Source organism: Eubalaena glacialis, chromosome 6 (assembly GCF_028564815.1).
Source record: "Eubalaena glacialis isolate mEubGla1 chromosome 6, mEubGla1.1.hap2.+ XY, whole genome shotgun sequence".
In the NCBI taxonomy this organism is placed as follows: domain Eukaryota; kingdom Metazoa; phylum Chordata; class Mammalia; order Artiodactyla; family Balaenidae; genus Eubalaena; species Eubalaena glacialis.
Window position 1 is genome coordinate 13,188,760 of NC_083721.1, and position 144,179 is coordinate 13,332,938.

A 144,179-nucleotide genomic window follows, 5' to 3' on the forward strand; every position below is an offset into this window, starting at 1 on the left:
ATCTGGATTTATTTCCCCAGATTATAAATTCTGGTGGAAAGCAAACTCTAATTACCTATGATTGAAACTGAAAAACAGATTTGTCAGTCCCCAGGAGCTTTTGTAGCTAGGGTGTGAGCAAATGACCTAGACTTGGTCAACTGGACACCTCTCCTTCCCTCAGCCATCCCCAGAGATGAATCAGTAGCAAGTGATCCAAGGAAGCAGGGTCAGAATAGAATCTGAATGGTCTGCCTGGAAGGGATCTTTCACCATGGTTAATTGACCATGGAATTTCTAGGACCAAAATCATAAGGAGCCCATAAACAGAGGCATGGTCTGAGACACTTCAGTAGAGATTCTCAAATGCTAGACCTGAATTAGTTTACTGACCCAGAGCCTCTTGAATGAAGGAAAGGTCAGGAGCTCTTGATGAAGAACGCTATAATATGATCACAAATATGTATTGAAAATCCTCATTCTGATCTTCCTCCAAAACAGTTACCATCATTAATCAGAATAAATATGTACTAGAGAAGGGAAAATACCTAGATCTTCAGAGCATTGTTAGAAACTGGGTCCGTTACTAATGCTAATTCCTATGGAAGCAGAATACCACTGTTGTCTACCAGTCAGAGAGAAGATTTATGGGGAGTAAGGTAATAAATTGAGTTTTGACTTAAGTTTGTCTTCATTCGGCTCAAAGAGCCCCCAAATCTGTATTTATTTCCTCAGCTTACAAAGGTATAACGGGAACCGATACATACAACAGAGTAATTCTCCACTTTGGCTCTCTAGTCCATGAAATAAGGGTCATTATGATAGGAATGGCCAAGTGCAAAGTGATGGAGCTCTCCCTACATAAAATAGCACATCATAAGTAATATCACATGGCTAGGAGAATTTCAGAGATTAAAAGTCCTGGAAGATCCAGAGGTGATGATTGCTACCACATTCCCATTTAACTTTCTAGTTTGGCCAGTGAAGAAAACCAGATTGGTCTTGGAGAGTAACAATAGATTATTATAATCTTAATCAGTTACATCTGCTGTTCCAGCAGGCTTCATTTGACAAAAGCAAAAATACAGAGACCCTGGCACTTGGTATGCATCTATGAATTTGCCAGAAGCGTGTTTTCTCTATCCCAACACACAAAGAACACCAGAAGCAGGTGTTTGTTTGTTTGTTTTACCTGGCAAGGATGATAGTACACCTTTACTATCTTACTTCAGTACTATGTTACTTCTCTGGTACTGTGCCACAGTTTGGTCTGCAGGAACCTCAATTGTTCAAAGGACATCAAGTTGACAGAATCCAGGGAGCTGAAGTAGCAGACACCCAGGATGACTGGGTTAGACAATTCACATCAAAGCGTGGAAGCTAAGTCTCATAAACTACACCAGATTTGGGGTAGTGGATTTGAGGAAGAGGTGGGGGAAGGGGTCCAATAATGGAGGACATGTAGGGCTCTCTCCCCAAGAGTACGCTGTTGTACCTTGCAAGCCCTATCACTGGGAATCGGGTGCCATATTTGTGGACTTTAGATTGTATAATACATTGGGTGTGCCATCTGACTCCATGGGTGACTCAACCCTCAGTTTGGAGAAGAAGAAGGTCCAGAGCTGGTCCAGGCTGTAGTATCAGCAACTCTGCCATTTAGCACTTGTGATCCAGCTAAACCAATGAGGCCTGACATGTCTCTGGCCATTTGGGATACAATAGAGTCTGTGGCAGGCTCTGATAGGAGAATCAAACAGATGACCCTATGGTTCTAGCAAATAGCAAACAAACCTCTCAGCAAATAACAAACCTTTAGAGAACCAGCTCTTGGGTTGCTATGCTACCAGGCAGCATGACATAGTGATTGGGAGCTCAGGCTGGCTTTAGGCTGCCTGAGGTTGAATCTCATCTCTACCACTTACTAATTGTGAGACTGTGGACCACGGCTTATCTTTCCTTTGTCTTGGTTCCCTACCCATAAAGCTGGCTTAACAGTAGAGACTTGATGGGAGGATTAAATGTGCTCACGCATGAGAAGTGCCTGGCATGGCGTCTGGCACATGTGAGTGCTCCATAAATATTAGTTATTATATCCCATATGTTGAACAAGCATGAATCGTGCCACAAACAAAACCTTAGTTCTGTGTTTCCCCTCACCCCTTCAACCTCTCCTCAGTGAAATTAGTCTTCTCATGAGCCTAGATGAAACTCTAGGAGGTCCTAGAGCTTTTCAACTCATTTCTAGGTAATAAATGAGTCACAGTAAGTCACAGTTTCAATTTACTAGTTAGAAGGTCAGAAAGCTCAACTTGACAGGGTTAAATCCTCACCCTTCCTTGACTTCTTGGCTGGAAGCTTCTGCTCATCCTCTCCCCCTGCTCATGTCCTCCCCAACTTGCCAGTTGTTAGTGTGGTGCCACCAGGGTGAAGCAGGAGTGAGGAAGGAGGAGAGAAGGGGTCTAGACCATCTCTCGTTTGGCTGGTGGCTTCACGCTGAGTCTCAGGGCTGACAGATGGTTAGTGCCGGATCTCTCTCACGGGTGTTTTGGTGGGTTCTTTAGAGGGTTTTTCTGGATCCTTTTCTTCCCCTTTTCCTTTGACCACGAAAGATGTACCTATTCTGTGTGGTCTCTTGCAATTCCTTCTTTAATCTCTGGGCATGCAATACCTGGTCAACTCTAGCCTCTTTCTGTCAAGGTCTCCAGGTAGCCTATCCAATAAGACCCAAAATGAACCACGTCACTGCTTTCCATCTCCCACTCAATCCTGAGTGGTCCTCAGGAAACACTCAGAGTCACTTCCCCTACCCACCTTGGATCCAGGCGTCACAACCCTGGTTCTTCCACCAGGAAAGATCTTACCCTCTAGATTCCTTAGGAGTCAGACCCCCAGCCCATGGGCTATGTTAGTTGCCTTAGACGTGGTTTATACCTGTCTCCCACCCTCCACAGAACACATTTCAAAACTCTCCCAGTGACCCCTGAAGTCTTCCTCATGAAGCATGAGATTAGAAGTCAGCAAACTTTGCTTGAAGAGAGCTGGGTAGTATATTTTAGGCTTTGTGGGCTCCAGGTCTGTGTCATAACTACTCAGTTCTGTGTTGTAGCTTGAAACACAATATATGGACAATATAGGCAATACATAACCCAATCGGCATGGTTGTGTCTCAGTAAAACTTTTATTTATTTATTTATTTATTTATTTATTTATTTATTTATTTATTTATTTATTGTAACATATTCTTGTTTAAAAAAACTCCAAGTGTTTTTATTTTTTAAATTATTTATCTATTTATTGGCTGCGTTGGGTCTTCATTGCTGCACGCAGGCTTTCCCTAGTTGTGGAGAACGGGGGCTACTCTTCGTTGCCGTGCACGGGCTTCTCAGAGCTCACGGCGCAGGTTCAGTAGTTGTGGCGAACGGGCTTATTTGCTCCTCAGCATGTAGGATCTTCCCGGACCAGGACTCGAACCCGTGTCCCCTGCATTGGCAGGTGGATTCTTAACCACTGCGCCACCAGGGAAGTCCCAAAACTTCATTTATGAAAAGGTGATGACCAAACCAAAAGTTTGCCAAATGGGAGTGTCGTATTCCTCCACCCCTCATCTCACTTCCCAGTTATGTGGGTTGGAAGCTGGAGAAAGACAGCCACTTTCTCATTACCAATCTCCTTACACCAATTCCTCTCTCTTTGTAACCTGACCACTTTTATCATCTCAAAGTGGGGAAGGATGTTTAAGAGTTTAAGAAACACTTTCTCAGACATTTCCCTTGAAAATGTTCACACATGGACTTGCCTCACCATCACTTTTGTAACTGATAACAAATTGTCCACTTATGTGGCACCTTAATTGAAAATGAGGCAGGAAATGTTTTAAATGTGTTAGCCTGGAGATGGCTGCAGACTCCAGCTGGTGCATCCAGTAGAGAACTGAAGGCTGTGCCTTGAAAGTCACAGAGTGAACTGAGTTCCTTTCTCAAAAAAGGCATAGCTGTCGTCCTCCATTCTATCATATGCTGTCTTGCTTTCTTAAAGAATGTGGCACACACCCTCAGTTTCCTTGTTAACTGGGGTGTGACATTACAGCAGCCTTGTTGTGACTTGCTGTAAAACGGATGTCACTGGGGGTTATGGAGGTGACTAGAACTAGTTTCCTTTAAAAAGAATGACCCTGACAGCCTTGATGAGTTCTTGTGTCTGCTTTCTACAGATTTTTCTGTCTCCTTCCTCACTGTCAGCCTGTCAGCAGCCACTTCACATTGCTGTCAGTTTGCCTATCCCTAGCAGCCTCCTTCCCTATTTTGCTACCTTTAATGTGCTTGGACTTAAAAATCAAAGACTCAAGGTGTTAGAATTGTTGGGTAATTGTAGTAGGAGTGAGGGCTGAGTGATTGTCCAGTTGGTGGCATATATGATCTTAATATGTGGACAATAAGACATCTATTTTGGCTGCTTACAGACTTGTTTTTATTTGTCTGTTTAGATGGAACATTTATTGTGGCTGCTTACAGATATTATTCATTCACTCATCCTTCATTTATTTATCTTTTGCCTGAATGCAAGTGCTCAGCCATGCTGCTAATGTTTTGCCCCCAGAAATGACCTTTGTTTTGGATGCGGTTAGAATCGCTTTTTTAATCTTCTGATTGATTGATGTACTCACAAATGTACAGAATTTTATATAAATGCATACATGTGATCTATGTATTTTTCGGACACTTTTTTATTTTTTGCTTTCATCCTCTCCTGCCTTCATCCACATATCCACATTAGGGCTCCTTTCCCAACTGTGAGGTAGCATGTGCCAACAACTGGGTTTATATCCTTCCATATGTTCTGCATGCGTATACAGTCACACAACACACACTCACACATAGAGCGTCTTTTGTTTAGATGGCAGTCAATCTTTGCTGTCCACTCAACAGCCATACCTCAGGGCCCTTCCTCCCACTTGTTCTTTGTTAACAGAATTTATTTGTTCGGATAGTAAGCAAAGATCTCTTGGTATGAAGAAAGTCACCCATATTCTAGCTCTAAAAAATGAATCTGGATTGGTTTTAAATAAGGAATCTCATTCTTCTTTTCATTTGTTTAGGGATGAGCATACAGCTCAGTTCTGGTAAATAAGAGGTAAGGAGAACTGTGTAAAAAAGTTCCTTTTTTTAATATAAGGAAATGTACTATGCCTGCTGGATTTCACAATGGGGCCACTTGAGATTCACGGCCATCAGTATTACCTGAGAATCAGATATCTCAATCAAAATATCAATAGAATTTGTTTTTTTCTCCAAAATTGACAAGCTTTAGCTAAAATATATAAGGAAATGCAAAGGAACTAGCATATCCAGGATAATCTTGAAGAACAACAAAATTGGAGGACTTACTGATTTGAAAACTTTAACCATAGGGGCTTCCCTGGTGACGCAGTGGTTGAGAATCTGCCTGCTAATGCAGGGGACACGGGTTCGAGCCCTGGTCTGGGAAGATCCCACATGCCGCGGAGCAACTAGGCCCGTGAGCCAACTGAGCCTGCGTGTCTGGAGCCTGTGCTGTGCAACAAGAGAGGCCGCGATAGTGAGAGGCCTGCGCACCGCGATGAAGAGTGGCCCCCGCTTGCCCCAACTAGAGAAAGCCCTCGCACAGAAACAAAGACCCAACACAGCCAAAAATTAATTAATTAATTAATTAATTTAAAAAAAAATTTTTTTTTAAATCTTTAACCATAAACTATAGTAATCAATACAGTGTGTTATTAGTGACCGAAGGAATAGAATAATAAGTTAGTTCATAAATACACCCACACATATGCAGCCATTTTTTCACAAAAATGCCAATGCAATTCATTGGGGGGCGGGGGAGAAGGCTTTTCAATAAATGGGGATGGAACAACTTCCTAAAAAATGAAACTTGAATCCTATCTCACACATACACAAAAATTAATTTGAGGTGAACCATAGACCTAATACGAGCTTTAAAACTATAAAGCTTCTAGAAGAAAACAAGGCAGATATCTTCATGACCTCGGGACAGGCAAAGATTTCTTAGCCAGAATACAAAAAGGATTTAAATATAAAAGAAAAAATTAATACATTTTACTACGTAATAATCAAAAGCTTCTGGAGACTTCAGCTTCTAGTGATGAGGTAGTAACAAGGTTCAGATTTACCCTTCTGCTGTAAAAAGATATTTGAAAACTGGAAAATTTATAGGAAACAACAATTTTCATAAAATGGACAAAAGGCAAATTACTGACAGGGGAACAAATATAAGAATTATCAAAGACTTCTCATGAGAAACTATGCAAAGAAGAAAACAATGAGATAACACACATACAATGCTGGGGGGAAAATCCTGTAAATGTAGTATTCTATACCCACTGAAAATATCAAAAATAAAAATGAAATATAGGCTTTTTCAGGTAAACAAAAGCAGAGAGATTTTCAGTGACAGTAGACATGCACTAAAAGAAATATTAAAGGAACTTTTTCAGGAAGAAAGAAATCAATACCAGATGGAAACTTGAATCTATATAAATGAATGAAGAGCACTGGAAATGTTAAATATGTGGGAAAATATAAAAAGGATTACCTTGTTTTTTAAATGTCTTTAAAAGAAAAAAGACTGGGAATTCCCTTGTGGTCCAGTGGTTAGGACTCAGCACTTTCACAGCCGTGGCCCATGTTTGATCCCTGGTCAGGGAACTAAGATCCCGCAGACCACACAGCATGCCCAGAAAAAAAAAGAAAAAAAAGGAAAAGAAAAGAAAAGAAAAATGACTGTCTAAAGCAAAAACAATACTAATGTGTTGTGGACATATGTAGGAGTAAAATATAGGACAACTGAGCACAAGGGTTGGAGAGAACACAGATAGGTTAAAAGTAAAAGCGTGAAAAATATATATCATGAAAATACTGATCATAAGAAAGCTAGGGATTCCCTGGTGGCGCAGTGGTTAAGAAGCTGCCTGCCAATGCAGGGGACACGGGTTAGAGCCCTGGTCTGGGAAGATCCCACATGCCGCGGAGCAACTAAGCCTGTGCACCACAACTACTGAGCCTGCGCTCTAGAGCCCGCGCACCACAACTACTGAGCCCGCGCGCCACAACTACTGAGCCCACGTGCCACAACTACTGAAGCCCGCACACCTAGAGCCCATGCTCTGTAACAAGAGAAGTCACTGCAATGAGAAGCCCGCGCACTGCAATGAAGAGCAGCCCCCACTCGCCACAACTAGAGAAAGCCCGCGCACAGCAATGAAGACCCAACACAGCCAAAAATAAATAAAATAAAATAAATTAATTAAAAAAAAAAGAAATTGCATGGTATTAAAAAAAATTTTTTTAAAAGAAAGCTAGAGTGGCTATATCAATATCAGACAAAATAGATTTCAGTCTCAATAAATTTAAAAGGACTGAAATTACACAAAGTATGACCTCTGACCACAATGAAATTAAATTATAAACCAATACCAGAAAGATATTTGAAAAATTCCCAAATATTTTGTATTGTATTCCCAAATGTATTATATGTAAATAATACATTTCTAAATAACTCATGGATAAAAGAAGAAACCACAAGGGAAATTACAAATACTTTAAACTAAACAGAAATGGAAACACAACACATCAAAAAAATTTTTTTTCAACACATCAAAATTTTGAGAGGGAAATTTCCTTTTTTTTTTCCGGCCATGCTGTGCAGCATGGAGGATCTTAGTTCCGGGACCAGGGATCAAACCCATGCCCCCTTCAGTGGAAGCACAGAGTCTTAACCACTGGACCACCAGGGAATTCCCTAGAGGGAAACTGAAAGTTTTAAATGCTTATACTACAAAAATAAATGTCTCAAATCAGTGATCTAAGCTCCCACTTTAAGAAGCTAGAAGAGCAAATTAAATACAAAGCTAGCAGAATAAAGAAAATAATAAAGATAAGAGTGAAAATCAATGAACCAGAAAATACACAAACAATAGAGCTAATCAGTAAAACCAAAGAAGCTCTTTCTTCAAAAAGATCAAGATAAGTAAACCTCTAACTACACTGAACAAGAAAATTCCAAAAAGAACATTCAAATGACCAACATCAGGATTGAAAGAGGCAATATCACCACAGACATAAAAAGGATAATAAGAGAATATTATGAAAAACTTTATGCCAATAGATCATCAACCTTTAAATAGACAAATTTCTCAAAAAATACAAATTATCAAAACGGGCTCAAAAAAATAGAGCACCCAAAGAGCCCTATATCAATTTTTAAAATTGAATCATTAATATAAAACCTTCCCATAAAGAAGACTTTAGGCCCAGATGGTTTCACTGGTGAATTCTAACAAAATCTTAAGGAAGAAATAATAGCAATTCTATACAAACTCTTTCAGAAAATAGAGAAGGAAGGAACTACTTCTCAACGCATTTGATGAGGACAGACTATTCAGACACCAAAACCATTACAAGAAAAAGAAACTACAAACCAATATCACTCATAAACATAGAAGTTAATATTCTTGACAGAATATTTGCAGACTGAATCCAGCAATGTGTAAAAAAGGGTAATACCCCGTGACCAGTGGTATGTGTTCAGGAATGCCAGGTTGGTTTAACATTCAAAAACCAATCAATGTAATTCACCATTAAAACAGAATAAAATAGAAAAACCATACGAGCCTCTCAATAGACATGGAAACAGCATCTGACAAAATATAACACCCATTCATGATTTAAAAGATTTTTTTAAAAACTCTCAAGAAACTAATAGAAAGGAACTTCCTCAACCTGTTATAGGGCATCTGTGAAAAACCTACAGCTAACAATGTAATGGTGAAGGAATGTTTACCCCTGAGATAAGACACAGGATAAAGATGTCCACCTTTCCCTTCTTTCATTTAAAATTGCCTGGAGGGGTGGGATAGGGAGGGTGGGAGGAAGGTTCAAGAGGGAGGGGATATGGGGATATATGTATACATACAGCTGTTTCACTTTTTTGTACAGCAGAAACTAACACAACATTGTAAAGCAATTATACTCCAATAAAGATGAAAAATAAAATAAAATAAAATTGTACTGGAGGACTAAGTGCAAACAAGAAAAATAAATAAAAGACATACAGAGTGGCTAGAAAAACATAAAACTATCTTCCTGCAAGACATGATCATGTATAAATGGCCAATATGCATATGAAAAAATGCTCAACATCAGGGCCAGGTATTAGACTCTGGGGAAGTAGTCCATGAGAAAGGAATCTATCTGTTTGTGCACAGGCTTTCTCTAGTTACGGCAAGCGGGGGCTACGCTTCGTTGCGGTGCGCAGGCTTCTCATTGTGGTGGCTTCTCTTGTTGCAGAACATGGGCTCTAGGCGCACAGGCTTCAGTAGTTGTGGCACACGGGCTCAGTAGTTGTAGCTTGTGGGCTCAGTAGTTGTGGCACGCAGGCTCTACAGAGCAGGCTCAGTAGTTGCGGTGCACAGGCTTAGTTGCTCCGCGGCACGTGGGATCCTCCCAGACCGGGGATTGAACCCGTGTCCCCTGCATTGGCAGGCAGATTCTTAACCACTGCGCCACCAGAGTAGTCCTGGAATGTATCTGTTTTTGCCTACTGCAATATCCTAAATACCCAGTGCAGTGTCCATAGTAGGTGTTTGCCTTTATTTTGTGAATGAATGAATAAAAGGGCAAATGTTAGATTCGGGTAGTTCAGTCCTGAGAGGTGACATTTCACTTCACTCAAGACAATTTTAATATTTCAGTTTTGGAAAAAGAATCTTAGATCCCTATCCTTAAGTAAGACAGAATGTGGCTAAGAGAAACTGTTTTCCTTTAGCAGTTACTTTTGATGGTTAATTTTCTGTGTCATCTGGCCTGGGCCACCAAATACCGAGATAAGTTATTTCTGGGTGTGTCTGTGAGGGTGTTTTGGATGAGATTAGCGTCTGAACTGATGGAACCACAAAAATAGAATGCCCTCTCCAATGCAGGTGGGCATCAGCCAATCCACTGAGGGTCTGAATAGAAGAGGTGGAAAATGGAGGCATTAGCTCTTTTTTTTCCAGCCTCACTGCAAGAGCTGGGACATCGCATCTTCTGCCCTTGCACTGGTTTTCAGGCCGTGGCCTAGGACTGCCCACCAGTTTTCTTTCCTTTTTTTAAAAAAAATAGTATTTTGTGTTTTTAAGGGCCTTAAGTTTTGTGTTTTTTTTTTTTTTACAAATTTATTTATTTTTGGCTGTGTTGGGCCTTCGTTGTTGCACGCGGGCTTTCTCTAGTTGCGGCGAGCAGGGGCTACTCTTCATTGCGGTGCACGGGCTTCTCATTGTGGTGGCTTCTCTTGTTGCGGAGCACGGGCTCTAGGCACGCGGGCTTCAGAAGTTGTGGCACGCAGGCTCAGTAGTTGTGGCACATGGGCTTAGTTGCTCCACGGCATGGGGGATCTTCCCGGACCAGGGTTCGAACCCGTGTCCCCTGCATTGGCAGGCGGATTCTTAACCACTGCGCCACCAGGGAAGTTCCCCACCAGCTTTCTTGATACTCTAGCTTGCAGATGGCAGATTTTATGTATATATGTATCGCCATATACAGTCATCCCTTGGTGTCTGTGGGGGATTAGTTCCAGGACCTGCTGTGGATACCAATACCCAGGGATGCTCAAGTCCCATAGTCTGCCCTCTGTATTCACCGGGTCTACATCCACGGATTCTACCAACTGTGGATCATGTATTAAGTTTGCTATCCACATTTCGTTGAATTTGTGGATGCAGAACCTGAGGATATGTAGGGCTAACTATATATTTACTGAAAAAAATCTGCATATAAGGGGACCCACATAGTTCAAACCTGTATTTTTCAAGGATCGACTCTATATAAAATATATATGGAGAAAAATATACATATTAATGGTATATATATGAGAATATATAGAGAGAATATATATTTTAATATATACATATATATATTTATTCTAATGATCTGTTTCTCTGGAGAACCCTAACTAATACATTACTCATATGCTCATATGTTTACTATCATAACTAAGATTGTCTATCCAAAACACTTTAGGGTTGCTACACACTTATCTGTATGATTTCTTTTTGTAAGGAGCTTACTCTTTATGATTACAAAGGTAATACATGCCTTCTGTACGGAGTCTAGAAAGTGCTGAAAAATTAAGAAGAAAGTGAAAATTCCCTAAAATCCCATCACCCGAACTGACATTGAGCTCTTCCTTCTTCCACTTCCTGTTTTCCTCATAGTTTGTTCCACTATTTTGGCACTAACAACATAAAGGGCATGGAGATAGAGATTGACACAAAAAGGAATCAGGTGGGTCCCTTGGGGACAGAGGGGGATGGACGTCCATGTGGAATTTTCTAGTGGGTAGTTGGAAATGCGGTTGTAAACCAGGAGAGATTTCAGATCTCTAAGTGGGGAGGGAGAGGGGTCACAGAGGTGTCAGGTGAAATCTCAGGAAGGGGAGGAAGCTGGCCAGAGAAGGAAAGCAGACCAAGAAGAAAGGAAGAATCTTGTACAGTATCATTAGTTTATACTTGCTCCAGAAAGTATATGGGGTAACGCATTAGAAAGAATCTGTTTTCTCTTGAATTCTTATCTATGAATGTTCTTCTGGGCTCTTCAGGAGTGAGATGCTTTCTTTCTGTATTCTCCACACCTGCAGACTGTAGCCAGCATTCCTTTCAAGAGAATGAGTTGACATGTGAAGGGCACAGAATTAACCAGAATACTACTTTCTGAATGCCATCTTTTCTTTCCTCTGAATATTGATTTCATCTACTCTTTTTGAAAACAAGTTTGTTTGGAATGGCTTTTCAGAACTATTTCCACACCCACATTATGAATACAAGAATCTGTTTAAATCTATGTTCTTTGAGAGAAGGCAAGTTTGCAAGTGGATAAAATGTCTTGCTGATTCTTGTCACATGCATTTATGATCCTCCAGCCATCTTTTTAATAGGCTGCATTCCTACCGCTTCAAGGTGTGCTCACAAAGGACAGATCTCATGAGTTTTTGTTATTAGCCCCTAATTTCCTATTGTACGATTTGACTTGTGTGCCTGGAGAGACAGAGATGGAAGCCCAGCAGTAGTTCTGCAAGTGGTTGCCAGACGTCCCAAAGCAGATAGAGGTGCTGCCTCTATCTTCTGAAAAGAAAACTGGTAGAAAATGCTGCCAAGGCACCCAAAGCCTAGTCGATAACACATATTCCCCAAACAACTTGTTTAAAAGACCTCCCAAACACTATAACATATAAACCAAACAACTCTAAATAGAAAAGAACCCCCTAAATCTAAATTATCTACCTCAAACACAACATCTAAAATAGTAGATGTCAAATCTTGTTCCTTGTACGTTCAAATCTCAGTAGAATGGTGCACAGGAAATGTTCTCCTCCTGGCCATCATTCCCTCAGTTCAGCAGCCATTACAGAGCTCAGTAGCTATCATGCATTGAGTCCCAAATGCAAAATGTCTGAAGCTGAACTCACCACCTTCCCCCCAGCTCAAGACTTCAAACTTCCTTAGGCAAATCCATTTCCCTGACTCACAGGAGGAAACAAGATTGCAGATATGAGCTGGGGGAGAAGGAATTCCATTAGGCTTTGTGGGCCCATTTTTAAGATCTGCCACTGTTCACAGAAAGAGGGAGCGGAAGGGCAAGGGCACAGCAGACTTTTTCGGATAATAACAAGACAAGGTAAGATGTGCTATAGCCGGAACATGGAAGCATATGGTGGGAGACGTTGAGTCTCACTAGGAGGAGAGTGGGGAAGCTTTTCAGCACAGTGCCTGACACAAAGTAGGTGCCTGAAAAGTGATTAATGATTGAAAGGAGGTAATGTCTGAATATCAACCTGATGCTAAATGGGCCTGCCTACATGGAGGAGCGGGGAGAGATTTTACATGAGAGCAAAAAGGCAAGCTGTGTCAATTCCCAGACGTGTCCAGGAAATGACAAAACTTGGGTTGTGCCCTGGCAGTAGGCTGGCAACATGGTATGGGGGTCTTGGACAGGATTTGGTAGACAATGGAGATCCAGAAAAGCCAAGGGGTAGATCTACTAAGAACTATATTTTCTTTTTTATTGGCCACACCGCATAGCACTCGGGATCAAACCCGTGCCCCCTACAGTGGAAGCGCGGAGTCTTAACCACTGGACGGCCAGGGAAGTCCCCAAGAACTATATTTTCTAATGCGATGTTGGTGGTCCTATGTATGACTACTCCGAGAGAAGCAAAATGGGCTTAAAAAAATATAATCGCAGTTCAGCTGAGAGATAAAAAGGGAGTGAAATGAAGTAGATGATAGATGGGCCCTCAAAGAATACTTTTTGTTCCTTCAACAAATAATTAAGAGTACACATCTCACATCCTAAAAGAAACAAGTACACTCTTCCTTCATCCTGCAGCTTTTCCCTGGGGCCCTCACAAACTTGCCTTCACAGTCAAGGCTGTAAAGTATCTCCTGCTGCCTTCCTTTCTTCTTTTTTTTTTTTTTAATATTTATTTACTTATTTGGTTGCACCGGGTCTTTTTTTTTTTTAATTAATTTATTTTTGGCTGCGTTGGTTCTTTGTTGCCACATGCGGGCTTTCTCTAGTTGCAGAGAGCGGGGGCTACTCTTTGTTGCGGTGGGTGTGCTTCTCATTGCGGTGGCTTCTCTTGTTGCAGAGCACAGGCTCTAGGCATGCAGACTTCAGTAGTTGTGGCACGAGGGCTCAGTTGTTGTGGCTCGCAGGCTCAGTAGTTGTGGCGCACGGGCTTAGTTGCTCCGTGGCATGTGGGATCTTCCCAGACTAGGGATCAAACCCGTGTCCCCTGCATTGGCAGGCGGGTTCTTAACCATTGCACCACCAGGGAAGTCCCTGCACCGCGTCTTAATTGTGGCAAGGGGGCTCCTCAGTTGCGGCTCCAGGGCTCCTTAGTTGTGGCATGAGAACTCTTAGTTGTGGCATGCATGTGGGATCTAGTTCCCGGACCAGGGAGCGAATCTAGGCTCCCTGCATTGGGAGTGCGGAGTCTTATCCACTGTGCCACCAAGGAAGTCCCTGCATTCCCTTCTTGAGGGCACATCAGTTTGGCTTCGGCCCTCTCCACTCCTGCCAACGTTCCTCCTGAGGTCCCAGTTGCTAGCAGGTACTTTCTAACCTTTACCTTGCTGACTTCTACCTTCAGCACCGGACCAGGCTGACCGATTCTCCCTTGTTCTTTCTCCGCCTCTTCTCACTCTAGCTTCTTACCCCTCACATAGCTGAGTTTCCAGTCTCGTGTCCCTTGTCAGTTTCAGCTCCTCCCAGCATGCTTTGCACTACTGACTCCCAGATCTCCACCTCCTCTCAGCCATCTCTCCTGACTCCACATGTTTACCCAACTGCCTCTTAGACACCTTCACTTATTTGCGCCAGGGGCAGCTCAAACTCCACAGGCCCCAGAAGGAGATCATCTGGCCTTGGGCATGTTAGTTAACTGAATTGGGTCTCACTTCCTCAACTATAAAACAGGGGCATTACCAATAGCCACGTCATACAGAAGCCCGTTAAGATTAAACGAAATAACACAGAATAGCATGTCAGAAAGACCCTGGCACATGGTAAACGATCTACAAGTGTTAACCCATTACTGTGCCTTCACTCAAACCCATACCTTCCTACCCATATATTCCCTAACTTATAAACCCACCACCCATGTCCTTCATCAAGCCAATACCTAGAGCATCCTCCTTGATACCTCCCTCTTCCTTAACCTCATAGTTGTTCTGTCCCAACCCATCCATTCCCCTTCTTAAGTTTCTGACCTTGTCTCTCCTCTACTCCATTGCCTTAAGCTCTCAGCATCTCCTGGGCTGAGGGCTAGGGCTATTCTTTCCCTGACCCCACTCTTGCTACTCTACACACGAGTCGTGAAAGAGCATATTGCATGACACCACTCTCCTCTTAAAAGCTTTCAATGGCTTGCCACTGCCTTGGGGACAAAATCCAAACTCCTTGGAAGGACACAGAGGCTCTTCAGGACCTGGTCTCAGTCCTCCTCCTTACTCCCTGAGCTCCAGCTAGGCCTCCCTGGGTAATGCCACAGTACTCGTCAAGCTCAGTCAGGCCACAGTGCCTTCTCCAACCACCCTTGCTGCTTCTTCCAGATGTAGCTCGGGTGCCACTTCCTCTAAAAAGCTTTCCTGGACTTCCAGTCAGATGAATGTCTTTGTCCTTTGTTCCACAGTCTCTGCCCTAACACTTACCATGCTTTAGTTATTACCCGCTCATTTGCCTGTCCTCTCCCACTAAATCGAGCTGCCTGCGGGAAAGAAAATTATCTTTTAATTTCCATATTCCCAGAACCCAGCACAGTGCCCGGCAGGCAGTAGGTTGCAAGGGAAGTTAATCAGAACAGGCTTTCCACCTAAAAGGAAACAACGTGGTTTGGCGAATCGATATTAGTGTTTAGCGAATCCACTCCTCTCCCGGCACAAGGCTGCACAGGGGTTCCTTTAGGCCTGCGTGGATATCCAGTGCCTGCATGTCCTTCTCGGGGCTTCAGCTCAGGCAGATTTAACCCTCACGATTAGGGCAGACACAGGACTGCATCGGCAGAGCCTGCACGGGAGCCTGCAAATACACGCCCAGGGGGCTGAGGTCAAATCCTGAGCCCTTTGTTCCAGGCAGCGGAGGGCAAGTGGCTCCGAGCCCGCCAGCCCTGACGGGTGCAGGGCCTGCCTGGGCAGAATGGCACACAAAAACGCACCGGGGAGCGCCGTGTCGGGCAGGAGCGCGCGTGTGCACTGGCCCTCTCCGTGCCAGACTCCTCGCCCTGGGATCCCGCGCTCTCCGGCGCCCCTCTCAGGGTCCCAATCTCTGGGCTAGGCAGACTTCTCGGCCCGCGGCCGCAGCGGGCGGGAAAACGCTCAGTGGCCCAGCGTCACGCGCTAGCGGCTGGGCGGGCGGCGCGCGCGCACGCGCGGGGCGGGGCGGGGCCAGCGTGGGCGGGGCGGGGCGGGGCGGGGCTGGGCTGGAGCCGGGCACAGGAAGAGCTGGGAGGCCTGAGCCGTCCCAGGGTGCCCTGCGCGGCGTGGACTCGGGCAGCTGCCGCCATCCCGCTGGCGAGGGGGAGAGAGAGGCCCGCCCGCTTGCCGGTCGGGCCAGTGTGGGCCAGTGCGTGAGGGCGCGGGGAGCCGTGTCAGCGAGACGCAGAGCGCAGCCGCCAGCACCAAACGGACATGTTGGAGCCCAGGGCCGCCGCCGCCTCTTCTTCCTCATCCTCCGAACGGGACTGAGACGGGGCCCGCCACCCCGCCGCCTCTGCCTCTGCCTCGGCCGCCCGCCCCGCCGCCTCGGCCGCAGCCTCTTCCTGCCCGGCCTGCAGCTCCGCAGCTCATCGCCTCCTCCGGCCGCTCAGGCCCGGCCGGTTCCCCGGCCCCGCTCCGCCGCGGCGCGAGGTCTATGTGACCGGCGGCCCGGAGCAGCCGCCGCCGCAGCGCGAACATGGACGCCGTCAACGCCTTCAACCAAGAGGTGAGGGGTGCTTGGAACAGGAGGGTGCCGGGCCTGCCGGGGAGTCGGGGCGTCGTTTCTCCTGCCGCCGGAGGTTTAAAGCTTAGGTCGGGGTGGGGACTCTTCCTGCCCCGGTTCCGGGGCGGCGGGGCCTGCGCGGAGCGGCCTGTGGCCCGGGGAGGTCGCGGCGGCCGCGGGAGCCGACCCCACACCCCTCCCCCACCTCCCACTCCCGGGCGGCGACCTCGGGCTGCCCCTCTCGCCCCCTTCCGGCCTCCTCCAGCCCGCGTCGGCGCCGGTGCCTCTAACTTCGCTCCCTTTCAGGTCCGGGCGCTCTTGCTCTCTGCTCCCAGCCTCGTTATTGGCTTCGCGGTACCGGGAGCCCGCAAGGGGCTAAGAAAGAAGCGCGGGCGGGCGTAGGGGGCGGGGGGAGCCGGAGCATCTGCTGGTCGCAGGGCTGACGGAGCGGCGGCCTCGGCTCTCCTGTTGCTTGGGCCGCGGCGCGACAGCGGCTGGACTCTGATCCCGGGTCGGGGAGGAGTTGGAGAGGGTGTTCATCCCCCTCCCCCGGGATTCCTACACTTGGGAAATGGGCTTAATAAACGGGGCTCCTTATCCTACCGAGTCGTGAACCCAACCCTCTTATGGGCTCTGTGGCCCCAACGTGACACCTAAAAAGTTGAATGGGCGAGAAGAGTATTCGCTCCGCCTTAGACCGCTAGAATGCCGGCTTTGGCCTCCAGTCCCCCACCCTCGCACCCTTCTCGCGGTAGTTAATCCTCAGCTCCCTTCTTTGGGAACATTTACATGTGAAAACCTCCCAAAACCGGGAACAAAGCTGCCTGCCGCCCTAAAGCTCTCTGGTTGTATCTCCAAACATTCCAGGTGCTGTTTTTGAAGCGTAGAGCCCACACATTTCTATTTTTCAGAATCGATTTGAGGGGAGAGGTCTTGACCATTGATGATTTAAAATGTAGTTACAGAATGGAAGCAATTGTCATGTGTTGAGTTGGATTATCTTCCTTTTCCAAATACTAAAGATAAACCCAGCACTGAAGAAGTCAGATGTAGTAGTGTAGTGCTAGATGTCTTGGGACAGCGTTAAAAACTTGCTGCATCTCACAGTGAGATTTTTGTAGTTTCACTTGTGACAGAATTAGGGTGCAGTAACTTTCACTTTGCAGTGCTATAATATCGTACCCTCCACTAACACTGCAGTTAGCACCGTTTATTGCTTTATCAATTATCCTAGAAATGATTTGTCTTCAACTGATGGATACATAACATGTCTTAACTGCAGAAGTTGGGCAGTGTCTTGTAAAGTTCAGTATTGATTATTTTCAAAATGACGAAATAGTATTTTCTGATTTTTGATGGCTAGAGAATTTGTGATAGTGCCCCAAAGATTTCAGGGTTGGAAGTTGACTTTGTTTCCTTAAGGCAAAATGCACTGGAATGTTGGCTTCATGAGGGCAGGGAGTTTCTGTTCTTTGCTTCCTCCCCCCCAGCATAGCACATGGTTGGCAAATACTTGTTGAATGAATGAGAATTTATTTTTTAGACGATAAGTACATTTCTTTCTCAAGATAAAAACTTTCTGAATGGTTTTAACGAACAAAGAGGAGGGTTTTTAGTGTATTCTTAAGATCAGAAGAATTTAATTCTGATTGAGACATTACGGAAGTTCACATTAAGCACATTATTCAGCAGTGTCTTATGTTAATTTTGGAAAAATGTCATCAGTAGTTTTTACTTTGAAAACCAAAATTAGGAATGATACTGACTCCTTGAAAAAGGAAAATGGTATTTTAACCTTTTAAAATGTACAAAGTGAGAATTTTCTTATCATTGATCATTTTCCTCTTTAAATAATTTCTATTTCCATTCCTAGTTTTTATCACTGCAAATTGCATTATGTTAGGTGTATGTTACCAATTCCAACTCTCTTCTGCCAGACTTTCTTCCCAAAACACTTTTTTCTGGAGAAAATAGTCTGACTTTAAAATCCGTCTCCTTGTGCCTGCCTGATTGTAGTGCTTCTCAGTTAATTCCCCCCATTCATAAAATGTTACTGATTCGTTCAAATCTGTAACTTCAAATCCCCCAAATCTTCATTTTACAAACTTTTGAGAACCTGCTTAGCTGTAAAGCTGTGTCCTTAATACGATGGCACTACTACTGAGGATCTCTGTCCCATAGGAGCCTAAACTAATAGAGGACACAAAACTTAGGCAAGTAGCTTTAATATGGGATAGAATGGCTTCCTTTGGGGCCCTTGTAGAGTACTGTGGGATGGCCGTGGGGGATTAGACTTGGGTGGAGAAGAAAGTGTCAGTCTCAGGATTTCCGAAGGTGTAGGAAAAGTAATTCAGAGGCTACAGTGGTGAGAAATAAGGAACAGTAGTTTGACTCCTGAGACTACTGGAAAGTAAGAATTATTAAGGTATCAATAATTTTGGGTCTGACAAGTTTCACATCTCTAATGTGTTTGAATTCCATTTTTTTTTTCCAGGCCGTGGATAAATTGAAGGTTTTAAGTAGTGGAGTGATAATCAAAATACTGCTTGATTTGTAGTATATATTGTAGAAGGCAGAGCTTTGGAGAAATTTGGTGGGTTGGGGACTGAGGTAGGAGAAGCAAGTAGAATCTGAACTTGGCATGTCTGTAGAGGGAGTAGAGAGGAGGGGAAGGATGTGGACCAGAAGAATCCATGGACTTGACATCTGATAGGTTTAGAAGCACCTTTTGCCCACACATTCTGAGTGCTGGGAGAGGGGGGATGCTGTTAACACTACAGGCAGTCATCAAAAGTATATTTAGTGGAGGGGAAAATATGCTCGATTTTGAACAGTTTGAGTTTGAGTGGAACAGTCATGTAGAAATTTTTGGCAGGCAGTTGCTCATGTAAGACTCAAACTTGGAAGCAAGAGTTAGAAGGAGACATCAGGGAGTCACTCTCAGATGTGCCCTAGAGAAAATTGAGAGGGGAGACAAAGGAATTAATACTTAATAAGGATCTATATAGCATGTCAGTCACTTTATATATACATATCTAAGTTAATAATCCTACAACCTTGCGTAGACATCCATTTATAGGTGAGGAAACTGATTTTCAAAGAAGTTGAATAATTCTCAAGGGCATACTACTAGTTAATGGCAGAGCTGAGGTTTGAATACAGATGGTCCCCTCTTAATTGCTGCCTGAAGATAATATTTTATATAATACCAGGGGAGTGGTCACAGGTTAAGACTTAAGTAAGAAAAAGGCCACAAAATTTTTTGAAGGTAACGGAATCTGTAGTTTAAAGTTGAATGGTGATGGGAGAGAGAAGGAAATAAGAGGTGGCAAATGTAAAGTAGTTGGGGTTTTTTGTTTGTTTTTGTTGTTGTTGTTTTAGAATTTTGGTTGTGAGGTATTCCCAGGGAAAAGTTGCTTCAAGGATGAAGGGAAGGAAGAATAATTAACAGTGTAGTAGGCACTGGTGCTAGCCCTTTGGTGTGTTTATATAGTGTATATATAAAGTCTTAACCTAAGTAAGTGGTGTTCAAGCCCTGGTCTCTATTAGATGGGCATAGAAGTTAAAGCATGTTGAGGGAGGGGATGTGCAAAAAAAAAAGCATAGTTTAAAGCAGCTAGACGGATTGGTTAACTTAGAGCAAAATTGTGGATGAGAGGAAGGGGACAGATCTGAGGCACAGGTAAAAGAGGTCAGTATATCTGTGATAAGAGAGGAAGGAAGATAAAAAAGACAAGGTTATTAAAGACATTTTGACAGGACTTTTATGGCAATACACCGTGTAAAGTGTTGTAAAAGATGGAAAGATGAGTAAAAAAATCAGTGATACTTAATTGTGTTCTACTATGTTTATATACACTCCTTAATACGAAGGGTTTGGTAGTTCATAAGTTTGTTGAATGGATAAAGGTTATAGATAGGATTTTTTAAATCCGTAGATTGCATTTTTAGCCTTTAATCAGTCTTCTCTAAATCCAAAAGAATAGCTCTTCCCTCTCCCTCACTTTTTTTCTTTTTTGGCAGCATCTGTGATTTTAAGATGTTTAAAGTACAAAAAAAGTGCAGAGAATATAACAAGCATCGAGAGTTGTTATTATTTTATGTGTTTTTAATTTTAAAATAAAGTATTATAAAGTCCTTCTTTCCTCCCATCCCCTCTATCCCCCCCCAGTCAGAAGCAATCAATAAATGAATTTAGTATAATATCAATCTCTGTGGTCCTTAAACAATATAATATTCTGTATTTTGATATACATGAGTAGTATATTGAACATATTCTGCAGTGTTTTTTTGCTTAAACATTATTAATACTGTATATTAAGATTTAGTTCTTTCTAACTGCTGTGTAGTATGCTGTTATTTGAGTAGACCGTATTTTATTTGTCTGGTTCCCCAGTTGATGAACATTTGTTTCTCATTTGTTACTGACAAACACTGCAATGAACTTTCTCAAACATGTCTCTTTGTGGAAGAGTTTCTCTAGGACAGCTGTTCTCAAACTTTGGAGTTTGGCTCCTTTAAACTCTTAAAAGTTGAGGACCACAGAGAGCTTTTGTATCTGTGGGTTATATCTTGATATTTACCATATCAGAAATTTAAGCCAAGAAACACATTTATTAAAAATAATGTACCTATTACATGTTAACATAAATAACATTTCTAATGAAAAATAACATTTCCAAAGCAAAAAAAATTAGTGAGAAGAGTGACATGGTTTTATATTTTTGCAAATCTCATTTAAACTTACATTTAATAAAACTTGAATTCTTGTATCTACTTTTTCATTCAGTCTCTTCCATCAGGTAGCCTCTGGAAAACTGCTGTATACTTGTGAGAAAATTAATGAAAAGGGCAAGAAATGTCTTAGTATTGATATGAAAACAGTTTTTACCTCACAGACCACTGAAAGGAACTCAGACACCCTCTTCCCCACACCGCCGCCCCCAACCCCCAGGATCCTGGAATTACTTTGTGAGAACTACTGTATCGAGGTGGTATGCATATAATGCTACTTTGAAGTGCAGGAAGAAAATATGAGTGTTTTTATATTTGTGTTTATCTTTAAAATCAGACAAATTAAACTTTATGAGTAATTTTAATACATGAATTGACATTGCTGCCCTTATTCACTTGGGCTGTCAGTCTTGAATCATGTTACTCTGAAGGAAGAATTGAGTTCCACATCTCATTGGGGAGCTTGCCACTCTTCCTATTCCCACTGGAAATTGTTCTGTATGAACTATTGTATATTTTACCTATTGATTACTAGGCATGATTGTCTTCTAGAATTTAGGTCATATGATGAGTATTGCATGTTAAGCATTTTTTTTTAACTTGTAATGTCAGTCTGGTTGCTATTCGATCATTCCTTTCTTCTTTGAGAGGTCTATCTAAAGAAGTGGACAAAGATTTGAAACACGGTTCTTACTGTGTGGAAGAGATGTAGAGGACCAGGGCAACAGAAATAAAATTGGAGGTTTCTCTTGATTCATTTGACAATGTCATGCTGTTAATCACAGGAGTTGGGATATTAAAAGTTATAGTTTTGTTCCTCTGCTCTTTCTTGACTCAGAGAATTGCTTATCTCTGACAACAGTAGAGGTCTGGCTTTATGGTGAGTGGAATAAAGCTGGCTCTTTAGAGCTTTCTGTAGCAGGATTTATCACTGATGTTCTTGTTGAAAATATTCCTCTCCCTAGTCTCTCATTTTGTTTAGTATTTTGTTTCAGAAAAATGTGTGGACATACGATAAGGAACTGATTCAGAGAAAAATTGGAGTAATGGAAAAGTTGGCTTGTAAATCTTGTGAAACAGAATTCAGGAGATAAAAGTACCTAATAAAAAGTTGACAAAATGGTAGTTGGTTTTTGTATGTGTATGTTTTGTTTGTTTTGTGTTTTTTTGTTTTGTTTTGTTTTTGGCTGCGTTGGGTGTTTGTTGCTGTGCACGGGCTTCTCTTGTTGTGGAACACGGGCTCTAGGCGCGCGGGCTTCAGTAGTTGTGGCGCACGGGCTTAGGTGCTCTGTGGCATGTGGGATCTTCCTGCACCAGGGCTCGAACCCGTGTCCCCTGCATTAGCAGGCGGAATCTTAACCACGGTGCCACCAGGGAAGTCCCCGTTTGTGTATGTTTTTGTGGGAGTGTTTTTTTGTTTCCCAGGTACAAATTGTAGGTTGCTCTCCTCTGACATGGAGCCCAAGTGAATATAATTCACTTAATCATTACAGGAAACTTTTTTTTTGAGGCATAGTCGATTAACAATATTGTGTTAGTTTCAGGTGTGCAGCATAATTCCGGTTTTTTTGCAGATTATATTCCATTATATGTTATTATATTATTACAAGATATTGGGTATCTCTGCTATACAGTAAATCCTTGTTGCTTATCTATTTTATATATAGTAATTTGTATCTGTTAATCCCAGACGCCCCCCCCCCCCTTTTGGTAACCATAAGCTTGTTTTCTGTGTCTGGGAGTCTGTTTCTGTTTTGTACATAGATTCATTGTATTATTTTTTTAATATATATATTTTTTAATTAATTTATTTATTTTTGGCTGTGATGGGTCTTCGTTTCTGTGCGAGGGCTTTCTCTAGTTGTGGCAAGCGGGGGCCACTCTTCATCGCGGTGCGCGGGCCTCTCACTGTCGCGGCCTCTCTTGTTGCGGAGCACAGGCTCCAGACGCGCAGGCTCAGTAGTTGTGGCTCACAGGCCTAGTTGCTCCGCGGCATGTGGGATCTTCCCAGACCAGGGCTCGAACCCGTGTCCCCTGCATTAGCAGGCAGATTCTCAACCACTGCGCCACCAGGGAAGCCCCCCATTGTATTATTTTTTAGATTCCATATATAAGTGATATCATATAGTACTTGTCTTTCTCTGACTTATTTCACTAAACATTCTCTAGGTTCATCCACGTTGCTGCAAATGGTAATATGTCAATTTTTATGGCTGAGTAATATTCAGTTGTGTATATATACCACATTTTCTTTATCCATGCACCTGTTGATGGGCACTTAAGTTGCTTCCGCGTCTTGGCTGTTGTAGATAGTGCTGGTGTCGAACGCTGGGGTGCATGTATCTTTTCGAATTAGAATTTTTGTTTTTTCTGGATATATACCCAGGAATAGAATTGCTGAATCATGTGGTAGTTCTAATTTAGTTTTTTAGGGAACTTCCGTACTGTTTTCCATAGTGGCTGCACCAATTTACATTCCCACCAACAGTGTAGGAGGGTTCCCTTTTCCCCATACCCTCTCCAGCATTTATTATTTGTAGACTTTGATGATGGCCATTCCGACCCATGTGAGGTGATACCTCATTGTCATTTTGATTTGCATTTCTCTAGTAATTAGCGATGTTGAGCATCTTTTCATGTGCCTGTTAGCCATCTGTGTGTCTTTGGAAAAATGTCTATTTAAGTCTTCTGCCCATTTTTGGTTTGGGTTTGGTTTTTTTGATATTGAGTTGTATGACAGGTAACTTTTCTATAGCTGTCTGTCTGCATTTAAAACTCATTTCAGATACACCTTGATAACATGATAGGAAAAAAGTTGTTACATAAATGATGAACTTTTAGTGTTATTGATAACATTTGTTGAGATAATATGCGGAATCTTTTTTTTTTTTTTAGCATACTTCAGAGCAACAGCATGCAAATTTAATAATAAGCCTAAAACAAGCTACGCTATGTTATCAGGTAGTATATAGGATAAGCAGCTTAGCTATTAACAGTTGAAGTTTTGGTAGAGTTGGTAATAGTTAAATTTGTATTAGGCCTTACCAAGATCTGTTGAGAGCTTAATCTTGAAGAGGCATGTCTACATTTCTGTGTTAATAGTAAGTGTAATTAAAATGTACTGTCATGATTTTTTTTTGAGAACTAGAAGATTGCTCAAACAGTATTATAATTTATTATGCTGCAATCACGTTGATCCTTTTCAATATTTGCATGGTTTGTCGATTACTTTTTATTGTGTTATAGTTAGAGCTCTTTATTGGTGCTTGTGAATTCATGGATAAATACATAGAAACTTTGATAATACTGACGAAGCATTGTACAGGTTAGTAGTGAATTCAACAAGAAATCCAGTGAAACTCTGGAGTTAAGAATTAGAAGCCAAGCCACTATGGAGAACAGTATGGAGGTTCCTTAAAAAACTAAAAATAGAACTATACGAACCAGCAATCCCACTACTGGGTATATACCCTGAGAAAACCATAATTCAAAAAGAGTCATGCGCCACAATGTTCATTGCAGCTCTATTTACAATAGCCAGGACATGGAAGCAACCTAAGTGTCCATCGACAGATGAATGGATAAAGAAGATGTGGCACATATATACAATGGAATATTACTCAGCCATAAAAAGAAATGAAACTGAGTTATTTGTAGTGAGGTGGATGGACCTAGAGTCTGTCATATAGAGTGAAGTAAGTCAGAAAGAGAAAAATAAATACCGTATGCTAACACATATATATATGGAGTCTAAAAAAAAAAAAGGTTATGAAGAACCTAGGGGCAGGACAGGAATAAAGATACAGACGTAGAGAATGGGCTTGAGGACACGGGGAGGGGGAAGGGTAAGCTGGGACGAAGTGAGAGAGTGGCAAGGACGTATACACACTACCAGTGTAAAATAGATAGCTAGTGGGAAGCAGCCGCATAGCACAGGAAGATCAGCTCAGTGCTTTGTGACCACCTAGAGGGGTGGGATAGGGAGGGTGGGAGGGAGACGCAAGAAGGTGGAGATATGGGGATATATGTATATGTATAGCTGATTCACTTTGTTATAAAGCAGAAACTAACACACCATTGTAAAGCAATTATACTCCAATAAAGATGTTTAAAAAAAAAAAAGAATTAGAAGCCAAGTTTTGGATTGGGGGGCGGTTGGGAGATAGCAGGGCTCAGTGAAAAGTGGAGGGCCATCCAAGTACCCCTTGAAAGTTATAATTGGTGTTTGGATAATTTGTGATTTTTGGTGTAAATCCATGTGGGTCACTTGGAAGAGATCGTAGAGCAATAGTGTACCTAGCATATTTGACATCCAGAGCAGAACTTTCTTTTTCTTTCTTCTTTTTTTTTTCTTTTAACACATTCCTCTTCTACAACAAAACTATTCTCAGAAATAATCATGAAATTGGCCAGGAAAGAAATTTGAACTTCATGCCGGTTACAAATAAATATTACAACAGAGAGAAGTAATTGATTAATATTTTTAAATTTCATTAATACTTTTTTGATAAAAGTAGAAAATTTTATCTACATCCTGCTCTGTCACAGTAATGAATAATAATATTCCAGTTTCTTTTTAAGCCTTAACTTCTGCATATTTGTCAATGATTGTCAGTTGATTTTCACAATATTTGAGTTCAGTAGACAGTTATAGTCAGATTTAGCAATTTTATCTTCACCTGTAAGTGACTGAAAAAACACTTCTCATTAATTCTAATTACTAAAGGTTGTATGTGAAGCAGCACATATACAGTAGTTGGGACGTCTTAAACATAAGGTTTCCTTTAGCAGAAATTTAGAAAAAGCTCACTTCACAGTAAATTCTAGAAATCACAATACTGTCCATGTCTTTTTTTGGCATCGATTCTAGTGACTTCCAAATGTCCTCTCAGTCAAAAAAATTTCACTAAAATATTTTCACCCAGAGTTTCAATGTAAGTCTCTATTAAGATTGGTGAACATCTTTGAAATTATGTGTAATGGCATTCTCCGTAATTTTTGTTCATGGATCATCAAGCTTTGTGTTTCTTTGTTCAAGACTAATTCTGGCTGTTTTTAAGTATTTACACCAGAAAAAAAGATATATCAGGAAAGAAGAATTGCAAACAGCTATCATACTTTTAACGTACCATTTAAACATAACGAATACATATACATAGGAACTACAGAATTGGAGATGTAAACTGACCCTGAGGAGAGTGCAGGCTGTCCTGAACCTCTTTGTAGTCATTCTCCAAATGAACAGGTGTAGCGAATCTGCATGTTCTATGCACTGATCATATAACCGGAAGGTTTCCTAATGAAATTCCACGTAGAATAGATTGCTTATTAAAGGATACATAATAAAAATGTACAGATTTGATGCTTATGTATTAAAAACTTATCAGTTACCACAGCAATAGTTTAAAACAAGAATCTCAGTCAACAAAATGTTTTAGGGGAAGGAATATTTTATCCCTGATGTTATTTAGAATTGCTAGTATTTGGTGATAAATAAAACAATTCTCAGAGTTTTATTATTTTATTTAGAGTCTTTATAGACAGTTCACCCACTTTTTGCCTTCCCCTGGGTGGACTTTTCCCACTGCCCCTCTCTAGGTGTGTTATTACTCTGGAGAGCAATAGTTGACTAACCATATAGTCTGTAAATCTTTTTCTGCAATATCCCCTAACTATCTTTATGCACTTTACCATGAGTATGCCACTTTATTCCTCCTTTTGTCAGAGCTTAGTTTTAGCTGATGTAGAATTATAATACCCTGCTTAAAGGAAACCTATAATAAGGAAATTTATGGTAATATTGCTTTTAAGCTTTTAGGAAACAAAATACTCTTTTAAACTTTAATGGTCATATATTATCTAGTTTACTGTAATTAAGAGTTGCTGGATGATAAATCACTTTAGAAAGGACAGCCACATTTGGGATTCAGAGATACGTTCAAATCTTTATAAAGGCCTTAACCATTTCTGAGTAAATATAAGAGCATATTTTATAAAGTTTGGGGTTTTTTAAATATATGAAATAATCCAAAATGGGCAAATCCATAGAGATAGAAAGTAGATTATTGGTGTTGGTATGGGGGAGGAATGGGGAGTGACTGCTAATGGGTATGGAATTTCTTTGGGGTGTAATGAAATATTCTGAAATTAAATAGCGTTGATGGTTGTATAACTCTGAATATAGCAAAAACTACTGAACTGTACACTTCAAAGGGGTAAGTTTTATGGTATATTAATTATATCTCAAAGCTGTTTAAAGAAAAACACCAAAAAGTCAGGTTTTAACACCATTTTCATTGTTTTGTTGCTTGATCTGATTTTCTATCAGGTTGAAAACAATATCTCTTAGCTACTGAGTGGCTCTGGAAGTTATTTTGTTGATCCTGAATCCTAAGTTTGTTCAAAGGATATCTTTAGTTTTTACATGCTATTTTAAGAAGTAATCCAGTGGAGCCAGTTCAAGGGAAGGACAGGAAATGAATCCTGCATTTGCTCATTAAATACCAACCAGATGCCAGCATACCGGTTAGGTGTTTTATATATGCCTTTACTTTCCTTCCATTTTAGAGGTAAGGAAACTGGAGGGGTGGTGTGATTTGACAGAGTACTGTAAGAGGCTGCCTGAGCCCAGTCCACAGCCCCACATGGCTACTCTGAAGTTTTTTGAGCAGCTGATCTTTGTCTACTGTATTGTTTATGAAGGGAGAGGGCTCCCTAAACAACTTTTGTATATTTGAAGCAAGGTAGCAAGGCACTGTAATGTATATTTGTGGAAGAATTCGCCAAAGTTTAAGAATGATGAAGTTTGGGAGTTTTTAAGTCATCCACAGTAATGCAATAGATGCAATCATTGTTTAAAACTTAAGATATGCTTTTAGGTGTTTATGTTTCATTTACTAATTTATACTCACAATTAAAATTTTAAATTAGGGATTTTATAAATGTTAACAGTTTTAATCCCATGCTTTTGTATAGATCTAGTCATTACAACTTTGTGGGGAGAAAAATAGGTATAGATAAAATATATAATATATGAGATAATTTTTTTTCTTCTAATCAGATGATTTTACATCCTGGAACAAATTTTTATTTCTTTGATTGAAGTCTGGAAGGAACTATTTAATTCATAAAAATGTTTTATGGGGGCTTCCCTGGTGGCGCAGTGGTTGAGAATCTGCCTGCTAATGCAGGGGACACGGGTTCGAACCCTGGTCTGGGAAGATCCCACATGCCGCGGAGCAACTAGGCCCGTGAGCCACAACTACTGAGCCTGCACGTCTGGAGCCTGTGCTCCGCAACAAGAGAGGCCGCGATAGTGAAGAGGCCCGCGCATCGCGATGAAGCGTGGCCCCCGCTTGCCGCAACTAGAGAAAGCCCTCGCACAGAAACGAAGACCCAACACAGCCAAAAATAAAAATATAAATAAAAATAAATAAATAAAAGATTACTATTAAAAAAAAATGTTTTATGGCCAACTTTGGTTGGACACAAAGTTTAGTGAGGCATAGTAAAAGTGATTTTGAAACCTGGCATCTGTGCTAGTAAAGTAGAGTAATGGCATGGATAAAATATTTGGCATTTCCTAAAATCACATCCTGACCTATTTCTCGAACCAGTGAAAAGGAAGGAGTTGAGGATTGATTGCAGTTCAGTGAATCAAAATGGAGGTAAGGAATAAAAAAATGACGTGTTGTAGTAAGTGGAGCTGAAGGAGTTAAAAGCCCTGATTTGGGGGAGGCAGCCTTGGTTCTAAAGTAAAAAGTTTGAGTGAAGGGTAGACCCTTGGAAATTGTAAGGGAGTTAGTCTTAGATGAAGAATAAATTAGGGCATACTTTGAAGCAAGGTAGCAAGTGAGTTTTCAGAAATTAACTACTTAGAAAATTAGTCCTGCCAGCAGCAAATGGTAACAGAATTAGGGGCTGGTGATATAATTAAAAAGTGATGAAGTTTAAACTCCTGTTTGCTATATTACTATATTCTATTTTTGTAAAGCACGTAGAAACGTAAGTAGTTAACTTGAAAGTGGTTTCATATTTAATATTAACAGTATATATTTGAACTTATATGTGTGTATTTTGTAAAGCATTTCTCTAAATTCTGGAACCAGGAGAAAAGTTTATGTTTGTGGGAAAGTGTAGTAAGGTAAAGAAATGTAGACCTAAGTATGAAAAATTTTTTAAACTCTTTAAACTTGAGAATATTATTTGCAGCTTTGTTGTTTGTGAAAATATCTGGTTTGGAAGCTTTAGAAGTCTGAAAAGTGAATTTTATGGAGAAATAAATAGAACTATTTTGTAGTGTTTAAGTCTAAAGACCCCGCTCTGTAGGAGCAGGAGAACAGTACAGTTTCTTTTTCTCATCTCTGTTTTAAAGAGCCATGTAAATTTGCTCTGTTGTTAGGTATATTTTGTATTAATGCCAGACCTGTCTTGTCTCCAGACATTTCTCTAAGCAAGTGGAAAATTGGTTAATTATTTGCGTTTCAAAGAATTTGACTCTCTGGAAAGTAAATACAGTTTACATGGGAGTAAATCATATATCAGTAATTTAAAGGGATGCTTTCTTTAATGCACAGATGTCAAAAATATATTTAAGAAATTTTTCAGATTTGGGTTTTATATGCACAAAGGCTTCAGTTATAAAGATTTAAAATGGCAAATTTTATTTTTATTTTTAAAATTTTGTTTTAGCAATTTTGAAAAGTTGTATTAAAGGTTTACGAGGCATTGATTTAAACATAACTGTTAACTTCAAAGACACGATTTACTCCACGGACAAGTTGTACCTGATAATGATGATTCTGTATATTTATTTACAGTCAAGTTGGAGAAATGCATTTTTGGGTCTCAGACACAAAGTTTTTCATTGTTAATCCATGAATTTTAATTTTTTCATTTTAAAATTAATGCAAATTATGGGACTTCCCTGGTGGTCCAGTGGTAAAGAATCCGCCTTCCAATGCAGGGGACGCGGGTTCGACCCCCGGTCGGGGAACTAGTATCCCACATGCTGTGGGGCAACTCAGCCTGCGCACCACAACGAAGATCCCGAGTGCTGCAACTAAGACCCGAAGCAGCCAAAAAAAATAAAGAAAATAAATAAATTAAATAAATATTTTTTTAAAAAGAATGAGAAATCACAACAAAATAAAAAAAACTTTAAAAATAAAGTTTATAAAAACAAAAAAATAAAATTAATGCAAATTAGGTAAATTTAAGCTAGAAAATAAGAAAGTATTCTACCAAATACCATTAACATTATAGAGTATTTCAGTATTTTTTTCCCTTCCACTTGTGTTTGGAAACTTTATATATGGTTACCAGATCTTCTTAATAACATGAATTATTTTCTAATTTTAAAAGTCATCTTGGGAAATTTGGGAACATCTGATTATTTTAGATTTCTAAAAGTGGAATGGTTGATTTAAAAGATATGGACTTTTTTAGTTCTTTGCTTCATGCTAATCTACACTCATGCCAGTTAGATAATTGAAGAACTGTATCTCATTGTCTTAATTTATACCTTTTTAACTATTGATAAGACTGAACATTTTTTTTCTATATTTATTAATTAGTTTGGGGTTCTCTTTGTTAATTGAGTTACTCTCCTCTGTGCAGTTTTCAGGTTTATTTTATCTCTTACTGTTTGTATGTGCTATTGATTAACTCATATGCAATATTCTGCTTTCAGGTAGAGTGGCATAATGATACTTGTCTAGCATGTGCTTGGCTTGCAGCTCCCCTTTCCCTGCGTGCCCCATCTCCCTCTCCCTCTCCCTCTCCCTCTCCCTCTCCCTCTCCCTCTCCCTCTCCCTCTCCCTCTCCCTCTCCCTCTCCCTCTCCCTCTCCCTCTCCCTCTCTCCCCCCTCCCTCTCTCTCCCCCTCTCCCTCTCTCACACACACACACACACACACACACACACACACACACACACACCTGTTCCCCCCCATCACATTAAATGCCCAGTATTAAGAAAGTATTAGCTTTGGTAAAGGCATAAAATGAAATGCCAGGTAATAAGGGACTGTAAACTATCCCTTACCTAATCGTTCTAGCAGTAAGTATTTTACGGAGCTATCTTCAGGCTATAATTAGATGGACAAAAAAGCATCTCTGCGGAGATGATGATTTTAAAAGATTTTTCCACTAAGTTTTCTTCTGTTAAATTTAACGTGTACTTTTATAAAATATATTTTACAAGCAAACATTTAAGTTATGTTGGCTTTAACTCTTGATTTGGTTGAAGCCAGTGTATCGGATTTGATGAGTCAAATGAACGAAAGACGAGAGAAGACTGTAGACTTGAACACTTTGATATCTTCATCTGTCAGAAGGGAGATTTGAGTACCAGCCTGTTACTGTGAGTGTATGTATTTCTTTTTGGAAGCATTCAGATTTTTTCCTTAAATTGAACTTCGTAATTAATTATTAATAACAGGAGCTTAAGCCAGAATTTGTCATCTTGGAGGTCATAATAGCAAAGGAAGGAATACTAGATATAATCAGTATAATTCATTATAAAAGAAAGTTAAGGAAAGCAAATACTTAAAAGTTTAAGGAGGGGGGGAAGGTAGGGGTAAGTATCCCATTGAAAGAGATTCTATCTAGAGATATCTAGTCACTAGGAGCCAGAACAGATTCTCACAGGCCAAATTAAACATTTTTCTTTTGTAAAGTTTGTTTGTCTAGTGATGACTCTAAACCAAATATTTCAGAAAGATATTTGTCATGATTTCATCATGAATAAATTTTAAAAATACATAGATAGGATGAGAGTATTGTTAAGTGAATTTTAGCTGACTGGCAGAGCCCAAGGAATATCAGATAAGGTCATCCTACAAGTAGGTCCTGTTCTTTTTAATTTTTAAAAAACCATGGTGTTGGAGGAATGCCATATAAAGTAGGTTTGTGAAATTTACAAACTGATTGGAATAGCTGCTACATTGAAAACAAAATCATTTCCAGACTACCTAAGTAGATTGAAAGGACTGTCAGAAACCAACATAAAGTCAACATGAAGATCTAGTTTTGATAAAGATTCCAGTGAAAACAGTCTGAGGGTTTCAGTTGATTATAAATGTGAGTTAATAATGAATTAAGCACTATTTTTAAAAAATAATAAATGATCTTCCCTACCCCAGGATGTCCATGTTCTGAATCCTAGAACCTGTGAATATGTTTCCTTACCTGGCAGAAGAGACTTTGCAGATGTGATTAAGGGTTTGAGTTGAGTTAATTATCCTGCATTATCTGGATGAACCCAGTGTAACCCCAAGGGTCCTTCCTTGAGAGAGGCAGGAAAGTCAGAGAAAGTGCTCTGACAGTGGAAGCAGAGGTTAGGGAAGAGAGAAGATGCTATGCTGCCAGCTTTGAAGATGGAAGAAGCAGCTATGAGCCAAAGGAATTTAGGCACCCTTTGGCTAGAAAAGGCAAGAAATAGATTTTGACCTAGAGCGCCCAGAACGAAGGCAGCCCTGCCAACACCTTGGTTTCAGACTAGTGAGATTCTTTTTTTTAAACAAGGTACAGTTTTATTTATTTTTAAATTTATTTATTTATTTTTGGCTGTGTTGGGTCTTTGTTGCTCCGCGCAGGCTTTCTCTAGTTGCGGCGAGCGGGGGCTACTCTTCCTTGCGGTGCACAGGCTTCTCATTGCGGTGGTTTCTCTTGTGGCGGAGCACGGGCTCTAGGTGTGCAGGCTTCAGTAGTTTTGGCACACAGGCTTAGTTGCTCCACGGCATGTGGGATCTTCCCGGACCAAGGCTCGAACCCATGTCCCCTGCATTGTCAGGCCAGATGCTTAAACACCACGCCACCAGGGAAGTCTGGAGATTCTGACTTCCGGAAGTGTTGTTTTAAGCTAATGTGTTACTGCAGGAATAGGAAACTAATACAAAAGACAATCCACTAGATTCTACAGGAGTATATCTGGGCCCTGTTTATTTTGGTTTATCATGCTTAAAAGGAATTAGCCAGGATAGTCGGATCTAGAAATCATATCATTTGGCTAATAGTTGAAGAAGATAAGAGAAAGGGAAACATGCTTAGTTATATTTATTTTATCACATGAGAAAGATCACTGTTGTTCTGTGCTCCAGAGGCAAAACTAGAACAGGAGAGGGAGGGAAGGTTATCAGAAGGGAGATTTGGGGTCAGTACAAAGAAGACTGCTGTAACCATTGGGGCAGGTTAGTTATGAGTTATTAAGCCTGTGGACTAATATGGGACCTGCCAGGTGTATTGTGAAAGCAGTTCTGAATTTGGTATAAGTACTGGATTACGTACTAAGGTGCTATACAGCTTTAAAACTCTTTGATACTACTGTATTTTCAGTATAGAGAAAATTTCTCTAAATTCAGTTAGCACTTGAATAGTAGATGTAATACAAAAAAGGTATTATGGTAAGCCATAACAAAAAATTAAACTCGAGGTGTGTGTCAAGATTCCCAGGGCGTATAAAAAGAAATGAAATGGAGGTGTTTGTAATGAGGTGGATGGAGTTAGAGTCTGTCATACAGAGTGAAGTAAGTCAGAAAGAGAAAAACAAATACAGTATGCTAACACATATATATGGAATCTAAGGGAAAAAAAAAAAAAAAAGAGGTCATGAAGAACCTAGTGGCAAGATGGGAATAAAGACACAGACCTACTAGAGAATGGACTTGAGGATATGGGGAGGGGGAGGGGTGAGATGTGACAGGGTGAGAGAGTGTCATGGACATATATACACTACCAAATGTAAAATAGATAACTAGTGGGAAGCAGCCGCATAGCACAGGGAGATCAGCTCGGTGCTTTGTGACCACCTAGAGGGGTGGGATAGGGAGGGTGGGAGGGAGGGAGATGCAAGAGGGAAGAGATATGGCAACATATGTATATGTGTAACTGATTCACTTTGTTGTAAAGCAGAAGCTAGCACACCATTGTAAAGCAATTATACTTCAATAAAGATGTTTAAAAAAAAAAAAAAAAAAAAAAAGATTCCCAGGGCGTTATATACCTCTATTTACTGAGCCATTTATATGTCAGGTACTAGGCTAAGAGATTTATATACATTATCTCATTTAATCCTAACAGTCTTATGAGGTGAAATGAGTACTGTTAATCCTTTTTTTCAGATTTCAGAAATCCTTGAAATTTAGAAAAGGTTAACTAAACTTGTCAAAGTTTATACTGTTAATAAATAGCAGAGTATCATGTTACTTTGACTAACCCCCAAACACTATGAATTCTACAGGTGTCATGGGCCAAATATGCTCCTTCCTTATCTTCTTTTGAAACTGTTCTTTATTGATATAAGGGATCATTGTGCGTGATTCTTCATAATTTTTAGAATACTTTGTAAATCAGGCACCCAGCAGAACAGTGTTCACATTTAGTATTTTCTAATAGTTATTTAGCTGGTGACAGCAAAAAGACAAACTCATATCTGTTGCTGACAAGTATTTTTTTCTTACTAAGGCTTTCTAAGGAGGTTTTGTACCTTTTGGGTCCTACTGCTGCTATTATTTTATATAAGAGAATTACATGGTTTTCTCTGGCTGCTTTGACACATTTGTTTTCTTTGACAGATTACATTAATTCTGAATGCAGATCTGTAATAACAGGGAGAACACTGCACCTAGTGATGTTTATTGAGCACTTGCCCTGTTGCAGATGATATACTAGTCGTTCCATACACAAAAACTAATTTATAGCATTTGACCTTGCCAAATACCTTTAATTTCTGTTATTTTCCTGGTGTTCCTTTGTGCAACCCCCTTCTCTGTACCACATTGAAATACTTGGTATACCCTAGTTAATTATATCATCTTTGTTTTCGTCTTACTCATCCTCATGGCTTTGATTCTGTGACCTTTCAATTTCTAGCGGGACCTCTTCTTTGTTCAAGATGCATTTTCCAGTCTGCTGAAATCTCTACCTGAATATTCAGTAGGCATCCCAAATTAAATTCAGTATGTCTCATCATTATCCCTGAATCAATACAATATACGTATAGACAGGCACAGATGCCCACTTGATATTTTGTCTGTATTCCCCATCATAGTTAATGGTCTCTGCATGTATTTAGTCAATAAGCAGCATTGTATAAGGAGATGACTATGCTATTAAGGATTGTAAGCTTTAAAATCAACAAATTCTAGTCCAGACTCATTCCCTGGGCATCATCTCAAAATAGGTGTAACAGTCTATGTTAATTGTTAATATGATTAAATAAGATAATGTACCACCAAAGGTAATTCTTCCTTATACATAAGCACTCAGTGTTGGTTCCCTCCTCTTTTCCTGAGTTGTGCCTTCTTTAGTGGAATAAACACCCTTCCTCTGTCTCTTAGATGGTAGCACTTGAATGCTCTCTTGCTGTTCTATTGCCTGTAGTCTGTATTTTAATTTTTTTAAGTAAATTATGATTTAAGTATAGACTGTGGAGCGTTTCATCAGAAGATAACAGTGGTCTGTCTTCTGTGCTCAGTTGTCTGTTTTGTTTTGTTTAATATGGGGAGTTCCCTACTGCGGAAATAATCAAGAAGTGCTATTTGGGACATTAAGTGAATATTAGCTCTGGCTTAGGCTTCATTGAAATATGATTCTCTAAGCTTTTAATGGCCAGAGAAGTAGTTCTCACTGTTGCTTATTCTTTTTTTTTTTTTTGGCTGTGTTGGGTCTTTGTTGCTGCACGTGGGCTTTTTCTTGTTGCGGCGAGCGGGGGCTACTCTTCGTTGTGGTGCTCGGGCTTCTCACTGCGGTGGTTTCTCTTGTTGTGGAGCACAGGCTCTAGGCGCATGGGCTTCAGTAGTTGTGGCACGTGGGCTCAGTAGTTGTGGCTCGCAGGCTCTGTAGTTGTGGTGCACGGGCTTATTAGCTGCTCCGCGGCATGTGGGATCTTCCCAGACCAGGGATTGAACCCATGTCCCCTGCACTGTCAGGCGGATTCTTAACCACTGTGCCACCAGGGAAGTCCCACTGTTGCTTATTCTTAAGATCCATGTGTAAACTTTTTTGTATCCCCTTTCTCTGCTTTAAGGTCCAGAGAAGGAAATAGAACCACGGTAATAAACAACTGTCTTAATAACTTTTATAACTTAGAAATGGGCAGAACATGCCCTTTTATAAAATGTGTGCTGTATATTTCATGCAGTGTTGATATTTTTCAGTTTGTGTTGAAGTTGAAATATTTTAAATCATTTCGTATTTTCTCATTGGTTTTTATAGTTTCAAAGATTACCATCTCCTTTCTAATTGTTTTTCAATTAGTGAGCCTTTATTCTCAAGGAGAATTTTAATTATGTTGGTAAATAAAATGATAAAGAATGACCTTATTTACTTAATCCCTTTTAAAAAAATGAATTTCTGTGTTAATATCTTTGTGTTTTTCCCATTTTCTGTATCTTAGTATTATTTATGGAAAAATTCTACCTTTCTCTGCTTAGGCAGAGTATGTATCTGGTTCTTAATATTGATTATATCTTTCATTGCATACTTTTTCTAAAAATTACTGTTACCGTTGTCTGTAGTCCATTGTGTCTGTAGTTTTGAAAAGCTGTGAAAATTCTGTTGCCAGGGAATTTAAGGTATGTTGCCAGGTAGGGCTATTTATTCTGGGAAAGGAGACTTTTGTTCTTTAGGGTAGCCTCTTAGTAGTGGTCTAGTAAAGATGGTCTATGTCTTAGGGGTTCCATATTTGAAATACCAACATTAATTAGAAAAAAATGGAAACATGGTTCGTATAAGGTTGATAATGCTCAGGAAGCCCTGAAACTTATTTCAAGATGTATTTTTAGAAGAGTATGTGTGTGCCTATGATTAAAACAAAACAAAAACAAGAATTTAAGAAACTAGATATAAGCTTAATGTCTTTTATCTTTGTAACCCTCTATGGGCTGTCATTATATCTTGGTTGGATTTAAACTTTAGGGGGAAGGAGTATGCATGTGTGGTTAAGTCTCCTGTGAGCACCTGATTGTTGGATTTACTGTAGTGAGATTTGTTAAATATGGTGTCATTTTTATTCCTGACTAAATCAAGAAATTGTGAATTCAAGCTTTATAATGGCATGTTAAATTTCTTGCCTGATATAATACATGTGTTTCTCCAAATGAACGTTAGAATTATTTGAAGTTCTCCAAAATCTCAATGAGGTTTGGAATGAAATATTAAATATTGAGTCACAGTATTGCTGTTTTCAGTACAGGAACATGGTGTGTTTGTTTCCATTCAAATCATTTTTGAGTTCTCCAGTAAAGTTTTGTAATTTTTTCTGTTACAGATTTTATAAATATTTTACCTTTTTCCCCCTTTTTGGCTACTTTTAATATGATTTTTTCCCATTGTATTTTCGAAGTGGTGATGCCAGTATGTAGGAAAGCTCTTGTTTTTCTTTGCTAGACGAATTATTAAACTTAGTTCCAAAAATTTATTATTCTTTTAGTTAATATATTACAAATATATTTGTAGAACTGAAGGATTAACCTCTAATTTTACTTGTAATTAAAACATTTTTTTCCTCTTTTTCTGTTTTTTAAGCTCTTTTCACTTATGGATATGAAACCTCCCATCTCTCGAGCCAAGATGATTCTCATCACGAAAGCTGCTATTAAAGCTATTAAGGTAAGAGTAAAAGAAATATATTTAATTTGGAAAATGTTTTTGAAATTTTGAAAATGTTATTGTTAAATGTGAGAATTCATCTTGTGAATTAGTTCAGGCCTGAATCGAAGCACACTAACCAGGTTTTGCTGAAAGTACATAATAATACAGTATGGTGCATCTACATTGTAACGTATTATATCAAAACCTGTTTTGTTGTTAGTATTTCCCCTTTATATTTTTTAGCTTTACTGAGGTATAATGGACAAATTCAGTAATATCATGTAATAGAACATGATTTGATACACGTGTACATTGTGAAATGATTACCTCAGTTAAGCCAATTGACACGTCCATCACCTCACATAATTGCCTATTTTGTGTGTGATGCTAAAAAAAGTTGAACTCATTGAAGTAGAGAGTAGAATGGCAGAGGGTTTTTTGTTTTTTTGTTTTGTTTTGTTTTCATTTAATTCTTATCATAAATTGGAGTATTAGCTTCATTTTTATTTAAAAACCTTGGACTTCATGAAATTAAATGTCTTACCCAGTCACACCTTAAATAAGTGAGTCTCTTTAAAAACTGCATTATTTAGTTCCAGTTCCACTGTTGTTATCCCTCTCATAAAGTTCCTTGATAAACTACTTTATGAAGATTTACTGATTAAAAATCTAAGAAAAGGACCTTGTGTTTGGGGGAATTTTTGTAGTTGTCTGTTTTAGTTTGTAGTTTCTTTATGATTTGTTAAGATTTTTTCAGTTGTTGACTACGGGTTGACTATGGATTATTTCCCATGTTTTTTTCAGTATTATCTTGGGAATTAATTCAAATTGTGCAAATTTCAAGATTTTTAAGTATTTTCTAATTACAGGAAATGTAGAAGTATGTAAACTGGATAATGATTTTCTTTTCATTCTTTTCAGCTTTATAAGCATGTAGTTCAAATAGTAGAAAAGTTCATCAAAAAGGTAATTATCCATTTATTTATTACCTCATTTTAGTTGTGATCAGTATTTGTAATTTACTTTGTAAATTGTAATTTGGATAATTGCTTCTAAAGCCACTCTACAGAAAAGTTGTCACTCGAAGTTCTTTTTAATCACTAGAGTTTTTTTTGTTTTTTCCTAACAAAACAAAAATTTATAGCAGTACTATTGATTGAGCACTTACTATGAGGTAGGATTCAACAACAGTTTCTTCTCTACTGAACAGGACTCTTCCTTGAGCCTGATGTGCCTCCTCTCCCCTTTGCCCTGTCTACTCTGTTGACATTTAACTCATCTTGGAGTACTTCAAATGAAATCACTTCGTAAAGTTTTTCCAACTTGCCCCTGCTCCCATCATAATTAAACAGTTTTTCACTTCTACAGTTATATGGTGTGATTAGCACACGTCTTTCTCAGTAAAAGACTGAGAACAGAAGCTTACTTAGACATCCTTGTCTTCTCCCCCAACCTGGAGCTGTGCCATGTAGTACACACTAATAAATGTGTGTGGAAGTGTCTCTGGTCCATGGCCATTTAATACTGGCTGAGAGACAGGAGTTAGAGCCCCAACAGACCAAAAAGTATAGTCAATAGAGGTTTTTATAGTAGCAAATCAAAGTACCAGTAAATAAAACGGAAAAAAAAATTAAAATTACCTATATGCCACCACCCCAGTTATGATGAATATTTACTCATGTTTTAGTATGTACATGTACATTTATAAAAGGAAAATGGAGACATAGGCTGATGGATAACCTGCTTTTCCTGCGGAATTTATTATAAACATCTACAAAGTATTCTAACATATGATTGTTTTTCACGATTTACTGAGCCAGTTCCCTATTACTGGACATTTCATTTCAGTGGTTAGCCTTGTGGAAAAAATTTAGAGGCATCTTAATTGTTTTCCTTAGGATAAATTTCTAGAAATAGACTTGATGGATCAAATAAGGGCTTTACTTTTATTGCTAAATCATCTTTCATAAAGGTTGTACCACCAGAAATGTGTGCAGGTGTCTGTCTATTCATTTTACCTTGTCAATTTGAAAGGCCAAAAATGACCTCTCCTTTTAGTTTTTGTTTCTCTGGTACTGTACTTTAATAGAATTGAAATTGATATGTTGTTAAAATGATCTCCTTGATAATTTTAAAAGGTAAAAATTATTTTTTTGAGCAGGATGAATTACAGCAGAGATTTATCCATAATAAGTGGATTTGTATGGAGGTGGCTTAGGGATTGGTAAAGTAATGTTGATTCTGGGAAGTTGTGCGTGGGGAGACAGAGGGATCAGAGAGAAGTAAAATATTGGGGGTCTGAAGTATCAAGAGAATGGCAGTTCTATACAGACCTGTGGGAAATTTGACAAGCTAGCCAGTGAGAACTAAACATTCAAGTAGTTTCTAAATAGAAGTAATTCTTGGATACATAGTTTCATAAAAGTGAGATTAATGGGTGTCAAATTGTGATTTGCTTTTCCTGTATTGAATTTACATCTTTAATCTTTGTAGTGTAAACCAGAATACAAGGTTCCGGGATTATATGTAATCGACTCAATTGTGAGACAGTCTCGTCATCAGTTTGGAACTGATAAAGATGTTTTTGGGCCAAGATTCTCTAAAAACATAACTGCCACATTCCAATATTTGTATCTTTGTCCATCTGAAGATAAGGTATAGTTTATAATTTTTAAATTAAGTTTGTATTCTTGTTTTGTTTTTGTTTCTACTTAAATCTATTTAAATGTATATTAGATATTTAAAGCCTACTGTATTACTAGAAAGATAATCATAAACTTGAAACAAAACCCAGTTTTTTCTATAGTAGTCATATCTATTTTCTTAGGAAGTCCTTCAGGAATGTTGTACTGTTGAAATATAAAAGGAACACAATCTTGCTTTAAAAAGACATTGTTGGAAAGATTTCTTGTGGTTGAATGGTAAAGAAATTCTGCAACTAGAGGAGAGCAATGCTTATCTCAGATTGTTGCTTATTCCAAAAGGAAGGGACCAATAATTGATGGCTTTCCCCAGCATATAGAGCTGCTAGAGCGTAAATGGTATTCATTAGCAATCAGACTACAGTATTTAATTCCTCACATTTATAGCTGGTTTTGCTATGTACTATAAAAAGATAGAAAAACATTATAGACAGAAAACTACATTCCAATAGGTGGGAGAAATGCACTGGTAAACTCAGAATAATGAAAACTGGAGACTACAATAAACGGCATATAAATTTGAGTGTTATGGATTCTGTATTTATATTCTTGAAGGAATGCTCTTGTGGGGAAAATATACAAGAGAAAAGATCATTCCTTGAGTAGGAAATAAGCGTTACAACCATGAATAACACGTTTTCTCTGGATCTCCTTCATATTTACTAGTCCACAAAACAATTTACCTAACAATTACAGGCCAATAATTGTCTTAAATATTTTTACTGTTATAGTCATCCTGGAAAATTCTTCACTTCTCTAAGATAACTGGTTGTTTTTTTGTTTCTTTGTAATCATAAGTAAAATATAATGGAAACTTCAGATACATTTTTAAGTATTATAATGCATTTCTTTTGATTCTCTAGGCTATATTTCTTTTCTCTTTCTTTCCCCCCTTCTGTTTCTTACTCTAGATTGCACTACTGAAGAAAGGTCAGTTAGTGTAATTTAACCAGGTTGTAATTCTGATGATAGATTTTTTTTCTGTTTATGAAACAGATATAGCATGGAAATATTAGCCTGGGGTGTTTTTTTTTTCCTCCTCTTTTTGTAAGAGGTATAATAAATTATTTATGCAAATATTTATCATATATTCATGTTTTCTCACACATAACAGAGTAAAATAGTTCGTGTGCTGAACCTTTGGCAAAAAAATGGAGTATTCAAAATTGAAATTATTCAACCGCTTTTGGACATGGCAGCAGGAACCAGTAATGCCGCCCCGGTAACAGAAAATGTTACTAATAATGAAGGTATGGCAGGTGTATCTGTGAGCTTAGAAAATGGTATAATTTTTTGTGCATGAAGTGTTTGGAGTCTATTTATAGTGATGGAAGTTTTCTATAAGAAGGAAACTTGAGTTTACATCTTGGAAGGTATAGTTTTCTTCCCATAATTCTTATTTCTAATAAAAGTATTCAGTGCTTGTTACAGTATAGGCTGTATTACCATAATCTGTATTTTTTACTGTATGTTAAACTGAATGGAGTATTATTTTAGTAAAGAAGCTTAATGGAGATTAAAAGGAATATTTATGAGTTAAAGTTTACTGAGGGCTTAATGATCTTTTCTTTTTTAGGTTCACCTCCACCTCCAGTTAAAGTTTCTTCTGAACCCTCACAAGCCACTACAAACTCCATACCAACTGTGCCACAGTTGCCCAGCTCTGATGCTTTTGCTGCTGTGGCCCAACTGTTTCAGACAACTCAAGGTCAACAGGTAAACTGCCTATCCAAAGATTAAATTGTTTGCAGTTAGGTGCTGTTGTCAGTTCTTATTTTTCATTCCTAGTTAATGAGCACATTGTGGGGAGGAAATATTTCTACTTTTCAACTAGAAAGGCCTTTACTAGGAAGGGAAGGGATACTACATAGGGATAATAGGGGAAATGTGGGAAAGGTGAAAAACAAGGGAACAGCACACTGAGAAATAGCAGTACCCCCTTGGAGAGAACTGCGGAACTGCTGAGCGGTGGTATTGTTGCTCACAGTTCTAGCATTTCCAGTTGATTTCAAAATTATTTGGATTGGTGGAGATGATTTTTTTTACACTCTTTTAGAAAACATATTTACCTTGTTCACAATTCAGTGTATTTTCTCTTTTCTCTGACCATCATTTTCTACTGTTGGGGTATCAGCATACATTTTTAACCTTAAGTGACACATTTTATATCCCTGATACATTCATTCACAATAAACTTAACCATTATTAAAAGGTTGGTTCCTTTTTCCAGTTTACTCTGTGCCTATGCTATTTTGAGTCACCATTAAGGTTTTTTTTTAGTAAATTAACTTTTGATACTGTGATTATACTTTATTATGTGGTTTATCAGTCTTCCCATTCTTTAAGCTTCAGCAGATCCTTCAGACTTTTCAACAGCCTCCAAAACCACAGTCTCCCGCCATTGACAATGCTGTGATGGCTCAGGTTCAGGCTATCACAGCTCAGTTAAAGACAGCTCCTACACAACCACCTGAACAAAAAGCTGCTTTCCCCCAACCTGAACAAAAAACTGCATTTGACAAGGTATGCTTCTCTCACATAACCCACCCCATTGTTTACATCACTCAACTTGGAATGTGGAAGTTACCCCTTTTCTAGCTTCTCTGGCTTGTTCATTTTGTTGTTTTGTGATTTGAGAGATTTTCCCCCTCGACATCAAAACATTGATTATTATTCCTGGTTAAAAATCTAATATATACTCATTGCACAATTTTCAATATAAAGGAAAAGTAAACAGTGTAAAGGAAAGTAAACAGGGGAACATTCACCATTAACCCCCATACATGAAGGTAACTACTGTAACATTTTGCTGTATATCTTTTCAGAATTAATTTCCTGGATATATGCTTTTCTTTTTTGGTCATTATATATGTGTGTGCATATATAAAAATATGTGTGTGTTTTTAGTATATATATACACATATATATACATACAGTTTCTAACTTGCTTGTTTTGATCTTAATCCTCTTGTCTCTTTGTTGTTATTAAGGTAAATAGATGTAAATCTACGCATTTACTGAGTGCTTATTAGGAGTATTCCATTACATGGACACATCACAATTTAGCCATTCCCCTATTGATAGACATTTAAGTTGCTTTCTGTTTTCTGCTGTTAAAAACATTAGTTACCATATCTATAATATGAGGGTTTGGTTTGGTTGAGTGTCTTCCCAACTTCTCTGTTGGGCCTTCGTTATGTTTAAGGAGCTGCCACTAAGGATATAGGTGTGCTGAATATGCACAGCTTAGAGCTTCCTGTTGAAATGTTAGCCCAGACAACTCCAGTCTTGTCTGTTTATGTCATGTCTATTCACTGGATTTATGACTATGTACAATTTCATCTCATTTTACAAGTTGCAGTGCAAAAACCACAAAAGTTTGAAAATCCTAGAACGAAGTATCTTTTAGTTTAATCATCTCTAAAATTTTTGATTCTTTCTAACATTCTAAGATACAATAACTTTATTGCTGGGAGTCCAAATTAAGAATCCATATGGTAATTACTGCTTGTTATTCTATCTTAGTGATTTATGAATGACTACTTATTAAAAGAAGGTTGGATAAAATTTTTGAGTACAAAAGAAGTACATGCTTTTAGGGGGAAAAAATGCAAATAATACAGAAAGTTCTAAAGTAAAAAGGGAAATCAGTTCCACTCTGCTTTGAACAGATTTGTGTATGTTCCCATCCATATGTGAACATAAATTGTTATGTATTGTGGTTTTGTTTTTTAGTCTTCTGTGTTGTGTTGTGATTAGGAAAACTCTCTGAACTTGCATTAAAAATTCTCTTTCTTCTAGTAGTTTTATATTTTTGTTTTTCATGTTTGTCTCAATCTATCGAGAACCTATTTTAGAATATGGTTCAAGATAGTTAAATCTTTATGTTTTGGAAATAGCCAATTCTCACAATTTTTGTCATACGTTTTAATTCCCATTTGTTTCTGTGTCTGTCACTGGACACTGTTCTGTCCCACTAATATCTTTGTTTATTTCTGCAACATAACAGTTTAAACACTTGCAACTTGTATTTCATTTCTAGATGTGTTCTCTGCCCTTACTCTTTTTCAGGCATTCTTTGGCTATTCTTGGGCATATGTGTTAGGCTTCTCCAGAGAAGCAGAACCAGTTATACACACAGACACACAAAGGGGAGAAAGGGAGGGATTTTCTTTAAGGAATTGGCTCACACAGTTGTTGAGGCTGGCAAATTTGAAATTTGTAGGTCAGAGTGGCAGGCTGGAAATTCAGGTAAGAGTTAATGCTGCAGTCATGAGTCTGAATTCTGCAAGGCAAGGTTTTCATGTTGCTGTCTTGAGAATGCCTTCTTTGGGAAACCTAAACCTAAGTCCTTGCTCTTAAGGCCTTTGATTGGTTGAGGCACACCCACATTATGGAGTGTATTTCTTTATTCATAGTCTACTAATTTAAATGTTAATCACTTTTTTTTCCCTTGCTGCACCATGTAGCTTATGGGACCTTAGTACCCAACCAGGGATTGAACCCGGGCCCTGAGAACACAGAGTCCTAACCACTGGACCGCCAGGGAATTCCCAGTGTTTTCTTTGTTTTGTTTTGTTTGTTTGTTTTTGGCCATGCACATGTGGCTTGTGGGGATCCCCAACCAGGGATTGAACCTGGGCCCATGACAGTGAAAGTGCAGGGTCCCAACCATTGGACCGCCAGGGAATTCCCTGTTAATCACATTTTTAAAATACCTTCACAGCAACATCTATATTAATCTTTGACCAAACAACTGGGCACCATAACCTGGCCAAGTTGACACGTATAATTGATCATCACAGGATACTTTACCAGATGAACTTTAGCATAAATTTTTATGAATTTATAGGTTAAGAAGTACTGATAATTTCTTATACAGAATCTCAGTGTATTAGATTTTTAATATGTCTTATACATTTCTTGTGTCATTTATTCTTAGATGTTTACTCATTTTTCATGTTTAGTGTTTCGTAACACTTTTGTTTAGTTAATGATGCCATACAGGAAAACTACTGATTTTTATTTTCTGTTGTAAATTATCATGGTATTAGAAGCTTAGTTTTCTAGTTGTGCTCTTAGATTTTCTAGGCTACTAAATTTGACTTTTCCCATTCAACATCTAGGCCTGTTTCTTCTTCTTTTCTTACTGTTCTGGTGGCTAGGACTTACAAAAAAGAAATGTTGAATAATAGCAGTGCTACTGACATGCTTATTTTGTTGTTAATTTGAATTGCAACTAATTCCTCTAGTGTTTTATCTTAAGTGGGTTGGCCAATGTTTGTTAGTTACATTAAGTTTAGAAAAAGGAATTCTGTGCTTTTCCTTTGACTATAAAGGTCTATTTTAAGCTAGTCAAACAGCTGACTGGGAACAGTTTTTCTGTTTTGGCTGCTTCATAGATCTTCAGTTTCCTAAAAAGCAACAGAAATGTCTTTTTAGATAGTAGAGATCTCAGTTTAATTTTTTAATTGCTTCAAATCTTCTCCCAAAGCAATAGGTATAAATCGTAAAACTTTAAGGAACATGTCTATATGCGATAAACTGCAAAGATCATAGGCTTTGTGTTTTTTTTTGTAGACAGTTTAGACCCAAGTTTTAATTTTGGCTCCTGTCATTGACTCTATCTTGATGTTGAGTTACAGTATTCACTGTGTACCACTGTAAAAGAGCTATGGTAGTACCTATATTTTTTTATTGCCATGAGGGTTAAGTAAGCTAATGTGCGTAAAACAGCAAGGTGCCTGGGCCATGTTAGATCGCTCGGTTATAATAAGAACTTTTAGTCACGTTGCCTAGAATTATGAAGAAAGAAACAGAAGTGTTGTCCAAGAAGGGGACTTCCTTTCCTAATTTAGAAATCTGTTGTCCAATAAAGTAGAACCAGAATTTCCAGGCAGAACTATCACAGAACAACACAAATTTAGGAATTTGAGGTTGGAAATCCATGAGCAAGAAGGGCACACAGCCTGAGAAAAATGACTGCCTTGTTGGATGCCAGAGACTGAGGGCTTTGAGGTAGAAAAGACCATTGTCCACAGCCTAATTGTACATGTATTAACTGTACGGTCTTGGTTATGTTTCTTAATTACCCGAGCCTTAGTCTCCTTGTCTGTAAGAAGAAGAAACCATATCTACATTGCATGCTTCTTTTGATGATGAAATATTGTGTATAATCTACCAAAACACAGTAGTGGTTGTGTTACTTTCATTCCTTCTTTTCTAATAAATGTAACCATATTTTAAATGGCTCTTCTTTCTAGACATGTGATCTTGTGAAGTGCACTGATTGGTTTTTTTGATTTTTTTGTTTTTGTTTTTTTTTTAATGAAAGTTTCTGGTAATCTAAGGTGAGCTGTGAAGTTTTAAGAAAGAAGCAAGTGCACAGGTAGACTTTGCAGCCCTGTCTGTGCCATTCTCTTTTTTCTTTTTCATATTCTTGACCAAGCAGCATATGGACATTTTTCTGTAGGCATTTATAATGATTGGATAAGATGGTCTTTCTTTTTGTACATTTTACAAAGCCAACTGAAAACGTTTACCCATTTTCACGTGTGCAAAGTTCCAAAAGTTTTTAGTCTAGGAAAATAAATGTTTGAGTAAAATCTTTCTATCACTAAATTAGTTATAAAATCATATAGAAAATAGTCAAAAAGAAAACACTGTACTTAGAATTGGGGAAGAAAAACAGAATTTTTTAAAGTGTCTTTTCAGAATGGCATTTGTGTAAAAATTGTCTGTGAACTAGGGTCCTAAGAGGCATGTGGGAAGGTGAAATTGTACATGACAGCATTGTGGGATTATAGATGGTGGTGAATATCTGTTTTTATAAAGTTTTTTGTTCCGTGAATCACAGTCTGAATTTTAAAATGGAATATTGACATACATACCTATTCCAGAAGCTACTTGATAGATTTGATTACGATGATGAGCCGGAAGCTGTGGAAGAAGCAAAGAAAGAAGATGCTGCTGCTGCTGCCGCCGCCGCGGCCACCGCCACCGCCACCGCCGCCGCCACCACAGCACCTGCTGCTGCTGTTGCGCCCTCTGCACCTGCTGCTGCTGTACCTTCTGTTGCTGCGACCGCTGCTTCTCCACAGGCACCCTTGTGAGTTGCTTTCGTTGGATTCCTCAGCAGATAGAGATTTGGTAGTCATTGTAAGGCATAATGCAAGTAACACTTAATAACGAAATCATTTTTCATATAGTCTTTTAAAATTCTTTTTTTAAATTGTGGTATTTGGGGTTTTCTTCTGAATGGAGAGGAGATCCTGTCAGATTTACAATAAAAAATGACTTTTGGGAAAAATGCTGTATTTAAGTTAATATAGGCAAATATATGATTCAGTAAAATGTTGATTATTAATAACTCCTGAACAGCATTCTTTAAGTTTCTGTAGTATAAATGTGGCTAAGATTCATGTGTTTTCGAATGGGTAAAAAGACTACTCATCTTTTTTAGTGGATTTCCTGGAGATGGCATGCAGCAACCAGCATATACCCAGCACCAAAACATGGATCAGTTTCAACCTCGAATGATGCCAATACAGCAGGATCCAGTGCACCATCAGGTAGAGGCATTTTTCTTATAGCTGAGTTTTAATAACTGAAGATCTATTCATTAGAGCATATGGGTTGCGCTTCCCAGACCACTGTTACTTAGCTGCGTGCATGGCTAAATAGTACTATAGCTGCAGTAAAAGCTGTTGAGCACGTAACTGACTTGAGTTGCTTTTTGCTTTAATTAAAACAAAGATGCTAAACATTACATGCTAATAATTTAATAGGCATTTTTGTTTAAATAGTTTAGAGAGAGATTGTGGTTCTATTTCAGGGAACTGGCCTGTTTAGTTATACAGCTCTTTCCCTTGTGAGAAGCCTTTTTTTTTTTTTTCCTTTTTTCTTTTTTAATGTTGTGTTATTCAGTGCTTTAGAGGGCTTTCAGCTCTTCAACATTCAGGAATATAGTTTGAAATCTGCAGTAAAAGGAGCACAGTATACTGGAGAATTGAAGGAAGTTAATAAAGGTTTGTTCGTTGGGTTTATTTTAGTAAATCCTCTAATTCAGAGTTTTCTAAACTTGACCATGCATCTAAATTATGGGGATAAGGAGGAAAAAATACAAATCCTGGGCTTCTGGTGCTACAGTCAATCTAGAGAATCTTTATTTATTTATTTTTAGTTGTGTGGCGATTCTGTTGTACAACCAGCCTTTGGGAAATACTACTTTATAGACTTATTTTAGAAAGTGTTCTAAGAAATCTCTTTAGAATATATTCATTTTCTTGTCTGTATCATGTTCAGTCCATTCTATTTACAGGCATACGTTGTTTTATTGTTCTTCACAGATCCTGCATTTTTTACAAATTGAAGGTTTGTGGCAACCATGTGTTGTCAGATGATTGTTAGCATTTTTTAGCAATAAAGTGTTTTTTAATTAAAGTATATATGTTGGTTTTTTTAGACATAATGCTATTGCACACTTAATAAACTACAGTATAGTGTAAACATAACTTTTATATGCTCTGGAAAACCAAAAAATTCATGTGACTTGCTTTATTGCGATATTCGCTTTGTTACAGTGGCCTGGAATCGAATCTGAGATGTGCCTGTATTTGGTCATATGAAATTGATATTGTGATTTTAATAACTTGCTGATGAATGAAGTTTGAAAAATATTTTATAAGCCTGTTTAAAATACAAAGAAAACCTATGAACTTATTTCCAAATGTTTAACAATTACTGAAAGTTTGTTAATAATTTAGAAAGAATATTTTGTGATACTATAATGACATTACAATTATACTTTTAATTCTGTTAGCGTTGGAATGTCACATGTAGAAAATTGTTACACTGTGGCATAATACTCTCATTATTATGATATTTGAAACCCTAAATATCGAACCCTAAGTATTATGTATTACTGGTTCTCAAACCCTAGGCATGTTGGTTGAAACTCCCCTTGGAGTAAAATGTTTAAAATAAACCTGGAAGTCAGTGCTTCTAGCCACTTTTCCTCCCCCCAAAGCTTAATTGCCTTTAAAGTTGAAGAGAGACAGTTTGCGATAGAGAGTACCTCTGAGTTTAAGTTCAGTCTGTCACATTGCTTCCTCATATAAATGAAGTTATGTTTTTAAATTATAAAACCAGATCATGTAGTCATAATTTTAAAATGAGTTGTAAGATTTTTAACCTGTATTCTTGGATATATAACAATTCTTTGGATAAAGATTGTACCAATAGGAATTGTCAGTCATGGTTGCGTGTCAGTTTTTCCTTGATCAAAATTTATTGAAGATATTTTAGTTTTATATAAAGTAACTAAGGTTTTTTTTTTTAATTACTTAAAGTCTGCTCATACAATTTTTTTAAAAAACAAAAGGTTCCACTTCCTCCTAATGGACAGATGCCAGGATTTGGCCTTCTTCCTACACCTCCATTTCCTCCCATGGCTCAGTCCGTGATTCCTCCAACTCCACCCGTGCAGCAGCCTTTCCAGACTTCCTTTCAGGCACAAAGTGAACCACTTACACAAAAGGCACATCAGGTAAAACTTCATTCTCAGATTGTTGATTATCTTTATGGTTCCCTTGATTTATAAGTGGATTGCTGCCTGTTGGCTTGTTATCTTCCATTTTGAATATGAAGGAAGACTATTACTTTGGGCACAAATTTTCCCTCTCTGTGACCTAAGTTTTTCATTTGGAAAGTGGACATAATACTACAAATTTCCATACAGTTTGTGAGGATTGAGATAGAGTATAGAATGTTTAAACAGTGCCCAATTCACTGCTTTAGGTGATGGTTGGTAAACACAGTATGTAACTTTTACAAAATAATTTCCAGAAGTAGATCAGTATTTCTTCTAATCTTGTAAACCATATTAAAAAAACTTTTCCCACTCGTGGCCAGTCATTATTAAACTAGTAATTTGGTCTCAAGTAACCAAAAGAGAACTTTCAGGGCAAGAGATTTGTAATTTAGCATTTTTTAGATTTTTGTCCCATTTTTTTCTATTTATAATTTCCACTTTCTCTTTTAATGATGGGTTTTATGTTTTGTTTTTCTTTTTAAAGGAAATGGAAGTAGAACAACCTTGTATTCAAGAGGTTAAGCGGCACATGTCCGATAACAGAAAGTCAAGATCTAGATCAGCATCCAGGTAGTTTATAGAAAATGTTAATCCAAATCTGTATGTCTTAGGAGACATAGAATTTAAAATCAAGTTGGATTGTTTTCAGATGCCCAGGACTAATAAAATAACACTTGGTATGTTTGTATGCATGTGTGGATTGGGGGTAGGAGAAGTATTAATTTTAAAAAACTAAGTCATCTTAACCCACATTTTTTCCCTTTGAGTTGCTTTAATGCGTACTTACAGATATACGTGGAATCATAAGATTTATGTATTCAGAGTTCCTTTACCAATTTATCAACCCAAAAAAGTGGAAAGAGAATAAGTAATACTGTAATCAGATTACATGTTTTAATTCCTACAGAAAAGACTTTACTGAGAAGATAGAGACTAGTAGTCAGTATATCTTGGTGATGACATTAGCTTCTTCACTATAAAGATGTCATTTAATATAGTACCAGAGGTATCAAAGATGAGAGGTACTTTTATAAGTTAGCATCCTTATTTATCTCATTTATAATATATAAGTGCTTTCTAACTTTGAGCATCTTAAAAATCTTTAAAATGAATTCCCTGCTGTCAAATTCTTACATACCCAAACATTAAATTACCTAGTTGTATTTTTTCTTTTTCAGATTAACACATGGCTTACATTTTCTTTTTTATCTCCATGTGTTAATCCATTCTCCCTTGTTCTGAAAATATTAGGTCACCAAAAAGGAGACGATCTCGATCTGGTTCTAGAACTCGAAGGTCTCGTCATCGACGTTCTCGATCTCGGTCCAGAGATAGACGCCGACATTCTCCTAGATCTCGATCCCAAGAAAGAAGGGATCGGGAAAAAGAAAGAGAGCGCCGACAAAAAGGCCTTCCTCAAATCAAACCAGAAACTGCTAGTGGTAAGTGAACATTTATATTCAAATTTCCTGCATTTTTTTTCATGTCATGAGTTTAAAATGTTTTATAACCGTTAGCAAAATACCACTTTATCAGGTCTTACTCGTTTGTGCTTTGGCATATACCCTTGGATTTGCTTTTGTACATTAAGCCAGCTGTAAAGCAGCAATGAGGAGTGAACCAAACTAACGATGAGGAAGTGTGTCTTGAATCGAATGTATGAAATAGAGTCATTAACTAGGTCTCCTACACATGGTGGAAAGGTGGGGGTTTTTTTCCCCCTAGAATAACTAGTGCCCTCTTTTATAAAGATTTATGATTTACAGAATGTATTAGCTTACATTATCTCCTGAATTTCATGATGTGTTTAGAATATGTTTAATAAGATGTGCTAGACATATTCTTGATATAACTCTGTAGCTATTAATGAAATTTTAATTTATAGTATAACTAGGGCATGTATAAAACTTCTGACTCTGCAAGGCTTATTACCGAGGACACAACATGAAACAAAAATCATACACACTCGACAGTTGGAAAGGAACAGCTACATGCAGTGAACAAAAAGCACTGAATTGGTTGGTCATCAAGATAGTTGGGATCAAGTCTTAGCTCTTGTGTTCACTTGCCAAGGGCGATCTTGGGCAAAATACTGCTTCTCTGGCTCTAGTTTACATAGATGAAATCTTTAGATGTGTCTTCAAAAAGACCAGTTTTTTTACCAACTCATAGGTGTACCTTTCACTATCCTGGTTCCATTTCTGGAAGTACTACCACAATTTTGTACAATTTTTTAAATGTATATGGGGTTTTCTACTTAAACTTGTGGTATCATAATGTAACTCATGCATATCTTCTTTAATGATTTTTTTCATGTAAAGTACAGTGCTATTCATTATCGAATGTGTATATTTTTATGATTATAATTTTATTTTAAGTTTGTAGTACTACACTCTGGGTGGGACAGCTGGACAAAAGGACTACTCAGCAGGATGTTGCCAGTCTCTTAGAAGAGTTTGGTCCAATTGAATCAATTAATGTGAGTATTTATTAAATTACTTAATGACAGTAGATAGATGTGATTAATGTTATTTTATGAAATTAAGGACTTGAAACCTAAGTTAAAATTTGCCCAGGTTTGTAGAAGATGTGGCTAGCGTTCAGGTGTTCTGAGTTCATGTTTAGCATTTAACTACATTTCTTGGATCACCAAGTTTAATCTAAAACCTTTTTCTAAAAAGGTTTTCTAAAAAAGTCTTTATATAACAAAGCTTGGGGAACTGTAGATTTGTCGATAATTGGAAGTTGAGACCAAACTGGAACCACCAATTTAACAAATTCATTTAATCTCCAGTTATAGAACTCTGGCTCTGGAGGGTGCAGGGGGTTTGAGTTGGGCTTGTTGGAACTGATTACTTAGTATTATATCTTGTTGCTTTTTTATTTAGTTGTTACTATATTTTATAATATTAAAATCTTTTGGAGCAGATGATTCCTCCCAGAGGTTGTGCCTATATTGTTATGGTTCATAGGCAAGATGCTTACCGTGCCCTGCAGAAACTGAGCCGAGGAAACTATAAAGTGAACCAGAAATCCATAAAGGTACTGTTTTATAGTTTATAATTCATTTCTTTTAAAACTTAATATATAATATTATGTGACTTTTTTAAAAAAAATGTAATTTTGGACACTGGGGCATTACAAATGCATCTTTTTTAAAAGAGGTTATCTCCTAAGAGTTAAAATTTTAAATGTTAGGTGCATGGTAGAATTTTTGTCTTTTTTTTTAAAGGTAAGTTCATCAAGGTATTTACTTGACGCTTTAAATGTAATGTCATTTTGTAAAATATTTTGTCATACAGAAAATTTTGTATTTTTCACATTTTAATTTTAAAGTTTGCCATCTCATCTTAGAACTATGAAAATTACTCACTGAAGATAGAGGAAAAGATATAGGTACATGGGTATTCTTACTCTGAGGGGCCAGAGTCAGTGTTTCCTTAATGTTATAATACCATGTTCTACCCTTGGATTGCACTGCAAAAGGATTTTGTCTGATGTTGAGTAATTCCGAGGTACCCAAGACTTTTAAAAGTGCTCCCCACTTTCTTATGCTGAGTTGTACAGGGAACTTCAGCCTGTCCCTGATAAACTTTTTCCTATTCTCTTAAGTTTTATGCTGCCTGGGTTTGGTGGGTGGTGGATGGTTGGAAGAGTAAGGAAGTGATTGCCAGTCAGATTTCCATCCTAGGAGAAACAAAGTGAGATGGTAGGGTAACCAGTTTCCTAGCACCGAATAAAGTTTTGAGTGAGATCCAGGGATAGCCAGGCCAGATTGCTCCCTTGCTGACCAAGTCTGAGCGATTAGAATCGTGGAGAACAGTTAACTCTCAGTTTATGACATTCTTCTCCCTTCCTTTCTTTTTATATTTTAACAAATGGTGAAATAGATTGCCTGGGCCTTAAACAAAGGAATAAAGGCAGATTATAAGCAGTATTGGGATGTAGAACTTGGTGTTACTTATATTCCGTGGGACAAAGTCAAGCCTGAAGAACTGGAGAGTTTTTGTGAAGGAGGAATGTTGGACAGTGATACACTTAATCCAGGTAAAGCAGTATTTAATTTTTTTAAAAAAATTCATCTGTTTCCTTGGTAGTGCTGTGACAAATGTTTATTCTTTGCCTTAGGATCTGATTTTTGAGATTTTTCAAATACCCACTATGTGGGTGCCAGTCTCTCCATTATAATAAACTGAGGAAACAACAGTGAATAAGACAAATGTGGTCCTTGCCCTTATGCAACTTACATTTAGTGGGAGAGATGCAGACACAAATAATTACTGATTGTGGGCTTAATTATTAATTATAGTATTAAGTGGATCTTAGGTAGAATTTTTCACTGTAAAAACCTAACAGATGAAATGAGTCTCAAACTGAACATTGTTAGTAAAATCCACTGCTTCATAGTAATTTCTTTGAAAATGTTTAAATGTCCAGAGAAGCCATCAAAAGCAAACGTGTAAGACAAGGAGGTGCAGTTATTTGTAGGCTGAATATTAAAAATGCCAGGTTGATAGTGGAATTGCATTGGGAAAAATGGCAGCTTGTGGGGGCATGACCTGAAGACTGATAGATAGCAGGACGAGAGGAGCACAGGGTGGCGTGGCAAAGTACAGTAAATACTTGAAGCATTAAAGAACTTCAATCAGGAGGGATGATTTGAGAAGCCAGAAGGCAGTGAAACAGTGCTGGACTTTTCCCATATACCACCTCCTCCCTCCTTGGTGCGTAATGCCTTCGCTTAAGGATCGGGCTAGGCTTCTGTTCAGGCAGACAGGTATTGAGGGCCTACTATGTGCCAGGCATTCTGGGAGACTTTGGTCCCGGGTAAAAAGAATCCTGCTCCTCCCTCCCAGGGTCTTTAATCCAAACAATACACTTCTGTGGTTAAGAACAGAGACTTTAGAGCCAAATATGCCTGGGTTGAATCCCATCTCTGCCACTACTAGGCATGTGACTTCGGGCAAATTGTCTTTTGTTTTCACCTCTTGAGAAATGGGAATAATAATAGTAGGACCTACTTATAGATGGTACTTATAGATGGTTAGGAGAATTAAATAAATATATATATAGCTTAGAACTGTGCCTGGCACGTAAGTAAGCATTCTTTTTGCATGTTTGCTATTGTTAATTTAAATAATTAATGTTTATGAGATTAGCATAGGCATTTCTTTAATAATAAGAATGCTCTCTGGTTTTTTGGGGTTTTTTGTTTTTTTAATTTATTTTTGGCTGCGTTGGGTCTTCGTTGCTGAGCGCGGGCTTTTCTCTAGTTGTGGCGAGCGGGGGCTACTCTTCGTTGTGGTGCACAGGCTTCTCATTGCAGTGGCTTCTCTTGTTGCAGAGCACGGGCTCTAGGCACTCGGGCTTCAGTAGTTGTGGCTCACGGGCTCTAGAGCGCAGGCTCAGTAGTTGTGGCGCACGGGCTTAGTTGCTCCAAGGCACGTGGGATCTTCCCGGACCAGGGCTCGAACCCGTGTCCCCTGCATTGGCAGGTGGATTCCTAACCACTGCGCCACCAGGGAAGTCCTGCTTTCTGATTTTAATATCAACATTTTAAAAATCATTTCTGGGTTTAAAGTTATAAACTGAAATGTAAGCTTTTGTTAAATTTCTTTAACTCTCATAGATTGGAAGGGAATTCCCAAAAAGCATGAAAATGAAGTTGCTCAAAATGGAGGGGCAGAAACCTCACACACAGAACCAGTATCACCCATACCTAAGCCTTTACCTGTGCCTGTCCCTCCTATTCCTGTTCCTGCACCTATAACAGTACCACCTCCACAGGTAAGACTATTTGGGGCATTGTTTAAACTTTTAAGTGTCTGAAAGATACCTTTCTAAATCTTACTATAGATGTATGTCTAGATTCATAGTCAAAGACATGAGTGCATAGATGTACATATTAATTTTTTGTGTGTTGGTATGTCAGACCTATTATTTATAAATGCTTTTAAAAACCAGAGTAAATTTCATATTGCCTTATATCTGTCGAGATTATTCAGTGTCTTACCTCATAACCTTTTTGACTTGAGATGTGATTTTCCTGTTACATGTTAAGAGCTAAGTAAGTAATGTTTTGGTAAAAATTATAAATACTTGACCCATACTTTTATGTATGATCCACTAGATTTTTCTTTTCTTTCAACACCTTCTTTCCTCAATTTCTCACATTAAAACTGAATCAGATAAATCTGAGCTATCACAAAACTGGGTTGCCTAGCTTCTTTATTTTTCTTAGTGTTAGGAGAAAATTACATGCTTTGATACATACTTAGCTGTGATATTTTATAAATGGAGTTCCCAAATTGGCACTCTTTAGCTGACCTTTTGGATATGCCCTTCCAGTGCAGGTTCTAAATAAGATTCAATGAATGTCAGCACTCATTTAAAGAAACTTGACTAATCTCTTAAGATTGATTATACTTTTTTTTTTTTAACAATAGCTAACATATGTTGGGTATTTATTAAGTGCCAGGCACTAGCACTTAATATTTATTGACTCTTTAATCCCCATAATTATGTGAGGTTGGCACTTTTCCATTTTACAGATGAGTAAACTGAGGTCTAGGGAGTGTAATGGAAGTAGCTTGCTCAGGGTCACAAAACGACTTGAAAGGGGGGCCAGGCACTTTGACCCTAAGGACCTGTGATCTTAATCACTGTGCAGATTACCAGGTAGCTTTTTTTGAAGTTGTATTTCTCAAACTTATTGACCTAACCATGAGACATTTTTTAATATATTAATATTCTAGCAGAACACCAATATAGGTGCTGGTGAATTACAGTGTGAATTTGCTGTCATAAAGTAGAGAGTAAATATGTGATTTTTGGGAATTTCTTGGTGGTCCAGTGGTTAAGACTCTGTGCTTCCACTGTAGGGGGCACAGGTTTGATCCCTGGTCGGGGAACTAAGATCCCGCATGCCGTGCGGTGCGGCCAAATAGAAAAAGGGGAAAATATGTGGTTTCTATTGTTTAGGGGTAGGTGCAGATTACCACCTGTTATCTAATAAGTGTATTCACATAATAAGCACAATTTAGAGATTTCTTTTTTCTTTTTTCAACAAGGTATTTTCCTTGTCTCTACACACTATGTGGGTGGGAGGGTGGCTAGATATGTGGCTTCATTTTCTGTTCTTTCTCTCTAGGTCCCACCACATCAGCCGGGACCTCCTGTAGTTGGTGCTCTCCAGCCACCCACTTTCACGCCTCCTTTGGGAATTCCCCCTCCAGGCTTTGGTCCTGGTGTTCCTCCTCCTCCACCTCCTCCACCATTTTTGCGCCCAGGATTCAACCCAATGCATTTACCACCAGGTACACTAAGTTATTTGAGAAGACATTCTTTTTTTAGAGCCTGAAATAAAGTGACACAACTTCAGTTGACATTATTTTTCTTATTCTAGGTTTTCTTCCTCCTGGACCCCCACCTCCTATAACTCCACCAGTATCCATTCCTCCTCCTCACACTCCACCAATAAACATCCCAAACTGTAAGCATGTTTTTCCTTTGTGTTCACTTGTCCTCTTGGAATTGAGAGTAGGAGGGAGAATGGACCAGTAATAGGACCTGTAGTATGGCAAAAGAATGTTGACCGGGAGATAATTATTTATTCAGCTTCACATGTTGATGTAATTATATTCCTTAGCTACTATCGCTGGTATAAATGAAGACACTACAAAAGACTTATCTATTGGAAATCCCATTCCAACAGTGGTGTCTGGGGCTAGAGGAAACGCCGAGTCTGGTGACAGTGTGAAAATGTATGGTTCTGCTGTGCCACCTGCTGCACCCACGAATCTGCCCACCCCTCCTGTAACCCAGCCTGTTTCACTTCTTGGTAAGTTAAGTTTTTTATCATTAGTTTTCTTTCCCCTGCCCAAGTTAGGCTTTTTATATAAACAATGCTAATTTTGGTAAAATGTTCTCTGAGGCTATTTTTCTTTGAGGAAGATCTTTCTCTTAAATATGTGTACTTTAGTCTTTACCAAGAATATGCTCAAGAGACAGCCTCAAAAATGAAATCATGTTTGTCTGTCTTGAATAAAAGTTTGGATTTGCACATCTTAATTTGGTATAGCAAAGTGATTAAACTAATCTCTATAAAAAGGAGTTGGTACATAGTCCATGATTAACAAAACCCCAGACATCGCAGCTTTATAAGAGAGAGCATTTCTTTAACAATGTGGGGTTTTTTCCTGTCTGGATTAATTTTTATACACTTAAAATCCCTGGACTTTGGTAGCATTCTCTGTGGGCTAGCAAAGAAATTATCTTTGATACATTGCAATAAAATGGCTTTGTTACCTGAGTGACAGTTGCACAGCCTGAGGCAATGCTTTTTCCACTGACCCCTCATTTTTCTCCTGTAAGAGTTCATGTGTTGTATTCTTTACCCACAACTCTACTTCTGTGATCCATGGAAGTGTGGTTTAGATTGTTTACATCTTTAAGAGGCCTTACCCTTGCTTGAATTATAAGTGAATATGTCATATACTTGTTATAGTGACCATCCTATAACAATAAATTGTTGTATTTGAAGTGGTATTGCCAAATATAATTAACACTTGATTCTCCTAATGGGTAGTTAATTCATCCTTAGTGTTAGAATATCCTAGTCCTGTGAGCCCATTGTATTTTTCAGAGGTATGTGTGTGCAAATGTTCGCTTTCATAATCTTAGTTTTTTTAAGGAAAGAGCATATTGGTTACTTCTGGGATGTAGGACTGTGGGACATTGGTTTGTGATGTAGGACTTCTACTTTTCACCTACAGCTTTCAGTACTGTTGGAAATTTTCACTTTGTTGCATGTACTACATTTATAATAAAAATCAATTTGTTTTTAAATGGCATGCTGTCTTCTGCCCTCTCCAAGACTGAGTTTAGGCTGATAATAAACTTGATTTTTATTTCTTTTAGTACACAGACTGGGTAATGGTAAAAGAGGATTTAGGGTTAAAATTTGTCACAAGTAATGTAGCTGTAGTCATCATAATGATGGAAAATGATTTGTTTAATGGGGAAGTTGCTTAAGAGGTCTATGCCCTAATGGAAGTCATAGTAGAAGGAACAGTGGGAACAGTGAACTAGTAGCCAGGAAACCTTAATATCTTTGGATCTCAGTTTTGTTATGCTTCTCCCCCCCACTCCATATTTGTAATAAGATGGTTACACAAGAATCACAGAATCTAAGTTGGGTAGAATTTTCTGATCAACCTCTTTCCTCTACCCCACACGTATGCCCCTGATTGTGAATTCTCTTTGAAATGAAGTTTCCTACTCTGGTATCCATGGGTATTAGGCCATCTGAGACTGTTTACAGAATTTCATGCATTTGTGGTTTTTTTCTGGTCTTAGTAAATTCACTGAATGAATGAAAAGATTTCATCATCTCCAAGACTTTAATAACCGCTACTTTCGAACAACCTTTAAGAATAAATAACCCAGGGAGTTCCCTGGTGGTCTAGTGGTTAGGATTCTGGGCTTTCACTGCTGTGGCCCGGGTTCAGTCCCTGGTCGGGAAACTGAGATCCCACAAGCCACACGGCACAGCCCAAAAAAAAAAAGAAGAAATTACCTGCCTTTTACTTAACATTCAGGTCTTGGAGACTCTGCCCTTTATTTCTTATCACTACTGAAATGTATAATTTAAACTCTCAGCCAACATGTGAAACAAAATAAAACACAAATCAAAAGTTGGTGAGCATGAAAAATAAACTTAGTAAGCTAGTCACTGCTAGAAAAATCATTAAATTTCTTAGCATTTATCATTATTTAACATACCTGTTTGGATGTCCATCTCCTCCCACCCCCAAGAATGGAAGCTCCATGAGAGAGGAACATTATTATGTAAGTGGATGGATGGATGGTTTTCAGTGTAGGATTGTTTATACTTCACCTCTGATGATGATCTTTGTAACTTTTAAAACAAAATATAGAAATTGAAGGCTGTTCCAGATCTGGAAAGGTTAAAATATGACATAACATAAAAATGAAAACTGTTTTGTTAAAATAGGCACTTTTAACTAAACTGCAGTAGTTTAGTTGAATCATGAGAAAGAGAGCCTTCCATTTTCCTTCAATAAGAAATCTTGAAAAGAATATCCCATGAATTTGACCTTTTATAGAAATGAGACTTTTTAGTGTATATGCAAATAAAGGAGGATTTAACCAAAAGGCTAATCACAATTCCATCATTTTGATAAAGGAATATAGTAATTACATGCAATATTGTAGCACTAAAGGATCAGTAAATAGGTTGAATATTGTTGATGTTAACCAAGTAACAGAATACTAGAACTAGATGCTTTCAAGTTTTCTCTTGGTGCTCTAATGTTTTCTCTTATGATAATAAAAAGCAATGTTATACTATACAGAAAACTTTAAGCCTAGAAGGTGATACTAAACTTGTTTCTTCAACTGTGAGAAAAGGAATGAAATGTCACACCGGGGTGTTGTGATCATTCAGTTGGGCTAACATATATAAACAACTGACATGGGGCCTGCCACAGAGTAGGCACTCAGTGAATGGTGGGTGCTTATTACAGGTAAGGAATGTCATAGATGATATTTAGCATACCTAGAGAAGAGTATTGAAAATTCTAAAATTATATTACTTACTTGTGATTTATTTTAAACTGTTCTAATTGTCAGCAGAGGAAGCAGCCTTTTCAGGGAAGTATGTATCTTGGCATGGCTGCCTCAGATATTTCATGATATATTAGACCAAGAGATAAGTTCACATGTATTAAAGTTCCATCAGTTGGCTTACTGAGAAAATGTGTGTTAGTCATAATGGCATTTCATTTAAATAGCACAATATGGTATCTGTATTCTTCCTATTAATGATACTCAAATTGTTTTCTTACAGTGGAAGCTAAATGTATCCTTGAGACTTAACTGAGTTCTTGGATCCTAATTTCTGAAATGTGGCAATAATATTTTTAAAGTAGAGGGGCCAAAAAAACATTTCAACAAACAGATCTTCCAAAATTCTGTTGTAGGCCCTGGTTATGAAGGAGGTGGTGGGGTGCTTTAAGGATGGCTTGGTGTTAAGAATTTTCTGAATGATCAGACTTAAGTGTGGATGTTAGTTTGGGAGTGATGACTACCTGTTTCTGGAATTGGGCTGAAGTAGCCCTTGCTACCAGATTTGTAGAGAACTACCTCCATCTTTTAGAGATTCTGATTATTTTAGTAACTGATAATCTGAAAACATAAAACTATTCGATGCACAATAATAACTCATTATCACTTGATTTTAAAGGAATCTGTTCTTAGTACCTCACACTTCAAAATAGCTAGAGCAGTGGTCATTTCATAAAAGCTAAAGGAAACAGTTTACAGTTGTTGACCATTTAGGAGAGAAGGAATATTAAAGGTGATAGCAATTCAGTACATTCTCTTTACTGTATAAGTGTATGTGTTTACTTTTCCAAACTTTTGTATAACATGTATCTCTAATACAATGTACAGCATATTTTTATTTAAAATTTCATTGTAAATGTGAAATTTGGGTTACTTTGGTGTTCCAAACAATAAAAAAATACACAAAAAAATGTTTGTTTGTGTTACATATCTCTGTTGTGTTACCAGCATATCCATAATATCTTTTCAAGGAAAAATTAAGCTAAATCGGATTCATTCCTATTGTGGAAAATTAAAGTCTCTTCTCTTGCCAGATACATTTACTCATTAATTATTATTATACAGAGATTCTCTCCAGTTTTGTCACACTGCTATAGATGATGGTAAAATTTATAAGTAAGAATTGGGTATGTGTAAGATTGCTTCTTATTGATAATATTTGTTACCAAATATTTAAAGCAAAAGTCACAGGTTGGTAGCCTACAGGCTGACTTGCTAGGCAGTAGTATGATGTATACTTCGTGCTTGATTTTCACACATCCTTGCCTGGCCTTGATAGGCATTTGATGTTCCAAAATTTGGACACTTCAAGAATTATGTAGACAGAATTGGTTTGTGAATTAAACAGGCGTGTTTGCTTTTATGCAGTAGCTATCTATGATCCTTAAGACTGCCTTGAAGATGAATAATTTTACTATCAAGTTCTGTAATTCCATTTGACTCTTGAACAACGCGGTGATGAGGGCTGCCAACTCCCATGCAGTCAAAACTCCACACATAACTTTATAGTTGGCCCTGCATATCCGAGGTCCCACATCTGCAGATTCAACCAACTATGGATCGTGTAGTACATATTTACTGGAAAAAAAAAATCTGTGTATAAGTTGGTCCATACAGTTCAAACCTGTGTTATTCAAGGGTCAACTGTACTTTAAAATTGATATTTGACTTGTGATTTCACTTAGCTTTAGATTTTTCTGCCTAGAATTTTGATAGTTTTATAATTAGTAATTTTTAACACTATAAATTAGAACATTAGAGCACCAATCTACTAGTGTGAATAACATTCAAAGGAAACCTGAAGAAAGTTTTCAAAAGTTTTTTTTAATGATAACACCTAATTTTTTAAACACTTTTTGCATTTTAATATTCTTCCTTATTGTAGACTTTGTTATAATATTGGTTATATTAAATTATAACCCAGAGGGGTCTACCAGATGTTTGTTTATCCTATAAAAGTGTTCTTTGAAAGCTTTAAAATATTTGAATTGGTACTCTAAATATTGCATTATATTATTCCACTATGTTTCCCAAATACTCATCACAGTGCCTTCAACTTTGTATATAATATTGTTCAATGAATGTTTTAATAGTGATCGATCCACAGCAGATATTTACCTTGGATATGAATTTATGCATGAATACACACTATATTTTCTCAGAAGGCGAAGCACTTCAAACAAAACATGGAGAAGGTCTTGCACAAAAACTTGAAAGCTGCTTATCACATTGTCTCCATCTCTCTCTGCACTTCCTAGGCTGCAGAACTCCAGCCTAAAGAGTCTCTTAAGTTTAAATCTCTGACATCTCTTTGGGCCTGAGGAAGGTGGGAGGGGCAGAAACTCTGGGCTCTAGATTGCTTTTGGTAGACAAAGGTAATGCTGTGAAGAATTTCAGGTAAGAGTTTTTCCAGCTAACATTGAAAATAAAATTTCCTATGGATGATCTCATTCAGTGATGGATTACCAGTATATCCCAAGCTTCTTGACTCTAATAGTACAACTCTTAACTCTAAGTCACAGCTGTTATACTTTGCCAGTTACAATAAAATAGCAATTCATATGCAAACAAATTCTAAAAAAAACGGCTATAAATGAGCTATAGGGAAATTGACCAAACCTTATTGTACGTTACTTTGCAGAAAATCCAAGGCGTCATTTTAAAGAGATAGTGGTCTCTGATTCTTCATTTGAAATTATGGTTTTCATGTATTAGATTTTATCAAAACATAATGTACCCCATGCTAAAAATAGATACACATCTTAGTCTGCCTGCGCTATATGTTATTGAAAACTCAAATTTCTTTTAGCAATCTCTTGCTACCATTCTAAGAACGATTTATTTTTGGTATAGTAATGTATAATGCAATCTAAAATGTGCTCTCTCTCATTCTTTGAAAACTAGCTCCGCATTTTTCCATTCTCCCCTTCTCCCAACGCAGTGCCTCCTATAAGAATCACCTGGGAGTCTTTTCAAAATAATTAGGGCCTAAATGTTGTTAACTGGTGAATCTAGGTGAAGGAAATACATGTATGGGTTGTACTGTTATTTAAATTTTCTGAAGGTTTGTAGTTTAAAAAAAAAAAACACTTTTAATGATTAAACAAGTACATATATATATATGCCTTGGGGCTCTCAGGGCATTGGTGGGAGAGATGAGATAAGAGTGGCTGGTATATCTTTTTCCTTGTATGAACAAATTTTGAGTTAGGGCCATGCACAATACCACAGTGACCTTCATTCGTTTGGAATCAAGAAAAGGTGGAACTGCGACTAGGAGCGGAAAAGGAGGTTGTGAAAGAACATTGCAGCTTTTCTCAAAATTTCAGATATTCATAGGTTTACAGTGGAAAGAGACTCACCGCCCTGGGGGAGAGACCTGGACCTTGTAGCCACTGCTTTTGCCCCCTGAGAGGTATCTTGTTGATGAGTTTAGTCATCCCTTATGCCACCACCATTCATTCATTCATACGTTCAACATGTGTTTACTCCAGTACCTACCGTGTGCCAGGCACCCTTCTGGGTACTAGAGATCCCTGAATGACAAGACAGGGCCTGTCTTCCTGGAGCTTACATTCTAGTGGGGACTTAGATAGTAAGTAATAATTTCAAATGAAGCTATTCCTATGAAGAGAGTAAAGCAGAGAACGGGATTGGAGGAATGTCGTGTGAGATGTACTCTTAAATAGGATGGCCAAGGAAGGCTTCTAAGGAGGTAATACAGAGAAATAATAGAGGAAAGAGCCATATAGACACAGGGAAAACATCTCGTTTAGAGAGGAGAACAGAAGGGGAGCTTGGACTGAGAACAGACTTGGCTTGTTGGAGGGACTACAGTGGGCTGTTAGGGTTGAGCAGTGTGATGATAAGGAAGAGCCGCAGGTGAGTTCAGAGCTGGTAGTCGGGGGCCAGTCAGAGTACAACAACAAGTACAGATTTAAACACTTTAAATCTGGTTTCCATTTTTCAAAGGATTAAGGATGGCTGTTCTGTAGAAAGCAGACTATAGGAGTTGGTCAGGGTGGAAAGAGGAGACTGGTTTGGATGCCATTGGAGTAGATGAGATTCGAGTGCTAACAGCTTGCACTAGGATGGCACAGCAGAGGTAACAAGCATTTGGATTCTGAACTGATTTTGAAGATACAGCCTTCAGAATGGCCTTATTATATATGTGAGAGAAAGGAGTCAAGAACGACTATGGTTTTGACCTGAGCAATTTAGTTGAGTGTAATTGCCATTCCTCAGATGGGCAAATCTCAAAGAGGAGTGGGTTTAGGATGAGGATGTCAAGTTAAATGTTGGATGTTTTAACTTTGACATTCAGGTGCAGATGACAGCTAAACAACTGGTAAAGTCTAAAGGTGTAAATTCTGGTATAATCAGCAAATATAAATAATATTTACAGCCGCCAGAGTCTGTGAGATTACCTAGGGAGGGAACGTAGTGAGAGGGATGAGCCCAGGAAAACGTCAGCATTTAGCAGTTGAAAATATGATACGGAGAACTAAGACATGATGGGAACTCTTCCAAGGAGTTTGTATATATATCAATCATTTAAGCCTTACAGTTCTTTGAAGTCAACACAGTTATCCCCATTTTGTAGATGGGGAATCAGAGGCATAAACAGATGAAGTGACCTGCCCAAGGTCACAGCTCCATGTGGCAGCACCTAGAATTGAAGGTACCCTTATTCCAACACCTGTGCTTTTTAACCACTGTCCTCTACTGTTCCATCCAGCAAAGGATACTGAGAAGGTGCAGCTAGAGGGCTAGGAAACAAAAGTAGAGGAAGGTATTCTGGAAGCCCAGTAAAGAAAGTTCCTAGGAAGGAGGGAGAGATCAACTATCAGATGCCATTTTTGGGCCAAAGAAGAGTGCTGAGACTTGCTAACGGGATTTATCAAAATGAAGGCTTCTGGATGACCTTGAGAAATGTGGTTTTATTGGAGTGATGGGTTCAAAAGCCTATGTAAGTATATATAGATAGGGTCAGGAGAGAATGAGAGATACAAGAAATGGATACAATGATTTTGGACATCTCTCTGAGGAGATGTGCTATATAGGGGAACAGTAAAACGGGGGTGAGCTGAAGGGAGATACAAGGTGAGGGCAGTTCTTCTGTGTTTATTTCCAAAAACTCTAGCATGTTCATTATTGGAAAACCCAGTAGAGGGGAAATTTTTGTTGCAAGAAAGAGGAGATATTTGCTAGGTTGATACTCTTATGTAGGTGAGGGTATGGATTCAGAGTTTGAACGTGGGGCACAGATGTTCACAGATGGAGTAGTATGGATACAGGTGCAGGTAAATCGGTAGATTTGGTGGTAGGTAGGTGGATTAACAAAGCCTTTCTAAATGCCTCTTTTTTTTTTAATATACCAACTAAGATAAATAAAACGTGGTATTTCCATTTAACAATACTTGATAATGAAAAGAAATGAAGTACTTACACATGCTACAACATGGATGGGCCTTGAAAAGATACGCTAAGTGAAAGAAGCCAGTCACAAAGGGTCACATATTGTATGATTCCACGTTTATGAAATGTCCAGAATATGCAAGTCCATAGAGACAGAAAATAAAATGTATGGTTGCCTGGGGGTCGGGGTGGAGTTGGGGGGAAACAGGAAATGATGGTTAATGGATACAGGGTTTCCTTTGAGGTGATGAAAATGTTCTAAAATTTATTTCGATGGTTGCCCAACTCTGAATATATTAAAAAAAACATTGAATTACACCCTTTATGTGGGTGAATTGTAGGCTATGTGAATTTTACCTCCCAGAAGCTATATAAAACCAGCTAAGAATAGACAGGATTAAGGAGAAACAGGAACATGTGAAATAGATATCTAGAAACATAAGAATGTGAATTGAGTAGGGAAATTAGAATTGCTGGCCAGGATTAAGGGAGCATTTGTGGTTGTAGTTATAAATAAAATGAGACCAGTCAGCATGTTGGAGGTGGTGCCCAGCCATATTCAGGTGCAGGTTAGGTAGAAGAGTTGCATTTAAAACCAGTGCTGAGGTTTTTCCAGGCAACATGGTAAGGGAGAACCATGGACTCCGAGACAGGTAAGGAGGAAAGTAAAGATGTGAAGGGCACTGGGGACGTGATCCTAGTGGGATGAAGGTTGTTCTGGGAAAGAGGGTCAGAGAGTGGGGTACTTGAAAATGAGAATTCAGAAGTGATGAAGTTACTTGTAATGAAAGGTCCAGGACTTCTAGAGGCGTTGGCTGTGGTAGAATGGAAGACAAGATGATGGGCAGAGAAGAGGTAGAAGAACCGCCTTTTCTCCTGATTTGCCTTTTCAGGTGTTCTCTCTGCCCTTCCTCCTCCTCTCCCTTCCGTTTTTCACATAGCAAATCCTTGCTTTTTTTTTTTTTTTTTTTTTTGAAAAATCCAACTTAAATTTACATCCTCCATGAAAGTGTTCAGCTAACATTCTCCTGACATTTCAAGGTCCACACTGGTCTCCAGTCATGATATCAGCCTTCCCTTCCTTCACCACCCCTTTAATCTTTTAACATACCTGTTCTTTATTTCCCATAATTACCAGCGTCTTTGCTATAGAAAGCACTGGCACCTCCCCTTTAATCTTGATTTTTACTTTTTAATTGTGAAAGTGGATTTTTTTGATTCATCATAGGTAATAGCCTTGGTTTTTTAAACTTCAGTTTGGTTTTTTATACTTCTTGAATTTAAATAGAGACATTTGGGGCTGTCACTTTTTTCGTCTGCCTTAAAATCTTGCTGTATAGGAAATTTGGAGTCTTCTATCTATAGTGTGAGTTTCCCCAGGTCTGAACTCTTCCCTTTTTTGTTTCATCCATGTTCTGGATAAGTTAACACCATGGCTCTTCTGAGCTCTGTACATTTAATCAATCACTTCAGCACATTTCCACCAGGGGTAGCCTAGGCCCCTCCAACTCTCAGTATTAACATGTGAAATTTGTTGTCTGTCTCCAAAAATTGCTTCTCCTTCCAAATTCCTGCATTGAGTTGATGCCTTCACCCACTCATTCGAAGCAGAGAGCTATATGTTCCTCCATCTCTTATATTCTGCCGGTCCTGCCAACTAAAGGGCTGAAACCTGTTCTTCGTCTCTCGCACCTCGTTCCGTTGTCTCTCACCTCTCTTCCCTAGATTCTTGGAATAAGAGTCTAACTACTCTTCAGTGTCCTCTGCCTCCTTGCTTTCCTGTATACTATTTGCCGGAGGGGTCTTTCAGAAATGCACATGAGGATCATCCCTGCTAAAAATTCCTCCGTGGCTTTCCCACCACTCTAGATCAAAGTCCAGGTTCCTTTTCATGGCATATAAGACCTGGATTGCCCCGGCCTAACTGTTCAGCCTCACAAACCTCATTTTTTTCTTTTTTAATTGGTAGCAATCTGTATTCATACAGATTCATTCTAGCTGCTTCAATAGTAAACCTCAGCTTTTCTCTCCTTGATTTTCATCAAAAGACATTCTGTTGCAATTCTCAGAACAACACACTTTACTGCTTCACTTTGCTAATAATAATAGGCCTCTCCAGAAGCCGCTGTTCTCTTTAACCAGTAATGCCCTTCCTTACATTGGCCTTGAATGTTCTTCCTTTCCTTTGGGACCCAATTCAGACATTCCCCGGGACTCCTGCTCAGATTCACACACACTGACTTTGTCAGTTCCACCTTTGTCACCATAATAGTGTGTGCCACCTCCTATAGCAATTGACATTTGTCTTTCTACTAGGTTATGTCCTGTTTGAAGGAAAAGATTATTATTTTTTTTAATCTTTATATCCCCAGCACGTTAAATGTGTTAATAATGTAAAGCCTAGATGTTCAACATATGTATGAATAAATGAATTTTTTTAAGTTTGTAACTCTAGAAAACTTGTCAGGTATTTCACGTCATACTTCCAAATAAAATGAATAATTGCTTTGAATGTCCTTTAGACTTGGTAACTCACTGTGTATTCCATTGGTATATGCATCATGACAGCTTTCCTAATAAAAATAAAAATGAAATTCAGCTCTTATGCCTACCAAGGGCTTATGCCACCTGATATATTTTTTAATTAAATATAACTGTTATTATAAAAGCAGTACTTTTTTGTTCACTGCAAAACAACAGATGAGAAAAAAATACCTAATTCCACCACTTCTGTGGTCTGAAGGCCAACATTTGGAGCTATGGGAATTCTGTTGGGGGAATCTGTAAACTTTGTTGGTCCATAAAGGGTTAAAAGGAAATGAGCTTATTTACAAAAGAGGGAAAGAATTTGAGTGAATAATATTTTAAGTAAATCCCAAATATAAATATCCACATATATGGAATAGATGAATTAGGCTATGTTTTTCTCTTTATAAAAAATGTGCTTTGTAGGAGTTTTAAATATATGGGTACTGTAAAAGTTAACCCTGTTAAATCAACCTGTATGTACCCTCAAATGCATGTTATAAAAAAACTTAGAGATGTGTTGCTACAGATCGGTTTATATTTTATAAAGAATCATTGCCCATTTGCTCTCTTCTGTACAAGATTGAGGTTGGCCTTGCTTCCTTTGGCAGCTGTCAGTTTGGTAGCTGAGGAAGCCATCATTATGGGGAAATCAGGAATAGGACCTTCCCATTGTCCTGCAAAGGTCTGTTTCCTCTTAAAGGTTCAGCTGAACTTAATTCTTTTGTTACAATAAGATGCTTTGAACCCCTCCCCCATTTTTCTAGTGTTATTTAAAAACTTGCTTTTGGCCCCTTGAGCATATAGTTAGACACTGGAATGTGCCACAGCAAGTCTTTAACAGTAAAAATTTACCGTTTTCATCCTTGAGTAAAGCTGGTGGGAAAGTAAAGTTCGGTTTGTTGAAGTGCTTCTCTATATGATGACTCTCTTGAAGGAGGCTGTACATGGGTGCGCACATTTTATGTTGCTTGTTTTGAGTTAAAGTCCACAAATGTTGCGGCTCTACGATTTCTTTAAAAAGTGGGAGCAAGGACATATCTTAGGTGCCTTGTTGTCCCCTGTATGGTATGTACTCAATATATGTTCACTAAATGATATGAAGAATGTTAGTTTGCCATGAATTTTATATCAGGCTGAGATCATAGTATAAGCTCTGTAATATGTTCATTGTCTGGGATTTCCTAAGGAGAGTGTAAAGAGTCTGTGGGGTCTTTGCCTTGTTCATCCAATTCATCATTTCTGGCTTTTCACTATGGTAATTAGCATTTCTCAACTTTAGGCCTGACATATGGAAGCATAATTTTTTCCCAGTTACCAAAGTGCTTGACTCTGAACAGTGGTGGATATTGGGGGACCAGGAGAGGCCAGTAAGATCTCAATGATCAGAAAAGAAAACTTGTGTTTTTGCAAAGTGAAATATTTAGTGTTAGGATACTTATCATCTGTCAAAATAGATGTGTAGAATAATAATTTCAGCACTTAACTGTGTGCCAAGCTCTGAGCTCATGCTTATGTACTTTATCCCATTTAATCTCAACAAGAGGCAGATATTATTTTCCCCATTTCTGAGGCATGTGTCCAAGGTTGCTCCTATGTGAGATCCTTTTCACTGAATGTATTTCTCTTGAAGCATTTAAAAGAAAGTACTCTTTTTAAGTAAGTACCAAAGTGGTGAGTCTTCATGTTAAGAGTTATAAACTGATACACATACATTTTCCCATCTACTCTATTTAGTGCCTAAGTCTGACAGGATAGTATTGGACCATATGTCCTGAGGAACAAAAACTGAAGTAGAAATTCTTGTCTATCATATTAGTATTAATTGTTTATACAGAAAATCTAGGAGCAAATAGGACTTGTTAAATGTTTGCTGAAGTGAGTGGAAGTGATTGAAACTGTAAACATAAAATAATATGATGCTGGGGACAAAAAGATGAAGAAGTATTGGGTTTGCTCTCTGGTGGGTTTTCTGTCAGTGTCACGCAAGCATTTTTCTCACCATTGCCAGTTGATGGTCATAACCCACAACTTGCTCAAAGGCAGTTCTGCAGTACATGGGTAAATGGGACATTGTGACAATATCTGGAACATTTTCCTTTATTAGAATAACTCTTGTTGGTCATAGTATTTGCCTTGTGATGTTTATATTTGCAGAGAAATAAATTGAGAGAGACCATGATACCTGTTAACTTAAGTTGTGAACCACACAGATCCTCCTTTTCCATGTTATTATAAATGATGGGTTGAATTTGTTTGACTCTTAAAGCATAAGCAAACCCTCCTGTAAATGGGAAATAAAGTAAGTCATTGTCACTTTCAGCAGCAGCACTAACTTCATCAGTTTTGCCACCTTTGGGAAAGTGAATAGAAGGTGACTGGCTGAGCACTCAGCATTGTTCAGCAGTCATTTCGGCGTAGCAGTTTACACGTTATGCCGTGCTTTGCAGAGGGACTTGTAAAAATAAACTCTACATTTGTGTATGGATCTTTATAAACTAATACTGCATAATAACTGCACAAAGCATTTTAATGACACGGAATCAAAGAAACCTCCCTCTTCACTGGATTTTCTGGGTCATTGATCCCATTTTTTCCTAATAAAAAGTCAAATTAAGACTTAGAGTAAGAAGTTTTCTTCTAAGAGTACACCTGAAACAACCTTCAGTTGGGTCAAATAGTTCAGTTCTTTATCTCATTAGTTCAGTTCTTTTATCTCAGCGCACATGTGTTTCTCAAGTATTTTGAGTGGTAAACAGCTACTAGTCAAGGCTATACAAGGAGATTCTGACATACTCTTTCCAAAATTTGGTATATTACAATTTCTTTTTGCAGCTTCTTTTGACCTGTACCTATATTAGGTAGATGTGTATACATAGTATGTATCTCCAGGACTGCTTGCCCTGGGTTGTTACTGGGCCCTCACATTTTTCTGCTAGGTAGACAGGCAAACAGTATGAAATTTGAAGGTTTGGGGTTGAATTTCATTTTGCTTCAAGCTCCACAGGAAATAATTGAAAATAGAATATGCTGTCTTCTATGTTATTTTATTTACACTTTAATTTTTATTGCCTTGCAGGTACTCAAGGAGTTGCACCTGGCCCTGTAATTGGGCTCCAAGCCCCATCCACTGGTCTTCTTGGTGCCCGACCTGGCCTGATCCCACTCCAGCGCCCGCCAGGAATGCCTCCGCCTCACCTGCCACGCTTTCCTCTGATGCCGCCTCGTCCCATGCCTCCACATATGATGCATAGAGGTCCGCCACCAGGCCCCGGGGGCTTTGGGATGCCTCCGCCTCATGGAATGAAAGGTCCCTTTCCTCCCCATGGCCCCTTTGTCCGGCCCGGTGGAGTGCCAGGGCTCGGGGGCCCAGGGCCAGGCCCAGGGGGTCCCGAGGACAGAGACGGAAGGCAGCCACCGCCGCAGCAGCCGCCGCCGGCACCGCAGCCGCAGCAACAGCCACCGACGCAGCCATCGCAGCCGCAGCCGCCGACGCAGCCACAGCCGTTTAGAAACGATAACAGGCAGCAGTTCACTTCAGGTAGAGACCAAGAAAGGTTTGGAAGAAGATCTTTTGGAAATAGGGTGGAAAATGACCGGGAACGGTATGGGAACCGTAATGATGATAGAGAGAATAGTAATCGTGAAAGGAGAGAGTGGGGAAGAAGGAGCCCTGACCGGGACAGGCACAGAGACTTGGAAGAGAGGAATAGACGCTCTAGTGGGCATCGGGACAGAGAGAGAGATTCTAGAGATAGAGAGTCTCGTAGAGAGAAGGAGGAAAACCGAGGCAAGGAGAAGCCTGAGGTGACAGACAGGGCAGGCGGTAACAAAACCGTTGAACCTCCCATTAGTCAAGTGGGAAATGTAGACACTGTTTCAGAACTTGATAAGGGGGAGTCTGAGTCTGCAGTTGTAAAACCTTCTGAAGAGTTACCTGCTGAGGCTACCTCATCCGTTGAACCTGAAAAGGATTCTGGCTCAGCAGCCGAGGCTCCTCGTTAGAGACTGGAATTTGTCCACATGTGACAGTGACACTTCCTGGAGTGTAGAGCTTGAAGTGTACAGATGCTGTATTATACTTGCTCCTGCTATATCACAGCCCCGCAGTAGTTGGTGGGGAATTGTAAGCAATTTGATTGCTTCCCTTCTATTTAAAAATAGCCACAAAATAACAAAAAATACTGAAAATATGAATAAATATTACCCTTTTTGCTGTAACTTTTTAAAAGTTTTGACTTTAAAAAGTTTACAAATCGTAATTAGAAGTGCTCTCTATTTTTTTTTTTTTTTTAATTTAAGACAAGGTAACGGTGAAAGCTCCTCAAAAACAATAGGGATGTTTTTAATAAACTCTATTTTCGTAACAAACTTTAATGTGTGCTATTCTTCCTACACTGCATTAAGGTGGAAAAGGATTGTTCACCATCAAAGTTTGAGCTGTTAATACTGTGTTGGAGTCTAAATTAGACTTGTATATTTGATGGAAATAGACATCTTTATGTAGTTATTCTCAAACACTTCATTTGTAATATTTTTTATTTTTAGCATTTCAATCATAAGGCAAAGGTTAATGGTTTTAATGTTAACTGAAAAGCTTGTTTTGGAATTCAGTCAAGGTCTTTTTTTGCCATTGGCTTTGTGGTAAATGTTGCCCTAAATAATTGTAAAAAAATTTTTTCGCCGGGGGGAAAAACTGGACCCCAGCATTACCCGTTGTACTATAAATTATCTGATTGCCTGGGTATTACTTATTTAGAAGGTCGGGTGTTTTTCTTAACCATCCCATTAAATTTTTCAAAAGGGTGAAAGAAATCAAGGTTAGTATTTGCAACCTAAAAGCTTTTTGTCTTATCTGTTTAAGGACTTAAATGCAACCTATTGTTTCTACAAGCCTTGCCTGTTGCCTTTCTTTACCATTTTTTAAAGTCCCCTGCTGGGCAGAGGTAAACTGAACTTTTTGCCACTTATAAAGTACTTTCTCTCTTTTCCTTAAAATTGTTGGGTTAACTAGGAAAAATAGTTGTAGGTTATCCAAGAGCTATTACATGAAGACATCCAAAGCCAAATCAAACCTATACCTGAAATAGTACAGAAAAGCAGTTACATAAAGCTGCTTACCTAGTGCCAAGGAAAAGACCGTTAACATAATCCAAGTATTTATGGCCTTGAAGCTTTTTTTCTTCTTAAATCATATTTTTAAACTGTCCTAGTTTCAGTGTGCGGAACAGATTTTTTTCTTTACCCTCATCCCCAGGCGAAGCTGCTTTATTACTTTGGTTTTGAGTTTTCTGCAGCAAGACCTTTGTTTTGATGGGGGAAGATGTATTTATCTAGGGCAATGTTCTTGAGTCCCGGCCTTTGGAAAGTAAGAGAAAATCCAGTTTCATATATGCAGACTTGAGTTATAAAATTTATCCTCAGTTTTATGTTGGCCCACTGAGAAGTTTTTAAAAGTCCCACCTGAAACTGCTTTTGGAAATAAATATACACCTGATTGATTAGTGTTCAGATTTCAAGGACTCGCAGCCCTGTATTCCCAATTGCAAGTATTAAGGTCACCCTATTTGCACATGACAAAACCCCAGAAGTACCAAGTGGCAGTAATTACACTTGAGGCTTTAAAGGACACAAGCAAGTCCTGTATTTGAGTCTTATCCCATTTATGTAACAAAACTGTACATTATGAAATCTGTTAGTGTTTGTTTTTAAATCCCCTACCTGATGGTAGTTGTAACCATTATTGTGAGCATTCTGTTACCACCAATTTCAAACTTTGAAAACAAACAAACACTACAAATTCTTACTCTAAATTAGCTTTTCCTCTCCTAAGTGATCTTCGCTTGATAAAGTCCATCATATAATTTATGACCAACCAAAACTGTTGCTTATCTGGCTTCTCTCTCAGAAGTAATATTCCATAATTTTCAATTAATAAACAACTATAACCCACAGTCAAACCTGAGTTAGATTAACACTTCACTTAAAAGCATTCTCTTACAGGTACATATTTCCATTAAGAGAAAGACTTGAATTCACTAACTGGGTGTGTCAGTTCTTGTATTTAAACAAACAGTCAGAACCCACAATCAAACATTTCTTTGCTTCCACCTTACAGTGGCATAATGATTTCTTTAAGGAGCTTATCTGAAAGCAGATTGTGCCAACCTCTACTTTTATTATAAACTAAAAGTTCACGGTTCTACAAAAATGGAGTATGTGCTATTTGACAGGTAGGTAAGTCTTCTCAGCTACCTGAGGCTCTAACTAACTTGCCATTCACAATTTCACTGAAAGTTATCAAAGGGCTCTCTTCAACCATAACATCTACTTTTTAAAATAAAGGTACCACTTTAATTTCCCTAAAGCTAACAAAGGATAGCCTATTTGTCTGAGATTAAAGTTCAGCTTAGTCTTAGCTAAATGTACCAGTTGCTAAAATTTTAAACATTTTGATCTCATTTAAAACAAACACTTTCAAAAAAGAGCTCTATGAAATAGTTAATACCCGTCAACATATTACTAAATCTGTTCCATTCAAGCTCTGTGTATGAGTATCAGAGCTAATTTAGAATTTCAATTTAGATACTTTAATAGGCTCAAAATACAGTGCCACAGAAAATGTTTATTGCAGGCTTGAGTGAGAACTGAAGAAATTCAGACAAATAATATCCATATGTGACTAAGTTTGGCAAAATACAGAGACCATTGAAACAGACACTTTGAGTATGAGTCTTATACAAATCTTCAAGTGATCATAAATCAGTTCTCATTACAGGTACTTAAAGCAATTAAAGGTCACACAAAATACACTTTTAAGGTTACGGTGTTTAATGTTTATCTAGTTAAATTTCTACAACTAGCAAGATAACATATGAGTTACTAGGACTCAAGACCACCTCCTAGGGAATGTTTATGGGGCGATCCCAATTACACCACAGGCCAAACGACTTCCAGCGTTTCCTGTCTTTGTACTTTCTTCATTTCCACCTCTGCCCAAGTCATCTGGTTTTTCATGGACCTTTAAAAAATTTTAAGAACACATTAACTTAGGGCTATCAAGCAATTAGCATCTCTTCTCAACAATACCCGAAAGACTTTTAAGAACCATTTAATATTAGAAAATAACATTTTTACTAGGAGGAAAGTATGCTAATATTTAGTAGTAAAAAGTAGAAACTACTACTCAAAGCTTTTTCTTGATGCAAAGAAATAGTTACCCTTAAACACTAGGTAAGCAGTGCTATCTCTAAATGAAATACAAAAAACCCATACAATTAGGTTACACGGCTGCCACATGCTGAATCCAACATGAGAAATTCTAGTAATCTCAGTTACAGTAGTCATTCTTCTATTGTATAAATTGCTTTGGGGGAAAAAAAAGTGAATAACAAAAAACATCAAAATCATGCCTAATTACGGACCCATAAATAAGAGGTAATCCTAAAAATATCTTGACGTATTCAAGCAGCAGTATTTTAAATTTTGCTCATCAAACACTGATACGTGATTTTTCTGCTTCACAACTACAGGTGGAGAAAATTCTAAGAATAAAAGGGTCAACTGAAAGGAGGTGTCTACTGAATGTTAACTGTCCTCTGGGGCAGGCAAAAGGGAGCCTATCCTAGGTGGTGTTCTGTATGAACCAGATGCAGCTCTACGTAACTTGGGGCAACTGCTTCCCACATATTAAGCAAGTGATGATAACCTGCAGACATGAATGAATATTAGTATTGAGGTCCATCCGATTTCAGACTTAAGATGCTCTAGTTAACTACAAGGGGGAAACCCAGTAGTGGCAAGGAGGTCTGGCCATTTAAAAACTAGATAAAGACCACTCCTGTTTCTGTAACACAGATCTAATTAATATGATCAAATGTAATCTACTTTATTACCGCATCTTAGCAAAACAGTGTTCTTAACTGACCCAGATCATTAATTCATCTTCACTGTAATCATCCAATAAAATAATTGCTTTTCCTAATCTGAACTAAAAGTACAATTTATATGGATCCTTAGAAACCAGGACTAATAATCATGAAAACATACATGACCATGTGTTAGAAGAAATTTTATGCATATTATTATTATATGAACACTTACCACCATTGTGCGACCAATGATGGAATGGTCTCCGGAGAGTGAGATTATACAATCTGCAATACACACTTCGGCCACACCATTTTGGTCAGCCTTCACATTGCCCAGGTCTCCAACATGCCTAACATTGAAAAAGCGTTAGAGGGATTAGGACTGGTTTCTATTTAACTTTAGTTCATGAGCTAAATTAAAAATGGACTGAGTCAGATATATAAGGGTGGGCTAAGAGGTGGATATAGTCTATATCAAATAGAACCCACTTTTCCAGACCGACAAAACCTTGAAAACATGTAAGTTTAAAAACAAGTAACTAGATGTTCTAGACACACAGCTCTTCAAACACAGGCTTCAAATCTATACAGCAATGCTCTGGGAAGAGTGGTGGGATGGGGTGCACCTCTAATGTCAGAGGTAAAGGACCAAAGGGTAAACTCTAAGTTACTGAGTTATGCCTGTTAATTCCTGGCATGGCTAAGAGAGCTATGCCCCTAGGGCCTCTGATATAAAAATAAATTAATCCTTGTCCTTAAATTTAATATTTTCCTGAAAGGCTCTCAGAAAACAAACATATACAAATGGGAGTCTCACTGAATTTTCAATAACAAATTTTTATCTACAAACCTTCCAGTGTTTCACAATGGTTTATTTTGCTAGTGGTTGACAGTACTGTTATTCATGACATTTCCTGTATTAGTTCCCTTTGACACTTGTATGAGCTCTATATTCAATAAATGCTACAAAACCAAATCGTTTTAAGTGTCCCTATTTGTCAATTCCTTAGCCCAAGGAGTAAGCCATTCCAGCACTTGGGGGCAAGGGGTTACATGGGGGCAACAAACTCAAGAGCAGAGGTGCAATTATCTTAGCATGCAGTTTGCAAGTCGTATACCCATACTGCCCCCTCAAAGCCGTCGCTATTATTTCAAAAAGAGTTAAGGTCACTCACCTCTCTTCATCCTCTGGCCCACCGTGTTTTTTGGATAGAGGATTAAAGTGAGGACCTGCACTGGTACAGCCTGTTTACAAAACAAAAACAAAAAAAAGTAGCTAAATTATGAATCAAAATTCCAAAATACGTTCTAAAAAGAAACTGGTCATTGCTAAAAACCTCAAATGGAGAAAGTACTGACCCACACTGTGACTTCTAGGCTAATAAAAACAGAAAGCAACACGTTAAACAAAATGGGCAGGGAGTAAAGACAAATTCTAACTACTGTGTAACACTGGTAAAGTTAAATTAATACCCTTCTCTGGGCTTTGGTTTCTTCACTGCTCTGTAAAATGAGAAGGCCAAGACCTGATCTTAAATGGTTCGGTTCTTCTATTAAAATCCCATGATTATGATCCTACTTCATACGACAACAGCACACCTCAACTACAAAAAACTTATCTCCCCAGCAACATACTACCAGGCAGCTCTCCCGTTTATGGCCTTTACTTTTGTGCATGCAGAACATAAAACGGCACCTTAATCCAAGGGCTGCTGCCCGGCACAACTCGGGGGCATTCAGACTGTATTCTGTAAAAATGGCACTCCAGTGCACCAGGGAATAGCATTCACATAGAACACAACCACAACAATGCAGGAGGCTCTTTCATGACATGGTTCTTCATTCAACAGCTGACAGAAAGTTTCCCATTTACAGCTTTTATCCATCCTCTACCCAGGGAGAAGACATGCAGGTTACGGAAAGTAGCACAGTAAGTCGAAGCCACAGAGCAATCACCTCCCAAAGCAGAAGCAGTAAAACCAAAAAAAAACGACTTGAGGAATTTTTTTTTAGATTAATAATTTATTTTGGCTGCACCGGGTCTTCGTTGCGGCATGTAGACTCTTAGTTGCAGCATGCATGCGGGATCTAGTTCCCCAACCAGGGATCCAACCCGGGCCCTCTGCATTGGGAGCGTGGAGTCTTACCCACTGGACCACCAGGGAAGTCCCAGGACTTTATAATTGTTGAAATGGATCAAATCTGATCATTAAATCACTATTTACAGAAACCAAATTATGGAACATTAAAAACGAGTTCTAAGACGGAGGGGATATTATGTATACATATAGCTGATTCACTTCATTGTACAGCAGAAACCAACACAACACTGTAAAGCAATTATACTCCAATAAAATAAACACACACACGTTCCAGCAAAATGAATTAAATTCTCATCATAAAAAGTCTAAACACTAAGTTTACTCAAATACGGCAGTTTAACCCATAAGCTTTTGCTGACTTGCTTCTAAACCCAACTTGAGAAAATGAAGCACAATCCAAAGCGCGAACAGTTTACACCCCCTCATCAGTTTGTACCTTGCCCCTCCCCGATAAGGCCCTTAGGCTAGAGGCACAGAGCTACCTCGCAGGGTTATGCAGATAAATGCACCCTGCTTGCCACACCCGCCCTCAAGCCCCAGCTCACCAACACCTGGGAATAAAGGGGAAGGTCAGAAAGAAGCTGTGTTGTTTTCAATTGTTTTCTTAAAACACACCTGAGACTCTTACATAATCAACCCATAATCACGATACAAAACATCAACTCCTCCTTCCATTCCACAGGGAAGAGTCAAAAGCCATTTTTATCCCTGAGATTGACTTTAGTAGTCATATTAACTTGACTTTTAAAAAAACTGTCGCAAGTTTTTAATGTTTGGGGGTAACTCTACTCAGTTTATCTTACTAGGTGAAATAACTGTCAGTCACTAAACCAGCACAACACCCACCTTGTGTATTATCTCCAAATTGATGGACATGGAATCCATGCTCGCCTTCAGTCAATCCTGTAATGGATCCCGATACCACGACCATCCCATCTTCCTTTATTCAAAGAAAAGTGCAAGAAGTTTGAGACAGCAAATGCTTCTGAACAAAGAAAACAGTTGAATTTTCTTTACCACTCACAGGAAAGTGAAAAGAACATGGACTCAGGAGTCAAAAAATCTGTGTCCAAATCCCAGGTCTGCCACTTTCTAGCAGTGAACCTCCAGCAAGCTGCTAAACTACTCTATTCATACGTAATATGAATAAGTTCTTGTTTATTATGTGAATACTTCAAATAGGTCGTACGTGCGCATAGTGAGTGTATGTGTACAAATCAAACTTTTGAACCCAAATGTTAGCACATCATACGCTTTTTAGCACCCTACTTTCTTCATGCACTCTTCTATGTTAGCAATCCTATAAATTTGCCTTAAAAAGAAAAAAAAAAAATCCAACTTGCTACCCTAGGATCCCTGTTCCCCACTCTCCACCAGAGGGGTGTTTATCAGTTTCCAGCACGGATATTTTTGATTTACAGCCAGAAAATATCCCGCCTCACTGCCCCTGGGGGACTGATCCTAGTCCAACCAGAAGTACTGCTTTCTCAAGTCTTTTCAGGCATTGAAACCTAGATAACCTTTCCACTACTGAGACCAAAAAAGAAAGGACAACAAAACACTAAAGCAGGTGAAAAAAAACACACTGCAATTCAGGCAATGGTGATGGATAATGGTACTGCATGCTACATATAGAAATCAAAGAAGTTACTTCTACAGCTACAAAGAGATCTGAGGAAGTAAAATAAAATAGACACAGCATCCACACCATAGAGCAATACACGACGGTGTCTTTGTTTTTTAAAAAGCCAGGGCCAACAATTACAAGAGGTGTTAGCCTTGAAGATCGGACTTTCCACTGGCTAGATACCACTGCTCAACGGAAGTAGCCTGGCAACTGCTGCCTCTTGTGTTTCTTTTTGAGAATAGGTACACTATGATTCTTCTACGTACAACCTTTAATTTTGGAAAACCCCAAATGTGAAAGTTATTCCCCAAAACATGCCACGTTATCAAGAGCACAGACAGACAAACATGGCAGGTTCTTCCAAGCCTCCACTTAATTGGTAATGCATAGAGCACAAGAAGTTCAACAGTAAGCTGCCTGGGTACAGCCCTGCAGGGACCAGGCTACTGTCAAATGAGTAAAACAGGTCAGGGAAGCAGGAGGAATGTAAACTGGTCCAGCACAGCGTTGCCCTGGACTAATGAAGGCTCAGTATGGGCAGATCTCCAGATTTTTCAAGAGAAGCTAAGAATCTGGACTTACAGGTGAAAATTTCCGATTTTTGAAAACTGGAAACTAATCCAAAATTTTAAACACTCAATAGGCCAAGAAATACAGTTTGTCAACTTAATACACCTGCATATCCAAGGGTCTTTATCAGGTACAAAGGGCACCACCAAAATGAAGTTTGGAACTTAAAAGAGGGAGCCATAGAAGCTGCTCAGGGAAGGTGGAAAAGCCAGTTTAACTTCTGAATGCAACACCAGGAGCCGTTTTCTCAATGGCCACAGGGAAAGAATCCCTCAGAGGCTTCTTAGGTTCTCTAGTGGAGAGGAAAGAGGATGGACAAAACAAAGTCTTGCAAATGAAAACAGCAAAATTCAGTCAAATGTCAAAGAGCCTTTTCCAGAAAATCTGGAAACCACCTAAAGGAAAAAATTAAGCTCAAATATAAGCTCTCTCTCGTTTGAATCTCACAGATGGGACATTTACCTAGATTACTGTGCATGCCCTCTCACATTTCCATAAACCACTTTAACGACTAAATCTCATTCATATCTTAAATATTCCCTCATGATTAACAAGCCAACATAAACAATTTTCCACCCACTGGTAACCTCACTAAGATTTGGGGGGACAGTCTTATCACAAGCACCTTCCTCACAACACCTGTGTTTTGCAGTATTATCAGGGAGTACGTCTGTACACTTTATTTTACAAGATTTGTTCAGAGGTTTATCCTCTACCATCTCAGTAACAGGCCCACCGGTAGAGAAATTTCAAAGTCACTTTACAGGGAATTTGTTTAAACGAATGCTCCAAGAACAGAAGTGACAATTCCATGCAATGGAAATACTCTAGGTCTCTTAACGTTGGACTTCCAAACCTCATCCACTACCCTCTACCAAAAGGAATTCTCAATCCTCCGTGCACTGTTAAGAAGCTTTAAAAAGAGCAACACTCAGACTGCACCCCATCAGGTTTTGATGTAATTGATCCGGAGTTGAGCCCTGGTATCTGTATTTTAAAAAGCTCCCCAAATGAGTCTGCTGTGCACCCAGAGTTAAAAGTCACTCCTCTGGAAAACCCCCAACAAGGGAGGCTGTTAGATGATCTCTGGCTTTTGGAGCTCTGACCAGGGCCGTCCTCTTTGCCCTTAGAGGATGACCCTGACCTAGAGCAGGGGTCAGCAAACTTTTCTGTAAAGGATCACTATCGCCTACTCTTGTTTTCACGACCTTTTAAACACAAACATATAAAAGCATAAATATATAAAAGCCACTCAGCTCGAGGGCTGTACAAACACCGCCTCGGGACAGATTAGGCCCGCGGGCCGCAGTCTGCAGACCCCCTGAACTAGAGAGCTCAAGCTGGAAAGGAAGTCCCAAAGGGATACGGATGCTACCAGACCCAGACGGCCCAGCCGCATCCGCCGCCCCCGGGTCTCAAGGACCGGCCAGGCCTCAGACTGCGCAACTCAGCATCCGCGGTATCTCAGGACCCAAAAACTGAGCCCGCAAGAAGGGCCACAGCGTCCTCAAGCACCTCAGGTCTCCGCCCGGGCCTACGGACGCCGAGAAGGCGCCAGGGCAACCGGCTTTCCTCCCACGCTTTCTCTCCTCCCTCCGAAACTCGCGGTGGTCGGCACCCACGGGGCCGCCGGGTGTTCCCTCCCTGCACTCCCGCCCAGGCCTCGCCACGCACCACCGCTGCCGGGCTCGCCCAGTGACTCAGCACTCCGCGGTCGCGCGCGGCTGGCGGCTCGGAGGGCGCCGCACAGCCGAGGACCCGGGGGACGCCGACCCGCCGACCCACGCGCCGGGGGCGTGGCGAGGGCGGCCCGAGGCCCCGCCGGCCGCTCCCGGGCACAGGTGTGCGGGCACGGCCTCGCCGCCGGTCTCCCCTCGCCGGTCCTTGCCTTTTGCTCGAAGTGGATGGTACCCTGCACCGGGCCGTCGCCCTTCAGCACGCACACGGCCTTCGTCACCATGACTCGCGGGGACGCGCTCCGCTCCACTGCGAAGGCCACACAAGAAGCGTGAAACACCACACAATAGGCCGACGCAAACCGAGGACACAGCGCCGCGCCGCGCCGCAGCACCCTTATATGCCGGGCCGTCGCGCCCCGCCCATCCTGGCCCGGAACCAATCGCCGCCCGCGCTCTCAGCCCGCTCCCCACGGGACGCGAGTGGCCGGGAACCACCGGGGGCGGGGCCAAAGGGCCGCTTGTGGCGCCTTGCTTTTCGCGCCGCCGGCTCCCTCCGCCCGGCGCCCGTAAAACGCCCAGAAACCTGGAACGGTGGAGAAAAACAGCTCTTCTCCTCCAAAGGGTGTAGTCCGTGGATTGCAGTACACAAAATAAGGAAAATGAGGTATACGCGGCACGCCTTGAAGATCTGAAGTCCCTTTGTCTGGAAATGTAGTTAGTTATAACTGACTTTGGTCATAATATTGTCGCATTTGTTTTTTTAGAAGTTGGGACTGTCAAGCTGGGTGCTTTTGATAGCTTTTACTTTTTAATTGTCTTGTGTTTTGGGTTTCGGAGGGTATGTAAAGTCGACGCATCTCAGTCCCTGGTCCCACCTTTTCTTCCCTGCAATTTTCGTAGTCCTGAACGTATAGAGTTACTTGATTATCAGAATTGTGTATTCTTTTCGAATATTTCCTCTTTGGCAAGGCCACAAACGTGAAAATACCAAAGAATGTCAACTGATTGATTTCTCCATACCTCTGTGTTTTGTCTGACTCTGCTGCCCCAAATGTCAAGGAAAAGGGTGGAAGGGGTGAATAATTTATGATACCTCCGTACCTCAGAGTATTTCTTATCCTTCAAGGAAAAGACTTCAAAAACATGAAATGAGCAAACAGTACAAACTACTTCTGTGGGTTTTTATTTAAAAGTATAAACATATTTACTTGTGCGCTCAGAAATCTAGAAAGATGTACAAGAGACTATGGGTGGGTACCTTTGGGGAGTGCGAATTAAACTTTTACTAATGTTCTCTCAAAACATTTGTTTACGATGGATGTGCATTTGTCTGCCACAGTTTGGCTTAGAATGAGAATTCCCCTCCCCCTGCCAACACACACACATACTTTTGTTGGCAGAACAGTTTGATAAACCAGGGGGCTGGAGGGGAACATCAAGAAAAGGGCTTTCATCTTCCCTCCCTACGGGGCTGCCTGAATAACAAGGATGAGTGAACTGTTTTCAGAGGTGAGGTTAATTTAACCTGGAAGCATGCTTTGGACTTACCCAGAAAACTCGTTGAACTGCAGGTTGCTACGTTTCTGACTCAGCGAGTGTGGGGTGGAAACCTGGAATTTACATTCCTACCTTGTGCCCAGGTAGCGCTGATGCTGGCACTTTGAGAAACTCTGACTTGCAGGTGTTTTTCATGCCCAGTGAAGTATGCAAGTTGAGGGCAAGAGCTGGACCTACTTGACTCAAAAGAGGAGATAGAGAGAGCATCCCGAAAAGAAACGTGGAGTCAAGGAGACCCAGACAGGGGCCAGTAAGGGACACACCTAAGGGAGAAGAGCTCTGGCTGCTGGGGATTTCTGTTTTTGTTTTGTGGGATTGAAATCCTCCCCATCTCCCCGTGAACTCCAACGCAATCTGCATTTCCCTCTAATGCTCGGTAGGGAGGATTTAGTTTTAAGGATGACGAAACACTGACACCTAGTTCAAGGCCGGAGTGAAACAAGGCAGAAGCTGATTCAGCCACATCTTGGCTGTCCGTTACTTATTTACTTAATTACACTCTTGGACTCAAAGGCATCCTCTGTCAGAGATACACAATCCACATTTTTTTAATCATCCTCTTGAAAGTATACATATTTGTAATTTTGCTTGTTGTACTTACTAGCATTTCCCAGATAGCTGACTTGTGCTAGGCAGTTGCATAAATGTGCAAATCCCAGCCACAGGGTCTTTGCCCAAGGCCAAAGTTTCTCTTTGGCCTCAAAGTTCCAGGAAGTTGGAATCAGATTTCAGTTCACTGGCCAACAAAGCAGCCCATGTACAGAGTGGCCCTGGGATCCTGAGTCCCTCTTCTTTTGAGATATGTAGACAAAGCCTGGGTCAGTGCCAGGGCTTGTGTCCTGCAGGATTAGAGGACCCCTGGGGTTTATTCCTACTCCCGCCCTCACACCTGGGCAAGGGAGTCCCACACTTTAGAGGGCCCTGTCCTGTTCCTCCTCAGGCCACATTTCCCCTGGGGGAGTGTGGAGCCAAGAAAGTGCTTCCACCCAGAATCTTACCCCTCCTTCTAGAACAAGGTTAAGGAATGTAAATATGTGATCTTGAACAGTATTTGTTTGCTCCTAAGACAGACTGTGCAGATGACTAAGCAGCTTACCGTGTGTCATTCTGGCATTCCTGGGGGTGAAAATCAGTGTGTGGGGACCTCTGTGGTTAAGAGGTAAGCAAGAAGGTAGACCAGAAGTTCGGTCTGGCGTTTCCATCCTTTTCCTCTTCCTCTCCTTCCTTTCTTAGGACTCACTCTTCCCCTTTCTCCTTTATCTCATCTCTCTCTTTCCCCAAATCATTTTTTTCTTCTGTAATCCCAAGGTGATTCCCCCTTTACACCTTCCTCATGCTCAGTAAATACGTAGTTTTTTAATTTCCTTCACATCACACATCACAAAGGGATTATCACCAAGACCTTTGCTGATGAAAAATACGTTTTTATATGAATTGTAGGAAAATGTCAGAACTAGGGAAAATACAAAAGAAGCAAAGTACAAAGAGAGAAGCTTTTTAAAATATTTATTTATTTATTTATTTATTTATTTATTATTTATTTTTTATTTTTATTTTTGGCTGCGTTGGGTCTTCGTTGCTGCGCGTGGGCTTTCTCTAGTTGCAGTGAGCGGGGGCTACTCTTCGTTGCGGTGCGCGGCTTCTCACTGCGGTGGCTTCCTTGTTGCAGAGCACAGACTCTAGACGCGCAGGCTTCAGTAGCAGCACGCGGGATCAGTAGTTGTGGTGCACGGGCTCTAGAGCGCAAGCCCAGTAGTTGTGGCGCACGGGCTTAGGTGCTCCGCGGCATGTGGGATCTTCCCAGACCAGGGATCGAACCCATGTCCCCTGCATTGGCAGGCGGATTCTTAACCACTGCGCCACCAGGGAAGTCCCAAGAGAGGCTTTTTTAAATGCTAAGAAATAAATGCGCTAATAACCAGGAAGCAGGGACTTCCCTGGTGGTCCAGTGGTTGATTCCACGCTTCCAATGCAGGGGGTGCAGGTTCAATGCCTGGTAAGGGAACTAAGATCCCACGTGCTGCGCGGTGCAGCCAAAAAATAAAAACAAAATAACTAGGAAGCAAATTAAGAACAGTTAAAGGCAGTATTAGCTAGTCCTACCTGCATATATTTAATGTTAGTAAATTCCAAAAACTGGAAGCTATTACCAGTAAACAGTGTGAGAAGATTATATCCCAGAATCACGAAGTATCTGAGGCATTTTTGGAAGTTGGAGAGGGAAAAGTATAAAAATTAGTTTATATTGTTAGTAAACAGGAGTGAACAGCCTGGGATTAGAAATTTGCAAACTATAATTGAGAGTTAGCGGTATATTTAATAATCTTGGCTATAACCTGTCATACGCTCTCTGTTTAGCAGTTGCAGCCTGGGCTCAGGCCCACTCTGGCCCACTGTATCATCTTGGGTAATTCTCTCTAGAACTCAACTGTAAATCAGAGGCACCTGGGTTAGGTACAGTGCTTGTCCACACTGGCTGCACCTCAGAACCACCTGGGAGATTTTTGAAAACAGTGTGCTTGGGCCCAATTATATTCACATCTTCAAATTGCATATATTTAAACAGTAAATGCATATTACATTTCTGTAAGATACATAAGAAACCAACAATGGTTTTCACTGGAAATGGGCTGCTTACCTTGGCACTTTCCATCCCATGAAGAAAATAAACTTGCATTTGATTAAACAAGCATAACCAGGTTTCTGTAACATGAGGTCGAAACAATTTCTAACTGACAAGAGATGAGAAGCCACAAAAGGAGTTTTAGCAGGAAGCAGCTTGATTGTGTTCATGGGTAAGGTCAGGGTGCATCTGGGTGCCTGAGGAACCTCAGGGTGCTGAGCTGGAAGTGTCCTTTTGGACACAGATGTGAACCCCAGGGTCACCCCTAAGTGTAGGCTCTGTATCAAACTCAACACACATGCTATTCAGATTTGTAAGGAAAATGTAGTTACTCATTCGCTTTAGGGGATATAATTGTCTTCACAATTCTCTACCACTCTGGGTAGGAAACTGGTGAGACTTAGGCGTCAATGACATTTTCTCAAGTTCGTCTGGTTTAAACAGTCTCTTTAGAGCAGTGATTCTCAAACGTTAATATACCTTAGAATCAGCTGGAAGGCTTGTTAAAACTCAGATTGCTGGTCCCCAACCCCAGAAGTTTTTTCTTTAAAAAGAAAAAAAGCACTTTATTAATATATAGTTTATGTACTATACAAAATTCACCCAGGGCTTCCCTGGTGGCGCAGTGGTTGAGAATCTGCCTGCCAATGCAGGGGACACGGGTTCGAGCCCTGGTCTGGGAAGATCCCACATGCCGCGGAGCAACTTAGGCCCGTGAGCCACAACTACTGAGCCTGCGCGTCTGGAGCCCGTGCTCCGCAACAAGAGAGGCCGCGATAGTGAGAGGCCCGTGCACCACGATGAAGAGTGGCCCCGCTTGCCACAACTAGAGAAAGCCCTCGCACAGAAACGAAGACCCAAAACAGCCAAAAATAAATAAATAAATTTAAAACAAACAAACAAACAAAAAACCACTGTTTAAAAAAAAAAAAATTCACCCATCGTAAGTATACACTTCAGCGATATTTTTAGTAAATTTATGTAATTGGCAACCATTACCAAAATGCAGTTTTAGAACATTTCCATCAGCATAGGAGATTTCCTCATCTGGTTTTTGCTTAAGCCATTCTCCCACTCCAAGCCCTAGTCAACCACTGATCTGCTTTTTTCTCTATAAGTTTGCTTTATCTGGACATTTCTTATAAATGGAATCATACAGTATGTAGTGTATGATTTTGCATCTGGCTTCTTAGCATAATGTTTTAGAGCTTAATCTATGTTGTAGCATATTTTGGTAGTTTGTTCCGTATGTCTAAAAGAGTATTCCATTGCCGAATATACCATAAATTGTTTTTCCAGTCACAGGTTGGTGGACATTTGTGTTGTTGAATTGTGTCCCCTCCAAAATTCATATGTTGAAGTCCTAACCACCTCGATATGTGACCTTGTTTGGAAACAGGATTTTGGAAATGAAATTAGTTAATATGAGATCATACTGGAGTAGGGTAGACCCCTTATGCAATATGATTAGTATCCTTATAAAAAGGAAATTTGGACACAGATAGGCAGACAAGGAGAACACTATGTGAAGATGAAGGCAGAGATCAGGGTGATGCTTCTACAAGCCAAGGAAAGCCAAACATTGCCAGCAAACCCCAAGAAGCTGTGGGAGAGGCATGGGACAGATTCCCTCTCACAGCCTCAGAAGGAACCAACCTTGCTGACACCTTGATCTCAGACTTCTAGTCTCCAGAACTGAGACAATTCAATTTCTGTTATTTAAGCCACTTTGTTACAGAAGCTCTAGCAGACTAATGCAAGATTATTTCCAGGTTTTGAATATTATGAGTAATGCTGCCAAGAACATTGGTATACACATCTGTGTGGACATACAGTTTCATTTCTCTTTAGTTTGCTTTTTAACTTTTGTTCAATTTTTTTAAAACCTGCCAAACGATATTTCAGTGGTTACATTATTTTATATTCCCATCAGCAATAGAAAGGTTCCACTTTCTCCACATCCTTGCCAACACTTGCTATTGTTTATCTTTTTTATTATGGCCATTCCAGTGAGTATGTAGTGGTATTTTATTGTACTTCTATTTTGCATTTCCCTAACGACTAATGATGTTGAGCATCTCTTCATGTGCTTATTAGCTATTTATATATCTTCTTTGATGAAATGTCTATGCAAGTCTATTCCCATTTTTGGCCTTATAACACTGGCTGGAACCTCCAGTGCAATGTTGACCAGAAGTGGTGAGAGTTGAGATATTTGGGTTGTTCTCAATAGTTACGGGAAGAATTCAGTCTCTTACCATTAAGTGTGATATTTGCTGCAGGTTTTTCATAGATGCCCTTTATCCAGGTTGAGGAAATTCCCATCTATTCCTAGTTTGTTTACATGAAGGATGTTAGCTGTTGTCAAATGATGTTTCTGCATCTATTAAGATGATCATGTGGTTTTTGTCCTTTGTTCTATTTATCTAGTGTATTACATTGATAGAGTTTCAGGTGTTTAATCAACCATGCATTCCTGTAATAAATCCCATTTGAACGGAGTATATAATCCTTTGTATGTGTAGTGAATTTGATTTGTTAATATCTGTAATGTTATTTTCTTGTGACGTCTTTATTTGATAGCAGGATAATACTGGTGTCATTGAATGAGTTGAGAAGCCATCCATACTCAGGCTTTTCTTTGTGGGAAGATTGTTCGTTACTAATTCAGTTTCTTATTAGAATTCATTTTGGATTTTCTATTTCTTCTTGACTCAGTTTTGGTAATGTATGTCTTCTAAAGAATTTGTCCACTTCATCTAAATTGTGTAATTTGTTGATATAGAGTTGGTCATAATATTTTCTTATAAATTTTAAATTTCTATAGGGTTGGTAGTAGTATCCCTGCCTTCATTACTGATTTTGGCTGTTTCTTTGTTACTCTTATTTACTTGCTCAATCTAACTAAACAGTCGTCAGTTCTGTTAACGTGTTTCAAAGAACCAACTTTTGTTTCTGTTTTTGTTTTTTGGCCACACCATACGGCTTGTGGGATCTTAGTTCCCCGACCAGGGATCAAACTCAGGCGGAGTCCTAACCACTGGACCTCCAGGGAATTCCCCTCAAAGAACCAACTTTTGGTTTCATTGATTTTCTTTATTGTTCTTCTGTTTTCTATTTCACTGATTTCCAATATAATCTTTATTATGTCTTTCCTTCTGCTTGCCTTGGGTTTATTTTGCTTTTCTTTTGTCTAGTTTCTTAAGGTGGAAGCATTGTTTATTGATTTGAAATCTTTCTTCTTTTCTAGTGTGGGTATTTAAAACTATAAATTTCCCTCTAAGCATTGCATTAGCTATACCCATAACATGATATGTCACATTTTCATTTTAATATAATTTGAAATATTCTCTAATTGCTCTCATGATTTCTTTTTTCACTCATGCATTAAAGTGTAGTGCTTAACTTCCAAATATTAGGATATCCCAAATTTCCTTCTGTTGTGTTTTTTGTTGTTGTTGTTTTGGTTTTTTTTGGCCATGCCACACGGCATGTGGGATCTTAGTTCCCTGACCAGGGATCTAACCCACACCCCCTGAAGTGCAAACACTGGAAGGGCAGAGTCTTAACCACTGGACCACCAGGGAAGTCCCATGTTGTTGATTTCTAATTTAATTCCACGGTGAATTAAAAGAATAAACTCTGTATGATTTCACTCCTTTTAAATATATTGAGATTTATTTTATGGCCTAGCGCTTGATCTATTCTGGAGAATGTTCCACCTGCTCTTGAAATGAATGTGGTTATGCAGTTGTTTGGTGAAATATTCTACATATACCATTAGGTTGCATAGGTTGATAGTGTTTTTTAGGTCCTCCGTACCTTTGCTGATTTTCTGTCTGGTTTTTCTATAACTAATTGAGAGTAGGATATTGAAATCTCCAACTACTATTATTGTATTGTCTACATTTCCTTTTTTTAATGACTGAAGTATAGTTGACTTTCAATGTTGTGTTTCTGGTGTACAGCAAAGTGATTCAGATTCTTTTCCGTTATAGTTTATTACAAGATATTAAATACAGTTCTCCGTGCTGTACAGTAGGATCTCGTTGTTTACCTATTTTATATATAGTAGTTTGTATGTGCTAATCCCAAAGTCCTAACTTATCCCTGCGCCCCCCCAACCCTGGCCCTTTCCCCTTTGCTAAAACCATAAGTTTGTTTTCTATGACTGTGAATCTGTTTCTGTTTTATAAATAAGTTCATTTGTATCATTTTTTAGATTCCACATATAAGTGATTCATATGATATTTGTCTTTCTCTGTCTGACTTCACTTAGTATGATAATCTCTAGGTCCATCCATGTTGCTGCAAATGGCATTATTTCAATTTTTTATGGCTGAGTAGTATTCCATTATGTATATATACATACCACATCTTCTTTACCATTCATCTGTCAATGGGCATTTAGGTTGCTTCCATGTCTTGGCTGTTGTAAATAGTACTGCTATGTACATTGGGGTGCATGTATCTTTTTCGAATTAGAGTTTTCTCTGGATATATGCCCAGGAGTGGGATTGCTGGACCATATGGTAACTCTATTTTTAGGTTTTTAAGGAACTTCCATGCCAATTCTCCATAGTGGCTGTATCAATTTACATTCCCACCAACAGTGTAGGAGGGTTCCCTTTTCTCCACACCCTCTCCACATTTATTATTTGTGTCTACATTTCCATTTAATTTTCTCCATTTTCTTTCATGTTTTTGAGGTTCTGGTAGTAGATGCATATATATTTATAATTGTTATACATTCCTGATATAGTGACTCTTTTATCATTTTGGAACATCTCTGTCTCTAGTAATATTTCTTTGTCTTAACATCTATTTTAGCTGATATCCATATAGCTACTCCAACTCTCTTATGGTTGCTGTTTTCATGGCATATCTTTTTCCTTCTTTTTACTTTCAACCTATTTATGTCTCTGAATCTAAGGTGTTCTCTTGCAGACAACACATAGTTGACTCTTGCCCTTTTTGTCCAATATGAATATCCCTTCTCTTTGATTGGATTGTAGACCATTCAAATTTAATGTAGTTAATAATATGTTTGGATTTACTTTTGCCGTTTTGCTGTTTGTTTCCTATATGTCTCTTCTTTGTTTCTCTGTTCCTCTTTTACTACTTTCCTTTGTGTTAAAAATTTTTTTTAGAATATCATTTAAATTCCTCTGTTAATTTTCTTACTATTCTAAAATTTATTTTATTAGTGGTTGCTCTATAGATTGCAACATCTTAACTTACCAAAATCCAGTTGTGATTAATACTAATTTAATTCTGGTAAAATATAGAAACTTGGCTCCAGTATACCTCCATTCTCTCCCCTCACCTTTATATTATTACAGTTATATGTATTACATTTATATGTAGTATAAACCCAACAACAGAGTGTTATGATTATTGCTTTACACAATCTTATGTCTTTTAAAGAAATCAGAAGAAATAAGGAAAATATATTTATAGAGTCTTTTATATTAACCCACATATTTACCATTTCCAGTCTTTTCATTTCTTCCCGTGTGTTCACATTGCAATCTGATGTCACTTCCCTTCAGTCTGAAGGACTTTCTGTAATATTTCTTGAAAGGCAAGGCTGTCATCACTTCCATTAACAATGCCTCTGGATGTGAGCATCACCCGCTACACCCGATCAATTGAGGCCCCTTTAATCACAGCACCATAACTGCCAGTCCTCACGGCCTGGCCAGCCCTGGCAGGACCTCCACACCCACTGGGCTGGAGGAGGTGGAAGCAGTACTAGGCAAGCATGCCTCGGATATCCACTATTCTTATCCAAAGTTCAGCAGTTTTCAGGCATAAACACTTCTCAGATTGTCGTACGTCTTTGGTCAATTTCCAGAGCACTTAAATGTTGTTCTTGTCAATATTTTTTAGCTTTACAGTTGCTTTCTGGGGAGAGGATTTGCTAACCATTTCACTTGGCCATAGCCAGAAGTCTGCTTCCTCCCCATGTTTCTGATTCATTAGACCTGAGGTGTAGCTGGAGAATTTGAATTTTAATGAGTTCTCAGGTAATACTAATGCTGCTGGCCCAAGGATCACACTTTGAAACCCACTGCTTTAGGTTAAATCAATCTCTTTTAGATGTGAAAACAACTTTCTCAGATATGAATTCATTATGAGCACACATAAAATTTTATTTTAAACTTGCTGCAGGGGAACAAGGCATCCAATAAAACCAGTTCAGATATTTCCTTTTGGTAGAAACTTTTGGTAGAAGTAAAGGTTACTAGATAATTTTGTTAACATTAGCTTCAAGACAGGCCTGTCGGGTGAAACACTATCTGTTCAGCACCAGCCTGATGGTCAGCAATTTGGGTGATTCATAACAAGACAGTGTCCGTAAATCTAACAGCCCACAGGAGCTCTTAATCTCATCAAAGTCTACAAGAAAATTGCTCAATTATTTTATCATGAATGCTAGACACTTTCCACAGGAGGTTGTTGATTTTACCAAGCCCCTCTGTTCTTCTCCAGACTGCCCTCCTCAGATAGTGGACGTGGACAGTTTTCTCTCTCATGTGTAAATGCCGAGTTTCCTCCCTTTCCTGCTGTTGCACCCCAGGATGGACTCTGGGCATCTAGTTGGCAGAAGTCAGGCAGCAATAGAAGAGGGCACTGCCTATCCGTGTGTTGTCATCAGGATCCCCGTTGGTTTCTGCTGCACAGCAGCTGTTCCATTCTGCTTCTGGACCGGTGACAGCTGTGGCGTGGCTCGTCCTACCACTATCATCTGTGGTTCCGACCACTGCCATCTTGTCACCAAATCCCCACTTCTTTTGCATTGCCCCCAGTCTTCTGCTGGTCCCCAGTCAACTCGGCCTTTTCATATCCCAACAAGGGGGCCCACAGGAACGTCAGGGGCTCTAGGTGCTAGGCACAGGCCACGTTTTACTGCTGCAACTTTTCTATCCTGACAGCTGCCTCTACACCCCACTGCCCTGCCCTGGCGCCATGTTGAAATGTGTCCACATGGACCCTCTCCTAAAACTTTGTTCCTCCTCCACCCACTGTTGTATGAATGCCACTGGCATTCCTAAAGTTCTCAAGATCTTCCATTTCATCTGGGTGTTTCTACCTCAGCCCTCAGCACTCACAGGGAGAGAGGAAGTGAGGACCCAAGTGGCTCACACCACTTGCTTCCTCTACAGCTCTCTCCTTTTCCCTCCCTTCCCATAATGTTGAAGGAAAAGTGTTTTACTTTCTTCACCTCAGAGGATCTCAAACTTTTGCTGCATCAGAACCCCTTGGAGGGCTTATTAAAGTACAGATGACTCAACCCCATCCCCAGAGTTTCTGATTCAGCAGGTCTGAGATGGGGCCTGAGAATGTGCATTTCTAACACGTTCCCAGGAGATGCTGCTGCTGCTGGTGCTAACCACACTTTAAGAACCGCTGGTCTACCTTCCACCCTGATTTCTTGCTACCCCTGATCTCAAGTAAAATCCTATCATCTTTTCGCAAAACTTGATACTTGATTTGTTGATGGATGCTAAAGGGACTTAGGAAATCCTTTCCTCTCAACAAAAGATTTTCAAACTATTATCTTCTAAGGTGGGGATGACTATAATTTATTGTCCAGACAGGGATACCTTTGATGCTTAAATGGATTAATAATAATAATAATGCCAGGACCACAAGAGTAGTCGCAACTGCCGTAGGCAGACCAGGATGCCTGTTTACCCCATGCTACAGCCTCAAGAAAATCATCTTTGGAACTCAAAGCAATTACTTCCTTGTTCTAGGAGTAAACAAGCTCTCCTTTCCTGGGACAAAGAGATTGGTGGCTCAAACTTGGAGACGGAAGACTGCCAGGGAATGTGACTTAAGAGGGAGACAAAACACAGTGGTTTAATATTTTCAAAACATTATCCCCATTACAGTAAGTTCTCTACGTACGAACCAAGTTGCGAACTTTCAAAGAGGCGAACGTGCGTTCCATCAACGTCAGATGTGAGTAAAATTGCAGCTCGCCCTCCGTCTCCTATTGCTGAGGATCCTTCAGCTCTACCATCTCCCACCTCCTCGCCCTCCTCCAGTCAGTAGCTCTTCTTGCCTGTTCACTCGATGCCAGCCCCTGGATGCCAGCTGTTGTACTGCACTACTGTACTTTTCAAGGTACTGTACTGTAAGGTTAAAAATGTTTTCTTTTTGTGTGTGTGTGTTTTTTTAATGTATTATTTCTGTGAAAAGTATTATAAACCTATTACAGTACAGTACTATATAGCCAATTGTGTTAGTTGGGTACCTAGGCTAACAACCTAGGTTTGTTGGACTTAACGAACAAACTGGACTTAGAAACGTGCTCTCGGAAGAGAACTCGTTCGTATGTAGGGGACTTCCTGTATATACATTTGGAGTTAACCGCCTAGAGCACCAAAGCACCTGACTAGCCTGTAGGCACAAAATAAAGGCAGTTTGCATTTCCTCCTGGCACAAGCCTCACCAGCTCTATTGGAAATTAGCCCTTTTCTTCATCCCCCGGTGTCCTTAGTTATTTCTGGGCATGCCCAAAGTAGCAGCTCCCAAGTGCCCACAAACCAGAATGTCAGCTGCAGCCCCCATATGGCCTTGTCCTTCCTCTTCTGCTCTGGCTTCTTGTTCCCATCCGTAGTCCACAGAGCCACCTGGAGAAGTGTCACTCCTGCAGCTTCCCATCATGGGGACCCCGTTCTAGGCCAAGGGTGCTCCTCCAGATGCTCCCTCGTCTCTGGTACCAGAGCATGGCTGGGTTTTATGCAGAGCCTCTCCCCCAACTCCCTGCCACACTTTGTTTCCTGGGCCCCAAGTTGGATTTTTTTTTTTTTTTTTTTTGTCCACGCCACGCAGCGTGTGGGATCTTAGTTCCTCAATCAGGGATTGAATCCGCACCCCCTGCAGTGGAAGCATGGAGTCTTAACCACTGGACCGCCAGGGAAGTCCCAAGTTGGATGTAATTTGAAGGCAACACAAATAGGATTTGCTGATGGTTAGAATATTGGGTGCAAGAGGAGAGGAGTCCAGGCTGATTCCAGGGTTTTGACTCAATGAATGAGGTTGTTATTAATTAGGATGGTTGGGAAGATTGTAGATGGAGCAGGTTTTCTTTGGAAAAGATCAGTAGATTCATTTTGGACACAGTTTGTGATGTCTTTTCAATATCTAAGATAAGAAAGGTAATAATGGACCTTCCCTTTCAACTTCTATGCCATTACCGTAGACAGAGTTGAAGTGAACTATAAAGATTATTTTCCAATTCCAGCAGGCACTGTTGAGTGCCTGCCCAACTGCCCTGTTCCCTTTCTTCCACACTGGCAGAACCCTGATTTTGTTCCAGTGTCTAACCTCACCTGTGTGACTGGAGAAAATGCTGTTGTCTAAACCAGCCAGGGTCACCCCATTCTGCATGTCAGTGAGGAGTAGAAGGGTAAGCCTGACACCCACTCAATTCAGGTCAGTGAGACGTTGGGGGCAGTCATTTGGAGGCTTCTGGGAAATGTTCTCTTTCTTTAAAAAAGATTTACAAAAAGAATTGGTCTGGCTTTTTCTCCTGGATGTCCTAGGGCAACCATCCTGCAAACATGATGTGAGTAAAAACAAGCTGAGGATGGTCAAGCTGAAAGATAGCATTTTCCAGCCCATTAGTTAACTAACTGGAACCATCCTCTCTCTGGATCTCTTCTGCAAGATAACGCACCCCTTGATTGGTTAAGCCATTTTGAGAAGGGTTTTCTTCACTTGCCTGTTAAAGCATCCTAACTGGTACACAAAGTAAGGAGAGAAAATCATCCTGAGGAGGAAACCACAGAAAGTTCAGGGCAGTAGATTAAGGTGCCCGTTTGTCACTGGCAAGGTCAGGCCAGTACCAGCAGCAGGGCAATTTCCAGTGCAAAGAACTGACTGAATTATGAACTTGAACTAGAAACTGCTTATATTGTCATAGGTCTCTACTTTTTCTTTGCCAGAGAGGGCCGGTGTTTTACACTGTAGGGGTATCTGTGCCCAAGGCCTTATCACCTCCTGTCGACTCCGAGCTCCTCCCTCCTACACAAGACTGTCCTTGGCACCGAGTCAAGTCCGTGAATTGCTTTCACACTTCCTATTCCACTTCGTGCTCACAAGCACCTGTTAGGCGGCCAGGCATATCCCCATTTTACAAACTGAGAATTAAGACTTTGGGGAGGTGATCGCAGCCTAGAAATGGCAAAACCCCAACACGAACCAGGGTGGATTCCAGGCCGGCAGTCTTTGACCCACACCATGAAATTTGTTTTAGAGTCTAAAATGACATCATTGTTCTTACTTGGTTATTCTAATTTCACATGTTAAGCATGATTAAAGTAACTAAACATTGTAAGACTCCCATGTGTCTTGATTCAAACAAAACACACACTAAATACCTAAGGTCTCTACGGTATGTCTGGTTTTCTGTTACTCAAAATAACAATAATTTTCTTTCCTATGCCACTTGATCAAGACTGTTTTTGCCCTTACCAGTTTTCTTACAAACGTGCTTTGAGTTAACCTTTTAAAGCCTTATATAACAGGGTTCAGAATCACATTAATTCTAGAAGTGACCTTTTTATTACTCTTGACAATGAACAGTTATTTAAATTTATAGCAATCCTGTTACATATGCAATTCGTTGTGTGTGAACCAGCATGGTATGTTTTTCTTCTCATAAAGCTCTTCATTTGCATTGGAATAAAAACTCTGCATTGGTTTGAAGTGAGAAATTTAGTCCAATCTTACCAGGAAGGCAAGTCAAACCAGTTCGGCTGGGTGGAAAAGTTGTTCAGTTTGGTTTTGTTGAGAGCCAGTTATTTTACCAGGAAAATGAGTTTTTTTGGGAATAGCAGAGGAATTACAATCAGGATGGTAAACTATGGCGAACCATAGGCAAGTCCTAAAAATGTGGTTCTTAATAAGTTGGTTTGAGAGTGAGTGTGGAATGTCCCTACTGTTTATTTTTGCTTTTAAGATGAGAAATGTTCCAGAAATGTTAATGTGCTGAATTTTTCAAAGAGCAAATCATTTTTAAAATGTTCCAGGAAAGTTTGATTTTGACAAAATGTGTACGAGGTGAAAGGTAGTTTATCCTCTAATTATTCGTGTACACATTTCATAGTGAAAACACCCTTATTAACCAGGACACCTGGGGTAGAGTATTGATTCTTTTCTCTGGCGTTCTTGTATCTCAGTTTCTTCTACAAAACGAGGGGTTGACAAGATGTATGAGTTTCCTGTTACTGCTATAACACATTACCACAGACTTAGTGTTTTAAAACAACACAGATTTATTCTCTTGCGTTTCTGGAGATCAGAAGTCAGATGGGGGTCTCACTGGGCTAAAACCATGGTATTAGCAGATCCGTGTTCCCTTCTGGAGTCTCTTGGGGTGAATCCATTTCTTTGCCTTTTCCAGTATCTAGAGGCTGCCTGCATTCCTTGGCTTATGGCCACTCCCTCCATCTTCAAGGCCAGAGTCAGCAATGGCCATTTGAGTCTTTCTCACATTACATCACTCTGACGCCAACTTTTCTGCCTCCTTCTCGCACTTGTAAGGATCCTTGTGGTTACATTGAGCTCACCCTTGTGATTACATTGATCCAGCTCAGCCAGAATTATCTCTTTATTTTTTTATTTTATTTTTTAAAATAAATAAATAAATTTATTTTTTTATTTTATTTTTTAAAATAAATAAATAAATTTATTTATTTATTTATTTTTGTCTGTGTTGGGTCTTCATTGCTGCGCGCAGTCTTTCTCTAGTTGTGGCGAGCAGGGGCTACTCTTTGTTGCGGTGCACGGGCTTCTCATTGCAATGGCTTCTCTTGTTGCGGAGCAAAGGCTCTAGGCATGCGGGCTTCAGTAGTTGTGGCTCACGGGCTCAGCAGTTGTGGCTCACAGGCTCTAGAGCGCAGGCTCTGTAGTTGTGGCGCACGGGGTAAATTGCTCCGTGGCATGTGGGATCTTCCTGGACCAGGGCTTGAACCCGTGTCCCCTGCATTGGCAGGCACATTCTCAACCACTGCGCCACCAGGGAAGTCCCACCTCTTTATTTTAAGGTCAGCTGATTAGCAACCTAAATTCCATCTGTGATCTTAATTCCTCTTTGCCATATAACCTAATATATTCACCGGTTCTGGAGATTAGGATGTGGACGTCTTTGGGAGCCATTATTCTGCCTACCACACTAGGCAATCTCTTAGATCTTTCCCGGTCAAAATTTTATGAAAAAACTCAATATAATTGTCCTCCATTACTGTAACTTAAAAGTGCAATAAGTAAAACCCAAACAACTAGGTTATAGGGAAAGAAGTAGAATGATATTTTATTAATTGTTTAAATTTTATTTTTATAAAAGGAACTATATTCACATAGTTCAAAATCCAAAGCATAATAAGGAATAGATTGAGGGTCTCACACCCATCCCTAGTCATGTGTATGTATCAGTATTTATTGAGCCAACCCCTACTGTATTACTTTCCTAGGGCTGCCATAACAAATTATAACTCACTGGATAGGTTAAAATAACAGAAATGGGGCTTCCCTGGTGGCGCAGTGGTGAAGAATCCGCCTGCCAATGCAGGGGACATGGGTTCAAGCCCTGGTCCGGGAAGATCCCACAAGCTGCAGAGCAACTAAGCTTGTGTGCCACAACTACTGAGCCTGTGCTCTAGAGCCCGTGAGCCACAACTACTGAGCCTGCGTGCCACAACTACTGAAGCCCGCGTGCCTAGAGCCTGTGCTCCGCAACAAGAGAAGCCACCGCAATGAGAAGCCCGCGCACCACAATGAAGAGTAGCCCCCGCTCTCTGCAACTAGAGAAAGCCCATGCGCAGCAATGAAGACCCAATGCAGCCAAAAATAAATAAATAAAAATAAATAAATCTATTTTAAAAAATAAAATAAAATAACAGAAGTGTATTCTCCCGCAGTTCTGGAGGACAGATGCCCAAAATCAGGGTGTCAACAGAGTTCTGATCCCTCCAGAGGCTCCAAGGAAGAAGGCTTCCTTGCCTCCTCCAGCTTCTGGAAGCTCCAGGCATTCCTTGGCTTGTGGCTATATCACTCCAACCTCTGCCTCCGTGGGCACATGGCCTTCTTCCCTGTGTGTATGTGTGTGTGTCCTCTCCTCTTCTTATGAGGACACCAGTCATTGGTTTAGGGTCCACCCTAATCCAGTATGACCTCATCTTAACTAATTATATCCAGAAAGATCCTATTTCCAAATAAGGTCACATTCACAGGTGCTAATTGTTAGGACTTGAACTTATCTTTGGATGGACACGTGGAAGTTTTCAGTTATTTGCTATTAGAACAGAGGCTGCATGTTTTCTTATGGACTTGTATGGGTATTCTTATGGATTTGTGAAATGCCTCTGAAATACAAATTCGTGAAAGCGTAAATGCTGAGCCATAGGGTTTTTTTTTGCCAAATTGTGCTTCAAAAAGGTTGCAGTGGGCTTCCCTGGTGGCGCAGTGGTTGAGAATCTGCCTGCCAATGCAGGGGACACGGGTTCGAGCCCTGGTCTGGGAAGATCCCACATGCCGTGGAGCAACTAGGCCCGTGAGCCACAATTACTGAGCCTGCGCGTCTGGAGCCTGTTCTCCGCAACAAGACAGGCCGCGATAGTGAGAGGCCCGCGCACCGCGATGAAGAGTGGCCCCCACTTGCCTCAACAAGAGAAAGCCCTCACACAGAAACGAAGACCCAACACAGCCATAAATAAATAAATAAATAAATAAGTAAAAAAAAAAAAAAAAAGGTTGCAGTTATTTCCATCCCCATCCTCAGTGTTTGTTTCCCTACAGCCTCATCAAACTTCCATAATACCGGTCTCTTTATCTGCCAGTCTGAGAGGTGAAAAATAAGATCTCATTTTAAATTTCCATTTATTTGGTTATTCATGCAAATGAGCACACTTCCTTGTGTTTATTGACTTTCTAAGTCTGTGAATTGCTAGTTGTTTCCTATTCCCTCTTGAGCAGCTGATCTATTTTTTATTTCATCCATTTCAGGCATTTTTGGTCACCATCTTTTCTTTGTTCTTTCTCTTAAATGGAACTTGATCTTTTACATAAATCTAAGACAAGAGATTGTGTGAAAGTCCATACCTACAGTGAAGGGGTATTTGCTTCTCAGGGCTAACTGTCTATGATACAGCTCTGATGTGAGTAAGGAAAGTACCTAATGAGAGTATGGTATCTGTGGTGGGTGTAATTTCTGGCGAGAGAGAGGGAGAGAGAGAGGACAGTTATATCAGAAATGAGGTATGTTTGAAAGTATGTCAGTGGGTGGGAGTTTATACAAATCTGTGAGAAGGTGAAATCCCTTTTTCTCTTTTATTTAAATGAGAAAGCTCCAGCTGGGTTATCAAACTGGTGGTAAACATCCAACAGACTGCACGTTCATCCTGACTTTCTCTTCCCAGCATAGAGTCATTTAGTTTGTAATTAAGAAAAATGAGGAGGGTAACTCCACTTCTGGGTACACACCCAAAAGAACTGAAAGCAGGACATGATCAGGTATCTGTACACCCATGTTCATAGTAGCATAATTCACAATAGCCAAGATGTGGGCACAACCCAAATGTCCATGGACACATCAATAGATAAACAAAATGTAGTCTATCAATACAATGGAATATTATTCAGCCTAAAAAGGAAAGAAATTCTGACACAGGCTACAACATGTGAACCTTGAGGACATTACGCTATGCTTTTGAGTGAGACACAAAAGGACAAATACGGCTTGATTTCACTTATATGAAGTATCTAGATAGTCAAACTCATAGACACGGGAAGTAGAGTGGTAGTTGCCAGGGACTGGAGGGAGGAGGGAATGGGAAGTTGTTTAATGTGGGTACACAGTCTCAGTTTTGCGAGATGGAAAGAGTTCTGGAGATGGATGGTAGTGATGGATACACAATAATGTGAATGTACTTAATGCCACTGAACTGTACACTTAAAAATGGCTGAGATGGTAGATTTTATGTTACGTGTATTTTACCACAATTTAAAAATTTTCAATTTCAATTTAAAAATGTAAAATTTATGTTGTATATATTTTACCGCAATTAAAAATAAATGGAAGGAGGGAAGGAAGGAACAGTGAAGAGTGAAGAGCGGTTGTTTTTAACGTCATTTCACAGCAGGTAATTTCCAACACAAGAGGCAACCCCAGGACAGCGGGCTCTGTAACTGAATTCTACTCTCAGTCCTTTACAGCCAGGCCTCATCTCCAACCCACTGGCTGCAAGAAATCTTCTAGAAATCAGAAATGGCTCCTTGTCTAGAACTGGCAGCGTACAGCACTGCTTAAAGATGAAAAATTGGTAATTCACTGGGATTCCTGTGTTGCAAGGTCAGTTTTTGTTGAAGAAAAGTAGAGTATAACATCCTTCAGGGATCCTTTGTTCATGCAGAGGCATCAGTGGTGGCTACAAATCCCTTGCATTGTAGGTGACTAAGGAAGAAAAGATTTGCACTACCCCCCTGCCAACGTGAAGCTGTTTAGTATGCAGTTACCAATAGTGGGGTGGGGCTTCCCTGGTGGCACAGTGGTTAAGAATCCGCCTGCCAATGGAGGGGACACGGGTTCAAGCTCTGGTCCAGGAAGATCCCACATGCTGCGGAGCAACTAAGCCCGTGCACCACAACTACTGAGCCTGCGCTCTAGAGCCCACGAGCCACAACTACTGAGCCCGTGTGCCACAACTACTGAAGCCCGCTCGCCTAGAGCCCGTGCTCTGCAACAAGAGAAGCCACCGCAGTGAGAAGTCTACACACCGCAACGAAGAGTAGCCCCCGCTCGCCGCAACTAGAGAAAGTCCGTGCACAGCAACAAAGACCCAACGCAGCCAAAAATAAATAAAATAAATAAATTTATTAAAAAAAAAAAAAAAACAGTAGTGGGGTGGGGGGAGGTTTTTTGCCCTGGTTCTCACACCAGGCACTCATCCAGCCACCCCTTCCCAGCTCTTCACCTGCAAGAAGGTGATGTATCCCAACCAAATGTCTGGATCAGTGTCTGGCATCCGTAAGCATTTGAGAATGAGTAACTTCCATCCCTACCCCAAACAGCTGGTTGGATATGTGAACCCAAGGCCTTTCTTGGGGATTGGGGACTTGTCTCACCCCTGCCGCCACCCCCCCTCTGCCCAGCATGCCAGAGCCCTCGGGTCCAAGGATCTAGAATAGGCCTGAGGAGAGCTGGCTAGGAGGTCCCCCTGCAGGCCTGAAGCCTAAACTTCCCCTACCAGCTCTGGGGGAAGGAGCGGTTGACTTACCTGTGATCCCTTCTGGGCCATTTGAATTTACCATGCTCGGGTACTGTGTAATCTTTTCCAGAAATATTTTATTATATATTTTTAAAATGCTTAACTATTAAAAATACTACTAAGATAAATTTTATAAGATGTAAGATTCATGTCTGGTTGAGACCGTTAAAAACAAGACAACAGGCCCCAAATGGAGTCACTTATGTTAAGCCCCACGTCACCAAACCAAGACAACTTAATTACAGTTTCTGCTCTCCTAGAAATGGAATCTTGAACCGGTCAATCAGGAATCACCTGATTCCTAGAATCGCCTGACTCCTAGCACTAGTTAGGTAATCTGCCTGACAGACTCGAAAGGAAAGTAAGCTGCTATAACCACCTGGCTTTTTTGCCTAGTGTAACGTCCTTGTTTCTGCTCCCTTCTGCCTATAAAAGTCTTTCACTTTGTACAGCTCCTCAGAGCCCCTTTCCATTTCCTAGATTGGATGCTGCCCAACTCAAATTAATTTTCGCTCAAACTCTTAAAACATTTAATATACCTCAGTTTATTTTTTGACAAGACTGAGATAAAGTTTTCAGTTCTCAGAAAGTGTTTCCCTTCAGAATGAAAAATAACTGAAAGCCATCTCAGAGCGGTGCCTTTCTTCAACTTTGACCTTGCCTGTCCTCTCATCATTAAGCCTCCAGTGCCAGCATAGTGCTGGGCACAGAGTAAACCCTCAATAAATATTTGATGAATAAATCAATTGGTGTCAAAACAAAATGCGGGCTGCTTATGATCCCCAATTCTGCATTTTCCTAAAGAAAGGATATTTGGGTCATGGTATGGTAATGTAATTAAATATATACTTGGTCCTCATCCATTTCTGACACAGAGCTCCTAAAATCCTTGCAATTTCCTAAGTGACTAGAAGGATGAAGGTTCTTTTTTATGTTAATGTGATGACTTTTGGATCCCCCTAAGGGTGGGAGTTGGTTGCCAGAAGAACTGACCACGTGATTAGAGGCTGAACCTTTTGGTCCCACCCCCTCCCCCCCAGGGAGGGGAGAGGGGCTGGAGGTTGAGTCAGTCACCAATGGCCAATGACTTAATCAATGATGCCTATGAAATGAAGCTTCCAGAAAACCACCAAAAGGTAGGGTTTGGAGAGCTTCTGAGCTGGTGAACACTTGGAGATGGGGGGAGAATGGTATGCCTGGAGAGGGCATGGAAACTCCATGCCCCTTCCCCATACCTTGCCTTACGAATCTCTTCCATCTGGCTGTTCATACCCTTTTATAATATACCAGTAATCTAGTGAATTAAATGTTTCTCTGAGTTCTGTGAGCTGCTCTAGTAAATTAATCAAACCCAAGGAGGGGCGTTGTTGGAACCTCCAATCGACACTGTAGCTGGTTGGTCAGAAGCACAGGTGATCAACTGGCCTTATGACTGGCTTCTGAAGCTGGGGAAGGGGGTAGGCTTGTGAGACTGAGCCCTTAACCTGTGGGATATGATGCCATCTCTGAGTAGGCAGTGTCAGAATCGAGTTGAATTGTGGGACACTGAGCTGGTGTCTGGAGACTTGTTGAATAGTGTTGGGAACCACCCTCCCTACCGCCACCAACACCCTTCCCTCACACAATGGAATGGAATTGGTGCTAGAAACATTTTACATAGAAACCTGCCGGGTATATAATACTTATTGTTCATTAATTGAGGTGATAGATGAGGACCTCTGATTTTAGGCTTGGCTAAGATTCCCAGATGGTTAAAACTGGAGGAAGAAGGAAAGTATCTAACTGGAGTTGTGGAAGCCCAAGATGCTGGGAAATCCCCTTTAGGGCGGCCAGAATGGCCCATGTGACAGGAAGTCATATTTTGACTGAGTCACATTCACACTGAAGACACAGAGAAAGAGTCAGCCATGAAATTGATGGTTGAAAAGATCAGGTGTCTGGGATGAATCTACAGACCTCCAGATTTGGAAGACTGTAACAGACCCCCGTCTGGGAATGTCAGCTGAAGCCCCAGACCAAGAATATAATGGCCTAGTGGTTAGGATGCCGGGCTTTCACTGCCGTGGCCTGGGTTCAGTCCCTGATCAGGGAACTGAGATCCTGTAAGCCACAAGGTGTGGACAAAAAAAAAAAAAGGAAAAAAGAAAGAAAACATCTGTCTGTGGCCCCGGCATCCTATCCAAGGAAGGCTGGAGGAGAATGGAAGTCCTGAGAAGGCCACTGCGTGGGCTGGAGGACCCTCGAGAGAAAACAAGCTCTGTCCTCCTCCTTCAGGATAGCCCAGTGTGTGGGGAAAGCCTGTGAGGTGAACCAAAAAGCTTTTTCTCCTCCCTCCCAGCCCCCCTCGCCACCCCACCCCCAATCCCCTGCTCCCTCAGGGCTGAATTTGTCTTCCTTTCCTCTCCCCTCCCCCATCCCTAAATAGTAAGGCTCTGGGCCTCCTCTCAATTGACCTTTGTCTGATTTGGAGGTGGAAGATTTTTGAAAGTGTCAACAACAGTCCCACAGTGAATAAAGATGTGAACTTACCCCTTTTGAACACATTGCAAGGCAATCTTCATTGTAACATTACCTCAACTGGGAAATGTAATTCAATAGAAGAAAGAGGTTTGTTAATCTTTCAGATTCCCTTTTTTTTTTTTTCTTTTTAAAATTATTTGTTGCCCAAACTGAAAATTGGCACCACCTATGGGTTCTGGATGCAATCAAATCAGAAATGATACTGAGGCCAGCTGGGCCTGACGCAAGAGCCTAGTGGGGTCAAACTGATGTTTTTCTTCCGTATTTGATGAGTAGAGAAAAACACTGGATGTGAATTCTCAATAACCAGAGTCTACTGTACTTTTCTTGCAGACTGGCTGTTGCTGTCCGTTTCCCAGTCCTGCTGTTTAGCCACGTGGGGTTCTTCTTCGTGCCAGTTACGTGGGCGCAGAGGCTGGACTCTTCCTCCAAGGTCATGAGCAGGTACCCTCACTTGTATGAATGTATCACAAGGAAAGGGCATTGTGTAATAAAGAATTTACCCTCGCCCAAAGAGAGCTCTGCTCTGTGCCCTCAGCTCCCCAGAGGTGATCTCTAAGCCCTTAGGCTCTCCTGCCTGATAAGAGTGCCTTTGTGTTACGGAACCAAGTGTAGGTCCATTTGCCCACGGGCAGTAAAGCCAATCTAGTGACACCAGGTTGTGGTGAAGGAAAGCGCAGTGTTTACTGTAAGGCACCAGACAAAGAGTTCAGTGCAGCTAATGCTCAAAACACTTGCACTCAGGGAGGTGTTTTTAAAGGCAAAGTGAGGGAGGGGAGTCCCAGGGTGTGTGATCAGCTCATGCACTGTTCTCTGATTGGTTGATGGTGAGTGGTGGTAGCATTACCAATCCTTAGGCACCAGTAGGTCTAGGGGCTATGTGCTCATGGTCATCATGTAGTTCACTTTTTCCATTTGGTGGTGGTTTTAGCATCTGTAAAACAACTCAGGAAATGTGCATCAGATACTGTTATCTAGGCGCTTCAGAGAGGAGCTAAAGCAGAGGACATGGAGGGAGGGGTCTGTCCCCGGCAGGCCCCATAGTGTCCTGATCAGTTACATTTGTTTACCCGGACGCTGAGTAGGAACCTCTCCCGACTCCACCCTGTTTGTCTCTTCTCTTGGCTGGTTTTCATCTGTATCTTTTTGCTGTAATAAAGCGTAACTGTGAGTATAATAGCTTTCAGCAAGTTCTGAGGGTCCTTCTAGTGAGTCACTGAACTTGGCAGTGGTTGTGGGGACCCTGGGCTGGCCTCTGGTGTCAGAAGTGAGAGTAGTCTTGGGGACAGTTCCCTAACTTTGCAGGCACGGACTAGGACGCTATGCTCATGGTCTGTGGACTGGACTCTCCTCTCACTGGCTGGGTGAGCTGCTTCGTCTCTCCGAACCCCTTTGCCTCAGCACTCAGCAGGGAGGGTTATCTGTACCCTCTGGAGGAGGTTGCTGTGGAGGCTGAGATGGGAGTGAGAGGGAGGGCTGTGCAAGTTGTCCAGCTGCACGTAGATGCCCCCACTTGGTGCCAGTGGACTGAGTGCCCTCTCACGTTTGGGCACGTTTGACGATGATGATGATAGTAGTGAGGATCCCATTCCTACAATCTGACCGACCTCATCTGTCTAGACAGGGAGGAGAGAGGGGCTGGGGCCAAAGAATAAGCACCTGGAGCCCGAATGGAAGCCATTTCTCTAAAATAAGGTCTTAGGAGCCACTTATTTGGTGGAAGGATGCAACCTCTCTGCACACGAGGAGACAAACCTAAGTGACAATGCACCTGTCATTCATCAGAAGAGCAGAAACTCAATATCTTGACAAACCACTCTGTGGCGAGGCTGGAAGTAGGCACTACAAAATGGTCCAACCTCTGCTGAGGGGAATTGAGCAATAGCTAAGAAAATTACAGAGTATTTACCCTTTGACCTAGAAATAGCACTTCTGGGTACTACCCTCAATTACCTCTAACAACACAAAAAAAATTATGATGGTTATTTATTACAGCATAATTTGTAATTCAGAATATTCAAAACAACCTAAACGTCCATATGTAAGAAATTGTTTGAATAAATTATAGCATGTCCACACAATGAAGTAGCACATTGCTAAAAAATCAACAAGGCAGAACTCTATGAACTGATACAGAGTGATATCCAGATATATGGTTACATGCAAAAAACACACAAACAAAAAACAAAGTTCACCAAAATGATTATAGACGTAGTAACACCTTGAGTAAAAAAGAATCTGTGAATCAGAATGATATCGAAGAACAAATAAACAGGAAGAGTGAAGAAAGCTCTTCTTTCATTATAAGGGAAAGTAAAATGCCAATTTAATTGCCATAATAAATGTAGAGGGACTAATACAAGTAGAAAATCAAATCACCATTTTTCACCCATCATAGCAAATCATCGCTATAATCATTGATTCAGGCTTGAATAATAATGGATGCTAAAACTACTGGGTTACAGCTTGTTGGGGAAAAGGATACTTATAACATGCACACGATCTTAAAGCTGTTCCCCCAGATTGCTTATCAGTTACATACTTACCAGAGGACACCACCTTAGTTAAGAGATTTAAATCAACATCTCCAATAATAGGACAAACTGGTGACATGCCTCCTGATGGATGCACTGAAAAGACCACAACATCACAGATATTGTGTTCCTGCCAAAAATGCACAAGCTGAACAAAATCATGAGGAGACAATTATATAGACCCAAGCTGAGGACATTCTACAAAATAAGGGCCTGTACTCTCCAAAAATGTCAATGTCATGAAAGGTAAAGAAAGGCCTGGGAAATGTTTCAGATTTTAAAAGACTAAAAACTACATCCAAATTTAAAACTTTTGTGTACCAAAGGATACTATCAACTGAGTGAAAAGGCAACCTATGGAATGGGAGAAAATATTTGCAATTTATATATCTTATATGGGATTAATATACAGAATATATGAAGAACTCCTGCAACTCAACAACATCAAAAAACAATGCACTTAAAAAATGAGCAAAGGACTTGAAGAGACATTTCTCCAAAGAAGTTATAAAAATGGCCAATGAGCACATGAAAAGATGCCCGACATCATTAATCATTAGGGAAATCTGAATCAAAACCACAGCACACAGCACAGGAGGTGAATCTCAAAACCATTATGCTGAGTGAAAGAAGCCAGACACAGAAGTTTACATCCTTAGATGACTCCATTCAGAGGAAATTCTAGAAAAGGCAAAGCCATAGGGACAGAAAGCAGATCAGTAGTACTTTGTGGTCCAGATGGGGGCAGTGATGAGAGCAACGAGGCAGGAGGGAACTTCTAGGGGTGATGAAAGAGTTCTAAAACGAATATAGCAGTCGCAAGACTGTGTATTTACAAAATTCATGGACCTCTCGACTAAAAATGGGAGGTATATGTGTATCAGTAAAGCTATAAAATAATAATAATGAGGAGGAAGAGAAGGTCTTGAAAAAACCACATCTCAGACTGAATTCTGCCACATGTACTCGTGAGCAAGCCGACCCAGCAACCCTTAGACGCCTCTTCTGGAGCTCCTTGTAGTCCGGGCTGTAGGGCCTCAGCCTCCAAACCCTCCCTCTCTGAAAGGTTCACTCAGGGCGGATGCAGTGATTACAGTTCCGGTGTCAGGTCTCGGGACCCAGGAACAGACGCCTCCAGTGAGTAGCTGCACATGTGGGTGGTTCAGAATCCTAAACCCCGGGTGCCATTCAGAGAAGTTCAGGCCACAGGACTGGCTGGATTCTTATCCCCTGCTCAAACCTGGGGGGCCTGCACAGTAAGCCCAGCTAATCCCCACATCTGAGCGCCATGACTACACGATGAAAACTAATTTCTACCGTGCATTAGCTAATTAGCAGACACTCTGGTGTTGATCAGAGATAAAAGTAGCTGAGGGGCTTCCCTGGTGGCGCAGTGGTTAAGAATCTGCCTGCCAATGCAGGGGACACAGGTTCGAGCCCTGGTCCGGGAAGATCCCACATGCCACGGAGCAACTAAGCCTGTGCGCCACAACTGCTGAGCCTGCGCTCTGGAGCCCGCGAGCCACAACTACTGAGCCTGCGTGCCACAACTACTGAAGCCCACTCGCCTAGAGCCCGTGCTCTGCAATAAGAGAAGCCACTGCAATGAGAAGCTCGCGCACCGCAGTGAAGAGTAGCCCCTGCTCGCCGCAACTAGAGAAAGCCCACGCACAGCAACGAAGACCCAAAGCAGCCAAAAAAAAATAATAAATAAAATAAATAAATTTTTTTAAAAAGTAGCTGAAGAGTTTGTAACAGCTGACTCTGGACAGTGGGCTTTTTAATTGCTTTTAACTTTGTATTTTGGAAAAAAGTCAAACCCACCAAAAAGTTGCAATAATAGGACAGTGAACTTCTTTATACCTTTCATCCAGATTCACCAGTTGTTAGATTTTTGTCTCATTTGCTCATGAACCCTCTCTCTTTCTCCCTCCATATATGTATATATTTGTGTATAGATATATATGTATATATGTGTATATATGCACCCGATATTTGTACCTATTTATCTATCTAATATATAAAGAGACTTATTTTTGCTGAACCATTAAGTCTAATATGTCCCCTTCGCCCCTAAATAATACAGGGTATATCTCCTAAGAACAAAGACATTCTCTTACATAATCTCAGGAAAATCATCAAATTCAAGAAATTAATATTAATACAATATTACTGTGTAATATATTTTCCATGTTTGGATTTTACCAGTTGTCCCAATAATATCCTTTATAAACCTTTGTTTTCAAGCTGGGCTCCAGTCACGGGTTAAGCAAGACATTTCATTGTCAACTTCTTTAATCTCCTATAATCTGGAACAGTTCCTCAGCCTTTCTTTGTCATGACATGGACATTTTTGAAGAGAAGAGGTACATAATTGTGTACAGGGTCCCTCGATTTGGGCTTATCTGATTATTTACTTGAGTTTATTCTGGTTACACATTTTGCGTCTGGAGTGACGTGATCTCAGTGTGTCCTACTACTAATATTTTTAAACGTTGGACACTTGCGGTGGTCATTTACATTATGATGTCTGGGATAGTTCCCCGCTATAAAGGTGTTTTTCCCTCTGTACAATTAATAACTCAGCTGTAGGGAGATACTGGGAGCCTAGGTGAATCTCCTGCTCCCAAACTAACTCACCCAAAAGAATCAGTTAATAAACTTGGACCTTTCAAAGAAAGTGAGTCTCCCCTGAACTCAGCAAGATCCTAAAGATACAGCCATTCGTGCTATACCTATTTTCAGGGTAAGTAAGATAGCTTCACACTCATGAGGTTTTTTTTGTTTTTGTTTTTGGCTACGGGGCATGTGGGATCTTAGTTCCCCAACCAAGGATCGAACCCACACCCCCTGCAATGCAAGCCCTGGAAGAGAGGAGTCTTAGCCACTGGATTGCCAGGGAAGTCCCTCAGTTCTTAACTGGTGTCCTCAAGGTGTCCTTGGATAGAATTCAGAGGGTCTTAAACTTAGCTGGGAGAGAAATTAGGTCATTATTTTCACCAACCTCCGACTGAAATTGAGCATCCTCTTCAATTATGAATGAGACAACAAACCAAAGCAGTACCAATGGCTATGTAACCCATGGAAACTCCAGACATTTCATATCACATTGCATCTGATGCAGAATATTATTTATACTCATCACTCCCTTGAAATCAGAGCAGTTAATTAGATTCATCACTAGAGCTTGTTATTTAACACATTAACAAAAGAGCAAATATATTACATATCACAAATTTGAAGTACATTTTGGAAGTAGAGTTTCAACAATGTTTCCTTTGCAATCCTATGTATTTTATTTTATGCACCTGTCTTAGTCTGTTTGGGCTGCTATAACAAAATACCAGTAGTATCTGCTTAAATTCTGAGTAATCTTTGCTGTGCTTTGATTGTCCGCCTTCATAGTCCTGATCGGCGCCTAGCTGGCTTGGCCTTTTATTTTTTTAAATTTTGGCCGCACCGCATGGCTTGCGGGATTTCAATTCCCCGACCAGGGACTGAACCCGGGCCACAGCAGTGAAAGCGCCAAATCCTAACCACTAGACCACCAGAGAACTCCCTGGCTTGACCTTTCCTGTCTGTCTTTCCTACTGCCTTTCCTGTCTGTCTTTCCTACTGAATGAGAAGCGCCATAGGATCATTCTTCATTCCAGCAGCACCTAACCCAGTGCTGGAACACTGCACATGGTTAAGAAATGTTCGTGGAGTTGAATAGATGCTCCCGTTTTGGAGCAAGAACACTCAGGCTCAAGTGAGAGGAAATAACACTTGGCAGCCCCAGGGTTAGAACCCACGGCTTCTGGTCCCTGGTCTGATGCACTGTTGAGCACCAAGGGCCTGGCCAGTTTGCTTTCATGACCCTGAATTTCTCTCAAACAACTGTTAGTTATGTTGTCTTCCTGGACTGAGTGAACAGTCTTTCTGAAACAGGCTTAATGCAAAGATAAGTATATCAGTAAGAATTATACCCATCAATTTCTGTTTGGATGTGAGTTTTCAAATGTTAAATGATTCCTAAAACCTCTGAATTTCTTCTTCCCAGGAGCCCCACAGACCCCTTTTAACTTTTGTATATGAAGTTTTTCAAATATTCAGAAAAGTACAGAGAATGACTGAATGAACCCATCCCTTAGATTCAACAATGATCATTTTGCCCCTTTTTTGCTTCCTATTTTGTTCTGTATAATTTCCTGAAGCATTTTAAAGTAAATTACAAACATCATAGCGTCTCAACCCGAAATAAAGAGGACAGCGCCTTTCAGAACCATAATTCCTTTGTCACACATCAGAAAATTAATTCCCTAATACCATTTTGCACACAGCACATGTTCGAATTTTCCCAGTTGTCCTTAAAAAACCACTTTATTACAGTTGGTTTGTTTGAGTTCATGTAGGACAATTCCCTGCTTTTCCTGCGTTAAATGCTGGTGTCTTATTGAGAAAGCCAAATCAGTTTTCCTGCAAAATGTCCCACATTTTAGATTTGGTTGGTTGCTCCCTCATGGGGTCATTTAACCTGTCTCCTTTACTTCCTGTCACCTGGAATTTAGACCTAAAATCCTGCTCAGACTTAACAAAAATATTAAACAAAATATTAACAAAAATATTAAATATTGAAGTAAGAATACTTCAATGCAGTGTCTCGGGCTTTGTATTTCAACACACCAGGATGCTCAAAATATCCAGTTGCCCCATTACTAATGATGCTAAGATTTGGTGAGTTCTGGTGATGAGAGCCAGATCCCTCATGGAAGAATTTTGTTTCCCTCTTTCAACCAGCAAGTATCCTCTGGCATGACACCTGACACTCTGTCCCCCATCAGTCTTTCACCCAAAGGTTTTCTCATCTATTGATTAATGTTGCCTGAATTAATTATTTTATCAGAGTTTGCAAAATGGTGATTTTATACTATGATTTTTCCACATTAATTAGCTGGTATTGAAACAGAACAGGACCCTATGGTCCTTGCCCCACCCCATGTCCTCAGCCTGCCTTTTGTCTGTGAAAAAACTTTAGCCAAAGAATAAGTTTAATCAGAGAAGTGAGAAAATGCAGAAACAAAGGAAAACAGTCCAACAAGACTAAATAATAATAATTTAGTCATTAAGCATAGTCAAGGACCATTAGTTCCTTCTCAAGGGCTATAGATGATATTCTGAGCCGTATCCTGTGAGCTGTCTTATAGATACTGAAACCCCTACCAGGTGGGAGAAGTTAACTACATGATGACCAGACTGTAGCCATGACGTAAGCTGCCACAATTCCAAGAATTGGCCTCAAGGAAATGGGAACAAACCGACCCTGGAACTGAAGATTAACTGTACTTAAAACAATCAAGATGACGCTGGTCAGACCACCGATGACCAATTTCAAGATGACCGTCAGAGCTGACTGTGTTGTTTCTGCATGTAGCCCTCTCCCTCCGTTTATGAAAGCTCTTGCCCTCTGATGGTCATTTGTGGGGGGAGTCGGCCTTTGGACAGGAGTCCGCCCCACCCCCATTGCTGACATCCAAAATAAAGCACACTTTCCTTTCCACCGACTTTGCCTCTTTATTGGCTTCTGAGCAGCGAGCAGCCGGGCCCCACTTCCCGTTACAGTTTCCTTCTGTAAAACAGAGCCCTTGCTCATCATTCAGGCCTATTTGGTCACCCTGAAATATAGTTCCTAAAGTGAAGGCAAGATAATTATTCAGTTATTTCCCTTCAACGATCATTTTTCACAGTAAGGAGTTGGAGCAATAGCTACCTCCAGTGGTGACAAACGCATTCTTCTTGGGGAGGAACTTTATCTTTTGGTTGAATATCATAATGAGTTCATGGTTTGGGGGAGCAGATATTTTTAGGTCTCATTCTAGGGTTGCAAATAAAAATAGGATTATAGTCAGACCTCTATAGCCTCAGGTTCTGCCTCTGTGGATTCAAATAACCATAGACCAAAAATATTCCAAAAAAAAAGAAAATTACAAAAATTACAAAAATCAAAACTTGAATTTGCTGTGTGGCAGCAACTAACATTTACATTGTACTTACAACTATTTACATAGTGTTTACATTGTATTAAGTATTATAAGTAATCTAAAGACGATTTAAAGTATACGGGAGGGTGTGGGTAGGTTATATGCAAATACTACGCCATTTTGTATAAGGGATTTGAGCATCCTTGGATTTTAGTATCTGCTGAGGGTCCTGAAACCAATCTCCTGCAGGTACAAAGGGACAGCTGTATTTTTGTTTTGTTTTTTACCTTGTTAACTCATAATTTTCTGTTTTATCCATGTTGCGATATGAAACAGTTTTATTACTTTTAACTGGTGAGCACTACACTTTAAACTTTCGTCTACTACACTTCAATTATAAATCCCCTTGGGTTGGGCACCAAGGTTACTGCCAGTACTTTGTGTGAGGGTTAATTTTTTTTTTTAATATTTATATATATTTTTAAAATTTATTTATTTTATTTATTTTTGGCTGCATTGGGTCCTTGTTGCTGTGCGTGGGCTTTCTCTAGTTGTGGCGAGCGGGGGCTACTCTTTGTTGTGGTGTGTGGGCTTCTCATTGCGGTGGCTTCTCATTGCGGAGCACGGGCTCTAGGCGCACGGGCTTCAGTACTTGTGGCACATGGGCTCAGTAGTTGTGGCTCGCGGGCTCTAGAGCGCAGGCTCAGTAGTTGTGGCGCACGGGCTTAGTTGCTCCGCGGCATGTGGGATCTTCCCGGACCGGGGCTCAAACCCGTGTCCCCTGCACTGGCAGGCGGATTCTTAACCATTGCGCCACCAGGGAAGCCCAGAGGGTTAGTTTTATCTGTCAATCTGACTGGGCCAGAAGGTGCCCAGACATTTAGTCAAACATAATTCTGGGTTTGTCTGTGGGGTGTTTTGGATGAGATTAACATTTGAATTGGTAAACTGAGTAAAGGAGATTGCCCTCCCTAGTGTGGGTGGGCATCATCCAGTCAGTTGAAGACCTGAATAGAACAAAACGGCTGAATAAGGGGGAACTTCCCCCTGAGTGCTTGAGCTGGGACGTTGGTCTTCTCCTGCCCTCACCTGCAACATACAACACCGGCTCTCCTGGGTCTTAGGCTTTTGTCCCCATGCTGAGCCACAGCCACCCTCTGCCTCCACAGGAGACCCCTAACACCAGCAGGTAGGTCTGGCCCAGGCTCTTATGAGACCACTGCTTTTTCCCCTGGGTCCTGGTGCACACGAGACCTTGTGTGCACCCTCCAAGAGTGGAGTCTCTGTTTCCCCCAGTCCTGCGGAATTCCTGCAATCAAGCCTGGCTGGCTTTCAAAGCCAAATGCTCTGAGGGCTCCTCCTCCCAATGCCGGACCCCAGGCTGGGAAGGCTGACATGGGGATAAGGACTTTCACTCCTGTGGGAAAACCTCTGCAGTGTAATTATTTTCCAGTTTGTGGGTCACCCACCTGGCGGGTATGGGATTTGATTTTATCATGATTGTCCCTCCTGCTGTCTCACTGTGGCTTCTTCTTTGTCTTTGGATATAGGATATCTTTTCTGGTAGGTTCCAGTGATTGTTTGGTCCGTGGTTGTTCAGCAGTTAGTCGTGATTTTGATGTTTTCGTGGGGAGGGCTCCTGCCCTTCTGCTCCACCATCTTGTCTCCCGGGTCTTAGGCTAGACCTTCCTCATCAGCTCTCCCGGGTCCCCAGCTTGCTCAGTGCAGACCTTGAGACTTGTCAGCCTCCATAATCACGTGAGCCAGTTCCTTACAGGAAACACACATATACGTCTCACTGGTTCTGCTTCTCTGGAAGACTCTAATTCACTTTGCTACCAGGATGTACCTTCTCATACATATTTCTCCGTGCCGCTGTACAAAATGAACTTGATATGTGACGGGGCACCTGCACACTTACCTCCTCAGTGTTCTGAGGCACTCGCCTCCGGACTGAATGAACTTGGTTATACACCCGCAGCTGTGCACAGGAGTCTCTGAGTCCCCACATCCTTACTGACGCTTCATTTTCAGTTTTTAAATTTACAGCATCTCTTTTCTGCCCTGCAGCCTTAGTGGCTTCCTACCTCACTCAGCAGTACGTCCACAGGAACCCACGTGTCCCACCCGCACCTTCCCACCGCCGGCTCTCTGCCCCTCCACCCCTTACACTCTGGCTGTTCCTGAGTTACATCCTTTCCTAATAAACCAATCATCTACTAAGACTACAGATGTTTATAATTTCCAGATTCAGATCTTGGACTGAAACATATTTTTGTAATTGTACTTAGTTTTCAATATCCGGAAATGTATCCAGGCGCTGAGACAACCAAAGAATAAAAGTGCAAGAAGTACAGCAATTATAAACCACAGAAATGGATATCATGCATGATTAGTTTCGTTTTGCCACCATATAACTGATTTTTAAAGTAAAACCTTGGGGACTTCCCTGGTGGTCCACTGGTTAAGACTCTGTTCTCCCAACGCATGGGGCACGGGTTAGATCCCTGGTTGGGGAACTAAGATTCCTCATGCCGCCTGGCGGGGCAATAAATTAAAATGAAATGAAACGAAATGAAGCGAAATGAAATGAAAAAATAAAAGTCTCTGTATTACTTATGTACTGCTGCTGTCGACTGAAAAAAAAAAACAACACAAGCTCAAAGTTGAGAATTATGTTTTATTTGGCAGTCTTTCTCAGGACTTCAAGCCCGGGAGGCAGCTTCTTGGATAGCTCTGAGGGACTGGTCCAAAGAGGTGAGGGAGGAGCCAGGATATACAGGGGTTTCTGCAACAAAGACCAGGTAGTGGGAACATCAAAAGATTACTGTTAATTAAAGAAAACCAGACATCTCAAGTTAAAGCACTGAGCACTTTTCTATGTACGGGAAAATGCAAGAGTCTGTGCTCATTGGAATCATTCCTTAGATATGCACCTCAGCTCTCTAGGACCAGTATCCTGTGCTTTCCCATCCCGAGTCCCCTCGGGGGTGCGCCGCTGGGGGGAGCTACAGTGGCTGAGGGCTTGGCGGCGGGCAGCACGTTTGTCTCCATCCTGAATCCTCTCAGGGCTCACTGCTGGGGCTGCTGTAGTGGCTTGACAGCTGTGGCATCCTTTGTGGCAGGCCACATTTTTTCATTCCCAGTGCTAACAAGTCACCTCATATGTCATGGCTTAAAACAGCAACAGTCGTTTATTATCTCTCATGATTTCTGTGGCTCAAGATTTCCAGAGTGGCTTGGTGAGGCAGTTCTGGCTTAAGGTCCCTCTTAGGCTGGGCCTCGACCGGAGCTACAGGGTGTGCTTCCATGGTGGCTCCCTCACTCGGCTGCAAGGTGGGACAGCCTCAGGTCCTCTGCACGTGGGCCTCTACCCAGGGCTGCTCGAGTGTCCTCACAACATGGCGGCTGGCTTCCCTCAGAGCCAGTGATCCAGGAGAGCGAAGCAGAGCAGCAATATATTTTATGATCCAGCCTTGGAAGCCACATACCACCATGTTCACAGTATTCTGTTGATCACATAGGTTGGCCCAGAATAGGAGGGGACTACACAAGGGTGTGGACAGCAGGAGGCAAGGATCATAGGCTCCATCCTAGAAGCTGGCTACCACAGTTTCATATTAGTATAAAAACGTTACCAGAGTTAAATTAGACCTCTGATGATAACTCCAGAACTACTAAAAGAAAAAAGAAAAAAAAGAAAACTTAGCTTCATACAAAGAGGTTTGAGAAGAAAAATAACAGGACATTTATCAGAATTTTCCAATCTCTTTTGGTATGCACAGAACTACACTTGAAATTTTCTTTAGACTCAAATGAGAGAAGATAAGAAGAATGAAGCTGCATCTTCCCAGTGAATCCATGTATCGTCTGTGTATTTTATGTCTCATGTGAGATGTACATACCAGAAAAACTAGATGGCTACTAGGAATCATGGCCAAACTCTTTTGCCAGTGTTATGAAAATAAATAAACATTAAGGATATTATTTTTTAGTATAAGCATAATTACTTTTTCATCTCTATAAAGGTTGTTTATATGCTAAAAGTAGATTCCATTTGTGATTTTTCAGTAGTATATGAAGTGTTGGGCCTTCTGTTCACCGGGAGGTCAACTGTTTCATTTTCTTTATTCTTTGGAAGCATTTGAATTTAGACTGATGGTTGCAAGAGTCCAGTCTGCAGTTTTTAAGACAGACTTTCCATGGGTCTACCTATGTTGGCATTTTTGTGTCAAGATTGGGGAGGTCTCTTTCACATTTCTATCCAAACTGAAATTATTGATGACTCCTTTGGGGACAGTTACAAAGAGGGCTTGTAATGCAAAATCAGGCCACTTTAATAGTGCACCGTAGTCTCAGGAAATTTGTTCAGTATATCTGACGACAGCCCAGACCATCACTCTTAATGTAAAGTCACATCCAACATACATTTACATATAACTCACATGAAATCAATTATATATGCATATTGGGGACAGGGGCAAGGAGAGAAAGAGAGACAGAGACAGAGAGAATATGAATTTACATCATGAAGATTTTTGCCTGCTATTCCCATCAATAAGTTTATGGCCTAGAGTAGGAGGAAGATTGGAGATTTGAATCAAATATTCCTTCACAAGATCTCAGTTTCTAGGTAACTCTCATGGTGTGAGGATCTCACCTTGTGAATGTGATTCTACTATTTTAAGTATATATTTCTTTTTTCTATAATAAGGCCCTGAATACCCAAGCAATTACTTTAACTGATGCTCAGTTGAAAACAAAGACACAGAAACAGCAATTTGCTCATCTCTGGGGTCAGGGCAAAGGACTGCCCTGGACAGCCTCATCCCTCATTAACATACTGTGTAAAGATGGTCCCTAATTGAGAACTTAAGATGCATGAGAGTAATCTTGGCAATACTAAATTCCAGCCTTTTATATAGCCTTTAAAACCAAGTTCCTGAGAAAGCAGACTGCTGTTTTTATCCTGCAAAATGGCTGTATCAGCCAGAGTTCTCCAGAGACATAGAACCAATAGGATGTGTTTATATATGATGTATGTAGGTATTTATGTGTGTGTGTGTGTCTGTGTGTGTGTGTGTGTGTGTGTGTGATATACGTAAGACAGACTGATTTTAAGAAATTGGCTTATTTGGGGGGTTATTTTTAAACATTTATTTAACTTTTTCTGTTTATTATTTTTTAATTGAAGTATAGTTGATTTACAATATCGTGTTAGTTTCAGGTGTATAGCACAGTTGATTCATATATATATTTTTTTTCAGATTCTTTTCCCTTATAGGTAATTACAAAATACTGAGTACAGTTCCCTGTGCTATACAGTTATACACTAGGTTCTTGTTGGTTATCGATTTTTTAAAATATTTATTTATTTATTTGGCTGCGCCGGGTCTTAGTTGCAGCACATGGGATCTTCTTTGTGGCATGCGGGATCTTTTTGTAGTTGCGGCATGGGGATCTTTAGTTGCAGCATGCAGGATCTAGTTCCCTAACCAGGGATCAAACCCGGGCCCCCTGCATTGGGAGAGCAGAGTCGTGACCACTGGACCACCAGGGAAGTCCCGGTTATCTATTTTATGTATAGTAATGTGTATATGTTAATCCCAACCTCCTAATTTATCCCTCCCTCTGTCCCCCTTTCCCCTTTGGTAATCATAAGTTTGTTTTCAGTGTCTGTGAGTCTCTTTCTGTTTTGAAATAAGTCCTTTTTTTTTTTTTTTTTTTTTTTTAGATTTCACATATAAGTGATATCATATGATATTTGTCTTTCTCTGTCTGGCTTACTTCATTTAGTACGATACTCTCTAGGTCCATCCATGTTGCTCCAAATGGCATTATTTCATTCTTTTTTATGGCAGAGTAATATTCCACTGTGTATATATACCACATCTTCTTTATCCATTCATCTGTCAATGGATATTTAGGTTGCTTCCATGTCTTGGCTATTGTAAATAGTGCCACAATGAACACTGGACTGCATGTATCTTTTTGAATTATGGTTTTCTCCAGACATATGACCAGAAGTGGGATTGCAGGATCATATGGTAACTCTAGTTTCTTTCTTTGTTTTTAACATCTTTATTGGAGTATAATTGCTTTACAATGTTGTGTTACTTTCTGCTATATAACAAAGTGAATCAGCTCTATCTATACATATATCCCCATATCCCCTCCCTCTTGCATCTCTCTCCCACCCTCCCTATCCCACCCCTCTAGGTGGTCACAAAGCACCAAGCTGATCTCCCTGTACTATGTAGCTGCTTCCCACTAGCTAGCTATTTTACATTTGATAGTGTATATATGTCCATGCCACTCTCTCACTTCGTCCCAGCTTACCCTTCCCCCTCCCCATGTCCTCAGGTCCATTCTCTACGTCTGCATCTTTATTCCTGTCCTGCCCCTAGGTTCATCAGAACCTGTTTTTTTTTTTTTTTAGATTCCATATATATGTGTTATGGAATGCATAATTCCGTATGCATACGGAATTTGTTTTTCTCTTTCTGACTTACTTCACTCTGTATGACAGACTCTAGGTCCATGCACCTCACTACAAATAACTCAATTTCATTTCTTTTTATGGCTGAGTAATATTCCATTGTATATATGTGCCACATTTTCTTTATCCATTCATCTGTTGATGGACACTTAGATTGCTTCCATGTCCTGGCTATTGTAAATAGAGCTGCAATGAATGTTATGGTACATGACTCTTTTTGAATTATGGTTTTCTCAGGGTATATGCCCAGTAGTGGGATTGCTGGGTCGTATGGTAGTTCTATTTTTAGTTTTTTAAGGAACCTCCATACTGTCCTCCATAGTGGCTGTATCAATTTACATTCCCACCAACAGTGCAAGAGGGTTCCCTTTTCTCCACACCCTCTCCAGCATTTATTGTTTGTAGATTTTTTTTTTTAATGCTAAAAGACATTTTATTTTATTTATTTATTTTTCTAACATCTTTATTGGAGTATAATTGCTTTACAGTGGGTGTGTTAGTTTCTGCTTTATAACAAAGTGAATCAGTTATACATATACATATGTCCCCATATCTCTTCCCTCTTGCATCTCCCTCCCTCCCACCCTCCCTATCCCACCCCTCTAGGTGGTCACAAAGCACAGAGCTGATCTCCCTATGCTATGCAGCTGCTTCCCTGTAGATTTTTTGACGATGGCCATTCTGACCGGTGTGAGGTGATACCTCATTGTAGTTTTGATTTGCATTACTCTAATGATTAGTGATGTTGAGCATCCTTTCATGTGTTTGTTGGCAATCTGTATGTCTTCTTTGGAGAAATGTCTTTTTACGTCTTCTGCCCATTTTTGGATTGGGTTGTTTGTTTTTTTGATATTGAGCTGCATGAGCTGCTTGTATATTTTGGAGATTAATCTTTGTCAGTTGCTTCGTTTGCAAATATTTTCTCCCATTCTGAAGGCTGTCTTTTCGTCTTGTTTATGGTTTCCTTTGCTGTGCAAAAGGTTTTAAGTTTCATTAGGTCCCATTTGTTCATTTTTGTTTTTATTTCCATTTCTGTACGAGGTGGGTCAAAAAGGATCTTGCTGTGATTTATGTCATAGAGTGTTCTGCCTATGTTTTCTTCTAAGAGTTTTTAGTGTCTGGCATTACATTTAGGTCTTTAATCCATTTTGAGTTTATTTTTGTGTATGGTGTTAGGAAGTGTTCTAATTTCATTCTTTTACATGTAGCTGTCCAGTTTTCCCAGCACCACTTATTGAAGAGGCTGTCCTTTCTCCATTGTATATTCTTGCCTTCTTTTTTTTTTTTTTTTTTTTTTTAATTTTATTTATTAATTTATTAATTTATTTATGGCTGTGTTGGGTCTTTGTTTCTGTGCGAGGGCTTTCTCCAGTTGCGGCAAGTGGGGGCCACTCTTCATCGCGGTGCGCGGGCCTCTCACTATCGCGGCCTCTCCCGTTGCGGAGCACAGGCTCCAGACGCGCAGGCTCAGTAATTGTGGCTCACGGGCCCAGTCGCTCCGCGGCATGTGGGATCTTCCCAGACCAGGGCTCGAACCCGTGTCCCCTGCATTGGCAGGCAGATTCTCAACCACTGCGCCACCAGGGAAGCCCTATTCTTGCCTTCTTTATCAAAGATAACGTGACCATGTGTGCGTGGGTTTATCTCTGGGCTTTCTATCCTGTTCCATTGATCTATATTTCTGTTTTTGTGCCAGTACCATACTGTCTTGATTACTGTAGCTTTGTAGTATAGTCTGAAGTCAGGGCGCCTGATTCCTCCAGCTCTGTTTTTCTTTCTCAAGATTGCTTTGGCTATTCGGGGTCTTTTGTGTTTCCATAAAAATTGTGAAAGTTTTTGTCCTAGTTCTGTGAAAAATGCCATTGGTAGTTTGATAGGGATTGCAGTGAATCTGTAGATTGCTTTGGGTAGTATAATCATTTTCACAATGTTGATTCTTCCAATCCAAGAACATAGTATATCTCTCCATCTGTTTGTATCATCTTTAATTTCTTTCACCAGTGTCTTATAGTTTTCTGCATACAGGTCTTTTGTTTCCTTAGGTAGGCTTATTCCTAGGTATTTTATTCTTTTTGTTGCAATGGTAAATGGGAGTGTTTCCTTAATTTCTCTTTCAGATTTTTCATCATTAGCGTATAGGAATGCAAGAGATTTCTGTGCATTAATTTTGTATCCTGCTACTTTACCAAATTCACTGATTAGCTCTAGTAGTTTTCTGGTAGCATCTTTAGGATTCTCTATGTATAGTATCATGTCATCTGCAAACAGTGACAGTTTTACTTCTTCTTTTCCAATTTGGATTCCTTTTATTTCTTTTTCTTCTCTGATATTTGTGGCTCAAACTTCCAAAACTCTGTTGAATAATAGTGGTGAGAGTGGGCCACCTTGTCTTGTTCCTGATCTTAGAGGAAATGGTTTCAGTTTTTCAACATTAAGAATGATGTTGACTATGGGTTTGTCATATATGGCCTTTATTATGTTGAGTTAGGTTCCTCTATGCCTAGTTTCTGGAGAGTTTTTATCATAAATCAGTGTTGAATTTCGTCAGAAGCTTTTTCTGCATCAATTGAGATTATCATATGGTTTTTATCCTTCAGTTTGTTAATATGGTGTATCACATTGATTGATTTGCGTATATTGAAGAATCCTTGCATTCCTGGGGTAAACCCCACTTGATCATGGTGTATGATCCTTTTAATGTGCTGTTGGATTCTGTTCTCTAGTATTTTGTTAAGGATTTTTGCATCTGTGTTCGTCAGTGATATTGGCCTGTAGTTTTCTTTTTTTGTGACATCTTTGTCTGGTTTTGGTATCAGGGTGATGGTGGCCTCGTAGAATGAGTTTGGGAGTGTTCCTCCCTCTGGTATATTTTGGAAGATTTTGAGAAGGATAGGTGTTAGCTCTTCTCTAAATGTCTGATAGAATTTGCCTGTGAAGCCATCTGGTCCTGGGCTTTTGTTTGTTGGAAGATTTTTAATCATTAAAGATTTTTAATTTTTAATCACTGATTTTTCAATTTCAGTGCTTGTGATTGGTCTGTTTATATTTTCTGTTTCTTCCTGGTTCAGTCTCGGAAGGTTGTGCTTTTCTAAGAATTTGTCCATTTCTTCCAGGTTGTCCATTTTATTGGCATATAGTTGCTTGTAGTAATCTCTCATGATCCTTTGTATTTCTGCAGTGTCAGTTGTTACTTCTCCTTTTTCATTTCTATTTCTGTTGATCTGAGTCTTCTCCCTTTTTTTCTTGATGAGTCTGGCTAATGGTTTATCAATTTTGTTTATCTTTTCAAAGAACCAGCTTTTAGTTTTATTGATCTTTGCTATTGTTTCCTTCATTTCTTTTTCATTTATTTCTGATCTGATCTTTATGATTTCTTTCCTTCTGGTAACTTTGGGGTATTTTGTTCTTCTTTCTCTAATTGCTTCATATGTAAGGTTAGGTTGTTTATTTGAGATTTGTCTTGGTTCTTGAGGTAGACTTTTTGATGATGGTCATTCTGACTAGTGTGAGGTGATACCTCATTGTAGTTTTGATTTGCATTTCTCTAATAATTAGTGATGTTGAGCATCTCTTCATATAACTTTTGGCCAGAAATTGGCTCATTTGATTATGGGGGCTGGCAAGTCCTAAATATGCAGGGCAGGCTGGCAGGCTAAAGACCCAGGGAAGAGTTAATGCTGCAGCCTTGAGTCTGAAATCAGGTTGGAGGCAGAATTCCTTCCTATTCTGGGGACCTCAGTCTTTTCTCTTAAGCTCTTCAACTGCTTGATTGAGGGTCATCCACTTGTGCAGGGTGATGTATTTTACTCAAAGTCTACTGATTTAAATATTAATCACATCTAAAAAAAAATACCTTCACAGCAACATCTAGACTGGTGGTTGACCAAACAACTGGTACCACAGCCAAGCTGACACATGAAATTAACCATCACAATGCCTCGAAGGAAATCCACTGAATGAACAAAATCCCAATTAATCCCTTCATTGACTTCATTCCATTGTCTTTGTCATCAAGAGCAATAATTCCTTTTTGACATACAAAACTGGAATCCAAAAGATGGAGGAAAAAATACCAATTCCTTTCCCTGAGAGTCATCAAGACATAGTCCTTGGAACTCTGCATGGACAATAGTTGTACCTTTAGAAGTGGGAGCAGAAGTGGCGTTGGAAGAAGGCCCCAGGAGAATTCTCAACAGAACCAAAGGATGCGATGTTTGCTGACACCTCCTTACAGAAGCTGAAGTTTCTGGGCTGCAGAGTCAGAAAGCCCCAGGGAAGGAGCTTCTGCCAGACAGGCCAGGGAGCGCCTCCCGAGGAGGGGGTCCTGAGGCCATCCTGCATGGAGCCTTCCGGGGAGGGGGCGAAGGGGCTGCTGAGAGACCCCATAATCAACCCTATTAAACAAATTTGATCCTTTGAAGAATGGAAAATGTAGGGAGAACTGTATTGTCTATTTATAAATTACCAACAACAGCTGAGCAGGATGTGGAGCAGATGGGCATTAAACAAATCAAATTTGTTTATTTATTTAATATATTACTAACTTATATAAATATATTTATTTAACTTCCTTAACTTGCTGTGATATCATGGTGGAATCAGCCTGGCCAAACTTTCTAGATCGCAAGTATTTCACACCAAGCCAGGAACTCTCAGCAACAAATAAAAGGTTGATTCCACCTTTGTCCTAACATCAGAGGAATTTATCTCATGTTAATGTATTTCCACTCCATACTCACCATCTTCCTCTGAATCCATCTCCTGTTGTGCTGGCAGATGGAGAGAAGAATGAATGCATGGAGTAGGCACATGCAGAGTCAGGCCCCCTCTCAGATCCACAGGGATCCATTTTCCCTCCTGGAAGTTATTGGCATCAACAATATTACAGCATATTAATGAGTAGTAAAAGGCAGAGAAACGATACCACCATTCTGTGACTCTTTCCCGCCCTTGCGCAGGGGCAGAGCTTTCTTACGTGGTCATAATTCTGGATGTCTGTCTAGTTGGAGTCCCAGCAGGTAACTGAAGATACATGGAATTCTGGAAAGAAGTTAACAAAGCATTGGTTTCCCCAGTAGCTGCAGGGTTATTGGATACAAAGAGGGGTGGAGGAACCTTAGAGACCAGTAACAATAGTAGAGGCAAGGGAAAGAAACAGTGTTACTGAGCCTTGTGAGAGTTGGAGCCAGAGAGGAGAAGCCAGACCTGCTGCAGGAAGTGGGGCTGGGGGGGGGCAGGAAGTACAGGGAAGAAATACCCTGGCCTCTGTCTCCTCCCGCTCTCTGATCTCTCTTTTTCTTTCTCTTTTTGGCCGCACTACCTGGCTTACGTACGGGATCTTAGTTCCCTGACCAGGGATCAAACTTGGGCCCTGGTAGTGAAAGCACCGAGTCCTAAGCCCTGGACTGCCAGGGAGTTCCCTCTGATCTCTTCTTGATACCTCTCATTGGCCAAGCCCACAGGAAGCCAGAGGGGACGGAAACTCAAATAATACATCCACCAGGGTCAGCCCCCAGGGCACAGACAGTGGCTGAGAAGGGCAGAGAATGGGGATAGGTCTAGAGGGGCAGATGGAGAATAACCCACACAGCCTTGTAATTGTATCACATGCTTCAAGCCCCTACAATTAGTGTCTTAGGAAGCATCCCTCCTTCCCCCAACAAATCTGGTTAAAGTGGGTTGCCACCTGTGCTTACTAACCAAGAAACACCAGTATTTCCTGAGAAGGTGTTAATCTCCCAGTGTCAGTGTCCTGGAAGAGATAGGTTTGTGAGGGGTAGGGGGTGGACTTGTGCCTTGGGGGCCAGTGTCACTAACAAGAGCTGTGGTCGTGCTTCTTTATTCCGCCTACACACCAAAATCACTCATGCAGCCTTCACGAGGGGAGGCTCTCAGGAGAAGGGGAGAGGGAAAAATAGGATGGGGAAAGAGAGAGAGTAACTAAGCAAGGAATTCACCACCTCCTTGAAGTGCGCATGGCCCGGAGAGCTCAAAAACCTCCCCACGGGGAACAGCGAGTGTCCTTGAGGGTGTGGAGAAACTGGAACCCTTGCGCATTGCTGATGCAGGTGTAAAATGGAGCAGCTCCTGTGGAAAACAGTTTAACACAGAATTACCATATGATCCAGCAGTTCTGACACACGAGGGGAAGGGGCAGGGCACAACCTTTAAAAGAATGACATAGCCATAGGACATGACAAAAACGGGTTAGAACCAACTAGGTCCAAGATGGCGGAAGACTTGACTTCCAGTGGACCTTGAGCCTCATTATATGCTCATTTTAGTACATTAGCTAAATGACATACCCACCAGCGCCACGACAGTGCTGAGGCTAACCATAAAAGGCCAAAAAGCGGGTGGTGGCCCAATTCCTGGAAATCTCCACCCCTTCCCCAAAATAGTTGGAATAATCCTCCCGCTCATTAGCCTATGAAATTACCCAGGCCATAAAACCTAACCACACCAGGACTTCCCTGGTGGTCCAGCAGTTAAGACTCCACGCTCCCAATGTAAGGGGCCCGGGTTCGATCCCTGGTCAGGGAACTAGATCCTGCATGCACGCCACAACTAAAAGATACTGCATGCCGCAACTAAAAGATACCGCATGCCGCAGCTAAAGATCCCACACGCAGCGACGAAGATCCTGCGTGATGCAACTAGGACCTGGCACAGCCAAATAAATAAATATTAAAAAAAGAAGAAAAGCAGCTAACCATGCCATATTTCGGGGGCCATCTCGCCTTCTGAGATGGCCCACACTCTGTCTGTGGAGTGTGTTTGGCTCTCAATAAATCTACTTCTGACTTATCACTTCATCTCCGAATTCTTTCGTGAGGAGGCAAGAACCTTAAATTCACTGGGGACAATTCCACTCCTGGGTGTGTACCCAAAGGAATTGAAAGCTAGGGCTCAAATGGATACTTGTACCCCAGTGTTCATAGCAACGTTATTCACAATAGCTGAAGGTGGGAACAACCCATATGTCCATCAGCAGATGAATCAGCAGATGAATGGATAGAAAAACATGATATATCCATATGATGGAATATTAGGCAACCTTAAAAAGGAATAAAATCTTGATACATGCTATGTTGTGCCGGTCCCAGCCTACTGATGGTAATGCTCTGGGCTAGGAATGCATGCAGGCACTCACCCCACAAACACTTCCCCACTGGGACCTAAGCCAGAATTTATTACTCACAGATCCTGGAGGGTTCACGGCACACCAACGCCCATGCAGGGAGCTCGTGGGTTGAGAGAGAGCGATAGAGCATGAGCGCAGACCTGGGGCTCTGCCTTTATTGGGGTCTGAGGATGGGGTGTCTAGGGTTTTGCAGGTTCACTCATTGTTGGTTAATTTTTAAAAAAAATAAATTTATGGGCTTCCCTGGTGGCGCAGTGGTTGAGAATCTGCCTGCCAATGCAGGGGACACGAGTTCGAGCCCTGGTCTGGGAAGATGCCACATGCCGCGGAGCGACTAAGCCCGTGAGCCACAACTACTGAGCCTGCGCGTCTGGAGCCTGTGCTCCGCAACGGGAGAGGCCGCGACAGTGAGAGGCCCGCGCACTGCGATGAAGAGTGGCCCGGCCCCCGCTCGCCACAACTGGAGAAAGCCCTCGCACAGAAACGAAGACCCAATGCAGCCAAAAATAAATATAAATAAATAAATTAATTTAAAAAAAAAAAAAGAAAGGTTTTAAAAAATAAATAAATTTATTTATTTATTTATTTATTTATTTATTTATTTATTTTTGGCTGCGTTGGGTCTTCGTTGCTGCTCGCGGGCTTTCTCTAGTTGTGGTGAGGGGGCTACTCTTTGTTGTGGTGTGTGGGCTTCTCATTGCAGTGCCTTCTCTTTGTTGCAGAGCACAGTCTCTAGGCACAAGGGCTTCAGTAGTTGTGGTATGTGGGCTCAGTAGTTGCGGTTCGCAGGCTCTAGAGCACAGGCTCAGTAGTTGTGGCACACAGGCTTAGTTGCTCCGCAGCATGTGGGATCCCCCTGGACCAGGGCTCGAACCCGTGTCCCCTGCACTGACAGGCGGATTCTTAACCACTGTGCCACCAGGCAAGTCCCTTGTTGGTTAATTTGAAGCATTAGAGCAGGAATCAGGGCCTGGGAACATGGAGGCAGGTCACCGAAGCAGTCAGTTACCTAGGTTGTCCAGGGCTTTCTCAAAGGGGACCTGCATGGGTGGGGGAGGCCTAGTTCCTTATCTGGTTGTTTAGCTAATAGCTGTGTCACACAGCGGGCAATGTGCTTATTCAAAATGATGTCTTTTAAAGTTGATCCCTCAACAATCAAAAGCTTAATGTGGGTATTTACGCTACATGCTACAACATTGATGAGCCTTGAAGGCATTATGCTAAGTGAAATGAGCCAGTCACAAAGGGACAAAAACTGTCTGAAGCCACTTATACATGGTACCTAGAATGAGCAAATTCATAGACACAGAAAGTAAAACAGAGATTACTGGGGGCTGAGGGGACAGGTGATTGGGGAGTTATCATTTAATGAGTATAGAGTTCCAGTTTAGGATGATGAAAAGTTCTAGAGATGGATGGTGGTGATGGTTGTACAACAAGATGAATGTACTTAATGCCATTAAATTGTACATTTAAAAATTGTTAAAATAAAAAAAAAAAAAAAGGAACTTCCCTGTTGGGCCAGTGGTTAGGAATCCACCTTCCAATGCAGGGGACGCGGGTTCGATCCCTGGTCGGGGAACTATGATCCCACATGCCACGGGGCAACTAAGAAGCCTGTGCACTCTAGAGCCCGCACGCGCCACAACTAGAGAGCCCACGTGCCACAACTAGAAAGCCTGTGTGCCACAACTAGAGAGAAGCCCATGCACCACAACTAAGACCCGACGCAGCCAAATAAATAAATTTTTAAAAAAATTTGTTAAAATGGTAAATTTTATAAAATGGATATTTTACCATATACACATAAAAAATTAAAACAAAACCTCCCCAGATGCTTCCAAAGTGGATGTGCAGCCAAGTCCTGTCTTCAGGGCAGGAGCTGCCCCAGAGTGGGCCCTGCCTTGCTCCAGCGCCCCGGCTCCCAGGTGGGGCCTCTACCTTGGACCCCTGGCTTCCCTCTGTGGTCCCCAGATTGACCATTCCCCTGAAGCCCTTTGTTCTCTTGCATTCCTGGCCCCTGGCTTTTCCTTCTTCCCAAGCCCTGTCTTCCCAGCCTTCCCTCCTCCCTCTCCTCCGCTCAGGTCCTCACTATGCCAACCCAGTTGCCCAGTTGGCGTTTCATCCCACAGGCTGGAGCAGGGCTGCAGAAGCCCGAGCTGAGATTTTGGCAGTGCCTCTGCCCCTCCCAGGTGGGGCTGTGCCTTCCAGCTCACCCTGACGCCCTCTGCCCAAAACTCAGTGGCCACCAAGCCTGGGCCATGCTCTTCTAGTTCCCCTGCCATCGTCAAGGTGGGCAATACAGCATGGAGGATCAGAGTGCCACCTTTAGAGCCAGATGGCCTGGGCTCCACTGCTTTGCCAGCTGTGCAACTTTGGGCAATAGTTTAACCTCTCTGTGCCTCAACATTTTCACCTGTGACACAGTGCTAACAAATGTGCCGCTCAGAGGATCACTGTCAGGAAGTTGAGGGTGACTGTGTTATGTGATCCTCTCTGCCTATCTGGAGACCCTCCTTTCTACTCCCTGGAGTCTCTCATATGCATGGACGCCCCTGACCCCCGTCCATCTCCTGTCAGAGTTCCACCAATTAAGTATAAACTGCAGGAAAGCACTGGCCCCATCACCCATCTTTTTTTCTCTCTTCTCTATCATCCAGAGCTTTCCCTACCCTTAGAGTGACAGCTCAAGTTCCTTTTTTTTTTTCCAGAACCTTCTCCGGGCCCTCTAACTGGCCTGCTGAGCTCTCTCTCTCTGAGGCCACTCTGCCTTGATGGTCAGGAGTGCTCCGTGGGAGAACTATTTCTCCTTTCATTTTGCCCAAGTGGAAATGAACTTCCTATATGGAATACAGGACCTCATCATTATTTATCTTTATTTCTGTGCCCTCAGTAAAAATAAAGACGGGAACTGTACAGATGCTGCTGATCTCCTGCCCGGATTCCCTTGACTAGGTCAGTCGTGCTGTGAGTGTTGATCACGGTTCACAGCTACCCCTTCTCCAGAGAAGTGCCCTCCAGGCACAGGAGCACAGGGCATGGGAAGCTATGCTCCCTCAGCCCACCCCTGCAGCCCACAGCTGGTGACCCCCTGAACAGGCGGACACAAGGCCTGCCCCCCTGCTCTAAGTGGAACCAGCTCTGTGGTGCCACTCGTGCCAGAGCTTCCTGTGGGATCAACGTGAAGTTAGTCTCCAGCGACAACCACACCTTTGCTAAGTCCACTATCTTCCTATGCCATCCTGCTTCCCTCACCCCCTTCCCCTGAGAGCCACCCCCCGCCAATAAATCCTAGAACAAGAATCCCTCTCAGGCTCTGCTGCTGAGGAACCTGACCTAGGACACTAGTTAACCTGTACTTGCTTGGTACTAGACACTAGTCTAAGCATTTTACTGATATTAGTAAGTTCAAAGCACATCCATTAATAATGAACAAGATCTATGACTTTTATATTTCTGTAACCCTTACAACTCAGTGAATTCCTGCTGGCTGACAGGTGATACAACAGCCTTCTATCATTCTGGCTCCTCTCTTGTCCATTCTCTCTTCTGGTAGAATTCTGCTCTTCCTCAACTCCTTCACTCTCCCTGCCTGTGGATTGAGTGGGGCTGACCCATTCCCCAGGTTCAGAGATGGGCACATGACCCAGACCTAGCCAATCAGGGCATTCCATTTCTATGGCCACAGTCATTGGCTCAGGGATGGGCACATGATCCAAGCCAGGCCAGTAAAACTCAGTTCCTGTCATTTCACTGGACCTATTGGGAAAGAGAAGTTTTCTTCCCACCAGGGTTGCTTAATTGGGAGGATGGGAGTCCAGGGCTACCTGCAGCCATCTTGCCACCATGAGGAAAACCTGACCCTAAGCAAAACCATCAGGGAAGAAAGTAGAGCCAGAATACCTAGAGAGGCATGGATTCCTGTTACCAACTAAGCATATGGATCCAGCCATCCCACCCTTTTAGTTTTAGGCCAATACATTCTCTTTTCTGCTTAATCCAGTGTGAGTCAGATTTTGGTTACTCTCACTGAAATTATCCTGACTAGTATGGATTGATTTCTTAACAGGATACCCATGAACATTTATGGGAACACTGTTATGTAAGAGGGACACCCTGTTCATGTTACATTCATTTCATTACCTCATAAATTTTCAAAATCGCTTTGCCAAAATCACTTAAGAACGGTAGTGAATGAACACCACATATGTCACGGAAGAATTTTCAAAAAGTGGTGTTCCCCCATATGCTTTTTAGTCTTAACATTTAAAAAATCATTTTTCATGCTAAGTTTAAGTTGTTGCAAAGGGCGTAATTACTCCGATACTGTAGGTATTGACATTTTCAAATAAAACTCGTACATCACTTTTTCAGTTATCAAGTTCCACTTACATACATTCTGGAGATCTGCCTGCCCTGCAACATTATGCTCATGGTTAACTGTTCTGTGTTGTACACATAAAAGTTTGCTAAGAGGGTAGATCTCATGATAAGTGTTCTTACCGCAAACAAACAAATAAAATCTCTCAGATCACTTTTTTTTTTTTAAATCTCAGATCACTTTTAAATGCATATTGTGGAACCTTAATACCCATCATGATCCATTTACAAAATAGTGAACAAACCCCTTTAACAGTCAGAAATTTTGCATCATTCCTTTCCTCCTTCAACTTTTGTTTCTGTTCCACATCCCCTATGGAGTTCTACCCAAATATGTTTGAAGAGCTTTTGTTGACCAGCCATCATTTCTCTCCAACAAAATTGTATAAATTTAAATATTTTCAATTTCCTATGATCATAAGGCTGTAAGGTTTAAATTTTCTTTAATTTGTAATACTGTACAATTACAATGATCAGTAGTATACAATCAATTAAAACAACAAAGATACTGACAATTATAAAACATAAAAAGTAACTTTATTAAAAATATGTATCTTAATGAGATGGATGACTTTTTGGTGACACTGAGTTTATCTTGTTGGTAACAAAAATTACTGCTAGAATGAATCAGGCTTTGGCATCAATTCTATCCCCACTTTTCATATAGAAAACTACTGTGGAAAACTACTCAGCAATAAAAAAAATTGATTCATGGAACAACTTAGATGAATTTCAAGGGCATTATGACTAAAAAAAGCCAATCTCAAAAAGTCAGATACTGTATAATGCCATTTATATAACACTCTTGAAAGGGCAATATTCAGAGACGGAGAACAAATTAGTGGTTGCCAGGGGTTAGCGATGGTGGCGAGGAGGGGTGGACGTGAGAATAAAGAAGCAGCACCAGGAAGATCTTTGTGGTGATGGCATAGTTCTATACTTTGATTGTAGTGGTGGTTCTGTGAATCTACACACGTGATAAAGTGGTATAAGCTATTCACACACACACTGCACCAGTGTCAGTTTCCTGGCTTTGATACTGTACTGCAGCTACAGAAGATTAACCATTGGGGGAAGCTGGTTGAAGGGTATGTCGGACCTCTGTATTATCTTTGCAACCTCCTGTAAATCTTTAATTACCTAATACTTTTTATTTTTTAAATTTTGTTTATTTATTTATTTATTCATTCATTCATTCATTTTTTGGCTGTGCGTCCCGGCTTGCAGGATCTTAGTTCTCCGACCAGGGATTGAACCTGGGCCCACAACGGTGAAAGCACAGTGTCCTAACCACTGGACTGCCAGGAAATTCCCTCTAGTACTTTTTTTAAAAAAAAGATATATGCTCAGAGAAACTGGCTTCGCATAAATCAGAAGATGGTCTGGAAGGAGTTTTGTTACAGCCATGTCTTTCAATTCTTTAAATTTCTTCAGCATAATATGCCAGAAATCATTTAGTCATCTTTCATCAAATTTAATTTTAATGCTGTATTAATGGGCAATTCAATTAGGTCCTCCTGTAATTTTGTTTAACAAAATTTTGTTTAACAATGCATGAGAAACGACCTGATTCATCAGGACTCGTGACTCAGTCATCAGTCATTTCTCTTGTGTCCACAGAGATACTGCCATTTCCCTTTTGTTTGGTGCCCCAGGACACCAAAAATGTGCCTAAGGACGGGGCACTTTAGTGAGACTGAGGGTGGGTGACAGGGATACTTCCTCTGTAAAGTGGGAGAAGATTAATTATAAAGAGGGAGGGAGACTGAAAACCAGCTTGACGCTGCATCCACTCTAGTTGTCAGGCAGATCAACCTTGGAAAAGACAGTAAATGGAAGTTGAGGATCTGGAAACTGTTTCTTCCTTTGGAAAGTTATCAAGACACGCCATCACCCCGGGGTGCAGCCAGACCCCATTCAAAGACCCTATTAACAGTTCAGTTTTTATATCAGAGGAAAGCTAAGATCAGTTAAGTCATTCACCTGACAGCACCCAGCAAGCCAATGAACTGGAATTGGCTTGAACTCAGGTGACTAACTCCATTTTCTTTCAACCACACTGTCTTATGCAAACAAGGTTTCTGTATTTTCCCTAGTTATCTCATGGGTAAGTGCAAAATCAGGCATTTGTGGGCTTCAGAATTTGCCTTGTGTGTTACAGTTTCGAACACTGTTAATACTACCTGCTGAGCACACAAGTTCTGGAAAAGATCGGTTGTACAAGAATACAAAGAAAACATTAATCATTAATTTCCTCCTTACCGCCCCCCCAAGAAATCCAGCTTCAATTGTCACAGAATTGTTGCATTGTGACCAGCAGGTGGCACCACCACCTCACAGTTGTCTTGGTGACCTAGTTGATTGCTGACTCATTGATTTGGGGAAAATTCCATTTTGTCCTCAGCTGTAGATTAAGGTGAAATGGAAACAAAGTTTGCAGCTCTTTCCTCCTCTCCCACTTTGGCTTCTTCATGTTTTTTCACCTCAAAGGTGGGCAGCATCAACATCTAGCTCTAACTGATTTGGTTTCCTTGGAATTTCACGTCTTTGGTGCCAAAGAGGAGTTTAGCTTGTAGTTTTGGCTATGACTAGGTGAAGAATAAATATATTGTAAAAACTCACTGAGCACTTTGCTTGGATCTCCTCATTTAATCCTTGCAGTATGACGAAGAGGCAAGTTCTGTTTTGATAACAGTGGTTCAGGCCTGGGACACCTGGATTCTGTTTTATTGTTTTGGGAAATGTTCATAAAATGTTACATCATCAGTTTTTCTCATTGGAAGTTTATTATTTACAAACCCTTATTGGATAATGTGGTCTATTCTGGGTGACTACAATAAAATGGGATGAAAATCAAATGATCCATAACTATATATATGATAATTTCATTTATAACTATTAAACACACATATAATATTTATTATATAAATATATACGTGTATGTGTGTGGTATATGCTGTGTGCGAGGCCAGTGGGTACCAATCCTCACCCACTCACCTGGCTTAAAGGAGATGTGTACATGGCTTCTTCTCAGATGAAATGCTGTTACTAAATATCACTATATGGCAAAAGATTACCAAGCCCAAAAATTAGATTAATCCGGTGTTACCCAGCTAAACCCCTTACCATGCAAATAAAGATATCATGATCCAAAGAAGTGGTGATTCACTTAAGACACACAGTAGCAGCAGTGGCAAAGCCCTGATTCCCTGTCCCTATAGCAGAGTTCCTTCCAGATATACAGCTCTGACCTGTGGATTTAAAAAAGAAATTCTGAATACAGGCTTCTTATTTATCTCTCATTTATCTCTTGATAAATGTCATCTTCCTGATTTGGGCTTTGTGACAGTTTAGATTTCCTTTTAAATATTAAATCTGTCATCTAAATAATTGATAATCTATCAAATGTTGTGCTATTTACAACTTTGATAATGTCTTCTATGTTCTCTTCTACATGGCCAAATTTGAGGACAGATCATTCACAAATTTCATTTAGGGTCATACTGACTCATTAAAACCAGGACTGGCTACATAATTTGTGGGGTCCAGTGCAAAATGAAAATACAGGGCCTCTTGTTCAAAAATTCAGAATTTCAAGACAGAGACAAGAGAGCATTAAACAAAGTGTGGGCCCTTCTGAGTGTCAGACCCTGCAAGACTACACAGATCACACAGTCATGAAACCAGCTCTGATTAAGCTTCTTTGGTTTTAATCATCCAGCATGCTACAAATTGGCTTCTTTAAAGTATGTCCATTGGAATTGCTTCCAGCTGTGAATAACAAAAATCCCCACAAACAATGGCTTAAGCAAGTAAGATTTTCCTTTTTCCATGTAATGAAAGATCCAGAGGCAGATGAAGGACTTCTGCCCTTCTCTCTTCCTTTCCCACTCTCTTTACAGTCCAGCTTTGTCCTCCTGACACAGGATAGCTGCAGAATCTCAAACCATCATATCCGCATTCCCGCTGGGAAGAATGAGGCATGGCACAAAGGCTTCTCCTCTTAAGCGTTTGCCTTTTTAATTCAGGAAGTGAAAACCTCTTCAGGGGTTTCTGCCTACATCTCCTTGACCAAAACTCTCACGTGGCCACTTAGATGCAAGGGAGGCTTGGAATTAGTGTCCCACTGTCCAACCTCAAGTCGAGAAAGACGTGGAAATGGGTGTGGGAAGTATTTCAATGATCTATTGCTGCAGAACAACTACCCCAAAACTTAGTGGCTTAAAGCAAGCATTTTATTAAATCTCATGACTTTGGAAGTCAGGCATTTGGGTAGGGCTCAGCTGGGTGATACTGATGGGGGTCACTTGGTAGCTGAGTCTGTGCAAAGAGTCCAAAACAGCTTCCCTCACATATCTGGCATGTCGGTGGGGATGGCTGGGAGGCTGGGTTCAGCTGGGGGATTCTACACGTGGCCTTTCCAGCATGGCGCTCTCAAGTGGTCAAACTTCTTACATAGCAGCTCAGGGCTCCCAGAAGGTGTTCCCAGAGAGTGTTCCAGCATCAGAGCAGAAATTGCACAGCCTTTATGACTAGGTTTTGCAATTCCAGAGAGTCATTTGCATTGGACTCTTCTTTTTTTTTTTTTAGAGTATAGTTGATTTACAATATTGCATTACTTTCTGCTGTACAGCAAAGTATATCAGTTATACATATACCAATATCCACTCTTTTTTAGATTCTTTTCCCTTAGAGATCATTACAGAGTACTGAGAAGAGTTCCCTGTGCTATACAGTAGTAGGTCCTTATTAGTTATCTATTTTATATATAGTAGTGTGTATATTTCAATCCCAGTCTCCCAATTTATCCCTCCCCCCGGCCTCCCCACCCCCCAGTAACCGTAATTTTGTTTTCTACATCTTAATCAAACCTGTCTAGATCCAAAAGAGAAGGCATAGACCCAGCAGTGTAGTGAAGCCAGCTTAGATTGGCCAGCAACATTTACAAAAATTTTGCAAGTCAGTTGTCAAACACAGACTTGAAATAAGTCACAGTGGGAGTATTTACACCACAGAAATTGGCAAACACTACAAATCAGGACTTTTTCCCTCAGAAAGCCAGTTGTTAAGCATTTAGTGGCATAACACTGCATAGAACTCACCTCTCTACCCGGAAAGTATCAAAACATTTGCATCCACAGCAAGGCAACCTCAGCATCCTCCAGATAAGCTTTCTTTGGTCCAGCCCACATTTCTGTGTGGTCCACAAGGGTATCATGAAAGATCTTGTCGAATGCTTTCTACAATCTACGACCCACTAGTCTAGTAACTCCATACAAAGACAAAATTCAGATGTTTTGGGCTCAACTTATTCTAAAAGAACCAGTGCAAGCTCCTAGCATCACCACTTTCTTTCCACGTCCTCAGTTACTTGTTCTAGAATTTTTTTTCAAGGATTATTTTGGTGTGTAATTTCTGAAAGCCTCCTCTTTAATTTTTCCTTTCTTGAAAATTAAGATAAATTTTTTTAAACTTTTAAGTGTGTGGTATAATACACATACAGAAAAGGGCATAAAATATATATATGTACTAATTGATAAATAACTACAAATCGAAAATTCCTGGAACTACCCACAATCAGTAAGCTGAATGTCAGGAGAATCCCAGAAACCCAATATGTGTCTCTCCCAAGAGAAATCCCCTCCTTCCCCTTGGGGAACCACTTTTCTGGCTTTAGTGGAATTTACTCCCCTGTTTTCTTCATAGTTCCAGCAATTTTCTGTGTATTCCTAAGTCACATTGTTGAACAATTGAGTGTTCTAGGAATGGAACCAGACTGTATGGATAACTGGGACAAACTTTGCCCAAATCTGACCTTTTAGTGCTTCTTTCTTTCGCCACAGTTTATCAAAGATTAATGAGACTGATTTCACAGCCATAGTTGTATAATCTTTCAGAAAATTTTAGGCCCAAACTGTCTAAATCATGGATGTGGTATCATGAGATTTCATCAGTATTCATCAAAATGTTAACTTCTCAGGAAATAAGAGATTGAAAATTTAAATATGGTTTCTGCTGAGCTCTCCTCTATCAAATCTACTTAGAGAAAAGAAAAATAATTGTTACAAATATTACAGTATATATAAAACTTCATCTATAAATAATGTATAAAATATTATACATAGTTACAGATATTATGCAACACTGTTTATATTTGCATTCTACCCATATTTAGTCCTCCAGTTCCCACCCTGTGTTTTGTGTGCTTCTCAGTGGGGCTGTGTTGACAAGATGCTCTCTTCTCGACTAGGCATTCACTTTGGGCCCCCCCAGCCCCTCAGTTTTAGCAAGAATCCTACTAAGTAACTTTATTTATTTGTTTAATTGAAGTATAGTTGATTTACAATGTTGTGTTAATTTCTGCTGTACAGCAAAGTGATTTGGTTTTATATATATATAAACACACACATATATATATATACACACACACATATATATATACACATACATATATATTTTCTTTTTTTAATATTCTTTTCCATTATGGTTTATCACAGGATATTGAATATAGTTCCCTGTGCTGCACAGTAGGACCTTGTTGTTTGTCCATTCTATATGTAGCTTACATCTGCTGACCCCAGCCTCCCACTCCATCCCTCCCCCTTGGCAACCACCAGTCTGTTCTCTATGTGTGTCTGCTTTTGCTTCATATAAGTGATATCATATGGTATTTGTCTTTCTCTTTCTGACTTACTTCACTTCTACTAAGTCACTTTAAAGAGAATCCCTCACCCTTGATATCTGATCAAGCTCCTCATCTCCAAACTTTCATGTGTAAGTCCTTGCCCTGCCTTTAGCAAGAACGCTGTTAGGTCAGTTTAGCAAGGATCCCTCTACCCTGATGTTTCCTCTCAGTAATTTTCCACGCACTGGCCTGGTCACCCTGCTCCTTGGCTATAAATCCCCCCTTTGTCCTTGTTGTACTTGGAGTTGAACCCCATCTCTCTCCCCTGTGCCTCCTCATCGGAGTAATTTTTCCTTTAACACCTTCTTGAATCCAGGTATCATCCATGGTGTTAGCTAATCTCTGCTTCTCTCATCTTACTCATAAGCATTGAAATCCCAATTTTTCTTCTTCTCCTCAAGGCCCACTGCTTAAACTTGGTGTCGTTAAAAAAAAAAAATCGTAGTGTTTCTCAGCCTATTGTAGCCAGTCTCATACCTGGAAACCTGCAAGGGCCCTGAAGGAGGGGGAGAGAAATCAGCCTCCACCCCAGGCCGGCCATCTGTCCACCCACATCCCCGCTGACAGCCTCATTGCACACACACACGCACACACACACACACACACACACACACCCCTTGCCTACTCTCCTGATAAATGCCCTGCACAGAGGGGTGAGGAGCGTGGGCCACCCCAGCTCTCTCAGGATTCCCTCAGAGGCTGAGCTTCTATTTTATCGCAAAGCCGTTGGTGACCCTACAATATCTTCTGCACTTTACTAGGTTCCCCATTTCACACTTTATTCTGTTAAACTCCAGAGACCTTACTGAGGCTCTATTCTGTATGAGGCACTATGTGCAGGTACCCTGGTGAATGAAGAAGGATGACAACACAAGAAGGTAATTCATCACGTAGTAAAAGAAGGAACAGCAAATCTTTCTCCCTTCAAACAACCGTGTGAAATGTTCAAAACCAAACAAGCAGTTCACGGTCTAGGGGGGGTGGGGGGAACCTTCAGCCCTAAAATACAAGTCCCAGGGAGACTGAGGTCTCTAAGAGAATACGGTGTGATTTGGGGGCCCGAGGGGACTTGGCTGAGCCTGGCTGGTGGGGGACAGGAGAGCACCCCTGTGTGAGTGAACAGCTTGAATCAGTGTGTGGAGACCCGGCTCTCCTCCCTCCCGCCCACCCCCAGCCTGTTCTTCCCCTGTATCCCATATTGTATTAGTTTGCTGGGGCTGCCACAGACTGAATGCCTTCAACTACAGAAACTTAGTTTCTCACAGTTCTGGAGGCTAAAGTCCAAGATCAGGGTGTCGGCAGGTTTGGTTTCTTCTGAAGTCTCTTGCCTTGGCTTGTAGATGGCCTCCTTGCTGTGTCCTCACATGGTCTTTCTTTTGTATACGTGCATCCCTGGTGTTTCTCAGTGTGTCTCTGTGTCCTAATCTCCTCTTCTTACAAGGACACGAGTCATATTGGATCAGGGCCCACACATATGACCTCATTTTACCTTAATCATCTTTTTAAAGGCTCCTTCTCCATATACAGTCACATTCTGAGGTACTAGGGGTTAGAACTCCAACCTATGAATGTTGAGGGGACACAATTCAGCCCATAACACCTCTCTTGATCAGTGGTGTCACCATTCAAGACCACGAGGCAACAAACATGAGAACAGTTGAAAAAACCTGGGTCCTTGAAGACTCCAGTGTCCTTGTTAGATGAACAATACATGTACTTGTGGTTTAAGTCACTGCCAGTCTGGTGTTTTGTCACTTGAAGGAAAGCATTCCTGCCTGGTACATTTCTCCTGCATCTAGCACAGTACCTAGCATACAGCAAGCACTCAATAAGTATGTGGAAACAAAGGAACTCTCCTGCTTCAAAGCCTTCAGGAGCTCTGCATCCCCTTTTATGAGGCTGAAACTCCTTAGCAGATCATATGAGACTTGCTTCCTGCTCAACGTCTGGTCTCATCCCACGTCTCCAGCTTCCACTCCCTCTCCATCCCTCCCTTGGGCAGAGTCAATCTTTTTGCTGCGTATAATTAATCAAGAGGGGTGCAGGGAGAACCAACAAGAGAGCAGAGGGCCGAGTGCATTTCCAGGGCTTGGGGAGGCAGAGAGAGGTACGTGTGAATGACTCGGAGGAGATGCAGCCCTAGAGCAGGAGGGGACTCTCTTAGCAGACAAGGATGGGGAGGTCTTCAAAGCAGGGTTGGAAAGACCAAAGCTTGGGTGAGCGGTTGGGAGGTCCTTGAAGAGACACAGGAAGAAGAAACACAAGGTTAAGGAAAGATTACTTTCTTTTCACAAAACCAGGAACCATGGTGAACTGGGCTGCCATAACGAAGTACCACAAACTAGGTGGATTCAAACAACAAACACTTACTCTCTTGCAGTTCTGGAGGCCAGAAGTCCAAAATCAAGGTGTCATTTGACAGAGTTGATTCCTTCTTGGAGGCTCAAAGGAAACTCTGTTCCATGTCTCTCTCATAGCTTACGGTAGTTGCCAGAAATCCTTGGTGTTCCTAGGCTTTTAGCTACATAATTCCAATCTCTGCCCCCACTGCCACGTACTGTCTTCCTACTATGTGTTTCCATCTCTGTGTTTCTTCTATTCTTCTCATGAGGACATCAGTCATATTGGATTAAGGATCAACCCCACTCTATTATGACCTCATCTTAATTTACATCTTTTTTTTTTTTGGCCTGCAGCTTGTGGAATCTTAGTTCCCTGACCTGGGCCCCTGGCAGTGAAAGCAACGAGTCCTAACCACTGGACCACCAGGGAATTCCCTTAATTTATATCTGAATTACACAGGCAAAGACTGCATTTCCAAATAACGTCACATTCACAGGCACCCGTGCCAAAATCTGTGTTGATTTGCTAGAGCCACCATAACAAAGCACCGTAAATTGTGTGGCTTAAACAGCAGAAATTTATTGTCCTATAGTTCTGGAGGCTAGAAGTCCAAAATCAAGATGTCAGCAGTGTTGGTTCCTCCTGAGGGCTGTGAGGGAGCAGCTGCTCCTTGGCTCTGTCCTCCGCTTGTAGATGGCCGTCTTCTCTCTGTGTCTCTCCACATCGTCTTCCCTCCATGCTTGTCAGGATCCAGCATAGCCTTTTGTGGGACACAATTCGACCTTCAGCAGTCCTTTGGCGTGGACTTTTATGCTAAGGGGACGTTCCGAATGCTAGTAGCTGACCACCTGAGAGCTCCGTGAAGGCGAGGGTGGGGATTTATCATTACATTTTTTTTTTAAACATCTTTATTGGAGTATAATTGCTTTACAATGTTGTGTTAGTTTCTGCTTTATAACAAAGTGAATCAGCTATACATATACATATATCCCCATATCTCCTTCCTCTTGCGTCTCCCTCCCACCCTCCCTATCCCACCCCTCTAGGTGGTCACAAAGCACCGAGCTGATCTCCCTGTGCTATGCGGCTGCTTCCCACTAGCTATCTATTTTACATTTGGTAGTGTATATATGTCCATGCCACTCTCTCACTTCGTCCCAGCTTACCCTTCCCCCTCCCCGTTATCATTACATTTTATACAATAATCTAAAGAGAAGAAAGATTTGCTGTTCCTTTCTTTACTACGTAATGAGCTATCTTCTTGTGTCTTAGTTTTTATTCTCCATAGCACCTGACACAGTCCATCATATGGAATAGGGTCTCAGTAAAGGTCCGTGGAGTGTAATGGGTTTTATTTTCTGTGTACCCTGGGCAGCAGGGCCAGTGCCTGGCATTTATAGCAGAGGATATGGTACAGGCTGGTAATTGGGTGGCTAGACTTTCATATTGGACAGACTGGGTGCAAATCCCAGCTTTGCCTTGTTTTGGCTCTGTGGCCCTGGATATTAACCCCCCTAAGCCTCTATTTGCTCATCCGTAGAATGGGAACCATAAGAATATTTACCCCATGTGGTTGTTTTGAGGAAAAAAATTATTTAGTGCAGATGTTCAGCACTGTGCATGGCTCATGGCAAGTGCTTACTAAGTGCTGACCCCTGGTGGGCACACGTGAAAGTGTATTGACTTGAACTGTGTAGCAGCACAACATTCCCAGTCCAGAATACCTTTCAGCATTGCAGCGTGCATCGTAGAACATGGGGCGGTGCCTGGCTTTTCCTCTGCCGAGTCCAGCCCTAACATAACTTGCCTAGCCATAAGGCACACTGGATAACTTTCCCACAATGGCTGTGAGCATGAACATCAGAGGAAGCTCCTGGGCTTTATTCATCTGAAGGCAGTGATCATCTAATGCAAAGGTTCATTTCCATGGTTACGAACTTTGCTTTGGTTTGTTTGATCTTGGAATCCAGGTCCTTGTTACTGCATCTGTTTCACAATTCAACTTAAAGAGAAAAAACGTCAGAGGGAGGGAGGGAGGGAGAGCTGCTTGGCAGGAGACACGCAATAGAGAGAGTGGGTGGGGCCTTGTCTACCTAAGAGTGGGTGGAGAACCTTTGTTCTGCCTCCTTGGCAAGTCAGAACACAGAGAGGAATGATGTGAGTCCATGGCAGGATTCCACGGCGGGATTCCACTGGCTGTGGCACACAGAGGGGAGAGGGAGCTCACAGATAAGCCATTCACGTTCCCAACAGAGGCTGAGCAAATTCCTCAGCTGCTCCCCACCGCCCCCCCAGCCCCCGCCCAAACTTTGCAGGACTCTGATGAGCCTGGGTACACAGAGCGCCTGCAGAATAGTCTTAGGGTCAACCCCAGATCAAAATGGAACTCGGCTTCCAAAAGGCAAAAGATGAAAAAGGCTGGCAAAAGGGCTTGCCTTGCGAAAGGGTGCTGGCTCCAGACCCTACACGGGCACCTAAAACATCCTCATGACCTCCAGCTAGAAAAAAGTGATTGGATCTTTGCTACACGGGGTTGACTCTGAGATTTCCTGCAAGTGCGGCGGACAGTGGGGAGAGGAGTAAAGATTGATGGGGCAAAATACAGCTAGTTGGTTACAATCCTCTCACTATTTATTTATTTGTTTGTTTATTTATTTATTGGCCGCAGGATCTTAGTTTCCTGACGAGGGATCAAACCTGGGACCCTGGCAGTGAGAGCACCAAGTCCCAACCACTGGACCGCCAGGGAATTCCCACAATCCTCTCACTTTTTAAATTATGATGAGTTACTGGGACTTCCTGGTGGTCCAGTGGTAGAGAATCCACCTTCCAATGCCGGGCACGTGGGTTCGATCCCTGGTCAGGGAACTAAGTTCCCACATGCCTCGGGGCAGCTAAGCCCTTGAGCCACAACTACAGAGCCCACGCACCCTGGAGCCTGCACGCCACAACTAGAGAGAAGCCCTTGTGCCGCAACAAAAGATCCCGCGTGCCTCAGTGAAGATTCTGCGTGCCTCAACGAAGATCCCGCGTGCCTCAACTAAGACCTGACACAGCCAAAAATAAATAAAATAAATTAATAATAAATAAATCTTAAAAAAAAAT

General features: G+C 40.6%; 2 protein-coding genes and 1 long non-coding RNA gene across 6 annotated transcripts; 2 read left to right on the forward strand and 1 right to left on the reverse strand.

Moving 5' to 3' along the window:
* The first annotated feature begins 16,056 nt into the window (after positions 1-16,056).
* On the forward strand, positions 16,057-72,918 carry SCAF4 (SR-related CTD associated factor 4). 3 transcript variants are annotated; one of them, XM_061192916.1, is made up of 20 exons: positions 16,057-16,490; positions 37,747-37,830; positions 38,734-38,778; positions 40,306-40,467; positions 41,629-41,764; positions 42,091-42,230; positions 42,861-43,037; positions 47,414-47,622; positions 47,977-48,085; positions 49,897-50,061; positions 50,591-50,676; positions 51,358-51,548; positions 52,485-52,585; positions 53,035-53,148; positions 53,997-54,153; positions 55,736-55,893; positions 57,257-57,422; positions 57,512-57,598; positions 57,755-57,946; positions 71,777-72,918. In XM_061192916.1, the coding sequence occupies exons 1-20, from the start codon at positions 16,461-16,463 to the stop codon at positions 72,700-72,702; spliced, it is 3,435 nt and encodes a 1,144-aa protein (XP_061048899.1). In that variant the 5' UTR covers positions 16,057-16,460; the 3' UTR covers positions 72,703-72,918. The 3 variants fall into 3 exon arrangements, with proteins under 3 accessions (XP_061048899.1, XP_061048900.1, XP_061048901.1); XM_061192917.1 differs by having other exon boundaries at positions 57,821-57,946; XM_061192918.1 differs by lacking the exon at positions 42,861-43,037.
* A 2,589-nt stretch (positions 72,919-75,507) lies between these two features.
* Positions 75,508-82,930, reverse strand: SOD1 (superoxide dismutase 1). Its single transcript, XM_061192919.1, has 5 exons — positions 82,756-82,930; positions 79,517-79,610; positions 77,744-77,813; positions 76,801-76,918; positions 75,508-75,718 (listed from the first exon to the last, which is right to left on the reverse strand). The coding sequence occupies exons 1-5, from the start codon at positions 82,825-82,827 to the stop codon at positions 75,611-75,613; spliced, it is 462 nt and encodes a 153-aa protein (XP_061048902.1). The 5' UTR covers positions 82,828-82,930; the 3' UTR covers positions 75,508-75,610.
* A 148-nt stretch (positions 82,931-83,078) lies between these two features.
* On the forward strand, positions 83,079-113,600 carry LOC133093164 (uncharacterized). Of its 2 annotated transcripts, none has more exons than XR_009701244.1 (4): positions 83,079-83,210; positions 94,628-94,862; positions 105,863-105,973; positions 113,250-113,600. It is a non-coding gene; the product is annotated as an uncharacterized LOC133093164 (long non-coding RNA). The 2 variants fall into 2 exon arrangements; XR_009701245.1 differs by having other exon boundaries at positions 105,863-105,962; positions 113,269-113,600.
* The last annotated feature ends 30,579 nt before the right edge of the window (positions 113,601-144,179 follow it).

What these genes read in the sequence shown, in the direction of transcription:
- SOD1 (XM_061192919.1), bottom strand. Translation starts at nt 82,827, where the DNA reads ATGGTGACGAAGGCCGTGTGCGTGCTGAAGGGCGACGGCCCGGTGCAG. An exon ending in ATTTGGAGATAATACACAAG is followed by an intron (nt 77,814 to 79,516) that starts GTGGGTGTTGTG and finishes TTTTGTAAACAG; the next exon opens with GCTGTACCAGTGCAGGTCCT. An exon ending in GGGCCAGAGGATGAAGAGAG is followed by an intron (nt 76,919 to 77,743) that starts GTGAGTGACCTT and finishes TTTCAATGTTAG; the next exon opens with GCATGTTGGAGACCTGGGCA.
- SCAF4 (XM_061192916.1), top strand. Translation starts at nt 16,461, where the DNA reads ATGGACGCCGTCAACGCCTTCAACCAAGAG. An exon ending in AGACAACTCAAGGTCAACAG is followed by an intron (nt 42,231 to 42,860) that starts GTAAACTGCCTA and finishes CCATTCTTTAAG; the next exon opens with CTTCAGCAGATCCTTCAGAC. An exon ending in ACCAATAAACATCCCAAACT is followed by an intron (nt 57,599 to 57,754) that starts GTAAGCATGTTT and finishes TATATTCCTTAG; the next exon opens with CTACTATCGCTGGTATAAAT.